The sequence below is a fragment of the Gnatocerus cornutus genome, chromosome 9 (assembly GCF_029298725.1).
Source record: "Gnatocerus cornutus isolate USDA-ARS CGAHR chromosome 9, icGnaCorn1.1, whole genome shotgun sequence".
In the NCBI taxonomy this organism is placed as follows: Eukaryota; Metazoa; Arthropoda; class Insecta; order Coleoptera; family Tenebrionidae; genus Gnatocerus; species Gnatocerus cornutus.
This window is the reverse complement of record NC_142241.1, coordinates 10,144,886-10,247,483: the sequence shown is the minus strand read 5'-3', so window position 1 is coordinate 10,247,483 and position 102,598 is coordinate 10,144,886. Positions and strand designations below refer to the sequence as shown.

Sequence of the window (102,598 nt, the reverse complement as noted above, 5' to 3'; positions counted from 1 at the left end):
AATCAAAATCAAAAATTTTGTTGGAAAAGTTATAAAATTTACCTTAATTTCCACTGTTTGGGCTGGTAAGCACGCACAGAACACTTGAAACACTTCCATGAATGTTTCAGAACACCAAAATTCACTCGGGAACACTAAACACTGCGTTTTTACACGAAATTGGAAAACCGGCACTTTGAATCACAACACTTGAAAACTTACTAACATTTCCACAGCCGTCTCAGTCGGGTCTGGCGCGCCAATTTTGAAATTTGAGTTAGGTGGAGTTAAAGTTGGAAAATAATAATCTACCGTTGGTTTAGTTTGCAAATGATCACAAAGATCACAAATCCAACGTGTTCGTTAACTTCAAAACTCGCTTTTCCCTATTTTTTTCCTTAAAGAATTGAAAGTCTGTTTTACATTCAAAAATTTTCGTAAATTTACACAGGAGAGTGAACTGGCAGTAATGAGCTCTACTTAACGTTTTTAGTCATAGAATTTTGGACAGGATTTTTACGTTATGCCAACAAAAACTAGGGTAAACCATACTTATAATATTATGACTTCAAAGTTAACTTTGCATGGGGATATAAAGGACTTTTCACGTTTGACATTGTTGACCAAGTGTAGAACCGTGAACAAGTGTGTTCGAATTATCGAACGTGTACGTCAAGTCTTTGTTTTCGTCTCCAAAAGAAAAAAACGATTTACCGAGTAAAATAAACTCACAAGCTTTGTTCGAATTATCGAAAGAACCGAGCGTTTGCTTCGAAAAATCAGATTCGAATTTTCGATAGTCGACTGTACAAAAAAAAATCGTTTTCTTTAGACTTTTTATACAGTCGCAGCCAAACCTGCGAATGTTCAAAAAACAATAATTTAAAAAGACAATTCCACTTGTTCTTTATTGTAAAACAAGACAACACATGCATTCAACAAAATAAATTAAAAGCAAATAGAAAAATAAACAATTTAACACAAGTAAAGAGGCTAGAAATCCTCCGAGTTATCACTACTCATATGGCTTGCAAGAATGCTAGACAAGCTGCTATCATTCTGCGTGTTTTCTTTGAGAATCATAACCGCCCCATTTCCATCTGTGCTATTTGCAAGCGCCATCAACATGTTAGGAGAGAGCAATCCAGAATTCTGGATAGGACTCTGCGTTGATATAACAGAATGATTAGAATTAGGACTCAATTCTGGCATATTGGCGAAATTTTCAGATTGTTTGGAGCTAGTGCTGCCTGGCTGACTCTCAACTTGCACAGTATCAGAAGGTGTGGACGGTCCAGAATCTAAAGCTGTATTTGGTGGTGTTATTGACTGACTTCTAAAATCAAACAAATCCAACCCCATTAGAGGTTTCTTGTCAGTCTTGAAGTTGTGTATAAACAATTTGACTTTATTTAAAAGAAATTGGGGCGCGATGAAACCTTTCAGTTCATGGAGTTGCAAATTAGGATTGTTTTTATATTCGTCGCTTTCAGTCAGTTCTTTGATGTCTTCGAGAATCATGAGGTATGCTTTGCCGCCACTTGGAGGCATCAGATTTCTAGCAGACAACCATTCCTTGTCTTCTTGGTCACCAGAGTACCGCACCAAGTCTGGATGACGTGCGTATAAACGCCCCCTTGTTTGCCCATAGCCTAGAACTTTGTTTGCTCGAGGACCCATTATAAATAACGTGTTTTCTGAAATACGCTCGGGATTCCATTTCGGGCCTTCTCGTTTAATGGGGGCTTTATATTTGCCGCCGCTTTCACTCATATAGCAAAATTGCTTAGAGCGTTTGCCGTTCGTTTCAGATTCGGTGTCTGATTCTTTACGTTTCCTATGAAGGGGGCTCTAAAATTACATTTTTAGTATCTAGACGGAAAAAATTACACCTACAGTGTGTCCACTTCGTCCATCAGTTGTACTAGCTTCAGAATCACTATAATCGTAGGGAGAGCTGTCTCGTGATCCTGGAGATATTTTATACATTAATTTGGCATCCTCAAGCATTTGCTTGCACACTTCTTTCACATGGTCTTCATTCACGCTGTCTTTACCCAAGTTAATTCTTATATTATTAATAGCAGGATGAAAAAATTTCTGAAACAGCTCCCATTAATCCCGCCGCAATTTTGTTAAGACAAAGCAACCTCCAAGTACTTCTTGATAACATTATCAATATCTTTGTTAATGGCACTTTGAAGATTCTTCCTTAAAAGGTCTAAAGATTTGGCGGGACTCGTAATGCTGTACGTTCTTCGATAATTCGGGATCATTGATCTACTTCCGTTTTTTACTCCAAGCTGAGAGGCAGCCAAGTTCATGAGGCTTATTTGTCTCATACTAAAAGTGTTTTTCTGAAAGAACAAAACATTATTTGTGAATCAATAAAGAAGCAACTTACGTACCCAACTGACCATATTTTGCTTGTCTTCAGCCTGCCCTGGGGTCACTGGGGGTATCATTGTTTCTGTATTTAAACGCTAATAATATAAAGACATAACCTCACTTTTCCTAAAAAATGTAATTTTTGTTAATGTAGTCGCTGTATTGGCGTGTTTCAATATAAAAATAGCGTTAATTGTTGAAGGAAAGACCCTCTAATAGTGTTTGAGCTGTATTTTAGTAATAATTTGACAGTCAACTTTGACATTAATCAAAATTTGACATTTGACGTTACGTTTGGCGGTAAAGTTCAAACTGGTTTTAAATGAATGGCAAAGTATTGATTAATTTTAACAGAGTGTGGTAAAAATCTACAGGTCTTATGAGAAAGGCAAGTCATTGAAAATCTTGCACATACAGTAAAATAATAGCAATAAAAATTTTACTTGAAAGTTTTACCATTTTAGAAACTTTGTACCGAAACTGGTGATAAAATTGACCTTAGAATGGCGCCTGGTAGAAGTCAGTGATAAAGCTTTTTTGCTGTTCGTTTAGATTCCAAAATCTTTTTATTTTTCATTCTTGAGCTTTTGCTTTAAAAGAACTTTCTGATATAAGTGGCTAAAATGCGAAAACTGCGCTCTATAAAAAATTTCATTTTCTTTCTAATCATTAAAAATTAGAAATCTCAACATTATTTTGTATTTGTTTTGATTAACTTTAAATTAAGACCAAATTATAATTACAATTTTATTTAGATTTATGACTAAAAATATGTCAAAGTTTAGCGGTAAATATTTCGCATATTCTTAGAACAAACTGTCGTTATTGGATCTCATTTTACGCAGAATTTTTCGCTGATTCCAAATTTAATCTCAAAACGTACCTACAGCGACAAATAACTGAGATATAGCCGTTCAAAGTTCCGGAAAATAAATTTTCAGTTTCGTAATTTTTAATGCTCAATATCTTCGAAACTACAATAGCTAGAAAGAAACCGTTTGCGCCATAGTTTTTCTCGCTTTTTTTTCTTTAGAATTCAAATACTTAAAATTTGGCGATTAGGCGATTTTTTCGCAAAATTTTCAATTTTTTGTTTATTGGCCGCCACTCGTAAACTATTTGACCTATTGAGATTTGGTCAGTTGATAGATTTTGAGCTGTTGTTGTTTGAGCTCTCAAGCTCTAATCTCCAATATTTCCAAAACTATTAAAACTTTCTTATCGATACGGGATCATTTAGAACTGAAATATTCTCAATATATGTATCTCAAGTTTTTTATTCTGAGGTTATTATTATTGATAGTGCGCTCTTAAATTTGGAAAGTGGCTAAAATGTGGGAATTGCGTCCATCAATAAAGTCAATAGAACAGAAAAAACTAAAAAAAAAAAGAATCTTTGACTAGTTTTGCGAATTTTTGGCATTTTTTGAATAAATGAATTTATGCAAGTACTTTGTGGCGTGTAGAAATAAGACAAACACTCTGTATAGTGCTATTGGAAAAATATAAAAAAGTTTAAAAGAAGAAAAGAAAGTTTGCCACTGTATGCGCGGTGTATTGTGTGTTGCCGCCACACCAGGCGTTTGTTATGAAACGAATTGTGTAATTTTTGCATGCGTCAACTGTAATCGAGAAGTCTGGGCAATAATGTCAGATTCAGAATGTCACTGTCATTTTGTGCGGTTATTAAAATGTCAAACGTTTAATAATAAACATAGCCGAAACTAGTGTTTCGTGTCACATTAACAGAAACGTATTTAAGGTGCCAAATTCAAAGAAAACTCCTGAAATAAATACCAAAGTGGTAAGTCATCTGACACATCAATTTAGAGGTTAACTTCTTGTTTTTCAACAATAAACTGTACTCACTGTCCACTCCCTCGTTACGTTTATATAAACAATTAACAACAATATAGCAATTATGATGAGGAAACCGTGACAACTTCATTTGGACTTTTCCAAACTAAGTGAAAGTTCAAGTTTTTTTGTAGTTTGCCCAATAGAGGAGATAAAGTAGCCTATATTTGAGTAGAATGAGAAAAGATAAGCAGCGTTTTCCGCTCATAAAAATTCGGCTGTTTGTTTATGTTTGATTTTTTAAAATAACGGCGTTTGATTGTTTCCAGAACCTGATGTGCAGCCGCTCTATCCTCTGGCGACTGTTAATGTATAATTCCACAAAATTAAAATAAATACATAAAATCATTTACATATGGTTTGTAGTCGTTACGTCACTATGCTAATAAATTACTCAGCAATTTTACAAGATAAAAAGTCAGGTCCTGAACTGAATTCGCTCGTTTCAAAGGTGAAATTTAAATCGACTACACTGTCCGACTGTTTTAAACAATTTTATCAGTTATTTTTTTTGACCTCTAGACATGACGAGCGAATTATTATGTCCGCTCACTTCCGTTCAGCTTTGCCAAAATTTTTCCCAACTCGATTTTTCATTTCCTTCCTCATTCACAGAATTCATGGACCAGTGTCTCTTTTGCGCAATGTTTAGTCTCGGTGTAACTTTTGGGGTTTTTACCTTGAGTTATTACAAAACTATTAAATTACGCAGTGGATCGATTATATACAGCGTGGCTCAAAGGTGAGGACGACACTCTTATCGTGTTTTTCTCATGGTTCACCAACAAACAGAATTTGTTTGCGAGATGAGCGATTAACAAATTGATCTGTTCAGCTTAAGGTTACGCGGAGTAATTTCTAAAATTATAAAAAAAATAACACAAATAATATCAGAGCACTTATGTACAGACCAGCGAGAAAGTAACGCTCCACAGATACATTTTTGCTGTCTGTTTATTCGTTTTGTTGTTTTCTTATTTTTCATGCAATATCGCACGATGACGTTTTGAAGATAAGATGTGCATTATAAAATAAATGAGTCGTGTCGAGGTGCTTATTTAAATCTGCATCATCAGTAAAAATCGTATTATTCACAGCGAATTTTTTCGTTCCTATTTTCGCGATTAACCTTCTCGTGGTCAAACGGGGTATGTTTTAAACCCCGCAGTGCTAATTTAAAGATTTAAAAGTTAATAAAAAACTTGGAAAAGTGGATTTCCGGCTTTACCTCGTGAAGCTCTGTTATTAAACGTCCAAAAAATATAGTCATAAAATTTGAAAATAAAATCAATATTTTTAATTGCTTTTTTGTCGCGTTTTCTTAATTTTCAAACGAATAAGAATTGTTTTTTGGCTTAAAAACTAATTTATACGGACGACGGAATTTTTGTTGTTGGCCACGGAAAGGTTAATTTCCCTTATTACACCCACCTGCTAATTAAAAAAATCGACGAGTCAGCGAAGATAATCGCTTTCTGTTTTTGTCATTTTATCAGGTATAAAGAATGAAATTAACACAAGTAAAAGACTCATTTTTTTCTGTAGAAACTTGGTCCAAACGCCTTAAAAATAATTTAACCTTGATCACGAAATTAGACCTAAAATAAATTAATATAAACTCAAATGTCATTGACCCAGGAACTAAACAACGACATGAAAAAGTAAACCCACGGAGAGTAGTTTTTGTTGGAAATTAAAAAAGTTACAGAGAACTAATCAAAAGAAAACAGTAAACATCGGCTTTGTTTGAAATGTCAAGAGAAGTAAAGTGGAGCAATAATAAAAGGTAATTAGGAATAAAATAAAGTTTTAGAATAGAATGTTGTACCTAATTAATTGATTATGAAGAATGTAAATATTTATTGCGTTATAAACAAATTACGAAACTGACAAACTTTGACCTCTGTACTCCCGTTTGCGTATTTTATTTTTTTGGCATTAGTACTTTTAGTTTCAGTTATTTTATCAATTGTGCATTAGCTCCGGAACATTGTTCTTCTAATTTCTTAAACTTTACAGGCGCTACATATTTGGACACTTTATACTTACTGTTGCGAGGTTCATTAAACTTGGACCATTTTCTCTATATCGTTTTTATCTCTTATCTTTTCGATCTTATTACAATTAAATTTGATACTTTCGTGTGAAATTTCGAGCTTAAGTATCATCAAAAAATTTTATTGATAATAATAGTTGTCCTTCTAGAAGATTGTGTATCTGAAATAAAAAAAAAAAACAAATAAACCTCATTTTTCTTGAACAAAATTATCATTAAATTTTGGGAGTACTATCAATTGCTTGTGGAGCCACCTATTAGTCAAAATTAACATGTATCTATTACAGGTATACTGTTCCAATTCTTCTAACGTTTTTATGGCACACAGTCCTCATTACCGCAAAGATTATGAGGGTTCTCAAAAGTGCAAGCAACCCCATTGTAAATCATTTGCAGGTACCCGAAAGTGGTCAAGAACGAATTTGAGACAGGGCCGGGTTTAGAATAAGAATTAAATCGGAATTAAAGTAAACACAATTACATGTTTGTTCTTTTTAATTAATTAGAATGAAATCAATCGCTGTCGCTTTTAGTGAGATTTTCATCGCCGCCGCTTTCTTCCAAATTAATCACAAATTTGGGAAAATTAGGCGACACATAACTGTCTTTCGAGCTTAAATTTGGAAACTTATTTGTTCATCTTCCGAATTGATCTCTTCAAAGAGCTCCAAATTAATTCGATGGGGTTCAGAACACAGTAATAAGGAGGCAGTCGAAGTACCATGTGGCTTTGTTCCTTTGCCCATTCGTCATTAAAAATTTTTTGGAACATCCAAATCTTTAATTTACTACTCAGTAAGAATCAAAAGTGTAAATGTAGGTATAAATCAATCATATACTCCTTGTTAAGAACCTATACCTCCGTGCAAATTTTAGTGGCGGAAGGTGTATGTGAGCGCGCAGTGTATGTAGACTTTAGGGTAATTAGCGGCCGTTGAATACGTTTAAACTGGGGTGGAGTGGGGCACTGTCAAAATAAATTTGTTTACTATAACCTGAAAAGTTTTTAATTTTATGTAATTTCACGTAGACTTCGCGTATACACTCTGATAAGTTGGTTCAAAAACAATCCACGGTAGAGCCATTCCACATCCCGAGTTTAATTACAAGTAGAAAAAATACAGTCAAGGCAAGTGCGCCTAAAGAAAAGCATTATTTTTCATTTATTGTTGTACTGAACACATCATCTATTGACTCTGGCGATGTCTTTTACAAAAACGAGGACTGTTTTTTGAAATTACGACCAAGGTACCGCTGGTACTATCTTCATTACGAACAACGAACTAGAAGAACTTGCTGATGATGATAACCATTTCGTATATCGAGCTACTTTACACTTTCTAGATTTAACAAAAAACTATGCAACTATTCAAGTTTTTGTCAAAATTCAGAACTTCCTAATTTGTATTAACAGGCATTATCACATTTCAAACTGTTCATTGTAAACAATAGCACCACTACATTTGTATTCTTAATAAATGTCTCGTCTACCTAATTTGTTGTGAAGTTAAAGTCCTAAACTTTTAATCACAATGGAATAAAACGCAATACCACTTTATTTGTAATGCAATTCATCGAAAATTGATAAACTTCATCGTTGTTATTATTTCTGTCAAGTGTCTGTCATCTGATGACAAGATGATGACAACACCAGTGCCAACATACAGTCGTAAAACTACCCTTTCACAGTACAACCCAATACATAAATTCTGTCAAATTTCGTGTACAGTCCCAAAATTTGGACGAATAATGACCTTGAAATGTGGTATTCAAAATAAATGAGGTTTATGTGCCTATCTAATTATCATATCATCGCCCGCAAAATGAATCACAAAAAAAATTAATCTGAAAATCTAAAATAAATTTGTTGCATATTATTACTATTTGGTCTTCAACAGAATTGAACAGAATTTGTCGATGCAATATTTTTATGCATCCGGTCCTGTTAAAACCTTTCTGGACGCTCGAAACCGCAATTTATGAGGGGTATTGTGTGGGTTATTAGCTTTTCTAAGGGTGGTACTGCCATAAAAACGTTGGAAGAATTGGAACAGTATATCTAAAGCCTCATTTCCACGGTCCGTTCTAGAGAGAACAGAATTTGATTTACGATGGAATTTGAGTTATTGCACCATATTTTGCGGTCAGAAAATTTGCAAATCCTATTGCACCCTTGGTTTACAATCCTCTGTTCCGATTCGGGCGGACAAGCTGGTTGAAATGCCGAACCACCGCACGGACATTTGATAATAACCAACAAGTTTAATTACTCCAATTCTTTTAATTTGAACACTAATTTTTTATCATAATGTTAATGAGGTAAATAACACGTATAAATGTGGATTAATGTTAATAAAAATGGCGATAAATGTAGATAAACCAATTTATTTCCTGCATTGAAATTTACAGAATCATTGTATGAAAACAGGCGTGAATGAATGCAGGTAGGTACGTTGCTTATTTCTGTGAGTGGATTTACCCTTTTGAAATAACCGACAAGTCTGTATTTTTGTGGATTTGGTAAGAGTTATTACCTGAAAATTTGAATTTTTAATTTCGTTCTATGAATTGAATTTTCTGGATTTTAATGAAAGTTAACATACCAGACATATCTACGTAATAAGTAACTTGAAGTATAAATAAAATGAAATAAATTCATGAACATTCTGTACTGGTTGTCTGTTTGACATCGGTTCGGCGGACATTTCAACACAGAACCAAGACAGAATCGGTTCGGCAGACATTTCAACGCAGAACCAAGATAGAACGCACCGGACAGTTTAACACAGAACACACAGAATAATTGAAATTAGCCGCTCCTTTGGAGAAAACTTTTAATAAACAATGCATTTCAGAATTTTTGAATAATTAATCTCGTTAAATAGGAATAAATAAAATGTTGCTGTATTTCAATTGATTATTCCTGACATTATTTTACTGATGGAAAAGTTATTTTAACATCAAGCTAAATATTGCAACGAAATATACAAAATTATTGTATGAAAACAGGCGTGAATGAATGCAGGTAGGTGGGTTTCTTATCTCTGTGAGTGGATTTACCCTTTTGAAGTAACCGACAAGTAGTATTTTAGTGGATTTGGTCCGACTCATTACCTGAAGATTTGAATTTTTAATTTTGTTCTGTGAATTGAATCTTTCTGATTTACGACGGTTTATATGAGAATTTACCTACAATACAAAGTTTACTGCTTCAATTCAACGAACTATCTTGTCTGTTCGTCATCGGTTCGGCGGACATTTCAACACAGAACCAAGACAGAACGCACCGGACAGTTCAACACAGAACAAAACACAGAACGCACAGAATCATTGAAATTAGATACTCGGCCCAATTGTATTAAGTATAGATTCAAAGTCTGCAGCAGACATTCGACAAAAATTTTTAAACATCGTTGATGGTGCTTGATGAATGTCTTCAATAAGGTCACTACCACTGTACCTGCAAATTAAATTATTTTAATCTAACATTTTAATCAACCAGTGAAGTAAAGTTTTTAATAAATTCAATTTAATTCTCTTACCTACTCCTACTTTTATAAAATGAAGATATCCAAAAACGTGGTTTTCTTTTTTTTTTCTTTCGTTCTTCGTTGGTAATAACAAATATTGCAAGTGCACACAACAAACTTTGACTACGACGGTTCATTTTGAAATGACTACTAGTTTGACACTTCTTAACTCTAGTTTCCACCACCCTAGTCGTATTTTGGAAATTCCGAAGCATCTAGCAGAATGGACTTGAAAAGGGTTATTCTGGGACTATTTTTGTTACCAACTTGGAACCAGCAACTTACACTGTTCTAATTGAGAATAAATAATATTTAAATCGATGTTAAAATGTCGTTGTTTTTACCATTCATATATTAGTAATTATCAAATGGTAAGTTCTCGTATAAATAGAACAAAATTAAAAATTCAAATCTTCAGATAATGAATCGGACTAAATCCACTAAAATACTACTTGTCGGTTACTTCAAAAAGGGTAAATCCACTCACAGAGATAAGAAACCGACCTACCTGCATTCATTCATGCCTGTTTTCATACAATAATTTTGTGTATTTCATTGCAATATTAGCTTGATGTTAGGTAAAGTAACTTTTCCACCAGTAAAATAATGCCAGGAATCAGCAATTGAAATCCAGTAATATTTTATTTTTAATCTATTTAACGAGATTAATTATAAAAAAATTCTGAAATGCATTGATTTTTTGCAAAGTTTTCTCTAGAGGAGTATCTAATTTCAATGATTCTGTGCGTTCTGTGTTTTGTTCTGTGTTGAACTGTCCGGTGCGTTCTGTCTTGGTTCTGTGTTGAAATGTCCGCCGAACCGATGACGAACAGACAAGATAGTTCGTTGAATTGAAGCAGTAAACTTTGTATTGTAGGTAAATTCTCATATAAACCGTCGTAAATCAGAAAGATTCAATTCACAGAACAAAATTAAAAATTCAAATCTTCAGGTAATGAGTCGGACCAAATCCACTAAAATACTACTTGTCGGTTACTTCAAAAGGGTAAATCCACTCACAGAGATAAGAAACCCACCTACCTGCATTCATTCACGCCTGTTTTCATACAATAATTTTGTATATTTCGTTGCAATATTTAGCTTGATGTTAAAATAACTTTTCCATCAGTAAAATAATGTCAGGAATAATCAATTGAAATACAGCAACATTTTATTTATTCCTATTTAACGAGATTAATTATTCAAAAATTCTGAAATGCATTGTTTATTAAAAGTTTTCTCCAAAGGAGCGGCTAATTTCAATTATTCTGTGTGTTCTGTGTTAAACTGTCCGGTGCGTTCTATCTTGGTTCTGCGTTGAAATGTCTGCCGAACCGATTCTGTCTTGGTTCTGTGTTGAAATGTCCGCCGAACCGATGTCAAACAGACAACCAGTACAGAATGTTCATGAATTTATTTCATTTTATTTATACTTCAAGTTACTTATTACGTAGATATGTCTGGTATGTTAACTTTCATTAAAATCCAGAAAATTCAATTCATAGAACGAAATTAAAAATTCAAATTTTCAGGTAATAACTCTTACCAAATCCACAAAAATACAGACTTGTCGGTTATTTCAAAAGGGTAAATCCACTCACAGAAATAAGCAACGTACCTACCTGCATTCATTCACGCCTGTTTTCATACAATGATTCTGTAAATTTCAATGCAGGAAATAAATTGGTTTATCTACATTTATCGCCATTTTTATTAACATTAATCCACATTTATACGTGTTATTTACCTCATTAACATTATGATAAAAAATTAGTGTTCAAATTAAAAGAATTGGAGTAATTAAACTTGTTGGTTATTATCAAATGTCCGTGCGGTGGTTCGGCATTTCAACCAGCTTGTCCGCCCGAATCGGAACAGAGGATTGTAAACCAAGGGTGCAATAGGATTTGCAAATTTTCTGACCGCAAAATATGGTGCAATAACTCAAATTCCATCGTAAATCAAATTCTGTTCTCTCTAGAACGGACCGTGGAAATGAGGCTTAACTTATCCCTTTCAATTTCCTTTGGTAAATTTTCTGCAGGAAAAATGACGTGTAGACTAATAAATAAATGATGCGAGGCTTTAAAATAAAGTAGTTTGTATAATCGAATATGGGTTCTCATTACCATAAATGATAGTAATTAGCTTTCCACGAATCAATTCTGTGTCTCCACCGATTTGATTTAATGGAGTTTGTGCTTGTAAAATTCTGGGTAATGTCGGGGTCACTTATTGTACAACTTGGTGCTTTAAATGTTATTAAAAACATTATTTATCAAAATAGGATACTATTAAATGAATTTCGCTCTATTTGATTACCATAAACCTGAAACCGGTACAAATTTTACTGTCGTTCCACTTGTAAAAGTGCCTCATTCTGGAGCGAGATACTTAAAATTTATCTCAAGTTGCCTCGTAGGATAAGATCGAATATGTTGATATGCATTGTTTTTTATTTTCTCTTCTTTAAAATCTTCACCTCTTTCTAGTGCAGCGAATTAACAATTCTAAACACACTACCTGTTAAATAATGAAGCGAGTACTGAATTCTCTTTCAATATTTTGATCAATATCCATTAGCATTTCCAATGATTTGGAATATGATAGATTTTGTTTTTTACGAATTACTACCATCGTAATCGCGTATGCCAACCTCTTATGTTCAAGTATAAATGTACACACGTCAGACCGTTTCAGCCGACGCGAAGGTTACAACAAAAATCATATTTATTGTCGAGTCACGCTGATACCACGCTATTAAAATTTATCAAACAAGAATGGAAAATATCACCATATCATCTCTGAAAGGTGTACAGTACTTCTGTAGTGCTAGAAGAAAAATTGTTGATATTTGGTATGTTTATAAACAATAATATTATTAATCGTACACGCATGTGTCAATTAAGATGACTATAAAAACGGTTTGAACAGGTGGGAGTGGGAACAGTAAGTACCATTGAAATTGGAGGAGCATCACATTGTTGGTCCAGGGATCGAAATGAAAAAGGTCTCAAAAATGATGTAACTTTTTTTTCGGTTTCGTCATCTTATTCTTATGAATTTTGATGAATCGTGGAAGAACCACATTCTTTTGACTCAGCAAATTTTTTTGTTATTGACTCGTACTCTCGTTACTACCCAAATTTTTGGAAGTAACATTTTGGTTGCCACTGATTAAGATGCCTTCCAAAACTGTTTTATTAACAGTGCAATAACAATTAAAAATGGATTAATGAGGTCAAAAGTGATAAGAAAGTTGAACTGAGTTGTGTTCTTTCAATTCTTTTTAGTTAGTGTTCCAACAATTACCATCTCTGCGGATTGATCGTTGCCACTGTACTTGAGATTATCAAATGTTAAAAGCACTTGTTTTTTTTTTAATTAATACAGGTAATTAGTGACGTCGCTGTACTCAGCTCATGCACATTTATGAATTAACGAGGTGTAGATGATGCTGTATCATGAAAAATAATTTTTCATGCGTCAACTCTACCCAGTTTAGTTTTTATAGAAAGTTATGTGTTATAACTAGTCACATAAACACTGTTTACATTCTGTGGTTGCCTTTGAAGTTGGTGATATAGCTCATGATATCAAATATACCAAAAGGTTGTGGTTTTCTAGACTGCTGGTCGAACATTTAGTAAGACAAATTTGTTTTTTTTCTACTGTCTATTTGATTTGGAATTGGATAATCAAATACTATAAAAATGCGAAAATATAGTACATAATTCAAAAACAAACAAGTTAGTCGCGAAGTCATTGATGTTTGCTAAGGTGATTTTTTACATCTTGTGTCTATTTACAACTTTTAGTTTGTTTTACAATGATGTGTGCTTCATTTTGGCTTTCTTTTTAGGCAAGTGATTAGATTACCCTTTGAAACAAGTGCTTCGTTTTAGAATTAAATATTATTGCATTCTCGGAATTGAACACGAACTTTGTACTCTTTATCTTTAATCTTGATATAAACAAAAATTAAAAACCGTTTTGATTGTAATAAAAAATATATTTAGCACTCACGTCTATGTGATACGATTTGAGTTGTGTACTTTTCATATCAAGTATTTCCTAGAGCTTTTGTGGAAATTTTATGGACCTGTTGGATTAGTGTAATCGTATCTAGAGTTACGTCGGACAGGGTGATAATCTGGTTTCTTTACTTTTCTTATCATTGGCAAGAATTACTTACCTCGTTTTGGATAAAACATGACATGATATTTGGCACGTGTTTTCCAAGGAATCGGTTTCACATGCACCAAGGAAGAACAACGCCATAACTTATAATTACGTAGATAATTCCCAAGGACTTGAGAATGACTTTTCATTCGGCATTATCGATGCTTGATCAAATGTACTAAACTCTACTCAACTGAAATTATTAAGGATAATATGTATTTAGAGATAAAAGAGGTCTGAAATTTCCTCATCTTTGTAGCGATATTGAAGGTGAATTTGAAATTTTTCATAAAAGTGAGGAGTTTTATTTTCCACAATGATCTCACAATATTGATTCAAGCCTTCGTGATATGTATCAGCCTTGTCTGTCATTCAGAGCTTTCAATGACACAGTGGCGTTCGTGTTCTGGTCTAAACCACGCAGAAGGGATGACTTTTACTATCAATTATACTACAAAATTTACAAATTGCAACGTTTTTAAAAAAATTGAATGTTTCTCAAATTTTATAGTTGTAGAATTAAAAGCACCAAAATTACAAATTTTAGTGGTGGATGCCGGAAATTTTTGCTTTGTTTCAGAAATGAAAATTTTTAAAATTTGTGCTTTTTGCTCTACAATTTTTTAATCTGGTAAAGTTAATGGACGATTCAAAAACAGTAATTTACCCAAATTTTATAGTTGTAGCACTAAAATTACCAAAATTACGAATTTTAGTGGTAGATGTCGGAAATTTTTGCTTTGTTTTAAAAATAAAAATTTCTAAAATGTGTGCCTTTCACTCTACAATTTTGAAACTTGGTAGAGTTATTACACGATTCAAAAATAGTATACTGCCTAAATTTCATATGTGTAGCAAGAAAATTACTAAAATTACGGATTTTACTAAAGGATATCTGAAATTTTTGCTTCGCTTTAAAAATGAAAATTTTTAAAATTTGTGTTTTTTGCTTTACAATTTTACAATTTGGTAGAGTTAATCCACAACTCAAAAATAGTTACTTGCCCAAATTCCAGACCGAGGATAAGACATTCGAAAATCAAAAGAGAAATTCCAAGAATATAACGGCTGCAGATGATTCAAAAAATCTAAAAAAAATGAGATGAAAGAACTTCAAAAATACAAAAACCTCATACAAAAATTTATTTGTTTTCATCCTCTATAATTTAGTAATTTGGCATTTTTGGTTCTTCTGCTTTATTCTTTTAATTGATCAGTTAAGTACCAAGAACTCATTACAAAATCGGCGCGGGATTTACCTCATCTGTTTTTATTTTTTCTTAATTCCATTAAAACCGCAACAAACCGTATGATTGGATCGAGGACATTCAGGTCGCTTATGGCAATAAATACTCAAACAACTTTGTCGTCAAAATACTCGTGACTAATGATTCATTGAAAAATCAGTTTCAGTTCCTTGTTTGTTGTCTTCACATTATTAGAAACCTTCTTTTTTTTTATTGCTGTAATAAAAAAACGAGAGCTGTGTTAATCTTCGTTAGTTTTCTTCATGAATTTCGCGTCGCAGCAAAGTACACAATTAATTTTAAACAAATTAAATTTAAGGCAAATAAACTATTATGGCGGAACTTTCCTTTAAACTTTGAATTCGGAAACTATTCTGTTTACTTTTTTTTATTGTGATAAAATTTCCTAAAAATCTCAAACTTTCTTGAAAATATTGACGTCAATACCAGATCAATTGGTCATATTATTGATTGACCTCTTGTGTACTTCCGTGTTGGTTGTCCTTTTATGTATCATTTTCTCAAAATTTTGCCGTTTGTGACTCACCACCTGATTATGACATTCTATTTTTACGTTTTGTATTTGTACACAGAGCCGCTTTACCAGGAAGTAAATATTTTAGCTTGTTGCCAAAAAATTCACTTCAGGTTATTAACATTATATTTTTCTAGTCATGCTGACGTTATTGCTTTATGTCTGTCTTATCAGTAGATTTTTTAATTCCCTACTAAACAACGTGGAGTTTAATTAAACATGCATTAAGCGCAAATTATCACAGCAAATTCCCGGTATTTACGGGCTGGTGGATTGTACTTTCCCATCGAATTTCTCACGCATTCTTTTCTTGACCTACGATAAGCTGGTAACTGGTCCAGCTTTTAAAAGTCATCAGCGTGTTCGCAATAGCACGTCGAAATTAAACGAGTTTCTTGATATAGTCAATAGATAAAAATTTTGATTAGGTGTTTGAATTGTGGGATTCAGTTGTGTGTTGGCAGTGGGACACCGAAGATTGTTCTGTGATATTAGTGTAGAATATGTTCATAAAAATGGTTGCGACTGACGATAGCAACTGGCTTATAGATTTAGAGTAAGAGTGCAAGTCATTTGAATATTCGTTTTATTTTGTTCACTTCAAGGCTGAGCGTGCAATCACAAACTATTTTACTCCAATTTGTTATTAGCTGTAAACACATGTGATAAATTGTATGTATTACATTCATATTTACTTGGTTCACGGGAATTTTAAATTACTTCTCAGTGCTGTGGAAATTGCAGAAATCCAGTTTCCGTGATTTTGTATTCTCTTGAAACAAGTTAAATTATTTCGTGAGAAATTAGTTTTGAACCTTGGTCGATTTACGTATCGATAGAATGAAGAGGTTGGAATTTAATTACCTTGGCAGTAAACGACAATTCATGATCATTAAATTCATTGTAAATCATTTAGAGAAGAAACGCCGCACCGGCAAAAATTCAAGAATTTCACGTTTGCGTGGCTCAAAGGCAAGAATGATGGAGGTAAAATATTGGATTGCCTTCAAAGGGAAGTGTTAAACTGAGTTAGGCTCTGATAAAAGTGAACTATTTGGTTGCCTGCTCTTTAATTTGTTTACTTTGAATAAATAATTACATCGCGTTTGGTTTTCAATCTAGAAATTCTTTTTTCGACTTTTCTTGTGGTTTTGAAATGATGTGTCATTTCCTTTATTCCTTCACAGTGTTTTTGGGTCAGGGAAGTCTACTTATTCACTTTCGAATTAAATGATTTTAGTGTTCCCATTCACTATTTATGATTAGATTAGGCAAATATTCAGCCAAGTTATTTTTTATATTGTCTCTTTAACATTACATGTTAAATTAATTTTACATAAGAATCACAGACCGCTAACAATAAGTGGATCAATAATGAATGTAACACAATTGATTTAGCTGATTCATGCAACGTGTGTTTGCAGTTTTTAAAGATAAGTAGATATTTAGATTATGCGTGTTTGCGTGGGCGCTACTACTTTAAAATAATTTATAATGTCAGGTTTTGCATGTCGATACTGTTGGAATAATCTTATTTACATGCAAAATAGATGAAAATGTAAGAGAACTTCTCTTAACCCCCTGGAAACTCTTCTCAATACTGCAAAGAGAATATAATGGCCAAACTGGTGATAGTTTTTAAAAAAAATTTTCTTTGGTGAGCGCTTGGATAAATTTTTGTAGAAAATTTCTTATTATGTAAAGAAGATAAGATCTAAAAATGTAACAAAGTCGTTTAAAATATTCAACGAATCTAAGGAGTTTTAAATCTAAAGGACTTCAACGAATCTAAAAAATCTAAAAGATCTAAATAATCTGGGAAATCCAAAGAGTGCGGAGGACCAAACTGGTCAAGAAATTCTAAGAATGAATGAAATAAGTGAATCCAAGAAAACCCAATCATCTGAAGCTTCTAAAGACTGAAGAATACGCTATCTGAAATCTTAGGAATTCTTTTAAGGGAGCGGAGAGGTCGAGAAATAATTTTGATTCCAAAGATTCTAAGGACTTCAAAACATCTAGAGAAGCTGAGGAATTCACTGGTCTAAACAATTCAAGAAATCTGAAAAATGCGAAGACTTCAGTCCATCGAATTAGCGATTACGTGGGATTTATCAAAAAATGTTTTGAATTTGGGGAATGCATAATTTAAAGAATTTAAGAAATTTAAGCACATAATGATAAGAGAAAGTAGAAAAAGAATGGAAACGAAATACTCAAAATATGTAGAAAAAAATGGTGGAGGATCTCTAGGTGTAAATGTATTGAAGAGAAATAGAACAAAGATGAGGTAATAAATTAAAGGGAAAGTATAAGAAGGAAAATTAAATTGTGGAGAAGAAATTACATATCAGCAGCAAACCAACCAACTATAAGCTGTTGAGAAAAGATACACTTTACTGTTATTTTCGAATATTGGATAAAAACTTGCATGCTTTTCACAAATGCTATTTAAATTGCGTTTTACGTGACGTTTTTGTAGTGGCCACTCTAATTTATTTAACAATAAGTTTTTTGTGTTGCATAGATATCCAATTTATCTATTGTTAGAGCAAATTGCAAGAAATCTTGAACGGGTTATTAACTTTTTATCTACTTGAATAATTCAATCATTTCTGTTTTTGATTCGTTTCTACAACGAAAATTCCCGGAAATCTGTCATACAATTTTAAAAATTATAGAATTGATGGTCTGAGACATATAGTCGGTCATTGTTTGCTTTATGTACTATTATCTTCGTTGCTTGTTGCGATATTTGCTTAGTTTTCATTCACCATGAGTCAATAGTTTTGAATCTTGACAAAGTCAAAACTGATAAGATATGTACTCTCAGTCGAATTTCTCAACTGATCCGTCTACATTTATTTGTATTCGTTTCTTTCTAGCTGCAATATGGATGGAGACGAAGATAGCTATTGTTCAAAGCCACATTCCCGCCAAAATGGCGTTTCAGATTTGGGCGACATGAGTTTTATGATGTTGGATTACATAAAGGAAGCTATGAAGGTGAGTGGGTAAAGTGCTCATCACAAGCTTCGAGTGTTATTTCTCAGGCTATGGACATGATGAGGAGTCATCAAATGTTGACGGATATAACGTTGGAAGTCGGCCATGAAGTATTCCAAGCCCATCGAGTGGTCCTCGCTGCTGCTAGTCCTTATTTCAAAGCAATGTTCACTGGTGGTTTAAAGGAATGCGAAATGACGAGAATACCCCTTCAGGGAGTATCTCCAACTGCCATGGCTAGACTGATTCACTTTATGTACACTGGTAGGATAAGAGTGACCGAAAATACTGTGTGCCAATTGTTACCTGCTGCAACTATGCTACAAGTTAGTGGTACAATCGAAATTTTGACTTGTCATCTTAATATCGAAGATAAGGATTCGGACAAAGTTTAATGGGTCTTTTGTTCCAGGTGACGAACGTAATACAAGCGTGCTGTGATTTTTTAGAAAGACAATTAGATCCAAGCAATGCCATCGGGATTGCTAGTTTTGCCGAACAACACGGATGTATAGAATTATGTAAAAAAGCCAATCAATACATAGAGCGGCATTTCTGTCAGATCTGTCAAGAAGAAGAGTTTCTCCAATTAAGTGCTCTACAATTAATCACATTGATTAAAAAAGACGAGCTCAACGTTCAGGATGAGAAGGAAGTGTACAACGCCGTCCTCAAATGGGTCCGACACGACGAGGAAAACAGACATAAGAAAATGGAACACATATTGAGCGCTGTACGGTGTCAATTCTTACCCCCTAAATTTCTAAACGACCAAATGACCAATTGCGAAGTCATCAAGAAGACACCAGCCTGTAGAGAATACTTAGCTAGAATATTTAAGGTGAAATTCAATTACCATTTTTCCAATCATCTAATTTTTTTATAGGATCTGACATTACACATACGTACCGTGGTAAAAGAAAGAACACCAAACATACCTAGAGTAATATACATAGCGGGTGGTTACTACCGCCAATCTTTAGACGTTTTAGAAGGTTACAACATCGACGACAAGACGTGGCAGAAATTAGACAGTCTGACGGTTCCAAGGTCCGGGCTAGGGGGTGCGTTTCTCAAGGTGAGTGCGTAAAATTATTTTCAATCGACCGTAAAATCGTTGAGTAACGAATTTTAATGATCGATGCAATTTCCTGTTTTCACATACGACTGGCGATTTGTTTCGAATTGGAGGAAAACGCGACACACCTGAGTTGATTTAGATTAGCGGTTCCTGGAAAAAATTCTTATCTGCGAATTTTAATACAAACACACTTTAGAACGGGGTTTTCCCGTTTATCGCAAGTGTTTGATGACTTGATCTTCTCTAGAAGATACGACGATTCTAGAAATGCGCATTTACATAATTTTCAGTAATTGCTTTTCTATTTATCATAATTGCTGCTGCCCGGACACGTAATTTATTCCAAAAATAATAATTCCTTCTATTTCGATAATAATATACACCAGCTTCGTTTCTGCACCGCACTGTCTTCATTTCCGAGATTTTACGTTTCGTGACAGTGGTCACATATCCGCATACATTCAAAAACTATAAATGTGCAGCTGTAAAAACAATGACACCGATAAATATGGAAAAAAATTATCATTAGTTTCTAAACTCGTTAGTTGAATTATGTGAGAACAAAAGGCAACGTTCATTGTGTTTCAAGTACAACGTGATGATGTAAATACTTCGGTTGTTGCAACGAGAATTAAATTAATTGAACTTTATATTTTATTATTTGTCGGAATTATTAAAACGTTTTGTTTGATCCGGAATTTTCATGACAATAAAAAATAGATAGGCATTGTTTGAAATTGCATAAGCTGCATTTATTGCAGTCTCTTAAATTTTCAGTTATTGTCTCTTCGACTTTTTTGCTTTGAATACGGTCTGAATTCTTATTTTTTATTTTCGAAGGACCTCACGCTTTAAATGTTTTACGTTTGTCTAAATTCCCTTCAGATTCCATCACAGGTTGAAATTCTTTAGATTTACTAATTATTTAGGTCTTTTAAATTTTTGATACTATTTGGATTCATTAGATTTTTTAAATAGTTTTTAATTTTAAGTTTGATTTATTGAGACACATTTATATTTTTTGTTTCTTTGGATTTTTTGTTTTCATTCTTCTGCTTCTTTCGACTTTTTTATTTTTTTATAGAGGCTTTTCTCTTTCCATTGATCAGTATTAAAATGACCATATTCTCTAAACTGGCTTCCTTTTTTCTTTTTTTTATATTTCGTATTTTTCAGCTTCTTTTATTAGTATTATTATTATTATTAATTGTAGTTCAACGAAGCAATCGAATTCTTTGGAATCGCGTAAAGATATTCCTAAAAACCTGTTCGGAACATTAAATTATTATCTTCTTTGCTAAACTAAGCCCAATTAACCAAAAACTCATTACGAGCGCCCTGTCCAACCCTCCCTGAATTTTTTGTATCGATTCGAAAGTTTTTTCTCGTAAACATTGAAAGGGCTCAACTTAATGTCAATATAATATAATAAATTTCTAATCAAACAAAACCAATTATTACAGGGTACATTCTACGCCGTGGGCGGCCGAAACAACGCTCCTGGCAACAGCTATGACTCCGATTGGGTCGATAAATACAACCCCGTGAAAGACCAGTGGCGACCATGCAGCCCCATGTCAGTACCAAGAAATCGAGTCGGAGTGGCAGTCATGGATGGTCTTCTATACGCCGTCGGTGGTAGCGAAGGTTCTAAATACCACAATAGTGTTGAATCGTAGTAATTTAGACCTTTCTTTGTTCTTTTCTAAGGGTTTTTTTTGTAGATATGACCCCGATTTGGATCGATGGACTACGATAAAACCCATGCATTTCAAACGGTTGGCGGTGGGCGTCGCCGTCGTGAATCGGCTTCTGTACGCTATAGGAGGGTACGACGGTGTTCAAAGACACAGCAGCGCGGAATGTTACCATCCTGAGAACAACGCCTGGGATATGATAGCTCCCATGCATACGCAACGCAGTGGGGCGGGAGTCGCCGCCATTAACCAGTACATCTACGTGGTGGGTGGATACGATGGGTCAAAACAACTGAATACTGTTGAAAGATACGACACGGAGAAAGACGTTTGGGAGTTTGTCGCGAGTATGAAAATAGCCAGAAGTGCGCTCAGTGTCACAGTCCTAGATTGCAAAATATACGCGATGGGTCAGTCTTATAACATTTTACGTAGGACCAATTTGAATGTTTTATTTTAGGTGGGTACAACGGTCAGGATTTTCTGGCAAACGTGGAGATTTACGATCCAACGAGAGATGTATGGGAGGACGGAGAGCCTTTAACCTCAGGACGATCGGGTCACACGAGTGCCGTTTGTTATCAACCCCCTTGTACTCAAAAATGCAAAATTTTATCGAATTTTGGTAGCAGCTCATCTTCGTCGTGTTCTTCCGGGGTTAAGTAGACAATAAGACGAAGTGGAGTTATTTGAGATTATATTAGTCCTGACCTGACTGAAAATATTTTATTGTGCATTTTTGCATCAGTTGTACATCTCAATATATGTGATAATGTTTGCCTGATGAGCGAATGAGTTTTGTAATTAAGTACATAAATGACCGGTATTATTTATTTGTGTAAATAGTGTGTGAGTGAGTTTTCTTATAATTTTGTAGATACTTTCAAACAAACTGAGTCTTTTAATGTTCTTGGAGAATTACTGTGAGACAGTATTTATAAATGTTACAAATAAAACATTCCCGTTGCCTTAACTTGTGTTTTAGTTTATCTCATCACCGAATTTATATGACACTATTTTAGTATATTCTTATTTCCGATTTTTTTTTCTTTCTCGTCTTTTTTGCTCGCCTCATAATTCTAATCATTTTAAAATGAATAGTTTTTCTCGTACTTTTCTTGTTATAAATCCGGTTTTACTTAACCCGAATTAAAAAATTTAATCTATTTCGGTAAACATTTTTTCAGAATTTTTTTGCTCTGTATCTCCGAATCTACAACAGTTAGAAAGAAAGGTTCGGTTATCGCTACAATTTTTCTTGCATTTTGTTTGCTAATTCGCTCTTGAATTTCCGGAATTATTTTTTTATTACTCTATAATTATTACAGGGGGGTAACTTTTGGTAGAATTTCACCCATAATTCCAAAATTTCGAAATCCTTGGAAGAAATAATTAACTTATTGTTATGGGTTTTCAGACACATAAAATTTCATGGTAGATTTTTTTCGAAAAAACGATGAAAAAAATTGAATTTTATTTTTTTTGACCGCCAATCGTAAACTATTTGACCTACCGATCTGAAATTTGTGCAGATGATAACTGCTCCTTCGATTAATATAAACTAAAAGGCATTAAACGTCGTTTTTGCTTTGAAAAAGGTCCTAGAAAATCATCCTAAAAAGACCTCATTAAAACCCGTCTTGATCAATATTATTTAGTTTATTTTTGAAGCAAACTTGCGTTATTTGGGGCTCATTTTATGCAAAATTTCACGCTGAATCACATACGTGCTCGAAATTCCCATTTGTCAACAAATAACTAAATTATGGCCGATCAAAATTTTGGGTTGTCGCCAGAGCGCCAAAATTTTGTCGGTCCGGGAACATCCGTTCTCGACATCTCGGAAACAGCGACAAAAGAAAGATGCAGGTATTGTCATCGTTTTTCTCGCATTTTGTTTGTTAGCAATTCGTTCTTACATTTTTCGGAATTTTCCGAAGTTCCGTTTTCGACTAGAACTATGTAAATGTACTTCGATCGAATTCTCGCTTATTTTTGGAGTAAATTTAAAGTTAGAGTACTCATTTTACGCAGATTCCAAATCTGTGTTCGAAATGTACGTACATACGACAATAAATAACGGAGTTATGACCGATAAAAGTTTCGGTTATTTTTGAAATTTTCAATGCTCGATATCTCCAAAACTAATAGACATCAATGTAGATGCGGTCTTCACCATCGTTTTTCTTGCGCTTTTGTTACTTAAAATCCTTCTTCAGATATCAAAAATACAAATTTTTTCCGAAAAAACGAGGAAAAATTTGGAATTTTGGTTTTTTGAACGCCTCTCGTAAACTACTTACTTTAAACATCTCAAATTTAGTCGGATGATAGATTTTGAGCTGTTCTTTCAATTGATCTAAAACTCCAAGGCATTAAATGTCGTTTTCCCCCTGCAAAAGTTTCTTGAAAATCACCTCAAAAAGACCTCAAAATCTATTTCGATCAATATCTAATTTATTTCCAGATCAAACTTAAGTAAATAGCATTTAACGCAGAATTTCACGCAAAATATAAAACTGCGTTAACTTTTTCTTTACGTCAACAAATAACTGAGTTATGACCAATTAATATTTTGGCTTATCGCCATAAGGCCAAAATTTTGGTGCTCCATATCTCGGAAACTACGATAGATAGAGAGATGCGGTTTTTGCCATCGTTTTTTTCATATTTCGTTTGTTAAGATTTCGCTCTTACATTTTTCGGAATTCAAAAGTTTTTTCCAAAACTACGAAAATTGAAAATAAATCAGAAAATTAAATTCTAAAGTTTCAAAGTCGCTTAAAAAATGCAAATCTGCATTATTAATTTAATTGACCATTGGAATCCAAAGTCCCGATTTATGCTGAATCAAAGAATTTGTATATGAAACCACAATTTGCCAATTTCTGTGTTGTTGACCTGTGGACATTAATCTAGGACAGGTTATTATCATTGTTCTTTATTTTAGCTGAATTATTAAAAAACAATTAAATGGTTATTTTATTAATTTTTTGCTGCCGCAATTTTGTCAGTCGAGATTTCGCCATCCCAATCTTTGATGATTCCCAGTTAAAAAAAAAAAATGTTAAAAAATAAAATGAAAAAAATGCATAGAAAAAACCGCACGTTTTACTTTCCGACGACCTAGATAGCAATGTCATCGACTCAATTAACAAAGTGTAATAACGAAACATCTTAATCAGCAAAACGCAATTGCTTCACCAAAAGCATCCCTGTAAGAAAAAATATTTATATTTAGAAAAAAGTACCTTGAATTTTTGCCACATTTCCAAAAATTAACCTCGATAACCCCATATAAAAGCCCACGAACTTCTATTGAAACCACAGAGTAATCAAAATGTGGGTGTCTCTCGCAACGATTTTTTTAACCGGATTTTTGCACCAAACTTTTTGTTATAACACCAACCGGCAAATTGTTTTGGTTGAACCTGACAAATGTGGTTACTACGAAAATCCAGTTTTCATTCAAAATCGAATGGGCGAAGCTCAACCAAGTTCAAAAGTAGTTCTCGTCGAAAATCGCGTGCAGAAGGAGACGCCATATTATAACATGTACCAGAAAGTTTCTCCTGATAACACCCCCAAGATTCCCGTTACATTCTTCCCCAATTTGAAACCTTTAACGTTCGCGGAAATGACGAAAAGGGAATTTGGGGCTCAATCCCAAGAAGACGAGAAAGAAGATGAAGAAGTCAACATCGATTACGACCAACTGTGGCATGTAGGCGAAATCCCCGAATCGAAGAGTGTTCAAGCTTTACCGGATGTCTACATCTCTAAATCTGAGGATGTACCCCCAATTGTCGACATGCTGAGTATAGAAAGATCCGAACTAACTGAAGAAACTCATGACATGGAAAATGTCGAAATTCAGGAAAAATACTTAAACGACCCACTTACTGAAACAAAGGAGATTATCATAGAGAATATTACTATACGACCGGAACCGTCATCTACAGAGAATCCAGCTCTTGCAATGTTCAAAGAAATTGATTTTGCAAAGGTAAAAAAAGAGAACAGGAGGCGAAGGAAGAAGGCTGAAAAGGAGGCTGCCAGGGCCACGGAAAGTGCGACGTCAGCTGTTGAAGTCTCTGAAATCTAACGAAGAATTTTGTAAATTATGTTTTCAGTGTCTTAATTTAAAAAAGAATTTTATTTTAATAAACTATTTATTGTGGAACGATTAGGTCTGCATTTTTTTCTATTAAGTAACAGTTTGAAACTATGCAGACGTTCTTATTTGACCTCCATATTTCGAGTCAGAAGTCATATGTACAGGGTGTTTGCTGTAAAATCTCTAGAGCAACACGGGTAGAAAAAAATCTACAAGCTAACTTTTGAAATTTTTTAACGTTATAAATGTACAATATCTTGGTCATAAGTGTCAAAACTAAATACAAGAAATGAAAAGTATTTTCAAAATAAAAAATATGGGTTAAAATTTAACAGACATAGCTGGAAAAAATAAATAAAATATTATGTAACTGAAAATGTGTTCCATAATAACAAAAAATATTAATTCAAAGACTATCGTAGAGGTTAAATTTTTTTTTAAACAGCAACAGAGTTAATTATTTGATTATTTTATACTACATATATTCAAACACCATGTATATTCGTTAAAGGTGCTAGAGTTTAATAGCCTCGATAAATAATTGCTTAGAAGACAAATAACTAGGTAATCTAAAGTGCATTGACTTTGAAAATGTGAGAAAATTAATCAAGATTTGGTACTTTTGGAGATATTTTCTTTATTTGGGAACCTTGAAAGCTTTAGTTCTTTCGTTGCACATGGACATTGTATTAAAAATAAAATGTCGCTTGGATATCAAAGAATATGCAGTGTCTAGACTTAAAAAGAAAGTCTATTTTACCCGTTTCTATTTTTTTTAATTTAATTTTTATAAAGTAAATCGTCTTGTTTTTGTTTGATTTTTAAAGCACCTCTAAATAAGAAATTTATTTCCGGTAGAAGGAAGAATTTTTTTTTATAATTTTATGGACAAAAGTTGTAAGAATTTATTGCATTTTTGTTAGGCCGTACTGTGTACCCTAATACGGATCGGATTAACGAAAATCAAAAGTAGAAAAATTGATAATTTTCGCAAGTGTTATTAGGAAATCGCTGACGCTCACACAAAACAACACTATAAATACTCAACAATTTTCAATGTTTGACCAGTAGCGACAAATCCACCATCATGCAAGTGTTTCGTGCAGTGCAGGTGCTAGTGATCTTCACCTTCATCACCTTAGTCCATTCGAAGACTGAAGACTCTTCGAAAAACGCCACAGATGTGGGCTCCAAAGCCCTCGATCCTGTAGAAGAGAAACTCGAAGAGAATTCCGACGCTACCCGCAAGAAGAAGTCAGCTACTACAACTCTCTGCGTAGAAATCCGCCCCAGTGGACCGTATCAACGTCCCTTCCAAGTCTGCGAACCAGCGGGAGAGAAACCTTACGCTCCTGCCCCAGCAGCCGCACCCAGCCAAGGATATTATCCAGCTCCAACGTACGAAGAGGTAAAACCCGCTACCGCCAAACCCGCCGCAGGTTACGAGGCCCCCGTAAAAACATATTCCGCTCCCGCTTCCGCCCCCGCAAAGTCCACCTCAGCCCAGGGGTACGGTTCATCAAAGCCTTATGCAGCCCACTCGTCGTCCTCGTACAACTCAGTCTCTTACCGTTCAGAAGATGGCGCCATGGAAGAGGCGGCCGAAGAGGTTGAACAAGAGGAACACCCCATCGAAGAAATGGAACATATGATGAGGTCCGGAGGTGATGATTATGGAGTTCCAGTGACGTATCTTCAGCCAGCTAAACATCACAAGGCGAAGAAAGGACACAACGGTTTGGTGATCACTTGTCAACCTTCGTTAGCCGGATACGCAGCTACAGTACCCCATGCTTCTGGTGGCGCATATGGTGGTGGTAGTGGTGGTGGATATGGAGGAGGATATGGTGGAGGAGCTTCCTATGGAAGTTACAGGTCATCTTATGGTCAGTACGAGAGACCCAGAGGTTACGGAAGCTATGCGCCTGCTCCTTCTTACAAAGCTCCAGCTTATAAGGCCCCATCTTACTCATACAAAGCTCCTTCTTACTCTGCTCCCGCTCCATCTTACAGCGCCCCTGCGCCATCTTACAAACCAGCTCCAGCCTACAAACCTGCGCCATCTTACAGTGCTCCAGCGCCATCTTACAGTGCCCCAGCACCGTCCTATAGTGCTCCGTCTTATAAACCCGCTCCATCATACAAACCTGCTCCATCTTACAGCGCTCCTGCTCCATCGTACAGTGCTCCATCTTACACTGCCCATGTTTCATCGTACAGCTCCCATGCCCCATCTTACAAGCCAGCTCCATCTTACAAACCTGCGCCATCTTATAGTGCACCAGCGCCATCCTACGCTCCAGCCCCATCTTACAAACCGGCACCATCTTATGCTCCAGCTCCATCTTACAAACCTGAGCCGTCTTACAGCGCACCTGCACCATCCTACAGTGCTCCAGCACCATCTTACAAACCAGCACCATCTTACAGTGCCCCAGCTCCATCTTACAAACCTGAACCATCTTACAGCGCACCTGCACCATCTTACAGTGCTCCAGCCCCATCTTACAAGCCTGCACCATCTTATAGTGCACCTGCACCATCTTACAGTGCCCCAGCTCCATCTTACAAACCTGCCCCTTCTTATAAACCAGCACCTTCATACAGCGCTCCTGCTCCATCTTACAGTGCTCCAGAACCTTCTTACAAACCCGCTCCATCTTACAGCGCTCCTGCTCCAACTTACAGCGCCCCAGCTCCATCTTACAGCGCTCCTGCTCCATCCTACAAACCAGCCCCATCGTACAGTGCCCCAGCTCCATCTTACAAACCCGCCCCAGTGCCATACGAACCCGCTCCAGCCTACAGCGCTCCAGCTCCAGCTCCAACTTACAGTGCACCAGCTCCATCTTACGGAACGAAACCAGCCCCAGCGTACGAACCAGAGCCATCATATGCTCCAGCTCCAGCGCCGTCGTACTCAGCACCTGCTCCAACTTACTCAGCTCCAAAACCAGCTCCAGCTTATAGTCCCCCAGGAACATACGGATCTGCCCCAAAACCACATAGCTCTTCTTCATATGGTGCTCCTGCTGCTTATCGTAGCGCCGATGATGCGAGTGAACCCACCACCCACAGCGCTCCTACTCAATTGGAAAAAGAAAAACACACAGTTGAGAAGATGAAGGAAATTTCGGAAGCCAGAGAAGCCGAAGTTGATTCCCATGCTAAGGAGCACGCTGCAACCTGGTCTAAAGTCGAAGAAGCCGCAGAACAAGCAGACAGAAAAGTTAAAATGTCGAGTCCCAGTTGGGCCGGTTTGAAAGAAGACGATAAGATGATGTCAGCCGAGATGAAAGAAAGTGCAGATGAAAATGCTCTTTAATTTTAATGTACTCTGTAATTTTATAACTTTGTACCGCTTTGTACTGCTTTGTACCCGAATAAAAAATATTTAATATTAATCTTTTCTTTAATCTCTAGTGAAATATGCAAGTTATTACTTCTTAAGATCAGACTGTCTTAACTAAACTACAACAAATTATGAAAGTGCGAAAAAATCTTATCATCTTAAATGTACCCGTAAAAAAACATTCACCAAAGAAAAACTAATAAGTTTGTAACTAGTTATGCAAGCAAATTTAAGGAGATTTCGCTAATTAGAATTTTTTTTGGGGGGGCATAATTCAAACTAAAAACTTAAATACCAATAAATACCTTAAATAGTTTTTTTATTGTCTTGAGATGCTGGAGAACCTCCAAGACTAGTGGAGAACACCAGAAAAGTTAAGCAACTGCAAAGTTTAGCCCAATTTTGTAATTTTGGGAGATTACGTAAAAAACAAGAACATTTTAGTAAAAGAAATTAGAAAAAAGTTATTAAAAATGCTAGTTGTATCTCGAATTTACCGCGACTTTTCAAACCAGTGACGTTAACCACGCATGCGCTGACTCCTTTGACAGCACTTTGACAGCTGTCAAATTCTCGAAAAACTTCAAGTGCATTGTTGTTAAACTTTCCTTTGAGTTTTTCAGATTTCTCAGTGCTTTAGAACAAAACAGCAATAATGACGACGCGACCAGACGACCATCGTCGAAAATGGGACCGAAGCGAATACGAAAAGTTGGCCGAAGAACGAAAACGCGAAGAAATCGAACGTATTGAAGAAGAAACCAATAAGAAAAAGGGGCCTCCGGTCAAACGTGAACTTTTAAAAACTAGAGAATACAAAGTAGATTTAGATTCAAAACTAGGGAAAAGTATAGTCATAAATAAAAACACACCAACATCACAGTCTGGAGGTTATTATTGTAATGTTTGTGACTGTGTTGTTAAGGATTCCATCAACTTCTTGGATCATATCAACGGTAAAAAACACCAACGGAACTTGGGAATGTCCATGAGAGTGGAAAGGAGCAGTTTGGATTCAGTGAAACGGCGATTTGAGCAGAATAAGAGAAAAATTGAAGAGAAGCAGAAAGATTATGATATGGCTGCAAGAATGCAAGAGATTGCTGAAGAGGAAGAGAAGCTGAGGGAGTACAGGAGAGAAAAACGAAAAGAAAAGCGCAAAGCTGAAGAAATGTCAGACGATGGAAATGAACAAACAAGTGAAATTGCTAGTATGATGGGGTTTGCAGGTTTTGGATCATCAAAAAAAAAGTAGCACAGATCTCAGTTGTATATTCTCACCATTAGCATAAGAATTGAAATTGTATAAAATTGTAACAAAGGTCGGATTCCGGCACTCTAAAACAATGTAAACAATCAAATGTTGCTTTCTAAATAAATTTAGATTTACATTGCCACCTTGTTTCTTCATGTACTCTTCCGGCATCGGGTTTTTAACAACTGGGCTTGATTTGACATTATCGCAGTTTATCGTCAAGATACTGTTAATTGTATCCAGGAGGAGCTCCTTGGTAGTAACAGCCGCACTTTGCCCACAAACTTCCGCGGTTTTAATGTAGTAACAATCTGAGATGTCTTTGTAGGCTCTATAAAAGACTGACAAGCTTTGATGTTACAACAGCCGGTCTTACTTGCATATCGCTGCATTGTCGGAATTCTCATTCCAGTCGGCAGGACCTTCACAATCTTCCAGATCATTCCTCAACTCATGCAAGCACTTATGGATTCCTTCAAATTCTAAAAAAACAGTTATATAAAAGAGTTTATACAACTTTCTGTACTTTTTTTGTACGGCGAATCCACACAAATTTTATCATGTAACGACTCGACTCCTTTAATTAATTGGTAATACAAATCGGGCTGATTTGGAGGGACACAAGTCTTCAAATAACTGTTGATTTTCTCCAAGTTTTGGCTCACTTGGGTGCACGAGGGCTGCAGTTCGCTCATCGTAGCTAACTTAATTACACTCTCAGGATTTATAACTTGGATTTCTGCAAGGAAATTCATTAAATCGTCTTCATTACACGGGCCCAACTCCTCCCGCTCCACTCGATTGTGATTGATTTCATCGTCGCTCAAGAAAACCGGACGAAACAAGTGAACACCTACAATACAAACACTTTTTCTTCACTAAAAAGTTTGTGCGACTTACTAGATGCTAAATTTACCAAAATGAAGAAAAAAAAACCTTCCCGCATTTTTTCGTACTGAAAATTGATTTGTATTGACAGGTAGAGGGCGCCACAAAAATTGTTTACAACTTTGACAGCAACAAACTGAAATCGTTTTTTGAGAAAATGTGGAAGTTTATATTCATTTTTGCGGTGAAAACGGTGCTGAGTGACGAAATATTTTCCAGTAGCTTCTCTGTAACCGACCAGTGTATAAGTTTATGTAAAGAAAATCCGCTTCCGTCGTTAGATTTGGTAATTGTGGGTTTTTTGCGTTTGTATTGTTGTCATTGCGGCTTTTTCAGGAAAACTACGAGCAGATTGTGTGTCAGCGGGGCTGTAGGTTTTTTAACATAATTCACTTTAAAGACGAGTTAAATCTCAACACTACAAGGAAAGAGTGCCATTTATGTAAGAATTGGTCTGATGGTAGCTTGTACTGTAATTACAATTTGTAGCTTGTAACGAGTCGTATATTGTTGCTAAAGAGAATGAAATTTGCCTAAAAGGATGTGACTTGATGGCAACGAAGCGGCAGAGCGACATGTCCACCTTCTTAGTTTTAACAGAAGAAGATGACACTCACAATATTGTTTTGGTGGAACCTGACTTGGAAATATTAGAATCTGACATTCTTTCAGACCCCAGCATTAAGAGCCAGTTAGAAATAGGTTTTAATATTGATTATAAAATCCCAGAAACGCACATCAGAACAATGCCTATTGAATTTAAAGATGATACTGTCATGATTAAAAGCACTGAATATTCAGGGGATTGGTTAGACTGTGCTTCTAGAAACTCAGGAATACCGAGATGGATTTTATTAACTGCCTTTCTCTCGGCTGTTTTAGTAGCACTGTGGCTGAGTTTTTCAACAGAAAAAAAGAACAATGATGAAGTCATGGAAGTAGAAGTAGACATTCAAGATGATAAATTATTAATAGAGAATGAGGAAAGAAAAGATGAGAAGTTACTTATGGAAATTGGATTTTCAACACCCCCAAAGTACACCGTGGAGAGCGAAAAGGTGTAATTTTGTACTTTCAGGGGGTGAGTTGGCCAACCCTGCCATTTATTGTAAGTGTAATGGTTTCATTTCCGCACTCGTTATTTCCATGTTTTGAGACTATGTGGTTAACTTCTAGTCAGGTAGAATAATTTGTGTCACTCGTTAGAAATATGCTGCTGAAGTTGTTATTGGCGCACAAAGTATTTAAAGGGATTTTTCAAATGCTTTACTAATTTTTTATTATTCAACTTTTGGATATAAAACGTATTTTCCGTAAGTGTAATATTTTATATTGTAAGACTTGGGAATTAATAAAATGGTTATTAAAATTAATAATCCGCGGCAGTGTTTGCTAAGTAATCTCTTCTTCCAATATTTGAGGCTTGTTTGTTCTGAAGGGCCTCCAATTTCGGACAATCTGTGATCCTATGACCCAAACCGCCACAATAACTGCATCCTCTGTCATCGCCCAAATTCAGGTACTTTTCGCTTTCTGAGCACAACTCGCTCAGGAAAGCCGGAACTTTTTGATTCGCCTCCATCAGGAGGTGTTTAAGATCAAGAAGGACAGACTCATCGTTAGATTTGTTAATAAACGTAGTTGCTAGACCTTGTTTTCCTGACCTACCAGTTCTCCCGATTCTGTGAACTACAATTTAAAATTAGTTACGTCTTTAACACGCGTTAAGACGGAGTTACCATAATTCTCAACATCATCCGGCATATCATAATTTATAACGTGTTGAATCTCGGGGAAATCCAATCCTTTTGACGCCACATCTGTGGCTACAAGAACATCTTTTTCGTGTTTGCGGAAAGCTTCCACGGACCTTGATCGCTCCTCTTGATCTAAACACGAACTGTTTGTATTTTGATGTCAATATTGAACCCAAATATTTACCTTTTCCACCATGGATAGCGACGGCTTCTACTCCTTTCAGCAGGAGATATTCGTGAATTGCGTCCACGTCTTGCTTTTTTTCCGCGAAAATTAGAACGGGCGGAGGAGTTTTCTGCAGACACTCCAACAAATACACAACTTTTGCTTCTTGTTTCACGTACTCTACTTCCTGGAAAATAAAACTTGGAAACAAAATAAGATTATTAGGACCATTTTACTTGAACGACGTTCATTGAGGCCGCTCCGGCTCTTCCGACGTTGATTGTCACTGGTTTGACCAGAGCGGAACGAGCAAAGTTTTGAATTTTTTTCGGCATCGTGGCTGAGAATAGTAAAGTCTGTCTTTGTCCCTGTAATAAGAAAGTTATATAAAGTGGGAAAAACGCTCACTTACGTTAAAATATGAGAAAATCGTCCGCACGTCCTCCTCAAAACCTAAATCGATCATACGATCAGCTTCGTCCATGCATAAGTAGCGACAAACTGATAATTTTACGATTTTTTTCTCAAGCATGTCCATCAAACGCCCTGGAGTCGCAACCATTATATGGACGCCTCTAAAAAGACTTTTTCTCAAACTGCGGATTTTTGACGTTTTTTACCTTTGAATGACGTCAACCGCTTCAGATACTGGTACTCCCCCAATGGCTAAACAACTTTTAATTCCAGGCATTCCGTGTTTGCTTAAACTCGTACAAAAATGTTGTATAATATCGTAAGTTTGTTTCGCCAATTCACGCGATGGGCAAATTATAAGTCCATAAGGACCTTCGTTTTTGATGAAGGGTAATTTCACTTCTTGTTCCAAACAAAACATAATTAGCGGTAAGACGAAGACGAGGGTTTTTCCCGAGCCTGTGAAGGCGATTCCAATCATGTCCCGTCCTGACAAACTAGTAAAAATTGTGTTAAAAAATTACTCCTATTAATTAAAGACGCGAAACTTACACTGTTGGAATTCCCTGTATCTGTATAGGGGTTGGTTTCTTGATTTTCTTTTCTTTGAGTCCTGCTATAATCCCCTCGTGTAACTTCATTTCTTTGAATGACTTCAATGGGGGTGGGATATCCTCCCCTTCTACCAAGATTCTGAGGTCATTTCTAATTTTTTCGTGGCGGATTTCCGGCATTGATAGTACATAACGTGGAGGGCGCCAACTTGTCTTGATTGGTTCACTGTACTGAATTCCTTTAGCTAATTCAGACACCCCCATAAGAGCCTTTTTTTCCGCGACTATTTCCAGGATTTCTTCTTCTTTCTTTAACTGTCTTTCAACGGCGCTCACCTTCTTGGCTGTAAACACATAAATTTGGATCAAATATGATTGAATATGTCTGTACCTTCTGCCAATTTCTTCAGCTCAGTGTGTTGATCCAAAAGCGATATGTTATTTTTACGTCCCCACACCTCGTCTTCTTCTTCATCGTCGTTAGTTTCGTTCTCGCTGGACGATTTTGGCTTGTTTGATTCAGATTCTTTGAGCTAAAAACGACACAGTTAGACCTGTTTCAGGACACAGAATCATAATACTTGTCCCAAACGTCCTAGCTTCAGAAGTTTTTGCTTCTTTCTCTCTTTTATGGGTACATAAGGGACGTAATTGTCGTCAGAATCAGACTTTTCATCTTTATCGTCTTCACGTCGGTATTTCTAAAAGCCAACAGTTGGAATATAAAGATCTTAGGTTCACAGTCTTACCTTTACAGCAGGCTCGTGATCACCCATTTTACATATTAAAATTAACTGTTTAGTTTACGTTTGAATGTTAGGTTAAGCTGTCAAAGTGACAACTCTGTCAACAGTGAAAACCACGAGCTAGAGGGCGCTGGTGTAGTCGACTTTTAAATTTTAAATAGAAAAAGGGAAAACGAACAATCTTTTTATGGAATGTATGAAAATGTAGCTTTATTCAAATTATATAAAATCAGATCAAATAAACGTTACTTTGTTTTATTTTCTTTGCCCAATTTGTTCAGAAGGGACGGCCTCTTAATAGACTTAGTTATGCTCTCTTTCACCACACTTTTACTTCCAACAATGTTAGAATTACAGTTACCGAGGGCTGGAGATTTTCCGACCAAACTATGACTTCTTACAAAAGGCTTGGTACCATTTTGAATCTTTTTCAAATCTCCACTACTTGATCTTTTTATCACAGTTTGCTTTTGCCCCTCAGAATATCTTCTTGGGATGAGCTTGCCATTATCCCTGTAAGTTAATATTTGAGCACTAGAAATCAAGCGTTAGATCATACTTTATTTGAGAAGAATTGGGCCCTGCAATTGGAGAAATTGGCAGAGAAGTTCTCTGGTTTTCAGGAGTAGACTGTGCTATCGGCTTTGGAGACTTAATAGGAGTAGTCGCTTTCTTCTGTATTCTCGAAATCTTTGGAGAGAATTTCAATGGCCCACCTAAACAAAAGGGTTAAGATTCATCACTTAATAAACAAAACCTACTTTGCTTCGACATGTTGTCCATCGAGAGAACCGCCCTCATCGGTCCTTTCTTCGCCGGTTTCTCTTCAGGCCGCCTCGGTCTCAACTTCAAATCAACTGAAGTCTTACTTTCATTACTGCTCACCGAGCTGAAACTACTGGGAATGACACTCTTCTGTAAATTATTATATTTTGATGGCAAAATTTTCGGGCTGACAAATGATTTTTTCGACCTCCCTGACAAATCCAAAGGTTGTACTTGGACATGATTTGCATTGCAATCAGCGGGGCTCTTTCGGAGATCTAAAGCTTCATATACGTGGCTTTCTTGTGTTGCTGGCTCACTTTCGAAAGAGGGCGTATAATCGACACTAAATGAGCGAGACTTTTTGCTGCCATCGGAAAAATACATTTGGGCCAAGTTACAGAGGATATCCTGTCCCTCGTTTTTCTGCGTTGGACTTGCAGTGTCTAGAATTTCAGATAATCGCCGCACGAGTTTCGCGACTTTGGTTTTAGGGGGAGGACTTTGTTCGTTGTATTGAGAATTGTCCGTTTCTTCATGACTATTTAGAGGCAGTGGCGTAAATAATTTATCAATGTTCTTGAATACTGTTTTTGTATCACATTTGATTGGTTGTTCTTCAGGTAAACTAGAAAACCCAACTGGTTCTTCAGTTGTGTTCAATTGATCATCGTCATCTTCCAAAAATGAATCTGATGCTAGTTTAGTTGCAATGTGCCGCGCTTCTAGTAATACTAAATCCTCCTAAAGTAAAAGATTTGGTTTCAAACTCCAAGAAATTGACAAACTTACTTTTTCAGTATCAATTTCACCTTTTTTATAAGATGGTGAGTTGATAAACAGTTCATCCAAAGCTGAGGAATTCAACAAACTGCCACGTCGGGGGTGCCACAAAAATGCCGTGTTTAGTTCTGAGGTGGCACTGCTAGTACTACCTCTTGGTGGCGTTGACACCCTAAACATGTCACCACCGAAATTTTCTGCTGGTCTTAATTCTGGCAACACACTAGGTATCCCCAGTCCATGAAGATTAAAAGAAGTCGGTGTAAATACTTCAGGCAGTTCACTCAACTTTTCCATTAGAGTTAATACTTGTTTTGGGGTGGATACTTGAAGTTCATTACAATCTTTCAATAAAAGGCCACTTGTGGACGGTTTTCTTGGCGTAACGACTTCAAGTAAAGGATTTGACAAAATATTATTGTAAGCCTGACTTGCTAGGGACTCCCTTCGAATGTCTTCATGTGAAAAACAGACGGGAGAAAAAACATTTGGATCCAAAATTCCCAATGATTCATTAACAAATTCTTCACAATGCAAGTCATGACCGGGATCAAACTGAAAATCCATCTTCTTATCACCTAATGAGCAAAAAATCTAAATAAGAGTTATAAAAAAACATATAAAAAAGGCAGCAAGTCTTACATCTGATCAATTATGTTCATCAGTTATCCTGGGTGCTAGACTACACACTGCACCCTTGGAGAAAACTTAAATACACTTGAAATACACAAATATTTTCACGTAGCACTGTAACACATTACAATTTGAAATCAACTGACACTGCTTTTGACATTTCATCAGAGGAGGTAGTGACATCTATACAAATGTCACGCAAGCTTTGCACAATATTTCCGATACAAACCAACTAAGGTCACTAGATGAAAATTTCTCTTTTATAAGGTACGCCCAATGTTTATGGGTGCGCAACTGAACAGAGAAATACATAGCCTAAATAACAATGATTACAATGAGATGCAAGATTCTAGGGAATTGTTATAAAATTGTTGACGTAAAATTGACAAAATTTAAGGTTATCTTAGAATTATTTGTTTAAAATACACTTAAATAAACAAAAAAATTGGTTCCAACAGTGACATTCTGCGTAAAATGAGCCCAAATTTTTGCGGAAAATTCTGCGTTTACACTGATGATAATAACTTAAGTTTACTCTAAAAAATAAGCGAGATATCGATATCAGAAGTTTGGCCATAGTTTTAGTCATGAATTTTTGCGAAAATTTGCAAATTTCGTTTGAGGATAAATCAAAGAACTGTTTCTTATGTAAAAAATTGCGAGAAAAACGATGGCGCAAACCGCATCTCAATATCTGAAATAGTTTCTGAGATATCGAGCATGAATTGTTTCGAGCCTTCGAAAATTTGGCTCTCTGGCAAAAACCCAAAATTTCAAACGGCCATAACTCGGTTATTTGTTGACAAAAATTAAAAAATTATCATGTTTTTAAATTTAGCGTAAAATTCTGCGTAAAATGAGACCCATATTCGTTGAGTTTGCCTAATAAATAAACGAGGTATTGGCCAAAAACTGTTTTGAAAACATCATTTTAGGGTGATTTTCAATCAATGTTTTCAAAATGAAAACGACGTTTAATAGCATTGAATTTCACATCAGTCGAAAGAGGAGCTCGAAATCTATCTACTGGCCAAATTTGAGATCTATCGGACAAATAGTTTACGAGTTATGGCCAAAAATAAAAAAAATGAAAAATTTTTATCGTTTGAGTCGTAATTTTTTTTCGCGAAAAAACGACTATCGAATTTTTGGCTTTTGAGAACATTTTCTGACGTAAAATGAGCTGAGAAAAAGAATGGCGCAAACCGCATCTCAATATCTCAAATAGTTTCCGAGATATTTGACTTTAAAAATGAGGAAAAATGAGAAAAAATGAAAATCAACTTTCCGAAATTTTGATCGGCCATAACTCAGTTATATTGTTGTCGGATCTTAATTTAAATTCCAGGTTTGGAATCTGCGGAAATTTTTGCGTTCACTGATGTATAATAACTTAAGTTTACTCTAAAAAATAAGCCAAAAATAAGATATGGTGTGGTTGTTGTCTTGACTTTTAGAAATAGTACGCCCAGACTTTATAGATTGCGCTAAATTCGGTATCTACAATATATTTAAAAGAATTTTTTAAATAAGTTACTGATGTTTCTAATATTTTTATTAATTAAAGCAGAAAATAAATTAATCTAAAAAGTGTTTTGAACATTATGGATGTATAAAAAAAAGCGATGTACCGAATTTTTTTTTACAGTTTTTCTTTTTACCGACGTGTCTTTATTTACATTTTTGACAGTCATAGCGGCCGGTTTCTAGAATTGTCAGATTGAGTAGATACAACGAAAACAAGTGCATCCGAATTCTAAACAAAGTCCTAGAAAACCAATAAAAATGAGTTGTCCGTTTGCTAAGGAGTCCTTGGACAAATTGAAACAATTTGTTGACGTTTGTGGTGCGAATACTGATTTACTGTCACATCCAGATTTGATTTTTTTCAAAGAGTTTATTGAGTCTTTTGGAGGGAGAGTGCCACCTCCTGCTAAGAAAATGTCAACAGAAGCACCTCCGGAAGCTCCTGAAGAAGTTGCACCTGATCAAGACTCTGACGCAGAGTCAGATTTAGACATTGATAATACAGGATGTGTGGAACCAGATGTAGTCTCAGATAGTCAGAAAATGGGAGATTCTACCAAGGAAGTGTCTGAAGAAGACAGCGATAAGTCTGCTGAAAAACGTATGGAAGCCACGTCTCAATTTTCAGAGGGAAACTTTGAGAAAGCCATTGAGTTGTACACTGCAGCAATCGAATTGAATCCATCCTCGGCCTTGCTGTTTGCTAAACGAGGCCAAGCGTACCTGAAACTCACCAGACCCAATGCTTGCATCAAAGACTGCACACAAGCTTTGGAACTCAACCCTGATTCTGCAACTGCTTACAAATTTAGAGGTCGCGCTTATCGCCTTCTTGGAGAATGGGAAAAAGCAGCCCGAGATCTGCGCCAGGCCTGTAACATCGACCTCGACGAAGAGATTGATGAGTGGCTAAAAGAAGTAACACCAAACGCGAAAAAAATCGAACAACATAAAATTAAGTTGGAGAGGAAGAAACTCGAGAAAGAAGAAAAAGAGAAGTTGGAACGAGCTCGCAAAGCCCGAGAAGCCCACGCTAAAGCCAGTAGTGCCACTCAGAATGAACCAAACGCTGCCCCTAAACCTGAATACGATTTTTATAAGCTTTTACAAGATCCTGAGATCAGAGCCGCTTTTGCCGATCCTGATGTCTCTGCCGCATTTGCGGACATTTCGTCGAATCCCGCGAATTTCTACAAGTATCAATCCAATCCTAAAGTTATGGCTTTGATTACTAAGTTATCTGGGAAACTGGCGGGGTCTGGAATGGGACCTGGGAGCTTTCCAGGATTTCCTGGCGGATTTCCAGGATTCGGAGGGATGCCTGGGGGAGGAGGCGCCGCACCACCGCCACAGTTTCAGCCTCCAGATGATGATAATTTGGATTAAATTCAGTGCATTTTTTTAATGATACAAGGCTGATGGTTATATCTTGGTACCATTTTAATTGAAGGGAAAGTTTGTAAATTTAATTCGTTTATTTCGCATGTAATACAAGTAAATTTTTTGTTAGGGAACAAGATTAATAAAAACTAAAAAATCTCTCTGAGGTTTTATATGTGGGCACCTTTTCAGGTTATATAAAAGAACAAAGTGCACATTTTGCGCTACCATTTAATATCACAATTTTTAGACATCACAAAATTGTGCAATATAAAATCTAAATTGCATAATAAATAGTTTGTCACCTAATCTTATTATTGAGGAGGATTTTGTTGAAAATTAACGGAATATCCTCCACTGTTTGGATCTTGTTGGAGGTTGAAATTATCAGTAGACAGACCAAACGGTCGCAAAAACATGTTCCCCAAATCCTTCAGTTTTCCTACAAAAAATTCTATTAACAACTATTTTTATTAAAAAACACCAACATACCAAACATCTCAGTTTTTAATTTTTCGTTCCTTTCGCTTATCAAAGGTGGGAGCCTCTGATGAGCACTCAACGCATCTTTATTTCCAGGATCCAATTCAAGAATCTTCTTATAATCTTCTAAACTCTCATCCAACTTCTCAGTTTCTTCATACAATTTCGCCCTTCTCAAATACGCCCTCACGTATTTGTCGTTAAGTGTAATAGCCTTAGTACAATCATCTATAGCACTAGCTTTTCTCTCAATTTTAATCTTAGATGCTGCTCTATTAGCATATAAAATTGCTCTATCATTGGTATATTTCAAAGGACAACACCTCAGCCCCCGCGTGTACGTGCCGATAGATTCCAAGTACTGACTACTTTTAAATTCTTCATTACCTTGATTTTTTAACTCTACGGCTTCTTGTCTTTTGGCTTCTTTCTCTTCATCCGTCAAATCAAGTTCTTGGTTCTTCAAAGCTTCGTCGTCTGAGTCATCAGACGTGCATTGGGGCTCCTTGTTCGATTCACTGTCTGGTTTATCGAAATCTTCAGGAATGTGGGAGTCAGATTCGATTTTCCCCGAGTTTTCCACAGTGAATTGGGCATCTTGCAAATCTTTGGTTAGGTCATCTATTATATCTTCGTTAGACGGAATTCGGCGATTTTCACCTTCTGACATGGTTCTATTTGGTCCAAAATGATAATGCAACGTTCAGTAGATTGATATTTGATGAAAAAACGTGAAGAAATCTCAAAATTTGGGTTAATTTTGACAACTGTCAGGCAATTTGACAACTGACAGATGTCGCTCCATCGATAAGTCAGAGCGCGTGTGTCATGTAGACGCTCAGGATTTAAAAGTGTAATAAAACTCAGGTTTGTTTAATAAAATATATCAAGTTTATTAACAGAATAGTCTAAGATCACAATAAATATTAAAAAAGTACTTCTTTTCAAGGTGTGGACACAATTTCAGCTCATTTCATAAGTAGAGTGCCTGTACAGAATGTAGTGTTGAACTATGAAGAAAATGTCAAAGACGACGGAGAAGAGCCCCAAGCCGAACTTTGTGGGGTCGCCAAATATGGAAACCCAGTCATCTGGAACAGTTAACTCAGGTCAGATATCATACCCAATACAAATGCCTTATCTAGAACCTCATAAGGCATTTTTATTTATTTGGTTCTGAGGCATCTTTATTTAACTATTTTACTTACCATAATTATAAGAGTTGACTATCATTTGAAGCATACTCAACATGCCTCCAGTGAAATCTAAGAAAATATTGCCAATGCTCCAACCCATAGTACTCTTGCGCCTGTAGTTCATATAGGCCTACAAAAACAACTAAATTACAGCTCACACAGATTATTAAGACTCTTACTTGAGGAATGTATTTGATAAGAGTAATTGCTAACTTCACGTAGGAACAATAATACAGGAAGTCCAACCAATGGATAACACTAGTCCCTGCCAAAATACTGCTGATGAACAAAAACAAGGCAAAGGCTCCCAAAATCCCTTTGGCTACAAGAGATACTGTTTGATCAGCCCTCTCATAAAAGAAGCACTGTATTATAGTGATTACAGTCGCTGCAACCGCATGAACTGCAAATACAATGTCGTTGACTTGAACGGGATTTAGGCCCCTCGGGTATCTACTAAAATATTCTGTCTGAAAGCAATTATTACAGCTTGCGCCGGGTCATAAAATCCGAAATTACCATACCTTGATCTCTGAACTTAGATACAGAGCCAAGTTGAAAACTGAGTACAAAGTAAATCCCACGACATTCAGGACGAGAAAGTCGAAATTTAGTCCAACGACACTGCAAATATTTCTTTAGATCATGTTTACTTTCCTTTCTTTATACCTTTTCCGTCTGAAATTGATATGGATTTGTGGGTAAAACGACACAGACCATGCAATGAAGTATATCCAACCGATAGCTGTGGAGAATGTGTCAAGGGCGCTGATTTTATATACTGTGACACGCACGAAGGCATCTTTGGTGCTAAAAATGTTAATAAGACCAGGGAGTGAAAGAAGAGACTGTTTACTCTGTGTTGGAAGCTGAGGTGTTGGCAATGATTTCGGAATGACCGGCCCCTGTAGCGGTCACCTGGATATCCACTTCTTTGGAATCGTTGACGTACACTGAAGGGGGTTCCACGCGGACGATATCCGTGTGTTGAACATCGAAATGGATCGTGTACGCATTCCCTGTGAAGTTCCTAAAATGTGCAAAATTTTCCCCGTTTCCTTTCCAACAAATACTATTTACCTGACTAATAATTGGAATGTTGCTGTATGATCGATTTGTACAGTTAAATCATTCTCCGATACACTGACATCACAATGGGCGTTTTGGATGACTAAAAAATTATTACGTTTAAGGAAATGAAAGAAAAGTTATAAAACGATACTGTGCAGAGATTGGAAAAGCTCGCTCAAGGTTCCACATAATTGAAGAAAAACAAAACTGTAGCAAACAAGCAACCCGAAAGCGTGCACAGGCTCAAAATGTGGAGAAAACCGATTACCTTTCGCCGCTGCTTTTCTAATCTCACTAAATTTTTGGAAAACCATTAAAACTATAGTGGAAATAAGTAAACAGTTACGTACGTGTTTGAAAAAAAACTTACAATAGATGAGTAACGTTGCGATAACGAGTAGTTTCCGCCTGCTGAATATGCGCCACATTTTACTAGTTTTTGATCTTTGGCGCCCGATGCGTGGCGTCTACAACAAAAGAATGCGACCATAGAAATTTATTTCCGTCTTTTATGGTGCAATGATTACTGATGTTTATGGCTGATACAAGAAGACCTAAATCCCCTTTTTTGGTTTAGATTTAAAATGAGGTTTCATTATGATCTCAAACGCTTTAAACAAATTAGGCGAACGATAAACCCAGATAACTGACTAGATTTCAGTGCGACTTGATCTTGTAAGGTCAAGGGGTACTCGAGGGTGGCCCCAAATAATTGGGGCAACAGCAGTGAATATTTTACACTACTTGGCATTGAAAGTAAGCAGTCAAGGTTAAGTGCGTTAGTGGATCAAAAACCAACCTAATTTTTTCTTAAATGGGCATCACTTTGGGCACTCACTGCACTGGTAGAACTAAGGTTATGTTTACAAGTTGCTAGGCTCTAATAGATTAAAGAAGCCATGCGTTGTTATCGGGCGTTATGAACGATATCAACTGCGCTCTCCCACCAAATGCGGCTGTTTTTACCATAACTGTTGGAATTATAATTGGTAAAGCACGATAGGATTTACTGTTTCAGCGCCTTGACACTTGAATAAGCAATAAATATGCATTTTAAACGGCCACATGTTGGGCGCCAGTTATTGATCCACAGGCAATAAGAAACTGATAACCAGCATTTTGTGGTTCATTGCTTGCCACTCAGAGATGGGCCCAAACTGTCTAGCCAAGTGACACAGTTTTTTGTGTGACAAACGTGAAAGTCGTGCCTCCGGGAGTAAATTAGCACTCTGTCTCTTCCATGTTTTATTCAGATAATGTACAGATATTATTACAACAATTGTATTTGTTCATATATTCAACATTTTGTGTTTTCTTTTTTTATCAAACAAAACATCCAAGGCACCATTCTTCTAGAGCACGAAATGGCTCGTTTGTAAAAATTTAATATCATTCTTATTACCCATCGTCGGTGTCAACTAACTTGAACGGATGACTTGCAAAAAACACTCGAAGATTAGATCCAATTGAGATAGTGTCGTAACCCGGATTAGAAGAAATCCTTGAAGAATTTTAATTGTTTTTACAAGCGAGCCATCAAGTACTTTACATATTCTGCCTTTGTAAAACAGTCTACTTGCTACAAGACTATCTTAGAGTTTGTTCCGATTTAATCTATTTTTATTTTACATATTTAACTAGTCTAATCCACTAAATTCGTTAATAAATTATACATACATATCTTACAATGATTGCAAATCGCACAACTTTGTATGAAATATTAATCATTCGGCAATAAAGTTTCGAAACCGTTGCTGAAATAATCCGTGGTGCACTTTATCAGTTTTGGAAAGCCGCACCACAAATTACTTCGTCGAGACGCTGTCGATATTGATGAGACATTTTGCGCTCGCTTGGAAGATGTTTTTATTTATTTTAATGGGAAAGAAATTTGCATGTGCGCATTGAACTTAGGGGAAATCTATGCAACGGCCTAGTTAAATAAAATTGTGGCGTTGGAAGTAATGGCGCACAAATTGCCTCATCAGCTCTGCTTACAACCATTTTTTCATAATAGTAATTATAAAATCATAACGATGTATATGTAGGTATACAAATTACTACTAAACTATCTTATATTATTGCTCATGGAAAAATAAAAACGTAATTTAAAATCAATCGCAATTACAAACATGATTACAATTTAACAAAAATAATTATAATATTGCTTCCGGTTACCAAAAATATCACCATCCATATATTTTTTAAACAAGCAAGTGTTAAGTGCAAAAATACGTATTTTATTGCAAGCATTTTTCACGAATAAAAATGCTATATCGTTTATTTTAAAAACTCCTTGAATAAAATCAATCACAGTTTTCAGCTATTTTGTTATCTATTTGTCTGAGTCGAACTGAAGCAAACACGTTCGTTAATTTTCACCGAACATTAATGATATGTTGAACCCTTTTTGTCTAGCATTCTTACCCTCGAGGATCAATTTTGTGCCGCTTGTAGGAAAATGTCGACGGAACGTGTTTGTTTCGTCTGGGTTTCAAAAGGAATCTAAAACTATTGAAGCAAAGTTAAAAATAAGTCGGAGAGGAACATCTTTTAAAACACTAATATTACGCTTCGATTCAATGTGATTAAAAGTGAGGGTTACTTCTAAGTCGGTTCTACATTGCAGTAATCACAGATTAAAGTATATACTTAATTACATTACAATATACAATGGTATCTTGAGACTCGTTTCTAAGAAAGAAGTGTGTAAAGATCCGTTCGGAGATTTTAATAAAGCGACACTAGTCCCATCCGACTGGAAAGCTACAGAATTAATGAAAATAATTCAGCTCGACTTCGAAGGAGGATGGGCGGTGCTGAATTATTTGAACTTTATTCACTTCCACTTAATACATATTTAACAACAAAACACAACCGAGATATTCCGTTTCACAACAAAAATCGGACCGGCGAGGACCTAATTATTACAGTCTCATCATTGAATAAATTTCCTAAATTACGCATATGTAGATCATCTCTGAATGAGTGTTATGATGGCATATTTTAGAATATGAGAGAAAAAGATGAGGATCTGGAATGCCTTCGTTCTTTCAGAACCGCTGGTTTCGACGCATTTGCCTGAAAAATTCGATTCCATCTGACTATTGGATCGAGATAATTTTAATGATGTACTCACCGGTACTTGTGACGTTAAAAACCAGCTCCCCGGTGATTCCCGGTCTCACGATGCGATCACAGTTATCGGCAGACGTCGAAAATAGCACCAGATCAGGACTGGACTCTTTGTATATGAAACAGTATCTTCTAGAGCCGTGCGACGTCCTTCCTAGAGGAGTTGTTATCAGGTAGTTGGTGCCGTTCTCTTTCCAACCACCGTGACAAGAGTAAGCTGAAACACAACACCAATTCTAACATCTGTATTAAATATCAATGCATCCGAGTCCGGTGCTGTTCATCATAATAATGGACGAGACGCTATCCAGTCAAGAGGAAGACGAGAAAATGCGATTTCGTCGCAGGAATTTCAACTCTACCATTTCTGCTTTATGCGAATCGGATTTCCCTTACTTTGGGAGTTTAAAATTCTGCCTACATTCGCATAGGTAGGGAAGTTGTATAGTCAAGAACGTGTTTATCAACAGACATGAAGGGGGGTTATCTTATTAATATTCTCATACCGGCGCAGAATGCTCATACTTTACTATTTTTGATTCCAAGATTGCACTTGCACTTTGTGCAATTTTAATTTATTTGCCACGTTCAAAACTCGTTACTTAAGGAAATGTAATTGTATGCCCACATTGATTAAACTCACTGATTATTTTTCAATGTATTGTTGTCAAAACATTGTTAAATGTATGAAACATAATTATACACATATAATTCTTGCTGACCAAACAATTTCATTAAAAAGTTATGCACTTCCCACAGTTTAGGATAACCCAATTTGGATCCCTTAATTTACAAGGGTTAACGTGCTCTAACAAAAGTTTGTTTTTATAAATGTTACGTTTTAAATAGTCGTTATAATAAAGGAGAAATTACGTTGAAACATCAGGTAATTGTGACGTGTGTTGTCATGTTTATCTAATCATTTTAAGTACCTTTAATGACTTTATTTTCGTATTTTTGTTGGAAAAACATGAATGAAAGAGCAATGATTTATTTATTTTATTTGCTGGAATGTAAAGAGGGAAATTGTAATTGTTCGAATGCGATAATATTTACAATGTTTTATTTTATGGTTATTCAAAGGAAATATTGTTTTTTTGTTAATTCCCATTGTGTTTGTATGAAGTCTGCATGAACTTTTTATTATCACAAAGTTGTGTAATATGAGTTGTTAGATCACTTTTTCGGACAGTTGAATGAAGTTGGTTTTCTCCATTGTCATCATTTTTCGTCTTTGTGATTTTCGAATATCATACACAAGTAAATCGACTTTCCAAAGTGTACATAAATTGACGAGAGCTCTGCATGCACACCGATAAGTTATGGGCGTCAGTTTTGAATATCATATCATAACTGTTTACGTTGGTACGCCACTGGAGACACATTTCAGACCCCGAATAAGTCCTTCGGTTTGCGCCGGCCCTAGTCAATTTATATAGTGTGAATCCAAAATATTGATACGAAAATTCGGTCCTAAAACTTTTTCTTTTTGTCACAGAAGATTTCCATTGACTCTAATATTCTTAATTACATGTTTTCGTCAGGTTTACTCATTAAAAATCATTCTGTTCATTAGAGAAGAGAAAACCTATAAATAAAATTAGGATAAATTTTTCTTATTATCATTATTCTTTAAATCTGAAGCAAACCTTCTAATGATAAAATTATTTAAATTAAGACCGTTTTCTTGTGAACTTTCTGGTGATAAAATACCTCTAAAACTAAACTACCTCTTTAAATACACCGAGAGGAATGTATATTCATGGCTATATGTGCTAAATATTCACACAAGTCTAATAAAATGCCAGGTCAAACGTTGCAACACAAACATGTATTTATATGTATGCGTCTGATGTAATATAAATTGGTTTCGAAATGCAAATTATGATTAAAAACAGGTTAAATTAAATATTCAAACGAATTTTTAATGATAAGACTATGAATAGACGTGGTCTTATAAAATTTCCCGTAGATTCCGGCTTTGACGTCGGAAAGCGCAGTTCCGTTGTACACTTCGTAGCTTTGATCTTAACAATAGTTGTTTGTAAGGGAATTTGGAGATAGAAATTCGTACTTACAAGTGATTATGTCCGACGAGGTGCATTGCGCCCGAAATTCCATAGTATCTATTGAATTGCAGCCAATGACTAAGCTGGTGAATCCGTTGTTGTCGCAGTCGACGCTTTGGTCCACTCTTTTCGTCCTCCTCAACTGAAGGGGTCTGGAGAACTGGTTCACGTGGTAATTGAAGTCATAATAGCGATTGTCCGTCTTGAGGGCGTTTTCGCTCCTGATGAGGTTGCTGACTTCGAATTTGCCAGTATAAGGGCAGGCTCTCGTTTCGGGAGTAGTAGCTATAATTATAGCTGCCGTTAGTCCATAATGAAATTTATATTTCAATTTAAGTTGGAGTTTGCAGCGTTCATAGAGCCCGTAACTTTCTTTTTACCGAATTAAAATTAGAAGTTGGACCAATAATTCACGGGCAGCGGCGAATTCTGAAAACTAAGTTGTGGCAGCTATACGTTTCTTTGGTACGCGTTTATTTTAAACGCTTAGTTCGCTCGCCTAATGGTGGCAGACCACCAAGAAAGAGTCGTTAGAAATTATTAATGAGGTTTGGTGTGACACATGTTAACAATTAACGGCAATATCGCCGCTCGCGGAGCTAACAGCGTTTGGTTTGGGGTGGAGGAAGGAAATAGATCAGGGCTTAAAAAGGCGGAAGTTATTTGGAAGAGTTGATGGATCAGAGATGCACATTTCCTCCCGCGACATTCTTCATTGTGCGTCGAACAATGCGTTTTATTTTGGAGAATAGATGTCGGGTTTAATTTCGGTTTGCAATTTGGCGCTTGATTATGCAGCAAATTTGCATTAGGGACATAATCAAATAAAGCAGCGAGACGCGTTATCGACCGGATTTGTGTTCGTGGAAATTAGCATCGTTGTCGTGTGATTGACGTTGCGGTACTTACTGACTAGGGTGACGTATGGCAAATTGGTCCTGTTGAAATAAGCCGGATTACAGGCGTCCTCTTGACGTTTGGCGTATATTCCGATTTGGACTTCTATGACGTGGACGTCGCGTCTGTAGAAGGACATACACGTGAATCCGCTTTGGCTGTAATAAATCAATTAGACGATGATATTTGGAAAAGACGTGTGACGAACCATCCCATTGTGAAATGTGTCAAAAGCACCATAGTGTCGTCCCTCGGCGAGGGTTTCACTTGGGCACAGACGACTTTTACTTCTAGTCCAGATGAATTGGTTATCCTGAGGGTGGAGTTTCTATGATGAAAACTGTAAGTTGCTGAGTAATCCAAAGTGTGCCAGTGGTTATAATTCGCCACCCAGGAAGGGAAACGACACTTATTCAACGAGGGAGCTGGAAAAATTCAAATCACTGATGTTACGCCGGAGAGAAATTAGCCTGAGTACAACTGAGACAAATTCCGGATTTCGAGAGTTTTCCCTTGTAAAGGGGATATTTGGGAATGCAAAATTTAATCAAGTAATGGTGAAGTGGCGCATTTTAATAAGTCTCCCCACACGAACAAGAAAAAATAATAACAACTCCGTGACGAACCACTCAAACTTGAAAATTGTCACCCCTGCTGCCGCAAGGAGTAGTCGCCCATTCGTATTCACCAACTTACCTCTTTTAAGAATCATAGTCCTGCTTCCCTCGGTGGCACTGAAGAGTCCATTACAGGTCGCGTCTCCGCTTTGTGCGACTCTATAATCGACACCATCCAAAGCTTCCGACGCCGGTGATGCCTTTTCATACACAAAGCATCTGAAACGGTCCTCGTTGGACGTCGCGTGGTTGTGGTGCACTTTGCCTACTAAATACCTCGAACTACCTTCTTTCCATGACGCCAGGCACTGGAGTTCTTCCACTGGAATCGTTATTACATTTTTACCAAAATAGAAGCTTATAGAAAAGTGAAAATTTATGTGCCTCCAGCAAACCCAACTGGAATTCCGGATCGTGCCAAAAACAAACACGAAATCCTCAACGGTTTCCAGTTTGGCCAAACGAAAGTCAATTGTGGCTTGCATATTGATTATAGAAATGTTTATTAGTGCGGACCACAATAGAATTTCTGTTCGTGCCGGGTTATTGGATGTCGTAATTACGTTTAATGGCATTACGTTACTTGCGGAGAACTGCAAACATCCCCAAAAGGACCGCCAAATCCCAACCTTAATAAGGCACGTTTTTAATGAAAATTGCGCAACTATCGCATGCACTGGACGTGCACGCTTCAAACACAATTGAAATTTTTTACCCATTACATGCACCGAGCGCTAACCCCAATTGTCTCAACTGCATTACCGCAATAACCCAATGGCAGATAATGTACTCGCTCTCTCTTTGTACATTTTTTACGACAATCAACTTTCGTGCTTTTGCCAAAACGCTTCCCATAGAAATATTACCGCAGTAACTGGCTTTATTTAAGTAAAATATTCAAATATCGAATCCCTCAGCGATTTAATAAATGTCAAAGAATATCTTGTTATGACTCAAATTTAAATTTCATGCGAGCTTTTATCTGATCGACTATTTCAGAGAGGTTCACCGATCTTTGCGAAATTCTACAAATCACTCTTGAGCGAGAATTCTCTAACCGTAAAACTCTACTTGACTCGTGTAAACGGAGAAGTAACGATACAGATTGATTAATAAAAATTCTAGTCTTCAAGTACTCGACAAATCTAAAGTAAACCGTGCTGCCCCGTTATCTAGCAGATATTTATGTGGCTAGTCCTATAAAGAGGAACGTGAGCGCACGCGGAGATATTAACTGAATCGCAAATTGTTTTTATTATCATGTTCCGTGCTTTTATTAATAAACTATAATGCTAGTTTTTTCACTACTAGCTTGAGAACATGGCGTGTCGTCTGCTTCCAAACTCTGAAATTAAATGTTTCTCCTACAAGTAGACAAAAGTAGTTCAAGTAAGCTTACTATTGAGTAGACAAGTTTACGCTTTTTTATGTGATTAATTTTGAAAGACACGACCCAAGCGGTTTTAAAGTGAGAGTGGGATTATAAATGTAAACAAATAACAGAAAGCCTCTTTCTGCCTTGTCAGTTCTTTGAGTCGGGGCGCGATAATAACAAAAACCCGATCCAAACAGAAAGCAAAAAAATTAGTGGGGCTCATTACTCAACCAGATTTCCATGTAATAAACATGTATGTTAGTAGGAGTCGCGCAAAAACTGACTTTGAAGTCCTCGTTATTGAAATCAAAAACTGCGTGATTGATAACAGGATGGCTCCAAAATTGGCAATAATGAAACCGAGTTCGAATCGTGCTTTCGGTAAAAAGCTTCACTGTAAGCGCATTGAAATATTACAATCATAACCTTTATTTAAATAAAACATAAAATGCGGAAACCCAGACGATTTAATAAATATCCCCGCGATATCCTGTTATGACTCAAATTTAAATTTCAAGCGAGTTTTTATCTGATCGACTTACCGGTGCTTTCGGTACCGTAGACATCAGGACAAGCCTGATAACTTAGCAATAGTCTGCTGTCTTCGGTGCAGGTGTCTATGCTAGAAACGGGAATGCGGCACTCTCCATGCCCTCGGTTGTACGTGAAAGTGAAGGGCCCTCGAAATGGACACAGCACGGGAGTTGCATTCTCTCTAAACATGGAAAAGAGCAGTGCGTCCCCTGTTATTAAGCTGCACAACGTGGGGAGGGAATCCCGACTGTGGCAGAAGGCTGGAAACAAAAAAAACTTGCGTGACACGGAACGAATTATCATAAATTAGCTCTCGACGAATAATTTCTTGTGTAGTGATTGGGTTTTAATGACTGACAAATGGATTTCGTTGATAAAGAACTCTTTTGTTCTGTTTCAATTATTACTAATAGTATTTTCGACGGTATAATGTGTTGATTTTGTGCCTGAGATTACAGGTAGATTTGTACGGGTGAATGGAGTTGCGTGCTAGCCCGGCGCATCCACCATTCTTGATGTTTCTTATTAAGTGTTTGTGATTCCAAGAACAAAGGACTGGAAAGTTAATAACCCGAAAATTCTTCTCATTTTGTTTAATGAGGAAAATTCTGAAGAGAGTTTTGAACAGATGTTAATTATGATACATAAATAGCCACAGATCGATCCAGACAGTGGGAATTTATGGCAACTGTTTGGGAAAATGAGGATAACTAACCTCTTTAGTTCCACTATAAGTGGTGAAGAAAGTAAAGACAAAGCATGAACAGAGTGGAATAGATTAAGTAAATGTTTTGGGTCAGACAGTGGATGTACACACCTGCCTAAGTGCGATAAGAAGATACAGATTGTTATTGCAGGCAGCTAAACAGTGGAATTATACAGCGTCTGAACGTTTTTGAAACAAAAAGTTTTGATTTATCGCGCAACTTTAAAATAAGCAATCTTATGGGGGGTTATGAGTAGGACAGAATTCTTAATATTTCAAGTTATGAAAGCCGTTTCAAAACATATCATTAGGAATGATATATGGTGGCGTAAGATAGTCTATTTATATGACTATTCAAACGACAAGCATGTAGACTGTTGGAGTCACAGTTTTTTGGTTATAAATAAGAGCAAAGAAGTAAGACGTTAAATGAGAGATATTTTTGTAAGATAGCTAACAAGATGTCGACTTATCAACTCAAGTTCTGCACATAAAAACAATCTTCAACGAAATTAATGTAATGAAGTTGTACCCCGTTAAATGATAAGTTTGTGTAAGGATAAGTGACGTGAGTAATGCGCCACCAGCGACATTACTCAAAGCACTAGGTAGCAATATAGTGTAGCAAACTTACTTTCTTTGTATTGCAGAACGTTTGCGTGTTTCTCGTGAATCACAACGCAACGATAGCACGCCCTTTTGCTGCAACAAAACACATTTTTATTAATGTCATAATATTAGTCCCGGCCACTTCCTTTTATCCCTCATTTATTAAAAAAAAGAATTTCACCTGCGTAATATCTTTATTGTCCAGGATAACAGTCTGTTTTTTGTTCAGGATAGCCGCAATTATTTTTAGAGGGTGCCACGCGGTCGTAATTACGCGATAAAAAAATGGTCGGCTTTAATTGTGACGAAATTTCCATGATACTGCCGTGACCTGATTTTCGTCCAGGATTCAGGGCCGAACTGGTCACGGGAGTGACGTATTAAGCTGTCTTTTCAACGGTCGCGGTTGGGAGCCATAAATTATTATCAAGTTGGAAAAATCGCAACTGGAGACAGGAATCGATCAAGCACACTCGCTAGATTAATATTTTCGTTACGAGGTTCCAGGAAAATAAACACGGAATTTTCAGCATCAAGATTTCGCTCGGAGGTAAATTTACCGGAACACGCCGACGAATAGATAATAGTCAAATAATTGTCCTCTTTTTGCAACACAAATGTGTCACATCACTTCCGCGATGTGTTTGCTTGTATATAATTAAATTGGTAAAAATTCCCGCATTGTTGTATTGTTGCATGCGTAATACGGCCCTGTGGAGTAAGAATCAGAATTAAACAGTTTATAAATAAATAATAGGTCGTTGTGATAAACGAGGCATGGACTCGTGCGTTCCAATCTAATTTATTTTCACAGCAATTTAATTAATTATTGTGTAAATTCAATATTTTTATCGTGTATCCTAATTCTTACACGTGCGAGATTTATCGCGGAAGCAGATCAGTAACCTGTTGAAAAAAGTAGCTTTAGTAGTGTTAAATCTCCATTCTCGTTTTTTTTCAGATTTGATAATAATTTACGACCACAAGCAGTAAAAACGTGGCTTTTCACAGCTTTAGTTTAAACTGGGCCAATAGTATTTAATTTTTTACTCAGGTGCAGTTTGCCGAGAGCAATTAAGCCCTAAAAAGATCACTTACTCATCCACCACCAAGAACTTGTCCCCTTCTGATCCCAGACATCGTCCTTTGCTGCTGAGCCGTGGCCCTTCTATGATGATGGGTTGTCGGACCCCCGACTGGAACCACGTCCCCTCCCATCGCTCCGGGAAATAGCAGCCCCCTGAAAACACACAGACAGCACGCTAATGTAGATAATGCAGATGCATGGCCAGCTCGAGGGGTCAGATTTAAAACTGAAACCGACGAATATGGGAACAGGCGAGGTAAAGATTAGCGGTTTTGATGAATTTACACGGTCCATATCATATTTAGCGGTGTTGGCGGTTCAAGTCTTTTTTCAGAGGTCTAAATTCATCGTAATTGAATTATTTAGCTACGTGAAATTAAACAAAAAATCACAGCGAATTATCATTTTCACATCAACGCGGGGAGTTTTTTGTTATTTTTCCATTTGGGGTTACAATGGAAATCATGATGCAAACTTGATGGCCAATCATTCTTTTTAAATTGTTTTATGCCGCGATTTACATCAGCTGCCATAATTGCGACACACGATCAAAAATGCAAATGTGACAATCCGATATTGGACACGGGGGACCGAGTCATGCAAAAATTCCAATCCTCTCAATGGTCGTTCACGTTCATGTAGGTTTTGTTCTTTTTACAAACGGAGTTATCAACTTATCACATTGTGGCGGGAATTTCACACCAAAGCAATCGGCTAAGTGATGATTATAGACATCTCTATAAACGTTGCGAGCTTTTATATGAGTGGAAAATAATTTCGGGATGTGTAATTTACAATGTAATGTGCTTTATATTACAACGAACATTTATACTCTACACCGGTTTGTTTGCGCTTTTTTCGCTTTGAAAATTCTCTTTCATTTCGCTAATGTTTTTACCCCAGCTGGTTGACTGGGAATAATTTTTCCAAATTCAAAGTTTTATTAATTACGATCATTCGTGATCTTACATAAAAATCTACTCTCTTGTCTAGACAGTGGTATTTTATTACATTTTATACGTTTCGCAACTTGAAACGGACGTAAAACTTATATTTTGTTATCGAATTATGACAGTTATCAATTCCATTAGTCGAGAATTAGTGGTAATCATCTTGAGATTACAGTGACGCGGCAGAATTAGTTGAAGGCTATAAATAAATTCGAGCTGAGCCACAAAAATTTGTTCTTTAAATAAATAAAGTTAATCTCAGTCCTGAATTATTGAGCAATGCTATTATATTTAAATGAAATTTAAAATCAGTGAATCCTTTCAGTGGTATTAAAATTACATGAAAAGGATTTTAAATTTTAGTTTAGTAGACAGTTATGATTCCACACTTCTTTTGCATTAGTCTGGATAATAAAAATTCGTTGATTTGAGTACTTCTTCATTAGAGTACTTACTTGAATATTTTAGGCATATTTCAAACAGCGAAGAAAATTCCTTAGTTGGAGTTCAGCATCTTACAAATGTTTGCCTGTTTTGTTGCCTCGAAGTGTTTGCAGTAAGGCGACTTTTCAGCTTAATTTTACTGTGCATTTTATAGTTGAGACACTACAGTAGTGGAAATAAAGACAATGTAACGTAGCAATTTATTTTTATATTGAATTTTAAACCTATTTTTTATGGATTGAAATAAAATAGTACATTACGAAAAACCATAAGGAAATAAATAAATAAGAATGGGATTTTATAGCTAGAACCATAAAAATATATCACCATTGTAAACACAAAGGAGTGTTTTATGCTTATGAATTTTTACGTGTTTGCCGTTTCATTACCTGTTAATTAATATAGCGTTTGCGAAAACTGTGTATGCAACCAACTCTGCAATAATTTTTCTAATTTGTCGGGTTTTATGGCTTGGACTCTTCACTTCGGTGTTTGAAGAGTTCCTCGACTTCCTCGTCAGTTTATCGCTGCTCATCACTTCTTGTGACGAGCATGAATTGCCAGCACCTTGATTGATAGCGTTAACCCTACATAGACAAATATAGGTCCGATAATTGCGAACGACCCTTCCAAGCTGACCCTTCTCGGTATATATTTGCATTCGCCATTTTATAATCTCACGCACTTTATCTCTCACGATTCGTCTTTGTCGAGGCGAAGAAAATAAAGATGGATGCACCGCGTTCCAACTTTAACTATTAATCGTTGAAAATGTACGTGAAAGTGGATGAGAAGTTTTATCAAAACGCTCGGGCAAGAATTCCGATTTATCGGCGGGGCAAGATACGTGTCCGAATTATACGGCCTTCCTCTTCTTGCCCCGCTTTACCGTTTTAAAACCCTTCCACCATCGATCCGGTGGCCCGAAATTTACTGTTTTAATGTAAATTGTTGCAGGATAATATATAGTCGGTCCGGAATGGGCGGGATATTTTTTTAAATTTTGCGGATAATGTCCCACGGGTAATTATTTGTACGTTCAGTTTCCGATTAAATACTGCTTCCCGAGAATTTCGAAAATTTCTGCACGGAAATCAATCTAGGGAGTTTAATCTCGAGTTCACGGTTCATCAAAATGTTTACCTTATGAAGTTCGGATTAGGGATAGATACTTGGTATCTTATGCATGTGTACGGTTTTATTGCTTTCTCGAGTTTCCTGAAGGAGTTTATTTCAGCAGGCTCCACGGAGGTTAAGAGGGCGCTCCAAACTATTGAAAAATCTTCAAGTTCGGGACTGTTTAAAATAAACACCTCACCTTCAGAGTTTTTTAATCTAGAAAGCTTTTAACTTTAAACACTTACAAGTTCAATTATTTAATAGAATCGATGGGTGTTCTGCTATAAACATTTCTATATAAAGGCTATTATTAAACGAATGAATTAAAAATGAAGCTTGAAACGGGAAATAAAAGTGGCGTGCACGCCTGGAAATCGATTACCGCTTGTATTATTAATTTATAAAGACAAACACCTGATTAGCGAGTTTCAATTGCACAATTTGTGAAATCGGATACTGGCGTTTAATGCGTGTTTAGGTAACAATTAGGAAGCCTCTTAGAATTCTAGAATTCCGGAAATGCCACATGTAGTACATACCAAAATTTGATTTAATTTAAATATTCCTCCTCTCCGACAATCTAGTAAATTTCCCCGAAAACACAAAATTTAATTTGTTCCGGAACCAAAAATCATTTGTGCGATTTTGTGTGGTTTCCCCAACTTCGGGGGCGGCTTTTAAATAAATTTTTGACGGATAACATAGAACGTGGGTTTTGAATAAGGTCGAGCAGTTTCCAATTTGCGGGTTGATGTTACCTTGTTGTTTAAAAGTGGCGGTGAAGTGGAAAAAACAGGGCAGGACGATAGCGAAGTGAGTGAAGAAGACGGACCATCGAACATCCATAGTGAAGCTTTATTGCTGCGGGTTACATTGTAGCACTTTGTATCTGAAACAAGAGCGGTTTTTAATAATCGCAATATTTTATCACGAGAAAACTTAGATAATTCACTTTAAAATAAACACATTATACGCTACTCTGAATTTCTATTATAAAATTAACCTCGCCTCGGCTTTAATTCGGAGTAAACTGCCCCATAAAGCTCCGGATTAGATCGAAAAAATAAGTCCAGGTACCAAACTGGATAAATGTTGTCGTCCCGGATTTTACCGGAGTCATGCGTTATGCTACTAGTTATGTAAATTTTTCAATTACACTTGCATGGTATGGGCGAACCGGTCGACTGTAGAATATGAAGGAACAAGCCTAGCGGCGAGCATAACAGTGGGATGGGGACAGCCAGACACTTGGGTCAAATCCGGAAGACACCGGAGTGGAGTTTCATGTTCGCCGGGGGTGCGGGAACTTTGAATACCGGAGCGTCATGTGCCATGTATGGCGGGTTGGCGGGTATTTCCCCACACCTTGTATCTGAAACGACGACGTGATAATTTGACAATAAGGGCAATTGCGGGGGATAAAAGGGATCCGGGGTAAATTCACCGCTAATGGCCTCTGAAGGGAACATCGCCAGATGAATAATAAATAAATCGCATCGGCAAAAATTTACCGCGAATTGTTTATTGGATCAACGGAAGAACTAAATGTAGGCGATTTTTGTCACACATTTTTGTTACCGCTCGGCTAATTTTGCTCAGAATAGCTAAGGTACACACATAAAAATGCTCAAAATAATGGGATGTAATCTCGAGACGTTATTTCTTAATAAATGTCCTCGGCGAGAATTTACTACCTGTTTATTGCAACTCGGCCAATTTTCGCCTATAATAACTAGGTTTAAAGTTCTTGTAGGTTTCTAAAAGCGTCCAGGAATTAGTTAACATTAGTTTTCCAGAAAATCGGCGATAAATCGCATCCTACTCTAATTATTTTCTAATGGAGGAGAGTAGTTAACACACAAAACTTGCTAGATGTTATAGTGCAAACGGCGGAATTACATCGTGGAGCTTTTAAGTCTAGAAATATTGTGGGATTTCGGCGTCCTATTCAACCGAATGAAGAAATAAAACAAAGTCGCGGCCATTGACAGACGTATTTCACCACTAGGTGTGCAGTAAAGCTTCGTCAAACGTTCGCAAATATCCCATCAAACTGTTCACACTTGCAGGTTTGTAAAAATGCCTGTTATATTTTATGGGTCATAAATGTGGCAGTTTTGAAGTGATCAGTTCTACCTTCGGGTATTTAAATGTGAATTTCTACAATCTGACAATTCATAAATAAATTGTTAATATTCAGAAGTAAATACTTTTGCAAGTGTCTGTTCTTTTCAAGAGCTCCCTTGAGACAAATCGCCAAATCTCTGGGCGGAGCCTTTGTAAACAGCTTTGCATTTTAAGCTGTTCCTTATTAGTTTCCGAAGTAATAAAATAAAGAAAACATAAGTTTCGTGGTGCGAATATTAAACTCTCGGTAAAAACAAACGGGATTTAATTTAGTGCTGAAAACGCGCCACAAACCAATTTCGGTATAACAAGTCCATTAGGTCCTGTTTTGTGCAGGATGTGACAAATTTTTTTACGGCCGTTAAACATGCGAATCAAGCTTGGATTTACGCAAACTCACATTATTCTAATGCAAACTATGCTTTAACGGCTTTATCACCTGTTTCATGTCAAAGAATATCGCGTTTCAAACTGACATTAGCTTACCCCTTATCTGCTCACGCGCACTCCGATGACAGATTTTATTATTATTATTATCATGGAACAACAACGGGAATTACTTCACTATTTTCAAACAATGCATTGTCACAAACTTCTCTCATATTGTGCTCGGGCTTTAATTAAACGTGTCCTTTTATGTGCATTATTTAGATCGAACTCGAACTTTCAGTAATAAATAAGCACAGGTTTGCCTCAGAAGCTTTACCTTTCACCTGTTTGATCAAGAGCTTAATTCCTTAGTTTAAACATGCGCGTTTTTTCGTACAAGAAGACCCTCCACCCTTGCTACTTATCGTCCCCCCAAACGTCTAATTATTGAGGGGATGAAAAGTGCACCAAGTGTTTTCTCCCCACTAAATTGCGGCTACATATTCCGAAAAATTACCGTCACTATCCATTTGCATTTAAATGAAGTTGGGGTGTAAGAACGACGTATTAATTGTGTGCGATGATCTATTCATCCTCGTCGCGCTTTGCTAATCAGTATAGTGGCTACTTGGAAAAAAATAACATTGAAACCGATGTGCATCGGCTGAGTGGAGGTTGCGCTTTGATTTGTCGAATTAACATTGAACCCTTGACTAGGTTGCTTTGATGCCATACATTCTCCACCCCTTAAGAAAACAAAGCTAGATTAACGGTTAAGTTTAAGGGATGTGACAGCTTTAAGGTCGTTTCTATCTGAAACAATCTGATAGTAAGGGGAAAGGAAGAATAAACAAACGCTGAAACGTTGAATATTCCAACCCTTTTATTTTTGACGAAGCCTATCTTGGTTTTCAAGTGAAAACGCCATAAACTGTGAAGATTGGTCCACATAGAAATAGATTATTATGAGAATCTGGGGACAGGGCAAATGTGTTCATTAACAAGAGTGCCCTCATTAGTGGATGCCCATTCAGCACTGGGAGTTTTGCTCTTCTAATACAAAGTATACACAACTTAGCTGCAACTGCAGGATCAGCTTAACTAGAACACATTGTAATGTTTATGCTATTGCGGCAAGTTTGATTGTACAAATGAGCTTAAACTCTATCAGCACCAGATTTTGGTTTCAATACAATCTTCGACGAAAAGAACCTGTTTCATGCAGCATTAGCCAGTAGCCATGAAACGATGTGCTAAAAATTAACTCGTCGACGAAGGGGGTAACTAAGTGAATTTTAAAGGGGATGATCTCAGCGAACGTGCTAATTTTATGTTAACAATTTTCTTAAATTGACGTTTAAATTTTAGTTTTTTGCAAGGCATAAATGGGGATGAATTTTCGGGACTAATTTAGAACATGGCTAGTGCGCTTCTGCGGTCAGCTGAAATTAAGCATGTTAAGCACAGCAGTAATACTGAATAACGATAGATGGTAATTGATTTAATTAGGTATTTCGGTTTAATATGTTAAATTATTCAGATTGGATGGTCCACAACAGAACACGACTTTTATTTCGGATTGATGGATTTTTTATTTTTTCCTGGAACCTTTTTCTAATTTCTTAAACCTGAGCACGTTTGTATTTATCCGACAACTGGTGGTTATCTTCGTCATCCAATTCCATTATGTTTCCCGCGAAAAAATCGAAAAAGAATTATTACTACCGAAATTTTATGGAACAGTGATGACCCTTTTTACGGCCGACGTCTTTTTTCCAAGTTGACCGCAGCCCCTTGTTGACACAACGTAATGAGATTAGATTTTTATCACCCGAAGGCACACATTGTCAATAATCTATGCAGTAGTCGCGATAATTCAAAATAATTTGAATAAGGGCTAGAAACCCCCAAGGAGTTCTCTCGCCCTCTCCAAATAACTTTGGCTTTTTGGTATTGGCATTTTCATTTTTTGAAGAATTTATGTGGTTTGCACAAGGAAGTTCGTAATTTATGTCTGTTGGCGGGCGCGTTGCGTACGTCCTGTTTTATGTGGTGGCGGCAAATTTGTTGTTGCGGGTTCGTGTTCGGCGTTTATACTATAGTTCGTTTGTAACGAAACGAAGTAATTAATTAAAAGGGAGTCTGGTGATCAAAGTGGTCGTGCCAGTATCGGTTCTCTATGAAATATTTCGGATTCGGACTATTCGGAGTCTTTAGCTTGAAAATGGAGCATCAGACCGCATCGATAAAAACAGTTCCTTTCGATGAATTACAGCCATTTGTTGGAAGGTTATTAAAATACAAAACACGAATTTAATATAGCTCTTATGATAAACTCGGTACAATCTAATGTATTAACGGAAATTTTGCATGCTGATGAAGTTGGAACGAAGTTGACTTAAACTTTATATTAATTTTGTCTGGTGGGTAATTTAGTTACGTCATGAAAGGAAAGGTAGTTTTTCGTCGGCCCACGGTTTATTCCCGCTGATTGCTTAAAATCCCTTCAAATATGCACATATATTATATCATATAAAATGTCGTAAACCCATATAAATCATACATGTACATTTACATTAAATTAAAGCTACAAAAGGCTTCTTAAAATGCCACCGTATTTACATAACAATAGGAGATGATGAAGCTATTTTTTCGATGGGACGTAATAATTTTGATGTGGGGTGGTGTTTAAACTTCGTCCCTTGATTGTGGGCAGAAAATAAGCACCTGTCGGTATTTTGATACTATAATACAACATTATAAATATATAATTAAGCAGGTGGCTTATAAAAATCACCCTGGTGTAAGCTCTCAACTAAAATATGCATGCAACCAAACAGGTTTTCGATGTAAATTTATCGCCTGGTGTTCGTGAAGTTTTTAAAAGTTTTACGGCTTTATTTCATTTCTGAAGCAATCATTTTTATACTCCATATAAGTTTTAGGAGGTCTTAAAAAAGCAGAGTTTGGGGTGGGTTTGGAATTCTTGTGTTTAATTATGTGTTTTGGCATCGCTGATAGTGACGTCACTGTTTGTATGTTCTCTGTCAACGCTCTGAAATATTCATAAAAGTGTTCTTTCTTCGACGGAAAGAACTTCTTTTGTGTAATTTTACGAGAATTTCAAACTAAGTACATTTGATGGCTACCGCCTAATTAGCTTTTTAAGGGTATCAAAGAAACCCATTACTATCAATGCGAAAGACTCCATTCACTCATCATGCCATTATATAAATCCATTAAAATATTACTTTGTGTCGAACTGCGATCTGTATCGGGCCAACCCTTTAAAATGACGCCATCTGTCCTTTTCAAACGAACTGATGTCGAGTTGTGTCAGAATTGATAGTCGTTCTCAACATATCGACTCAAGAATAAGTGATCTATTTTGAATTTGACGGGGCTTATTGTAAAGGGATTACCTGTATGTATGAACGATCAAAATCTAATCGAACTAAATTAGGAATAAACGCTCCAAAGCCAGCAAGAAGCTTACTTTAAAAGATCGCGATTCGACAGTTTTATTTAGTTATTTTTAAAAAATTGACCTATATTGCAAACTCCAAAATTTAGCTAGTTTAGAAATTCTTTAATCTAAAGTCTCAGGCCCTTAGTTTTCACAATATGTCTACACTTTTAGATAAACATCTTACCAAATTATCTCAATGCTCTTCGATCAACTGAAATAGATGTTCAATTTTACTATCTGCAAAGTTAGAGTGTAACTTAAACACACACTTTTCTCGAATACTCTTTTGAAAATGATTGTTTAAAATGTGGTAGCTAGTGCCAACTGGTTGTGAGCACGCATGTCTTTCTTACTTATACCAGGAATATCCCACTATCCCGTGACCGGCTAACAAAGTAAGAAATCATGTTTATGCAAAAGATTTGATATTCGAAGATATCTGCAGAATAACACAATTTAGGTTATCCGGTTGGCCCGTAAGTTCATAACAAAAATTTGTAATGAACCATTACAGGTACAGATTACAGAATTCTATTTATCAGAATGAATGTTATTCCTAGGACTTTCAGACGTTAGAAAATTACGTAAAGTTTATCAAATCGATAAATAGTTTACATTAAGCACGATGAAATTTAATTCCAACCAAATATTTAGAGCAATAAGAAACCGCCTCGAGTTTCGTTCATTTGAAACATCAAGTGTTGTGCAATTAAACTAAGTGTTGATTAAAATTTAATTAAGCTTCTGTAAACTGTAGTCTAATTGGCCCGCATTTTTGAGCCCGTTCGTCGCGTTATAAGTCGATATTTACGACCCCAAAAATAAGCGTTCTATTTTGAATTTGCCGGAATTGATTGGAACGGCTTACCTCTATATATCACCCATTAAAATCTAATCCAGCATCCAAACAAAACTCAGCGTAAAAGTTTGAACATCAGCAATGAGTTTACTTTGACAAAATGAAAATTTCGTTGTCTCATTCCGTAGTTATTACAGTCGTAATTCACTTATATTTTTGGCGCACCATGTACTTCCATGCGAGTCTTATTCCATCAGACAATGAAGTTGCTCCTAATTCGAAATTTACGACATATAAATCAGGAGCACCAGCACGAATTTATGATTTTACAGCGTTGTGTTATCCGAAATTAAATTTCAATTTGATCAACATTATACGGAGTCGGGCACAAAACAATAACAACATCTAAAACAAAACTAGCACGAGGGCAAACTTTTCCCGAACTCTATTATTATTAATTCAGTGGTTAAATCGCACAACTGGGGTTTAAATAACTGAGTTTTGTCCATAAATTCATCAGCAAACTCACGTCCTACTTTCCATGGTATGCATCCCGGTGGGTCGACGAGGTCTGCATCAATTATCATTAAAAAGGACGAAACTCCCTCGTACCCCCTTGGATTAATTTCTATTTTTAACGCTCCTGGTGTTCCTGGGGGCAATTAGTAGCTTGTTTTTGGTATTTCGTAGTTTCAAACTATTTGCAAAGTTTTCAAACACATCAAGTACACGTGTGCTCTTTCGGCAGTTAGTGATGATGCATTCGCTACATCTTTTGGATGTTTAGAACAATGCATTCTCTTCAACAAACTTCTCAGTGCTCATCAGTTGGCTGACTTACCAGCAATGCAATTACTGCATGGAACGATGATTACTGAGGAGAGAACAATGCCATTTATACTCTTTCCGATTTGTCACATGTTAAATGAACATTTGACGTGCATAAAGTCGTAAATTTCAAACCAGTAAGTGGTCTTAATTCGTAATTTTGCCCAGAGAGGCAAGATTAGGATCTACGACGGTCTAGAGTTATAATTCAGCAGAATGCCTCCATACTGCGTTCCAAAAATTAATAAGCGAAACTCTCCTCCCTTACTGAGGTGAAAACTCTTCATAAATTCTCTTGTTCACCATAAAAACGGCAGTAAACGAAGAAATTTTGCCAAAATAGCCATACTCGCATGCTTGATTTGCCCTTGAAAGGTAAGGTTATATCGCGTGTAGATTTTTTCGGATAAAACACAAAAACAACCAAAAGAAACGTAAAATTAATTAAAACGTGTAAGCGCTTTAAAATGAGAGAGGTCGATTTTTATGTAAATGCGCACAGGGGCTGAAATAAGTAGGATTAAGATTTTGGCAGTAATCGCCCGAGTTCTTTATACACTTTTCCTTTACTTACACGGTCTAAACAAAATCGGACGATCGTCCTGAATCTCATCACTTTTTTAACTATTGTTCATGCCTTGTCAGACGTGCATATTTTACCGGAAAGTCTTCAAACTTACATAAACCACGGGAATGTCTACAATGACACCATTTTAAAATCCTGGAAATTTTACATCGCACGAAAGTAGTAAAATATCTATATTTCTCTGAGCATTGCTGTCAGTGCAAAGTCGTAGTTATTTCCGCTGAAAAATCGTACTAAAAGTTGCTTTGATATTTGACCGAACATAATTATACAGGACGATCTATATAACTCTAATTTTGTCGTTTCTAATTAATACTTTATTGTGGCAAAGTAAAACTTTCACTCCTTTGATATCTTCCTTGATCACCGAGCTTTCATAAAGTAAGCCAAACAACTGCCTTTGAAATTCTATACATTTGTGGCAAGTATTTCCGAACTGGGTCATTTCGAATTATAATTGTGTCATTTGGTAAAGGTAATATTACAGTACGATTTCAATTAGGTCATTTTTAAATAAGAGTTTTGACAGGTTCCTAATTAAATTTCAGACAATTCGACCATTAGTGCCGCTGTGTTAAAATAACAACCTGAAAATCTGACGAAAATTGCCGCATTTAAAACTCGAACGATTTTTGCATATACGGTTTGGTATGAACTCCAGGAATTTTTTCATACAAAGAAAAATAAAAATTTCAATTGGACTGAAAGCTTTATTTCGCTGCTACAACTTTTTTCTGGAATTGATTTATTTTAAAGCATAGTCAATGGACAGGTTGTCAATTATGTGCTGCAAAAATAAACAGTATCATTCGACAGTTGATAAATTAATAACTTTCCGGGTCTAATTTGATCTAAAAATGCATAAACTCAAATAGTGAGAGTCAAATTTAGAATGTCAGAGTCTCCAAGAAGAGCTAAGAGTCTTATCATAACTGAAAAAAAAGTTTTCTTTTAGTTTTCTAAAAATGTTTTTGAGTCCCATCAGTTTTCAACCTAATTATAAATGCAATGAATAGAACTTAATACTTGCATCTGAAATTTCAATGAAAGCTCCTAAGTTGAGGAAATTTTCAATTAACGTCTTCTAATTTTTCTTATAATAAGAACTAACGACGACAACTTTATAATGGGTTTAACCTAGCTTTAAAGGTCCTTTCAAACGATTTAACGTTCGTTCCATTGGGTTAAATCAAGTAAAAGTTTTAAGATTTTTGTTGCTTTATCGTTAGCTTACGAAACTATTTTCCATTTTATAACGTATTAAAACAAACTGACTTCGATCCTCCGGAGGTCGACTTTATCCCTCAAACTGCATTAGTATGAAATATTTTAATTTAATCTCGGTATTGTCAAAGTTCAGCGTAACTCGAATCTTCTGTTTTATTGTATGATTTATTTTCAACCCCCAAAGCACCACTTTTACGACCTTGGATATCAAATGTACTTTTTTAGAGAGTGTGAAAGCAGAGGAGCATTAATGTCGAAATTCGAATAAACACAAGTAAATTAATGAGACCACGGAAAAACAGAGAGAAGAAAATGGGATTTGCCAAAGGCAGAAAGGTCTAACAATGGAAACCTGAAGGAAAACGCAAGAACTGTGAGGTATTGTGCTGAAGTTGATGAGCAATTCTAGAAAACATGAAATTAAATTCGGAGTTGAAATTTATCTGTATGCTCAGCTTTTAGCAAAACAGTTAAAGCTCGAATGCGCCAATAAGTCATAGTTTCGTTCCTAATCAGTAGTTCAAACTTGTTTTTAGATCAGCTTTGAACGAGGGATTTTTGAGATTAAGCCATAAAAATGAGAACCTCTCGTTCTTAATCAAATCCATTACTTTGAATATCAATTCTGTTTCAGTTTCCGTTCTTCGTGGTTCTTGTAGCAACAGTCATTTAATTTGCTTCATACATAAATGATTGCCGAGATGAACTCATCTCTTTCAAGCGAAAGACAATGAAACGTGAAACCAATAACCTCGCTGAAGAGATTTCCTTTTTTACTGCCTGCATGTGTACATAACCAACGGGAGCTAAAGATGGACAAAATTAATATTTCCGAATATAAACGACCCAATTTCATCGCGAGCAACAAGAAAAAAATGTGTCGAACGAACGGAGCAGCACAACAGCGCTCGGGGTTAATTGAATAATGGCCGGCAATATTTTAGTTTTGATTCGAATTGGTTTGTTGGCGAAGAAATTGCGAGATTAAAAAAGTCGGGGGAGGGCAATTGCGGTCGCTTTTAATTGGGCACCCCTTGTTGAACGTCTTAAAATGTAGGGATATTTCATCCCCCGTTGAGGGTAGCCGGGGTTTCCTTTGAAAAGGCAAATAACGGATTCTGTTTGTAGTTGTGCAGCGGTTTAAGTGCAGTTATAGAAATAATAATCATCTAATAATTTCTTACGGCGTGTTTGCCGGAGCGTACGGCCGTAAATCCCACCCCGTGTCAGCTCCACTCTTGGTAGGGACGAGGGGGAAAATATGAAATATGTTTAGAATTTTCCGCACCACCGCTCGATTTTTTTATACATGGATTATTGTCGTCTGGTACCTGCGATTGTATTGTGGCCAGTTTCCTATTTCCGTGGACCGTTACTGGAATGGAATCGGGGGAAAAAAAGGGAGAAGAGGACCAAATATTGGAAACATGCAGAGGCGGATTAAGTAAGAACGAAAAACAGAATTTTATCAATTACGTAAATTTGAGAGTATGGAATACTGAAAATATGCCGGAGGCAACGAACGAAAATGTAACATGTAATCGGATTCAATTTGATCAAACTGATAGATATGTAGTCGATATTACCTCCCTCAAATTTATGGATATAAATTTCAAATGCTAAAAGTTGGGATAAAAGAACGGAAGGGAATAAATTGGTGAGATGAGAGGGGAGACAAAAATCTCGTCTTTATTGTTTTCATTCAAACTCAGTAATTACGACTCATTTTAATTTGAAATTATTTTGTACAAACTTTGCGTTTCTTTATCATTTTAAAATCGTTTCAATAACTTGGAGTGAACTTCGTGCACAAAGTGCAGTTTTCATTAAAAGGAATTTCTATATTTGTAACGTTCGCGTTTTCAAAATTAACTTAATAAAAGCTCTAACTTGCTCCACAACATTATACTATTAACTGTGGAAAAGTATCGCGAACAGTACAAAGGAGGATATTTTCCCAAATTGCAGGTATTTCAGATACGCTATTAATGACTAATAAACTTCCCGTGTTCCGTCTGCTCGCTTTGAAAATTCATACAATTGGCACGGAAAATAGGACACTGTGATGCACGGATTAACTTAGGAGTCTTAATGAAGGCAAATGAAAACAGAACACTCTGAAATTTCGTATAATCGTAATGGACTTGAAAACTAACTGATCGAAGAAAAACTCATTTGCTGTACAAGAAACTTAACTGCTTTTCTTTTTATGTGGGAAATAACAATAAACCGCCTAACTTGGATATGTACTTTACTGCAGAAAATGCAGTAAAATCACACGATAAATTTTCGATTCTGGAATAAATTTATTTTTGGATATTTTCATTTTACACCCCGACAAACTTGGCCGATACAAAGTGTATAAAAATAACTGCGAACTTGTCAACTTTTTGCTCAGATACTAAAAATGGATTAACGGATTTATGACCAGAAGTCTGCTGCATAGGTGCTCATTTTTAAATCAATCTCGACGGACAAAAACAATGTCAAAAATAATGACATTGGGAGAATATCGAATTCGATGGCCAGTAAAACCCGAGCGAGTATTAGCGGTTTGAACGGTATTTTTCACTAAAAATGTGACAGATTTTATGGGTGCATGTGGACGGAAATGATAAGTTAGCTCTCAGCGGCCACTTTTTTCAAAAAATTTCTTATTTTTTCACGTTTCCCGGGTTTTGTGTTTTTTCAAAATATTTTTTAATTTTTTATTCCATACATTTCCAAGACTTCCTTCCTTGGATTCCTTGGATTTTTTTTATTCTTGTAATAAAGAAATTAAATCTTTTAGAAAATCTGCAGCTAAAATACATGGGAAACTATTTTGAACCAAAAATCCAATAAGAAAATAGAAAATGTTTTTAGAGGTTCAGTTTTCTTTCATTTTTAGATTGTAAAATAAAACACAAATTCTGTGGTAAAACTAAGTTTCAATTTTGGTCCAACTCCAAAATTCGATGGTGGAAAACTGACGATAGTTTCGAATGAATTTTTTCCCAATCTTTTCCTCCTCGTTTTACCCGAATCCATAAATCTGCGAATCTATTAGTTTGATCAAATTGAATCTGACTGCATGGTTACAATTTCTCAAGAAAACTACGATGTCTCGCAAGTTTGATCGTAAATATCTTACCAATTTATTGCGGTCCAAGACAATGAAGATACCTTCAAACAGCATTTTCTCATTTTTTGATCCCATAAATGAGTTTGTTTCATCCCTTTTTCGAACTTTCGATTTGTCCGATTTAAAGTCCAGCAGCGACAAATATTGATTTATGAGTACAAGTGTGTTTAACTTGGCAAGGTTTAATGTACAGCAGCGGTGGGTGCGAATCGTATCTGTTTGATTGAATTTAAGACTCCGAGGATTACGCAGTGTAATTACCGTAGAATGGAGAATTGGAGAAAATTGAAAGAGATTGTATAGCATTTTATGATCCATGAGTAGCTACACAGAATAAAGAGGATTACAATGAGTTTCAGATGACACTTTGGGAATACAAAGTAGATTTTTTTGTCTGTGCTTCTCTGTGATAATTTCATTAAACGTAATAAGTTCCCGCTTACAATTTTAGATAATGGGGAATGCCTTGAGGCAGGTCCGCAACTGGGGAGCAATTATTAATAATAGACAGGCCACAGATGGGGTGTTGTTATCCTATTACAAATTCATCCGTCGATGTGTAGATGGCAGCCTCCATCAACAATTCGTCGATGAAAAAGCGAGTTTATGTTGTGATTATCATTGGTACGAGATCAATAACAGTGCACTTTGTTCCTGTTGCCAAAAGCATATAGCGTACGTTGTATGCTGGTTAGCCAGTAGAGGCAGGCATTCGTACGATCTGATGAATATGAAATAAGACGTGGAAATATGAAGGTTTTGGAGGGTTTACACAATGCGAAGAAAAAGGAAATGAAAAAAACCGAAAATTCTTTATCGGAAGCTTGTGAAGAGGTGTTGAATGTGCGTCCGATGAGTCGGGGGTGTCAAGAGGGTGTAATTGAAACTTTTGGTGTCAGATCGGAATATGTCGTCGGTTCGGTCGGATTATTATCATTTCCCAATAGTCGTGTTCGCGACCGATCTCTTGCACATTTGTGGATCGTCAATCTAGTAAGGCAGGTATTACCGGAAGATGGAAAGCGAAATAAATAGTGGTTTGAGATGAGAAAGCATCGCACTCCTCTAAATTTCTGCTTCCGTTTTTTCAGGTTGTTTCGCAATTTCTCTCGGCTGGCGTATCTCGTTCATCCCGATAAATAAGGAATGACTTTTGCAAGGGCGGCGGCACTGCTACAAGGGTGCCAACCCCATCAATAATAATGACTGGAAGTTCCCTCTAAATACACACTTCACTTAACTCTCCAAGCGAAATATTAATGCAACTAAATTGAAAATCAATATGGCACAACTTGCGGACTTTACAAACTAAAAGTCATCGACGGGAATTTTTTTTTGATTGTTTGCTTACCAGACGTAGTAAAGATGGCTCGATATTGACTTAGGGCTACACGTAATTTACTTAACGTATTCAAACCCCGCTTAATGTTTATCTTAAGTCGTACGAATGCCTCCAAGACGTTACTTTCATTTCCAACTAAACAGCTTTTCTGCGCCCGGGTAAATACCAATAAATTAGGGACAAATTTACATTTATATAAAAGTATAATTTTGGCAGGTAATTTTACTTATCTCCTCATCATGTAATTGGAAGCCGCGTTGCACGGAGCTTAAAAGCTTCCACCCAATACTCATTTAAAAGCGACATTTAACGCAATTAATTTGTTGTACTTGAGCTTGCACCATCACAATGTTAATTAAACTCACACGTTCCTACTAACAAATTGCTTTTTCGATTAAATTAGTTCTTACCGCCTTTTTAAGAGGCATCAAATCAAAATCGACGCCTGCGACACAAACAAACCAATTATGTCACACCGCTAATTAGGCGCATCTCTTGCTCGTCAAAAATATTCTATTTTGTATCAACTGCGAGACGAGAAAAAACGTAAAATATGTAACAGGAGCACTGTTTTACATTTTAAATTGAAAGAAGCATTGGTTATCTCCAAATTGCCTGACAATTTACAAACAAAGAAATGCCATTAACGTGGAAAGCAGGAGAACAATAATAAGAATACTTTATAAATTATAAGTGTCATAGAAGCAGAGCTTTTATTTATCTCCCCAGTAATCATTACGTATTTTTCTAAATAAATCCATTTTTATGAAGAAGTGAGCCAGCTAGGGGTGGTGGTCTGTAATTTGATTTTAATTCAGTCTTTTTATACGGGAGCTATTATTTATCAGGAACTCAGCGGGATTCCGGGATCTCACAACAGGGACGCCAAAATCGAACAACAAATTAAAATTTCACTCTCGCCAATCCACAAACTGGAGACGTTTAGCGAGCTTTTTCAAACACGTTCTACAGACAATGGGAAAAGCCATAAATAAGACATTACACACTTATAATGGTCCCCATATCATGTCATTAAACTAAAACTGCTGAAGTTACGGTGCTTGCTAGACGTATTACTGTTATTATTTAAGAGAACTTTACTTCACAATAAAAAGCAAACTTTAAAGCATTTTAGTGGCTGGTAAAGTTTCTGATTTTAGAAGAAAAGTAGTTCTTGAGAGTGGGAGGAGGTAAAATGTTTGATAGATCTTTGCAATTTTGGTTCTCAGATGTTTTGTACATTTCTTAGAGTTCTGCATTACATATTTAGATCTTTTCGATGAGAATGAAAGGTTTATTCGATCCACTACAGCCCAGACTGCCTCCGCCAAATTCAAGAACAGACTTCTTGCGATGTCACCTAGAACCAAGCTTTGGAAGCATTTGTAGAAGCAAAGTGCTCTAATAAGCACTACAAGCCACTGTAACAAGGAACAAACAGAGTCCTTCGAGGTTGTTAGGCCTCCGATTGTTGTCGCGAGGATTGTCGAGTACCCTCTTATAATCTTGGAATATTTCTAACACCGATTCTGAGACTTTCTGTTTAATAAAAGTTACATAAACAGACATTATTATACTGTGCACAAAGCTCGCTTTGAAAGTTCCACGTTAGTGTCTGTAGTTTCTCGCAGTAAAATCGACCTGCGCCAGTTTATGCTAAAAATATTCTTGTCCACAAGTTGCTTTGAAGTTGTTTTCTTGTGACAAGTTACATTTGATATCTCCGAAAGTGGGATTAGGGATTTTTGTGCTAAATTTGTGGCATCGATTTTATCTCGTGGAGGTCTTCGAACGCGGTTAATTTCTTTCTTTATCTACGAATAAACGGGGTTTAAAAGCTATTGATAATGGAGGGACAAACAGACCATTCAACTGATAATCCCACTTTAAATTAATAATTCATGCAACAATAAGCCCCCATTATTGTTGGGAAGTTTTTATTAGAGCATTTATGGTGGAATAAAATTCTTATATAGTAAAAAATACATTTGGATACATATTTATATCAATAAAGACTCTCTGTTGAGCTTTGCGTTTACGGTCCGGTTATAAAATGAGATTTTTTTTTATTACAATCGGACCTATTAGACACCGAAAAAGTTTTAATGGAGACATTACGAAAAAGTAATTATTCCGGACAATCCCAAGTGTGACTTTTTTCACTTGGAATATACGGGATGTTTCGGCGATTTGCATTTAGCAGACGTAATGCTCTTGGACGAAAAACTGCATAGATATCAGAGACATTAAAGAACAATTTTCTGCCTAATTTATTATCTAAATGGTACATCTCCCCTTTTATTTCCCAATATTTCCGAAACAAAATATGGTCGGAATTACCCATTTATCATTTCTATCTGGGACATTACAGATAAAACGATGTGTCGGCATTATTATAATTTGTGGCTGGTCGATTCGAATTTGCCGCGGTGAAATAACGACCGCAATTGGTCATGTTCGAACCAGCACCGACGTGATAAAAGAATAAAAAGTTGGAGCACTTAACGTTTGTGATGTTTATCCTGGTGATAAAAGTAATAATAGAAAAACAAAGTGCTCATTTTAGAGTTGATTTAACGGAGAAATTAATCTCTCTCTCGCCGCTCTTTATGGAGTTTGACTTTCTCAAGTTTTTGTGAACATGTTTCTCGAGTTCTTTATTAAAATAAACTCGATCAAACTTCTGGTCGACGAGTTATTATTTTTGTCGATGCGTCGAGTTTATGAATAAGGAAATGGGGTTTGTTTGAGCGTTGAATTTCGCGCTTTTGCCAGTTGACTTTCATCTGGCAAAAATCATTGTCCTTGGCTGCTAGTCAAAAATAGTCAAAGCATTGAATTTGCGCGGATAAGAGGTTGAGGATTATGCTGAAGGTGAGTTTGTCCGATAATTGGCCGAGGGATGTCGTTCGATTGAGGGGACCGTTCAAAATGGTAAAGTTTGCAAATTCTGTGTCTTGGTGTTGAGAAGCACTTTATTGTTCGCAAGATCCACTCATCTGAAAGCAAGTGACAATCTCTAATCCTTGTAGGGAGTGTTTTGTTTCGACTCTGCGTGACTCCTTCTAGGTGTCAGACTTTCGGTCGAATGGAGGGTCGGTTCAGCACACCTCCTCCCGCCCCTCTACCCCAACAAGTCGGGGGAACGGTCGATAATACCGGGTTTTGGCTAGGGCTTCTCAAAAGGTCGGTTTATTGGCTCATTAAAATTATTAATATTGCGCCGCTGACGTTGCCGCCTTTGAATATATTTTGATTTTATTAGATTAGGCCGAGGCGTGCTGTCAAAAATCTCCGCGGAGTTAAGGTTTTAACGTCCGCGGTAATTAACTGATTATTTACATAGCATAATGGATTAATTACGGTAATTAACGCCAAGTGGAAAGTTCAACGTAATCCGATCAAAAAATTACGGTGCCGCCTTCGAGGCAATGCCGACGTTAAAGGATTAACCCCCGTCTCTCTGCCTACCCGTTTAATCGGTCGTTTTGCTGCGCCGATCGCCTCCGTTTCATAAACATCCCGTAGGGCCTCACTAAGGGGCACCCAAGGGGGCCAAGTCCCTTCTTCATATCCCCGACGACCTAATACCAATAATTTTAATAATTATTATTCCCGACATTCCGAAACCTCCTTCGAACCCACCTATGCTCGTTATGTATGAAGCCTAACTTAATAGCACCATCAAGGCCCAAATCCTGACCGATATAATTGGACCCGTGTCACGGAAGCTTCTTCTTTTTCACGCCACCAATCGAAAAAATACCTCTGACATTTATCCTTTAATTATTTTTTAAATTGTGGGATTAAAAAACCGACCCGCAGTTTCGTCCTGAATATCACACTAAATTTAACTGCTACAATCGATTTTATAACTCTCCATCTATGATCACAAATACGACCAATTCGGCGGTTTCAACTTTAAAAGTGCAACCAACTGCAAAATGTTGCGGGCGAAATTATTTTTTGTTTGTAGTTTCGTTACATTATTTACAACATCACTTGCGTATGCAGGACCGGCTCAAGATTTTTTGTTAACGCAAGAAACTTTTGTCTCCCTGGCACTCCATCCCAATTAAATATTAACATTCCAAATGGAAATGTTCGAAGCTCTCATGGAAATCCGCCACCGAGTGTAAATTCATTTTTTTTTCCTTAATTTGTGGTTAAAATTTTATTTTGTAATGAAATACAAGCTTTTATAAAATGTCAAATATTTGCAGCTATTTTCTAAATTGTGAGCATTGAATTATTCTTCCTGCCGCTATTTTTATTTCATATCATGTAACTAGGTAGGGTAATTAAAAATTAAACTCAATTCTAAATGGGATAAAGTAGAAGTAAGTTTTTTAATATTCGTGTACATCTAATTAAGTAAAATGAAACTCCGATGAAGCATTTTCACTGCTAATTAAAACAATAATTTGTTCACAACTATGTCGATATTATATCTCAAGTCAAAGAAGTAAGAATCCGTAGAAGCAAACTAGCAAGAAGGAGTTGCCACCCCAGAAAATTTTAATATTCGTTATTTCAGTTTTATATCACAAGAAGTTCAATGATGATCTAGCTACATTTTTTCTTCCTTGAGTAATGAAAAGAACTTCGGAGATGTAAAATATTTGCATACTCGAAATCTGTAATAAATTATCTCAAAATCCGCATTTTTAAATAAAAATGGGTTGCATCCAATTGAAATTGTGGTCGTATCAATGTTATCAGACTCCGGCTAATCTGTGACGACACTAAGATTTAAAATGTGTTGTTTTACAAAGTCTGTTGGTTTAATTAGGAAAGTTATCAGACTTGTTCCATCTTGTGGTGGTATAAACAACGGATAGAAGTGTCTGTTGCAGGTTGGATAAACGCGCTAAATTCAGATAATGATAAAATTAAATAAGTGGAAATAGAACGCTGGAAAGGTCAAACTTGAATGACAATCACACTTGCGGTTATAAAAATACAGAGACTCGTAAAATATACCTCTGTCTTCTCTTCCTCATATATTAGAGACGCACCCTTTGACCCATTATCAATTTTCCAATTTTCTTCTGCTACGCACGTTTAGTTAGTTGATTTATTGGTTTCAGTGGTTTTGTAACTTTGCCGGAAACGTAGAAAAATGATTTACACTTTATGAATTCCAAGTTGTACGAATGTTGTTTTTAAAGTGAAGAGATTTTAGTTGATTATTCCAATCAATTTATTTTGGAATTGTTTGTTTCAGTTTGCGAAAACAACGATTTTCGCGTGAATAAATTAATATTTAAATTATTTGTTTTTCAAACTATTTGTGCACTAATTTAATTGGCTTTAACAGGCGCATGAAGTTTTCCAACAAAACATTGTTGGGGTAATTTTAATAATTAATTTTTGTCATTTACATAAATAAATATCGATATTATAATATGTTCAAAACAAAATATAAATTCGTTGTTTTATCTTCCCGGTGAAATTATAATGTTCTGTCTGTATTTTTGATAAATTAATCGGCTTTTGTGCTCGGTTAATGTAAAATTTTCATACCCCTCGTGCTGGATTCATTTGTCCTGGCAGCAATTTTCTGAATTCCCTTTAATTTGTATTTCAAAGCTCGATTTATTAATGCAAGTTGGTGGAATCACGTAAAATGAAATCTTTTGACACCCAGTGTGTTCGTTGCTTGCATCCGGAGACATTGTATGAAGCCCCCAGAAAAGTATAGTCTTCTATTCCCTTTGCCCCAAGTCGTGCCACACTCTAATAAATTTCACAAGGTAAATTTGAGGTCTAGAAGGGCGCTAAGGTCTGTTTCATTCAATGATTACAGAAGGGACCTAGAACTTCAAGGAACATAAAGAAAGAAGAGTTATCTTCGCGTAGATGTTGAGGAGGTTGAAAATAACGCGCAAGTTGACATGCGAAAATCGCCGAATGAATTTTTTTAATCAACTCACCCTCGTGTATCTTTTAATTATGGACCCGTCGAGATTTTTTCTGAGAAGCCAAGGAATTATTTGGGAGTTTTCTCACGCCACTGCGTCTGGCTAACGCGCGATTGATTTTCTTTCAGGATTCTTTATCAGCAATAAAAGAAAAGTTGAAGTATCTTTCCGGCACTGAATAGCAGAAAATTTTTGCAAACTTGTTAATTTCGGCAGTTTTCGATTAGCTTTGTGGGGTGTCAGGTGTGTATTTTCAGGGTCCTGGCTGCTGCTTAATCCCGGATTGATTTCCCTTCAGGATTCTTTATTAACCGGAGATTAGTTTCGGTCGCCGCCGATTTTCTTTTATGGGAACAATGAAGGGTGGATAATTATTTTTAAAACTATCAATTTAATATCGGGAGCAGTAGTTTTGTGAAGACGCGATTTATCGTGTGCGGTTTTATTGTCCAACATCTCCAATAGATGTTTCCTATAAAATCACAAATCCATCAGTTTCTTTAGTAGCGAGCGCGAATCAGATAAATTGCGCCGCGTTGCAGAACTTTTTATGACTTTAGCAATTACTTTTTTTAGAAAATTTCAAGTGAAACGGGACGGGAAACGTTCCTTCAGATCGAAATTACACAAACCATTTCGAAATTACTCGATGTTATCGTTAGCGGTTCCCGGGGGTTGGGGGTGTTGTTTATTGTTTACTCGACGATGGAAATATTGTCTTCCGAATTCTCAGATAAGTAGAATTGGAAAAAGGGAAAAAACACAATCTATCTGAAAGAAAAATAATAAAATTAGAAAAGTCTTAAGCTGTCAGATCACATCTCTATCGCATTTCATGTCGCCAACAGCGCCACCTGCTACTGACAACATCATCCTTTACTTCTTAAATCGAACTGGGCCGTCCAGGCCCACCACCGCATGTTCTCAAGCCACGCTACGAAAGGTCAGCCCATTTCACGAGGGGCAAAGAAATGCTCTACATAAAAAAGAAATAAGGGAGTTACACAAATCTCAGAGATTGAATCGACATCCTCAAAGAAAGGGTTGAGATGTGTTCCCAATCGAATTTACTTAATGCTACACAATAATGTCTTAAGGGTCACTGTTGCTTTTATACTGGAAAACAAGAATTTGATAAATTTCACTGTAGTTTGGTGTAGATTCTAAGCAATTATTGTCTAGATGTAGTTAGTTTCGGTGAGTGTGTTCCGGCAACTCCGAGTTTGTCTGGCCACTGGAAAACTATTCCGAAAGCGGTTAGTCACCTGTCGTTTTCCATTAGAAACGGAGAACAGACGCAATACTCGTGTGCGTTGAGATGGAATTGACTGATGGCTGTCCAATGACTGTCTTTTCTCTTTCGGACGCTGCAAGCGTTCCATTATAGAAAAATCGCCCACTTGTATAAAATCCTGTCTGGAACTAATGTCGTTATCTGATTTCTAGACGTCAAAGCTGAAGCAATCAATAGCACGTACGAGCACGCTCCACCTGACAAGTGTCCTCCAGAAAACCGAGTCGCAACAGTGAATTGTTTATTGTGTGTGGAGGAACGGAGTTGCTTAAAATAATGTATTAATAAGTTTGTATCAAAGGGAACTGATTTCTATCAGTCTCGCTTCTGCAGAGTTGAATGGGTTTCTGTCGTGTGTGGGAGTGACACATTTGCATTGCTGAATGCGATTTAAATCCTTCAAAGACAGTTATCATACATGACAGGATAAAGGAGAAAAATTGACTTTAATCCCGTGTTTCAGTCTTTCGGGGATTCTTTTTGTTCTTAGAATTAGAGCTAGGTTTTTAATTCCGCTTCGTCTTGATGGATGAAACGTTACCAAAGATTTATCCTCTCATTACAAATTTTCAAAAGTTTTAACGGTCACTTCGAATTCTTCCCGTGCTTAATAAAACACACGCAAACTTGCATGCAAACTCGTGTGAATGCCAACTTTTGTCCAACAATTACCGCACTACCTTTCTAGACAATAATTTTTGAATGGCTGATTAAATAAATTACTGCAGTTGTCTCTGTATCAGTTTTAATTGTAACATTCGCGTTTTGTTCGTTTTGTGGCAATATCTCACAATACGCGACATTTCTATTTTGTGTCTAGTCTTTGCAGCGGTTTATCTGTGTCGCAGCAAAAGTGCTAAATATAATGCCGAGTGTGATATCGTTGACGTTTTGCAATATTAGTTGTGTCCTCAATTAAATTTGCGACCGACACGCGGCTGTCGCTCTTGATTTATGTATGTAGATGCAAGTTATGTTTCCTAGAACAACGCGCTATTTCTGTCTAAAAATGAAACTAGAATTGATAAAAATGCAGTGATGACTTCGCTCGTTTCTGTCGTATCACTTGTCAACGCTTTTATTTAAAACTCACCGTTGTACATTTAGAAAAATTGTTTTCCATGCAATATTAAGCTTTTCCATTTCTGTTTCTCGGAAGCAAAGGAAACCTCCGGAGGTTTCTTTCTATCACTTTTAATTCGGTGCGTCGCTTCTGGAGATTGTGGTCTGCTTTCTTTATTTTTATTGGTTTGCGTACTAACACTAAATCTTCTATTAACAAGACGATATGCCGGATGTAGACAAATAGCAAAAGTTGGGGGAGTTTGCATCAAGATAGATATGCATGGGATTCATAAATCAGAATGAGCGTTTGAAAAGGTAGCTTGACTACTTAAAGGAGTTGGTTTTTCCGAGGACTTCTCAGTGGTACAGAAAGGGATCAATAAGATTGGAAATACCTCCGTCTTTAATTGCTGAAAAATGGTGGATGCGCCAAATCTGCAGCTTTACCTATTATCATTAAATTACACTAGTGGAAAAGTGGAAAGTCATTTCTTAAGTGAAAGGGTCTCCTGATTTCAAATCTAAAGTCCGTTTTGTTTTATCAGGTCCGGATTCAGAGATATTGTTGAAAGTTTAATTTTTTAGGTTCTACTGTACAAAAATTTATTTTCCTTAGTTTTTCTTGAAAGCTTGCAAAATTATTAAATTGCTCGACATTTTGGAAAGCCAATTTAATAAGCTTTCCAACCGAGCTATAAATTCCATTGCTGGGGTTAGTACTTCCTAAGATATTTTTGAAAAACTGATCTTATGTTTCAAGAAAACGCAGTTTTTTTTAATTTTCTTTTGCAATTTTGCTTATACCTCAAGATTTATTATATCTATTTTTCATTTTAATGCATCATTGAAAAGACTGATATCTTCCCTTTTGACGCGCTGACAAATACGTTGGTATCTCTTATAGTTTAGAAGTTACAAAAGAAAAAACATTGACTAGTTTTTTAAAAAATTACAATTAACAAGTATTTAAAAATCAATGCCTCAGCTTCAAAATCGTAATTTATAAGCACATAAATTAACTCAAATACTGTTGCAAAGTTAGTAGGTCACTTAAAATTTATTTTTGCATTTTTACTTGAAAAATTTCATTTGTAGCAAAATTATCTAGAAAGTTACGAAAGCTTCTTTAACAGTTGCTGCATAATGTTAATTTACGATTTTCCATTCTGGCCAGTGAAATTATTTAGAAACACCAGATTTATTAAAAAACTAAATTTTTGTGGGCATTCAAATTAAAAGATCTTTTTTATTTCTTATTTTGCAACAAATGTCAAAGGAATAAAATTTATTCCTTAGTTCAAATCAATTTTAACTATTCGATTAACCCACCACCACTTTCAGCACATAGTTCATTTCTAACTGGTAATTCTTTAAAACTTTCGAATTTTCTCAATTATTGTTTAGGATGCAACTGCATTTATTATTTAATATTTACACATTATTGAGTAAATTTTTCTTTAATGTTCAATGCACTATTTGATATTTTGAACCCACAGCCTGTTATTATGTATTTACGATTACAAAATTCAATAAATAAAAATATGAAAAATTGATTTTAAGAGTACAAACTAATAATTTTGAAATTTTAATTGCAGATTTATATGTTTTGACATAAGCAAAAAATGTTATTCCTTTGTCATTTTTTTTGTAAAGTGGAAAATAAAGTTTTTTTTCTCTTGTGAACTCAATCCGGGGACGTACTGTATGTTATCAAAAATACAATTTATTCCCAAACACCAAATTTCGTCGAAAAATGCTGACGCAAACTTCATACTGTATGTGTAATTTTTTTTCTAAAAATTGCTCTCCATTCTTGGTCATGTAACTTCTAAACGACAAGAAATAATAATAAGGTGTTTAACAATGCTTTAGAAACAAGAGATCTAAACCTTTATAAAAACGTATTATAATAAAAAATCACAGTTTCAATTTAAGAGATCTATGCAAAAATCTATAAAAACTATTCGTTCGTTTTTTGAAATTTGTTTCTTGGAAAAAATTGACTCGTTCCAGCAATACTGAAAAAAACAAAAGTGGACGTGGTATTTCAAAACGTTATTTTACAAATATTTTAAACTTAAACTGATGGAGCAAAACGGACTTAGATTTAGATCAGGAGGCAATTTTCCACTGCACCAGTACAAATTTCGTCAAAAATTTGTTGACTAGTTCCGAAGTGGTCGGCGCCAAATTTATGTGATGCGATCAAACCAGGAGTGGGAGCAGTCTGTTTTGCCATTAATTAAGTTCGAGATTTTCTGATAGCGCCTTTGTTGTGTTCTACGAAGAGGTAATCTGTTGATTGTACCGAGAGCATTAAAATGAGCTTCGCTCTTGTGGCCTTCACATTATTGATATGTGTATTTAGTAAGAACATGAGAACTCAAAGGGATTAAAATAGCTGACGTCTCTAGAATTACGGAAAGCTCTTTGACAAATTCTGATATCGTCGCCACATCTGTAATGATTTAACGTTGAAATATAAGGTAACACATGTTCGTTTTAGTAGAACAAACTATTAAAAAGCTTGACATGTATCGTGAAGGAATCCGATTAACGAAATATTCAACGGGCACGCAACTCTGTCAAACTGGAAGATTTTAATTAACATGTAGCCAGCGATGGATTTTTTATAAAACGCCTTCGATTAATTCCGGCTTTCTAAAATAGACCGTTTATTAGATTTAGAACAGTCGGGAAAAATCCGTCAGAATTATAAATAAATTTTACATGCGTAAGTCGAAATTTTCGGAACCCAGCTGACACCTAAACACAAAAGGTCTTGTAATCAGAAACTGTGATACCCTGACCTAAACGTTATAAAATATTTATTGAATTCTCCGGCGCAAGATCCGGTTATCCCAACACATTTAAATACTTTCATTTTGTTTGCTTTCCTCTTTTTACGCCGAAAATTCATGCAGGTATGTCATAATTAGGGGCGTTTGTGTAAACCCTTGAGGGCACCGTTTGTTCAATTGTGAATGGGGCAAGGAATTTTTGGGGTGCAAAGCGAAGCAGAAAACACAGTGAGGTCATTGTGTTTGTATGACACAAATAATGGAGTCTAGAAAGGGATAATGAAGCAAATCAGTCACTTGATATTGCCACTTACGCTACGCTCGAGGAAAGAGATTCCGTCTCTTAATAGGGCGTTAATGTTTTTCAAGTAATAAGAAAAAATTGTGTCTCTCCATCTTCTTTATCAAATTAAGGGTCTATATTTGGTGAAGTGATATACGACTTGGCCACTCTATCCGGTTTTGTATTAACATAATGGCTCTTGGTGAGACAAAGGGGTGAATTCCACACTCGTATTTTTACAGTACATCCCTCCGAAAGTGCATAGTGTCGGTGACATTTGCAATAATTGATGTGAATTATGTAGGTGATATTTTCTTCCGGTTTGTTTTATTGCGTTTCTTGTTTTATTGTGGTTCGTGTCTGATTTTTCCTTGCGTTTTTTCCACGGGATCTCTTTTCGTAACAAGAAAGTGGCTGTTTTAGTTCGGAAACTTTCAATCGTCGGACGTATCATTTATGCAACGGTATCCTTTTCGACCTTTGCAAACATTCCTTAAATAATGCCGGCTTCAAGTCATGCAATTTAGATTCTAGTCTCTCCGAGGACATAATGTGACATATTGTGATGTAGAAGCTTCCAGTTAACGCTGATATTTTTGACAGTCAAGCAAAAAATATCCATTGAGAGCTAAATTTATTAGGACTGAATATTTAAAGGCGAGCTCAAATGTTGTTTCGCTGGAGAGATAGAGCAGACTTGCAGCGGATGAGCTAAACGGAGTTTGTAGACCGAGCTGCGAATTAATGAATGAAATCTCGCTTCTTCAGAGAATAGTGTTGGCTCCTAGATAGTCAATGTGAGAAGCAGAAAATTGTGGTTCTACTCTTGGAAACATTTTGCCACCTGAAAAAGGAGTTTTACACAGAATGTCTAGATTTAGTGCGACATTAACGCCGTTCTTAATTGTTGTTAACCACAGTTTCTAACTTATGGCTTAAAGTTTCGTGAACGTAAAAACTGTCTTTTTTTACTTTTGGTCAGTAGTTAACACTCTGGAGGCTTCTAATATTCAAAATAACGAGCTTTATCGATATTACTTGTGTAATAAAACAAGATTTATTGAAAGCTGTTTTGGAGCTAAATTGTTGTGAAAATTCGGTGTAGGAAACATGGTTTAATTGTGTAAAATAAATTGGGTTATTTTCAGTCAGTTTAGCACATAGAAATAATTCCTTGCATGTCGTTTAGCTGAGAAGTTGAAGAGATTTTAATGATCGTGTGAAGCGATGATTGATTCGCGGGTATTTAACTCGCGTTGATGTTTTTGTGTAATTTCGGCGTAACCACCTTTCGGGATTCGGTCGTGGTGGGTTCTCATAAAAAGCCATTCATCATCCCGACAGGCGAATAAGAAAAACAGTTAGTAAAATAGTGTTCATAAATACGGTTTTAAACCGGCACAAAAGGCGACGCGCAGCATAAATTCCGAAACGCATATTGTAATAAAACATTAACCCTCTCGCATCCACAAAAGCGAAAAATATAAAATAAAACATCTCGAGGTTTGCGTGCAACTTTTTAAATCTCGTAAAAAATGAAAAATGAACAACATTCGCATTTTAATGGCCGACGAACTGCTGAAGCACCTCGAAGGGCCGCGGCCGACACGGGCTCATATTCCTAATAAAGTTAGAAGGAAACGACGCAGAGCCGCTGGAAGATAAGCTAAGGTCCTCGGAGACCGCAGACTTTCCGTTTTTGCTCCCTCAAAAGCTCCGCACATTTTTTGCCTTTCACAAAAATAAATTTACCCAGCTAAAGTCCGTGAAATGTCTATAACACATCTTTTTTCGACGCCCCCTATCTTACTTTATTGCCGTGTCAAGAAATTTTCTTCGACTCGGAGACACTTCATATATTATGGAAACCCTCAAATTATTCAATATCGGAAATTTATATGAATTATTTAAATGAAGACTGAACCTTAGCGAGGAACAAACCGACACACACCCGATTCAAACGCATTTTCCAATATTTATTACTTAATAAATTAGCCGGCTCGCACAAAAGTAGCCACTTTTATCCAGTCGTAAATCTAAGGGAACCCATAATTCGATCAGCTTGCAAAAATATTCCGCCAACGACTTAAACACTCCAATACAGGGGAAAAGAGCTTTCACTGAATTAGTACCGTATCGAAAATATTTAATTTGGAAACGAGCATGAGATATTTTGCAAAATGCAACTGCCTCCAATTGGTTCAATGCTGCAAATTGAATATAGAAGAGAGAATTTAAACTTAAATCGATTTTTCTTCAGCCAAACACATTGCAAATTTGTGTTAAAACTTTTGAACAAAGTAAATTAATGTCAGTAGCCTCACCTAAACAAGACAAAACTGTTTCACATAGTGCAACTGATTTTAAGTTCAACTAAGCCAAAATTTATTGAACGTTTTACCGACTAATTTTTGCATAATCGCGTGTAGTTATTAAATGATTGGTAAATTGCTACATCGAAATGAAATTCTAGTTGGTTAACCAAACCCGATACTAATGATGCATTCAATACGAATAATCATATCAGTTAACTAAAGAATAAAATCAAGTATCGCTAATCTGCTAACATCAAGCGGTGCGCAAAAATAATAATTTTCCTTTGCAAACACACAACTTATCGTGTTTTCCTAACGTCCAATTAACTTCATTGTTAATCACCTCCCGCGTTTGTAAATCTGTAGCTGTAATTGCGGCACAAACACAAGGTGATAACGTAAAAAATTTATTGCTCAATTTGCACACGTCCATTGTTCCGTGTTACATGCCTCTCCAATAAGATGGTAATTACGTCAAAGTTTCCCCTTTCCGAAAATACGACTTCGTCACGTAATAACTTAATTACTGAAATAAAAAACTCAAATTGAGCGTTTCTGTCCACGTCCATGCACAAACATCGCCCATAACCGTGAAATATGTCCATGGGGCCGTCCGCGATAACCGTCCGGAGTCAACCGGAGCACGCAAAGTCCGGACACGATGCATTTAATTGTTCTACTCCTTGAAAACTTCGCGTCGCCACAGACTAATCCGATTTCGACGGTTTTTATTAATTAATGAGGGGATCCGGGCAATTCCGGTCAACTCCGTTTCCTCTATCTGTTTACGCTACTGCGGATTGCGGTGGTTCGGCACAGCTTTATCATGCAACTGTTGTATAAATTAACCATAACTAGGTAATTCAGGACGAATCAACCGGATTTCTATCGGACTCCAATTGGAAAAACGGAATTCCTAAACGTTGTTTAATTTAATTAGGGAAGAACGCGGTCGTTTAATCGATTAACGGCTCCGGATTCCGGACGCTTTTAACGCGCTTAGAACGAAAAACCATTAAAGTGCGTTACTACCGGACTTGATCCCTTTCTGGTTCGGGGATGACTTGTGTAAATATTTACGTTGCTCCATCCTAAATAAAAACAGTCCATTACGCCAATTTAGCTAATAAAGAAACCAAATAAGGAATTTTAATGAGGTTAGGCTTGTGGGAATAAAACAACCGTAACGACGTCTTGGATAGAAAATCAATAAAAATAACATTGTGAAGTGAAGAAATTAGCGTGGTCGTTACTTATTGGACACTCTTCAGAAGTTCATCATCGTTATGAATAAAGATTTTCGATTAAGTAACTATTTGTATCCAATAATTCGTTCAGTCGTGCTTTTCCACTTCTTGAAATACCGCCGCGTTTTTCAAACAAGTGATAACATAAACATGGTTGCACCAGCTGCGATAGTGGTCAAGATAAAAAATATTTCAATACGAACTAAATAAACTCTAGCCGGAGTTGAGATTATTTTACAAGAACCACAACTGTTTGTTTAGTTGGCGGAGATATACTTTTCATAAACTTGGATGAAACTATTTGGGAACACTCATAAGAAGCTAAGGCGGGTAAATAGAGCGGATGAACAGCAACTTCTTCGATTTTTTACAGGCTTTGGGGATGGAAGAGAATTTTCCGACGTGTTCACAATGAAACGACAATCGATTTGGTTGATTATTTTAAATTGGTAGTGTCGTTGCGTTTTTTGTTTTTTATTCGCAGCTTATTAAATATTCCAACAGGTTGTGAACTAATAAATTATGAACTAGGAGCTATCTAACGAATAATTAATTCAAAATGTATGTACTTTTATTAAAGGAATAATTTTCATAAGTTTTTTCTTAACATCTCATAAAAATATTCTTGTTTACAATATTGTAGTAGAGAGAATGCTTTGTAAGTGCAGGCAAAAATTTACCGTCGATATTGATGTAATGTTAAATTGCAATGTTGCTAGACAGCACGGGCCGGTGACCTTTGACCCCATATATGATTTTTGATCTAAATATTTTAGCTCTAATTGTGGTAATGTTCTAATTGGAAATGGGATCTAACATTTTGGATTGTAATCGTGATTATATTGATATTGCTTTCCGCGGTTTGTGTATTATTTTACATGTTTCCTAGCGGTTAACAGCAATTTAACTGGATCGTCGCAGGTTTTGTGGTTCTAACACCTTAACAACAATATTGAGTTTACAAACAAGCTGTTGGTTGTTCTTCAATTTGTCAATTGAATTAACTGTTGTCAAGATAAATTAAAGCGGAGAGTCATCCTGCGAGGTCACTCGCCCTTATGAAGCTAACTCCTTTTCTTTTTTGAAAATGTTTATTGATCTGTGAGAACCATTTTGATTGATTTCTGAAAAGATGGAAAATAAGGCGACAAAGTTTGCTCCGGACTCCGGACTAAAAACTGCTTATTTCTGGCGGAGTAGCAACAAATACGTGAAACTTAGTTGAAAACGAAAATTTTCAAATGTTTTCTACTAAAATTTATAACTTGGCAATTTTGATCCGAAAACAGTAGAATTTGGACACGTTATTACTTTACACTACTTTAATAACGGTGCTAAGTTACAAACGTTTAGAATAAAAATCTTTTAGAATTTTTTTAGAAATTTTGCAACGATTTCTATTAAATTCAATAACTTTGATAATTTTTATCCGCAAAGAGTAAGATTTAGTGGAGTTAACTACTTTGGACTTGTTTCTCTATTGTACTAAATTAGAAAATATTTGGACAAGAATTCGAATTTTTAGTTTTTTTCTCCTGAGCTTTCTAAAAATTTTCACATTTTTTTACTAAACTTATAACTTTGGCTATTAAATCTGAAAACAGTCGTAGAATTTGGACACGTTATTACTTTAGGCTAGTTTAATAGTTGTGCTAAGTTGCAAAAATTTACAATAAAAATTTGAGTTTATAGAAATTTTTATTTTCTGGACGAATAAAAAATTTCAATCGTTTTTTATTAAATTTTGTAACTTTGGCAATTTTGATTTTAGAACAGTAAGATTTGGTGGAGTTACTACTTTGGACTTGTTTATCTACTGTAATAAATTAGAAAATATTTTGGCAAGAATTCGAATTTTTAGAGTTTTTTCTCCGTGACTTTCTAAAAATTTTCATACTTTTCTACTGAATTTTATAACTTTGGCTATTTTCACCCGAAAACAGTAAAATTTTGGCACATTGTTACTTTCGACTAGTTTAATAACTGTGTTGAGTCACAAAAGTTTCAAACAAAAAAAACTTTGAGATTCGTAATAAAGAATTCTAGTCTCAAGTTAACATTTTAGTTTGACACTGTTCTAACAGTGCAATTCTGACTTAGGTAGGTACATCCAAATATTGCATTATTTATTTGCGTGTTTGAATTGGATTTGCATGTTTTATAATTAACCACCGGACGAGCTTTTCTTGCCTTCCAGAGACTAGATGGGCCCGAATTTCGCGCTAGGTAGAATAAACAGATTGAAATTTCAACTTTATAGCAAAATGAAATGGAGACGTGGAAAATAAACTATAAATTTGAACAATACAAATGCGGGTTCGACTCTAGATCTATTTGTCAAAATGGAATAGAAAATGACAAAGACATTACAGCTCTCAGTTATTTAATCTACCGGAATACACTCATACCGCGGTAAAAATATTCTAAATTGTAAATAGAAGCTCAAAGCTCTATTATATTAGAGTTGTGAAGTGCGCTGTGCTTTCGCTTGATGTCGACGGTTCTACAGCTTTTCAATCAGACTTTTTGCACAGCGTGCATTGTTTTTTAATTATGATAAACTCGATAAAGTATTACAAAGCAGTGACGCTTGAAACTGTCGCAATACTTTTATAAAAACAAAGTCAGTTATTTTATTATAGAAATTATTGATAGGCGTATTGGCTCATTTCTCAGAGTTAAACTCAAAACGGATTGACTGTTCAGGAAGAGCGTTGAAATTGCATAGTAGAACGAACAAATATTTACAAGGGTTGAACAAGCCGCAAATGCTGTTAACTCTCGACGTCTGTTAAATTTTTTTAGGTCGGCAGTAACGATGATTAATATGCGCGCTTGCTATTACGTACATTAAATCGGAATTTAGCGAAAGGTATTTTGGAAATTTTCCCTCCCTTCAGGTGATAAAATGGTCGGAATATGTAACAAATTAAAAATAAATACACCGCAAAAATGTGTCTTTATATTTTCGCCCCTTTCCATAAATCTCTCAAAACATTCATTTTTTTCTCGATTATCCCAGCAGGTGATTTCGGTTTGCAAAAATCCGAGTTTTCCAGCTGTTGTCAGTAATTAAAATCAAAAGTTCCCCTCGAAGTTCGATTGCATGTTTCCATACAACAATTATTATTATTCTGTTTGTGATGGGATCGCGAAATTACTCTCGCAAATGCTCGTTTTCGTTGTCGATGTAGCGTATAAATCATGGAACACATAACAAGAGAGAGAAAAAGAGGCCGGGAAAAAAATTATGAGTAATATTGTGTCTAAGTTCGACGCTGCGCGAGATGTGTGTAAATATGTTTTACGAGTAACTTTTTTCTGAGGCAGAAGATCAGGTGCGTGGGCGGCCTAGGGTGAGGTCGAGCTGCCCCCAGCGAAAGACCGGGAGGCATAATCCACAGGAGACAAAGCGGTTCTTATCTCTGTTGTCTATCGGTTCGGACGGATATCCTCCAGTGGAGTCAATCCGCATCCCAAACAGCCAAGATAAGTGTGGCCGGTCTTCGCGGACGGAATATTTAATTTACAGGGAGTATATCGTCATTTGGAACGACCCAATTACAACTGTCACCATGCCTCTCGCTGGGGGAAAATTACGACCCTCCATGGTATCGATAAAAGGAACAAAGAATCTGGTTTAGTGGTAAAAAATTGTGTTTTTTAGAAATTATGGAGCTGCCTCCTTACGCCAACGGCTTCATTTATAAGCATTGTTAGCACATTGAAAGTCTCGGTTCTTTTGGAGAGACTATAAAAGTGAAATGTGTTTTTCAATTCAACAGGATATAGTTACACTTAGTTCCTATTATAAGTCTTCAGGGAAAAATCCAATCTGCACTGGCACCAGTTACAGGAGTCCAACACTACGAACAATGAGACGACTTGAAAAGCTCCGCGAAAAAATGTTAAATAAAAAGTAAAACAAATATCTGTACATGGATCAAGCTTTCATCTCACTGTAAGTTATTAAAAATTGGAAGAGGCTCTTTTTTAAATGCTTTTGTTTCACTAACTTTATGACAAAGCTTTATTTTTTCAAACATCACTCCAACTTTCCGATTGTTGTTTTATCCCATCTATCGATTACATTTACTTTTCATCTTTTGTTAGTAGCTATAGCAACGCCGTGAAATCATTGGGAAACTGCATTTTTAATGAACATTTTTAAAGGCCGCTGCATCAGTCGGAAATATTTGGCTGTGCTTTCGTAATCAAAATATCGTAGCAGCTTAACTCGTTCCAATAGGAAAAAGCAAAAACATCAGATTTCTCTGGGATTAGCATGTAGCGTTTAATAATATTTTTATTTTGCAATGCGACACGAGTGTAATTAAATATTTCCCCGGCTGAGATTATCCACTCGCAATGTCGTTTGTACCAACAAATTCCGGGAAACGATCTCATTTCATTTCAGTAAGTATATTAATCGAGAAAACTGGTAGAAATAAACATCAAGGTGCACTTTTATGATCTGTCCCGAGCTTTTCATGTAGTTGGATATAAAACTGTAAAACAAAAAGTGCATGGAATATAAGATGCCACTTGAAGATATGGCGGTCTTTTTTTACTTTTTCTGATTAATGCTAGACATGTTGTAGGTTTTAATGTTTTTATGACTCTCGCGTTGTGATCAAAATTCAAGCTTAAGCGTTTGATTATCGGTAACACGACTGCAAATTACTAGAATCTGAAAAAGAGATTTCGTGCTGTGTTCAATTCGCTGTTAACTCCACCATTATCAAGATAAGAACAACTATCAATTTCTACTCAACGCGACGGCAACGCATTCTGCTGCAAGATCTAGGAGGATTGTGTTTTGGAAAATGGGGAGTGTCAAAAATCGTCTGTTCTGAATATTTGAATATAAATCGCAAGAAATAAATCCTCCCCTGGCAATTAAGATAGACCTGTTGTGTATGCAAGCCATTAACATCGTGTCATGTAAAAAATAGCTTACGTGTTAATTTCGCATAAAATCGCTGGTAACCTCGAGTGAATTTCCGCATTTATGATTGTTTGCATTCCTTCGTCGGTAATTTTAGCGTGGCGCTGTCTTCGTCCACATATTCCCCCTTGTCTCTCGTCCAACTTTCCGTAAACATACATTTCTCTCATCATGACACATAACTAACGACACTTTCAGCTTTTTAATTTTTCCTTTTGTCATCGTCGATGGTCGTTGCCAGATTTTCCGCGGTGTCGTTAAAATTCCCTTCATTGTTGCGCGCCAGTGTCACCGTCCATAAATCGGTGATGGCGATGTCGTCGCATTCGATCGGCCTAAATGGGCGAATTAAATGCAATATAAACACGTTATTAGCGTAGGCAGTTAAAGGGGTTACTTAAAAAATCTCCGCGACGATATATCTCGTTGGAGTAATCTCTTAATTCACTTAAGTGAATGCTAATGTCTCGTGGTCTTGTCGAAGCGATTTACAAAGAACATTTTTGGCAGCTGCTGGCGTTCTGACAACCACCGTTTGTTATTTTGTCGTTTTTTCTGTTTCATCCATTTTTTAGAGCTTATAATACGGAAATACGTCTTGCGGATGTTGCGGCTCTCTGCATTATTTATCCTATAATATCCGTAAGTACCCGCTTCTGAATCAATCAGTCACAGAACTGGCGACATTCGACATGGCCCGACCTGAACTGCAGCAAGTTGAGCACCGGAACTGCAATAAAATTGCTTCCGGGAGGAAATTGTTTCTTTTAACCTGATAGATGGTTATTGAAGGTCCAACATTTTGCGGATCAAAAACTTTTAACTGTCGTCCAACAATTACGGATTATCCTGAAACCGGAATAGTTTCAGTATCGATAAAACTTGTCACACGTTTGATGTTATTAATTCACAATCATTCAATAAAAACCGCTCTGAAATTTCTAAACAAAATACGCCACTATGCTATTGATTTTTATGTAAAGTTTGAAACACGCCAATTCCTGAATGCGACACCTCATTTTTCATGCTTTTACATAATTGGGGCCATTTAAAAATTGCCCACTTCTTCCGCTCGTCGAGTATCTATCTGTTAAAACTATTAAATCTGTGATAAACAGATGTCAATCTACTTTTATTGGACAACTGTTGACCTCTTCGCCGAATCTTAACATGTGCTGGGTCACTGAGTGCATTAATATTGTAAATTACGACGCACATAACAGTCCACTGAAGATGAATTTATCGTGCCTCTATTATCAAATATAACAAATGTTTTGTGGATGAATTTTTAACGAAACCACTCATTTATTCATGCCGTGCTATATTCTTTGACACTTTTAAAAACACAGGTAACGTATAATTTAACAATGACTTTACTCAACAAAATATAATTTGCCTCCTTACAAATAATTCAGTGCGAGCCACTCCGGGCTGAAAATCAGTGGAAATTGAGTTTGATTCATTGGATTTTAACAATCTATTATTTTAGAAAGACCTGATAAGATCGATGGACGCTTTTGTTGAATTCTTTGCAGTCCGGAAATTGAAATTCAATGTGGTTGTGTAACCAACAGATACCTATACAGCGATCGATAATTCGGAATATACACGGAGATTACGATGTAAATAGATTTATAATTGAACATGTTTATGTTTGGCTAGTCAATATTAGCCAAACTGTAGGAGTTATTGCTGAAATAAACTTTCACTGCAGAAATTAAAATTTCAGTAGCTCTCTTCGAATCGATACGGTTGGCGCATTTTCGAAATCCACAAAAGAGACTCGTTTGTCGATCTATCAAAATTGAGTCTACGATAAATATTTACAGCTATTGTGGTAGTTTACGACTGATTTATTAATAATTATTACATCATAAAGTTTTATGTCATTATTAATTTTATCGGGTGTAATTTTTATTCCCTCCTTCCCTTTTTTCCAAACTAAATTCCTTAACTGTCGGCATGCAATTTGTTGATTGCAAAATTATGATTACATTACAATGCAAATTAACCGGGAAATGTTTAAAACATTAGCACCTATCGATCTTTCGTCACTCTATTTTTATTGGAACTCTTTTACAGTTTGTACGAGACAATGTTTGGAAATAGTGAACCTCATTAGTCTGAATTATGTATGTGTTTTAACACGTTAATACGATCGATTCTGTTTTTCTTGAATGGAAATAGGAGAATCGCTCGTTGAATACATTACAAGACGTCACCCGGGATTTGTTTTTTTTTATGGGAAAACCAGAAAAGTGATTCGTCTATGATTCTAAGGGAACCTCAATAAATGTTTGATGAGATAAATGTCGATAAACTCACCAACTTTGCTAATCATCAAACCATCTAAAATTGATCTAATCTCAACGGCCGGATCGGCAAACTTCACAAAAGGAGTTGATCTGATTGGAGCGTACCTTCATGTGATTTGTGTTTCAAACCCGGTGACGTTTAATTGGTATATTCATATCGATTTCAGTGGAAAGATTCACTGAGCTGCAATTTCTGCTGCATGAAAAATGTGATATTGCGACTCCACAAAGAAGCAAAGGGATGCATTTTGCATTTCCGTAGAGACACCCTTTGAAATTTGATATGGAAACAGTACATAATAAAGGAAACTTGGACACAATAATTTTAGAGCCATGTGGGAAAAGTTTCTTGAAAACAACTTATCCAAACAACAATTTATTGAAACCCACTTATCGATTTACGTCCAGTGGGAAAAGAAAATCGCGAGAAATGAGACAATTTGCTGTGGATACAAATTGTCATTAGGGGTTGTAGGTATGTTATTTCATCAAATCGAGCGGGTTCTTTGATCTTGTCTCATGAAGATGATGTAAATACACCGGAAATACTTCCGATATCCTGTTTTCCTCACTCAGAGTGTTTGAACATCAATCTTCCTTCTGACGAAAAATTACAATGTGTCTTGTGCTAATTTATGTACAGAGGTGCGATATACTTATCCCGGGTTCCTTTTAGAAATAAGTTCTGGCGCCAACTTCCAAGAATAAACCTTTTGGTTTTTGTATTTTGTGGGATTCTGTAATGTATGTAGTGCAGCAGTGCTCCAGATTTTTTGGAAATGTAACAAAATAAAATCATTTACGTCAGTCTGCTAACAAAACATTGCAAAATCCGATGTAGCGTATTAAAAGGTTGCATTTTACGCTATCAAATTTTTGGCTTCAGTCCACAATAATTTCCATTGTGTGTTAAACTGCGGACGGATTGCTAGACGTTCATTGTTACCAAGGACCCTGTTTGAGACTTCGGGTTCTAATTTACACGGGTCAGTGTGGTGAAAAAGTCTCATTTTCATTGGCAATATGTGCATAATCCGAATTACTTAGATGGAAATCATGTTTGTGTAGGTACATCGAATTATAATCTACAGCCCAGAATAGCGAATCCGATTAAAACGTCGATGACACAGAACTACAATGATTTGAAGCTTGAAAGCTGCTGAAAGCTTTGATGCCTACCATCGCCACAATTGTGAAGATTTTGTTTTGCCCTGAATTTTTCCTGAAGATTGTCTAGACCCCCCAGGACTCGTGTGTCCGTAAATCAAGTACATCAATTAAAATGTAAATTTTAATGGAAATCCGTAAATTTAAGGAGTGACTAATTGTGTGGGAACCCAAAAACTCAACACCAATTAAAAACTAGTCCAATTAAGATAATGGAATTGTTTTAATTGACTCCGCATTTCGATTGTGATCCTGCGAGGTCCATTCTTCCTCCGTCATGATTTTATGTATCATCTGAGACTCGACTTTGCGTCCATTGGACCCGACAAATCTCAAGAATTTACATTCGTCTTCCAGCCACACATATATCTTTCCTTCGAGTTTTCCTTTCTGACCTAAAAATAACAGTAAAGGAAAACGTAGTTTGCAACGCCAAGACCTTTCATTAATCTCAGTGTGCAATTAGCGCCAAAGACGCCGTTTCATTATTAAAAGCGAACTCTTCTTTTTGCTGTTTAATTTTATCAACGGAAAAAGTACGAGCACATGCCACATGTTTGGCTTTTCTGAAGCGTCAAGTTGTGGGTTTTTTTTGCTGTCATTTGTAACATGTTTCTCTAATGAATGACAACAACTGGACTATTATCGTTAAGAGTTCGGGAAAAAAATACGGTGGCGTGTTAAAATGTTGTTCTTTGCTTTTTACGAGACGTTAACGTCAATGGAACGATAACGAAAACGTAATAAATTTCTTTTAGAAAATAATTTCGATCTGACAAAGTTACACTAATATTTATTTGGAGGTGAGATGTAACGAGTTTGTTTTATTCGGTTGTAATTGAATTTTACGAGATGTTTAACATTTAGTGAGCAGTTCGCCCGATTAGAATTCCATAAATAGACACGCATGGTTAGGCGCAAAACCAAACACCGGATTAGTGCCGAGATTTATGGTGGTTTTGGTTGCTTTTTGCAAGGGATGATTGTCATAGGTGTAGGGAAATCGTTTGGCTGCGAAAGGATGATGTAGCTGTGTCGGGAAAAACGGCGAAGAGGGTTGTTTAATATTAAAACCGGTTGATATAATTTTATTTGGTCATTAAAAATTCCGGGCGCGCGGAGGATGTTGTTAGCATACAAAACTTGAAATTCATCCGTTTATCGTCCGTGTTAAATGCAAGTTAAACATTTTTATGTAGCTTCTAATGTTGTCCAACAAAAGAAGTACACGTGTCGAGAAGTGTTAAATGTGCGAGATGGGGTAATAAAAATAGTTAGTGCTTCTTCTGCACACTTACCTATAGATTATTACTCCCATGGAACTAAGTCATGTTCAAGTCACATTGACCACGAGAGCATGGGTCCGCGCGGACCCAGCTTGTTTGTATTGTGTATAGCGCGAGCTTTCACAGTATCGGCACTGTTCACCCGCGATTTAGAGCAAAAACGCTGAAAAGTCGAGCATTTACGGAGTGCGGTAGCCTCGGAGGCCCGGGAACGAAATAACTTGGCGGCTGAGAGAGCAGCCGCTTCTCCCTTCTCTTCGTATGGGCACCGCTGGAACACGAAGGATTTTCGAACGTAGGTCGCAGACGCGTCGGCGCGCTCTACTTGCATCCCTTCCTCGCCTGCAACTACCCTCGGCTGTCTCGCTTCACCCCGTCTCTATTTTGAATTTCTTTGCCTGCTCGAGCTACCCCGAGGTCGTTTCTATGATCCGTCCCGTATGGATTTTGCCACCAATCATCCCTTGCGCTGTCCTTAGCGCGATTCATTGATAGAAAATATGTTTTATTCAATTTGACGTGGCTACTAAAAGGAAGCAAGGGCCCATTTTTGGGCTTATTCCCTCTCCAAACGCCAAGTCTAATTTCTTTATGTTTTTTCTGGATCCTGGAGGGACTCCAAGACCGCGCTCTTCAAACAAGCTCGTTATTTCATCGACGCTCATGTTTGCGGTCTCTTTCGACGACGACCTCTAATTCATTTGTTGTCGAGGACTTAACAAAAAGCTCGCCAATTAACAAAGAAAAAATAGGCAAAAAACTAATTAAATTTGTTCGAGGATGTGTATTGCGCAGGTCTCGCGAAAAGCTCGAGGGTATCAAGTGATTTTGAACGAATTATCTTCTGTTTTTGTTATCGTACGTCCCTCTTTGTTACACAGTCGATAAACTTTGTTCTGCCCAATACAATACCGCTTGAAAAACGGGGAATTTACCCCCAGTCGTCGAACAGGGACGGCGCAAGCGTCAACTCATACGCGAGCTTTTGTTTTCAGTCGCTCAAAGCTCCGTAGGACCCGCGGAAGCTCCCAAATTAGCGACACACACCAAACCATAAATAAAGTTCCCTGATCGAATCGAACAATCCGAGTAATTAAAACTAACGAATAGAATCGAATTTGTTTTACGATTAGACCGACACGCGCTTCATGATCCGGGGGCAAACAAAGGCTTGAATGGAGGAGGGGATGGCGGCGGTTCTACAGAAATAAAATTAACGTATTTTTTTCGGCACACAATTCGTTAGCTTCGAATAAATTACAGGACCAGCCATTTACTTTTATTTATTTTTCGTGTTTTTCGGTCGGCTGGAATTGGAAAACAAAAAGTGTTATGGAAGGGCGCGTGCGGTCCGTGCGAACGACAATTACGGGACATGCACAACGACGACCTTTCAAAGTTTTCCTTCTCCCTTTTCGTCGTCTCCGACTCTATTTAACCAAATTAAATTAGTTACCTGGGATTCAGACCGGCTCATCTGCGACGGACCGATTTGGAAAAATTAATCCCTGCCGAAAATGCCGCGATTTAATTAAGCGAGAATTGGAAGCGTGGAAAGCGATTTTTCACGGGGTGCCAGCTCCATGCTATTCGTTTCTACATACAGCAGGTGATTGATGTTTATTGACCATAAAATTAAGAAAAAAACGAAATTTCAGGTTGTTTAATTCTCTTTTACGATTGGGAAGACAAACGTGGAGAAACTATAATGTGTCCTGGCAGAAAAACGCACTAAATAAATATCAATGAAACTTTCTCCTTTTAGCTAAGGTTATTTTGATTCAACTAAAATTAATTTGCAGCTGCATGTAAATTGCATTTTCTAATTTAACCAGATGCAACACGTTTTCTCCCCAATTTGTCAGTTCATTTCTGGCATTATTCTTTCAGAAACAGCTTAATAACCATAAATCTATTATTATGATTTACTTGGAGCCGTCCGTTGAGCAGAAATTAAACGAAAATCTCAGCTTTCATTTATTATTAATTGGCGGGGAAACCCTTGGATTTTCATTCAACTTTAACCCCCATGTCGATTTCAGCTAATGAGATTTTTCGATATTGATTTTTTTAAATTCCATTAAAACTTTAGATTAAACATGATTGTTGTTACCAGTACACAACATGTCTAAAATGGCAATTTTCTCGACGATTTTTAACGTATAGAATCAAAAAAAACTCGTTTTTCAAATTATAATAAAATGACAGGAATCATATTTAATATTTAATAAAGCTCCGGGACCTACAATTTCCTTGATTAAAAGAGCATTCCGTTGCACCTGAGTTGCACTTATAAAAATTACAAAAAAGAAACACTCATTCATATCGACACTCGCCTCCAATAAGGTTCATTTGTGACATTTTCTCATTGGTTATCGTTGATGAAATTTTCTGACCGGATGGGGTGTTTTCCCGAGAGCCACCGACTTAAAAGATAATCGAACTTGACATTATCGACGTAATTTAGGCCACATCAGCCCTATTTTTAAAATGTATTCTAGGTTCCGGTTTCCCTGACGTGTCGATCAAAAGGATCGATCTCTGTTTATCGTTTCTCCGAGCTCTAAAAGGGATTAAAGTCTTTCATCCAAAATCGGACTGCTTTAATCTAATAATTTCCTAAAAAAGTCACGTTAAAAGTGGAAGGATAGGGAGGATTAAAAAATGCCGGATAATGAATTCGGTTTGGCAATCTGGAGTAAAACGTGTTGGAAGGTAGCAGGGAGGTTGGCGGCGTTGTTCTTTTATATACCGACTGTACTGAACTGATTGTGTGCTTTTTTAAATCACTTTAATTTTGGATTATTGTGTGTGCACAGAGGTTATTGGAATTTATAGACCAATATACACTACTGAAGATCTAAAAATTGTTTGGGAACGTTTAATTGGGTCCCATGTTTATCTTATCTTTAAGCAATACCATAAAAATGATTAATTTATTATTCCAATTATTGAAGAAATGTCTTTTCGTTATCAAAAATCTCTAATTAAAATAGTGATGGTGTCACTGCTTTCTCTTATTTCAGCTCAATGCATTTAAATCTAATTAATACAAGTTGCATTATTTGTGATTCGTAATCCCGCGTAACAACCCTTGCTAACACGCAAGATAATGATATCTAATAAGATAATTTGTAAGATATGTAGGGACCACTTAGAGGCAAATTTAGTGTGAGCCATGACTAGCAATATGTGGCAAACTGCAGTTTGTAATTATCGTTATGCAACGTCATCTTAAATTGGTCACTAGGGGTGTTCATAATGAAATGGTTAATTCTGACTTTATCGTAACATAATCATACAATATCGAATATCTCCCTCTGTGCCCAACATTGTTTTTTAATTTTGAAATTTTTGGATTTTCAATCTCTTTTCAGATTGCACCCAATTCAAAAACCCCAAAGAATGTCGAAAGAATTTGAGAATCCTCTTTTTGTGCGTTTTTAGCCGAGATAAGGCTGAAGAGCCCAGAATGGTGATGCCGTTTAGCGTATCTCGATATTTATCCCAGTTCCGGAGATGGAGACCTCCGGAAATAGCCAAAATCACACTCATTTTGCAATTTGGCGACCGACACCCGGAAATCCAAATACTGATATATCGTGGAGTTTTATTTTATCATGTTTCCCCCACTTTCTAAGCAGCCACATTGTCCCCAACTTGTTTTGATTCTTCGTCAATTTCTGGGACAAATCCGTTACTTTGTCATTCCGTATTTTTCATCCACGTTCAAACCTGAACTACATGGCTCTGGCTTTGAGTGATAACTGCCGGACAACATCGTATTTGCAATAAAACTTAATGAAGCCCTTAAAAGTCAACATTACCGTTTCTGGATGTTCGCACAACAATTTGGGGGCAACTATGTTCTAAACTGTGCTTAATTTGTCGGTTTGCATGTTGGGACTCTGCAGGAAGAAACGGATAAAAATACGAAAAGAATCGAATCAATTCATGTTTATTTTGTTGGTTTACCGAACCATTAGAATCCCCGTTATGTTGTTGAAATATGATGATAATATAGCGTGAACGCGACAATTATTGTTAATATTTCATTCAAAGACGTCCCTTCCTATATTTGTTTGACCCTTTGAATATTTTAGTCATAAATAGATGCATAATAGATAACTTTATGTTTATCACCGCTGCTTTTATTTTATATTTTTTTATTTTGTTTACTTGAATCTTTTTGATAAGGGATCAAGCTGGTGTCAATATAAGTCATCCGAAAGAACAGACATTTGTTAAAGCTTGTCAACATTTAAGACAGAAATTACCTAAATATTTTAGTATAAATCTATTCAGACTGATGCAAATTGTAAATAAATAAATCATTAAATCAATACAATGGTTTATATAATAGCGTGTAAATAATTGCTAAGTGTCTGGCTTCAATTATTTATACACACCATCGCCGCCAGATCTGGAAGCAGTACATACTTACATGCGAAATATTGACTAATTAATTTATAGCTATAAATTACATTTTCAATTGCAAACAACAATCGCCTACTTCAAATTTCAAATTTAACCGCCCGCTAGCGATTTAGTGAAATTAAAAAAGCGGACACTACAAATCTTTCTGTAAATGGAAGAGCACTTCAAAGAATAATGTTTTTACAAGCAGAGCATACTTTATCGTATGCAGTCACGCAAGCCGCGATGATGATCATTTACCTGTTTTTGCAGTCGTTTTAAAAGTTAATAACTTTGTTATTAGTGGTTTGATAACGACTCAATTCCTCGTGAAATTCTGTGTAAAAAAAAGTTTTCTCAAGCTTGTTTGGATTCCACTTTTCAGCATTTTCCAGTAGGTGCAGTCGATTTTTAAGTGAACAAAATGCCATTATACTCGAATATAATACAAGATTTTATCCAAAGCCTCTGTTGGCGCATTAAAAGAATTGATAGAAGTGACAACCTGTTTTGTAGTCGTGGAAAAGTGACAAAAGGAAACAAAGTTGTGGGTGACATTGTGGTTTTTCAGTTGTAATACGTCTGAAGAAAATCTGGTGCAACAACACCAAATCGCATTCCTCGTTCGAAACGCGACAGTCTCTAATCCTCACAATTTGTGTAAATCCGCGTTAAAACTTGCGAAAAGCTGGAAGTTCGTCGTCGGTCGAAATAATAAATTTCACTTTAAAATAAACTTGAAATCATATTTTAATTAATGTTTCGCTCTTTGGCGCTTATATAATTTAATAATATGAAAAATACACGATGTTAAGGTTGGCGCCGTGTTTTCCCTAGACCTTTAGGGGATTTAATTAATTCTCCCGTCCTCAGCCCCCTGAAAGGTGCCTAGAAAAGCATTCCTGCATGTTGAGTGGCATTTAATATTCAAATATCCACCCTGTTAAAAATGAAGGTGTTGATTTTAACGTTGGAAATGGAAATTTAAACATGCCGTGTATCATAGCGGCCAAAGGGCAAAAATTAAATGTTGTGTCTATTTAGGGGGTTTTGAGGGGGGGACGGCATATTAATAGGGCAGTATCCGGTTACCTGCCAGCTTGACGAGGGTGGAAATCCTTATCTGATGATTGCCCGGCTTACGCAACCACAGGATATATTCACTTCGGATGGTTCAAGTGAAAACGAAATATAAAACAACACCGCGCCCAGCCACTGTCAACTTTAATAAATTCAACATTGATAATAATGTTTTGAGAGCGGGGGCGGAAAAGTGCGTGCCAGAAATGTTTAATAACATCAATAAACCGCACCCGAATTTCATGATTCTGATTTTAGGGGCGGCAGCCTCATTTAGAGTCATAAAAAGAGTTTCCTCCAACATTTAAAATCCCACCACGTATTGTCTCTAAAAACCTACATAAATAATTGGACTTTACACAGAACATTATCAAAAATAAACAAATCGATGGTTGTCTTCTTTTCCCGTACTCTATGATTTGCATGTTGAAGTCGCCTCAGACTGTACAGTCTAGACGTTTATTTATGTATGGAATAACTCATTCAAATGTCGGTTTATTAAGCTCGATGTAAACTTTGATGAAATAAGCATATTTTCACTTGCGTCATTCCAAACAAACAACACAAGTGCGAATTTCATCATGAATATAACTCGACATGGATGATGGATGAAATAGTGCAAATTAATATGAATGGAACGAAAATCCTTCCTTACTCTAATTAATCAGCTACTATACCGACTAATAATACCTTATTAACTACCCACGTTCATTTTATTAAACTTCTCTAACTGTTGAGCCGAGGATCGAGAAAATGAAAATAAATTGAGCGCTTTTAAAAGCGACGGCAGCGTCACCTACACCGCAAGCACAACACAGAATTAACATACAGTGAACTGTAGCGAAAGAGAAATGTTTCTTGGTGCAGTCGAGAGATGGCTCTTGACAAAAAAAGATGTTTCCTCTACCAAATTTCGCCAAATTGCTAAATTAAATTTTATTTTCATTTCGATCGATTTTCTAGTAGCTCCATTATTTTATTTTCTTCATATTTGAATGTTCCCGAGTTTCTTTGAACAATTTCATTTATTTTTATCGTTTTTCTTTTAAATATTTATTTTGTAATCTTTAAGTTACTGAACGATAAAAATATAATGTCAATTTGTTGATGTTTGATAAAAATGTTTTAATGTCTGTTCAAAAGGCAGTGTACACGCTTTTATGTTGGCAAACATGTTGTGCAATGTCCACAGATCTGTCAATTAATGGTTCACGTGCATTTAACAACATGTTCTTGGCATTAAAATGTTGAACCAATTATCTGCATTGTTTTATTTTCTGTAAAATTTCATAGAAGAATAGAAGGATCTTAAATTTTTGGGAGTTTTTCTTGGGCTTCTGAATTTCCTTTAGGACTGAGGACTCAATTTGCAGTTCCAACCTGCTTATTCTTCTCGGGTTGGCGATCTCTTTGCACGAGAGGAACTCTTTCCTCTAAAAGGTCGTCTGGAGGCCAAGCTCAAATCATGCACACGATTTCTAACAGTTCCCACGACGATACGAGCTGCAGTGGTTATTTCTTGAAATGTTAATTTTTGGTGTTTTAACGTAATTTTGCACAAGAAGCACTGGGATGGAAATTACAAATATATTCTACCTTCAGTTTCTCAATAAAGTAATTAAATCCTTTATTTTAAGATTATGTAATCAGTAAATGACAAAAACTTTATGGCATCTCCAGCAATAAACTTCATTTGAATAGAAATCCGTAAACACGTTTTTTGACTGAAACCAGAAACCGATTAATTTATTCATTAAGACGTGTAGAAATCCAATTGTAATCCCTAATAAAAACGCGGTCAGAAAAATTTCTATATTGATTTATTCATCCTAACATCTGTACCAACTTTTCTTGCGAAAACTTTCATTACGCACTTTATCCAAGGCTGATTTTTGTTCATGCTCAACTTTCTTCTCTTCAATTAAACAAAGACGAGTGACCTTCGCTCTAGAATAAACGCATGAAATATTGAGATGTACATACTTAAAAATGTAAACTCAATGGAAAGTTCAAAGTTACTTGCATAAAAATTACGAAAATTATCGCGACTGAGGAATTCTCTTGATTACAATACAATCAACATTTTTCGCATATTTAAAAAAAGGAAATAGAATGGTTGATAAAACTGGCACATCTTTAGCTTTAATTTCGTATCTGTGGTAATAATTGAACAACTCACCTTGCAGAGGAGGTTAATAACTGATGAATTCAACCGGAAATATTGACCATTATTAGTCGTACTAACTGTGACTTTCATTCGATTAGTTTCCGTTTTGGTGTAGGTAGAACGTACACTTATGCGAATCCGATAAAATAATGCTAATATCGATTTTTTGTATTTTTATATTTAAAGATAAAACAAGTCTTTTAATTAATGTTGAGCAAAAAAGGAAGTCGTA

The 102,598-nt window shown here is 36.2% G+C and overlaps 13 protein-coding genes across 22 annotated transcripts; 6 read left to right on the top strand and 7 right to left on the bottom strand.

The window, feature by feature from the left end:
- Positions 1 to 868: 868 nt before the first annotated feature.
- On the bottom strand, positions 869 to 2,660 carry LOC148168745 (deoxynucleotidyltransferase terminal-interacting protein 1). The gene is made up of 4 exons (XM_088045350.1): positions 2,388 to 2,660; positions 2,130 to 2,336; positions 1,876 to 2,079; positions 869 to 1,830 (listed from the first exon to the last, which is right to left on the bottom strand). The coding sequence occupies exons 1-4, from the start codon at positions 2,442 to 2,444 to the stop codon at positions 973 to 975; spliced, it is 1,326 nt and encodes a 441-aa protein (XP_087901476.1). The 5' UTR covers positions 2,445 to 2,660; the 3' UTR covers positions 869 to 972.
- A 1,303-nt stretch (positions 2,661 to 3,963) lies between these two features.
- On the top strand, positions 3,964 to 22,531 carry Keap1 (kelch like ECH associated protein 1). 4 transcript variants are annotated; one of them, XM_088045488.1, is made up of 8 exons: positions 3,964 to 4,171; positions 18,660 to 18,780; positions 18,828 to 19,106; positions 19,193 to 19,621; positions 19,667 to 19,858; positions 21,325 to 21,536; positions 21,586 to 21,968; positions 22,019 to 22,531. In XM_088045488.1, exons 2-8 carry the CDS (start codon positions 18,667 to 18,669, stop codon positions 22,222 to 22,224), a joined length of 1,815 nt encoding a protein of 604 aa, XP_087901614.1. In that variant the 5' UTR covers positions 3,964 to 4,171; positions 18,660 to 18,666; the 3' UTR covers positions 22,225 to 22,531. The 4 variants fall into 4 exon arrangements, with proteins under 4 accessions (XP_087901614.1, XP_087901611.1, XP_087901612.1 ...); XM_088045485.1 differs by lacking the exon at positions 3,964 to 4,171 and adding an exon at positions 12,583 to 12,667; XM_088045486.1 differs by lacking the exon at positions 3,964 to 4,171 and adding an exon at positions 13,376 to 13,456.
- Positions 22,532 to 24,898: 2,367 nt separating this feature from the next.
- On the top strand, positions 24,899 to 25,663 carry LOC148168743 (uncharacterized). Its single transcript, XM_088046247.1, has one exon. It carries the CDS (start codon positions 24,899 to 24,901, stop codon positions 25,661 to 25,663), a length of 765 nt encoding a protein of 254 aa, XP_087902373.1.
- A 1,099-nt stretch (positions 25,664 to 26,762) lies between these two features.
- LOC148168742 (uncharacterized) lies at positions 26,763 to 29,000 on the top strand. Its single transcript, XM_088046245.1, has one exon. It carries the CDS (start codon positions 26,763 to 26,765, stop codon positions 28,998 to 29,000), a length of 2,238 nt encoding a protein of 745 aa, XP_087902371.1.
- A 590-nt stretch (positions 29,001 to 29,590) lies between these two features.
- LOC148168741 (zinc finger matrin-type protein 2) lies at positions 29,591 to 30,424 on the top strand. Its single transcript, XM_088045353.1, has one exon. It carries the CDS (start codon positions 29,683 to 29,685, stop codon positions 30,280 to 30,282), a length of 600 nt encoding a protein of 199 aa, XP_087901479.1. The 5' UTR covers positions 29,591 to 29,682; the 3' UTR covers positions 30,283 to 30,424.
- LOC148168740 (uncharacterized) lies at positions 30,291 to 31,243 on the bottom strand. The gene is made up of 5 exons (XM_088046244.1): positions 31,183 to 31,243; positions 30,809 to 31,135; positions 30,659 to 30,764; positions 30,418 to 30,613; positions 30,291 to 30,365 (listed from the first exon to the last, which is right to left on the bottom strand). The coding sequence occupies exons 1-5, from the start codon at positions 31,226 to 31,228 to the stop codon at positions 30,291 to 30,293; spliced, it is 750 nt and encodes a 249-aa protein (XP_087902370.1). The 5' UTR covers positions 31,229 to 31,243.
- Positions 31,244 to 31,257: 14 nt separating this feature from the next.
- Positions 31,258 to 32,546, top strand: LOC148168739 (transmembrane protein 59-like). The gene is made up of 3 exons (XM_088045352.1): positions 31,258 to 31,456; positions 31,507 to 31,612; positions 31,660 to 32,546. The coding sequence occupies exons 1-3, from the start codon at positions 31,328 to 31,330 to the stop codon at positions 32,232 to 32,234; spliced, it is 810 nt and encodes a 269-aa protein (XP_087901478.1). The 5' UTR covers positions 31,258 to 31,327; the 3' UTR covers positions 32,235 to 32,546.
- Positions 32,433 to 34,910, bottom strand: abs (ATP-dependent RNA helicase abstrakt). Its single transcript, XM_088045351.1, has 10 exons — positions 34,811 to 34,910; positions 34,643 to 34,762; positions 34,453 to 34,594; positions 34,060 to 34,405; positions 33,714 to 34,004; positions 33,506 to 33,668; positions 33,330 to 33,461; positions 33,112 to 33,280; positions 32,910 to 33,059; positions 32,433 to 32,859 (listed from the first exon to the last, which is right to left on the bottom strand). Exons 1-10 carry the CDS (start codon positions 34,835 to 34,837, stop codon positions 32,540 to 32,542), a joined length of 1,860 nt encoding a protein of 619 aa, XP_087901477.1. The 5' UTR covers positions 34,838 to 34,910; the 3' UTR covers positions 32,433 to 32,539.
- Positions 34,911 to 35,004: 94 nt separating this feature from the next.
- On the bottom strand, positions 35,005 to 37,215 carry LOC148168737 (uncharacterized). 2 transcript variants are annotated; one of them, XM_088045293.1, is made up of 5 exons: positions 36,998 to 37,215; positions 36,365 to 36,949; positions 35,569 to 36,316; positions 35,367 to 35,523; positions 35,005 to 35,320 (listed from the first exon to the last, which is right to left on the bottom strand). In XM_088045293.1, the coding sequence occupies exons 2-5, from the start codon at positions 36,920 to 36,922 to the stop codon at positions 35,053 to 35,055; spliced, it is 1,731 nt and encodes a 576-aa protein (XP_087901419.1). In that variant the 5' UTR covers positions 36,923 to 36,949; positions 36,998 to 37,215; the 3' UTR covers positions 35,005 to 35,052. The 2 variants fall into 2 exon arrangements, with proteins under 2 accessions (XP_087901419.1, XP_087901421.1); XM_088045295.1 differs by having other exon boundaries at positions 36,365 to 36,933.
- A 1,415-nt stretch (positions 37,216 to 38,630) lies between these two features.
- LOC148168736 (putative protein FAM10A4) lies at positions 38,631 to 40,054 on the top strand. The gene has a single exon (XM_088045394.1). The coding sequence runs from the start codon at positions 38,774 to 38,776 to the stop codon at positions 39,899 to 39,901; it is 1,128 nt and encodes a 375-aa protein (XP_087901520.1). The 5' UTR covers positions 38,631 to 38,773; the 3' UTR covers positions 39,902 to 40,054.
- Positions 40,053 to 41,224, bottom strand: Ttc1 (Tetratricopeptide repeat domain 1). The gene is made up of 2 exons (XM_088045397.1): positions 40,388 to 41,224; positions 40,053 to 40,337 (listed from the first exon to the last, which is right to left on the bottom strand). Exons 1-2 carry the CDS (start codon positions 41,046 to 41,048, stop codon positions 40,210 to 40,212), a joined length of 789 nt encoding a protein of 262 aa, XP_087901523.1. The 5' UTR covers positions 41,049 to 41,224; the 3' UTR covers positions 40,053 to 40,209.
- A 22-nt stretch (positions 41,225 to 41,246) lies between these two features.
- Positions 41,247 to 43,724, bottom strand: Ctns (lysosomal cystine transporter cystinosin). 2 transcript variants are annotated; one of them, XM_088045395.1, is made up of 9 exons: positions 43,445 to 43,724; positions 43,016 to 43,112; positions 42,655 to 42,745; positions 42,431 to 42,604; positions 42,244 to 42,384; positions 42,099 to 42,198; positions 41,754 to 42,044; positions 41,587 to 41,704; positions 41,247 to 41,469 (listed from the first exon to the last, which is right to left on the bottom strand). In XM_088045395.1, the coding sequence occupies exons 2-9, from the start codon at positions 43,071 to 43,073 to the stop codon at positions 41,342 to 41,344; spliced, it is 1,101 nt and encodes a 366-aa protein (XP_087901521.1). In that variant the 5' UTR covers positions 43,074 to 43,112; positions 43,445 to 43,724; the 3' UTR covers positions 41,247 to 41,341. The 2 variants fall into 2 exon arrangements, with proteins under 2 accessions (XP_087901521.1, XP_087901522.1); XM_088045396.1 differs by lacking the exons at positions 43,016 to 43,112; positions 43,445 to 43,724 and adding an exon at positions 42,914 to 42,980.
- A 153-nt stretch (positions 43,725 to 43,877) lies between these two features.
- LOC148168733 (uncharacterized) lies at positions 43,878 to 94,807 on the bottom strand. Of its 5 annotated transcripts, none has more exons than XM_088045730.1 (12): positions 62,337 to 62,472; positions 57,344 to 57,559; positions 56,946 to 57,076; positions 53,686 to 53,827; positions 52,613 to 52,680; positions 51,281 to 51,532; positions 49,443 to 49,685; positions 48,955 to 49,171; positions 48,759 to 48,904; positions 47,859 to 48,134; positions 45,785 to 45,997; positions 43,878 to 45,726 (listed from the first exon to the last, which is right to left on the bottom strand). In XM_088045730.1, the coding sequence occupies exons 3-12, from the start codon at positions 57,031 to 57,033 to the stop codon at positions 45,620 to 45,622; spliced, it is 1,752 nt and encodes a 583-aa protein (XP_087901856.1). In that variant the 5' UTR covers positions 57,034 to 57,076; positions 57,344 to 57,559; positions 62,337 to 62,472; the 3' UTR covers positions 43,878 to 45,619. The 5 variants fall into 5 exon arrangements, with proteins under 5 accessions (XP_087901856.1, XP_087901855.1, XP_087901852.1 ...); XM_088045729.1 differs by having other exon boundaries at positions 57,350 to 57,559; XM_088045726.1 differs by lacking the exons at positions 57,344 to 57,559; positions 62,337 to 62,472 and adding an exon at positions 94,716 to 94,807.
- Between the last annotated feature and the right edge of the window lie 7,791 nt (positions 94,808 to 102,598).

What these genes read in the sequence shown, in the direction of transcription:
- LOC148168745 (XM_088045350.1), bottom strand. Translation starts at nt 2,444, where the DNA reads ATGATACCCCCAGTGACCCCAGGGCAGGCTGAAGACAAGCAAAATATG. An exon ending in AGCAAAATATGGTCAGTTGG is followed by an intron (nt 2,337 to 2,387) that starts GTACGTAAGTTG and finishes TTGTTCTTTCAG; the next exon opens with AAAAACACTTTTAGTATGAG. An exon ending in TTATCAAGAAGTACTTGGAG is followed by an intron (nt 2,080 to 2,129) that starts GTTGCTTTGTCT and finishes GAGCTGTTTCAG; the next exon opens with AAATTTTTTCATCCTGCTAT.
- Keap1 (XM_088045485.1), top strand. Translation starts at nt 12,591, where the DNA reads ATGGAAAATATCACCATATCATCTCTGAAAGGTGTACAGTACTTCTGT. An exon ending in CTGCTGCAACTATGCTACAA is followed by an intron (nt 19,107 to 19,192) that starts GTTAGTGGTACA and finishes CTTTTGTTCCAG; the next exon opens with GTGACGAACGTAATACAAGC. An exon ending in TAGGGGGTGCGTTTCTCAAG is followed by an intron (nt 19,859 to 21,324) that starts GTGAGTGCGTAA and finishes CAATTATTACAG; the next exon opens with GGTACATTCTACGCCGTGGG.
- LOC148168743 (XM_088046247.1), top strand. Translation starts at nt 24,899, where the DNA reads ATGTGGGTGTCTCTCGCAACGATTTTTTTAACCGGATTTTTGCACCAA.
- LOC148168742 (XM_088046245.1), top strand. Translation starts at nt 26,763, where the DNA reads ATGCAAGTGTTTCGTGCAGTGCAGGTGCTAGTGATCTTCACCTTCATC.
- LOC148168741 (XM_088045353.1), top strand. Translation starts at nt 29,683, where the DNA reads ATGACGACGCGACCAGACGACCATCGTCGAAAATGGGACCGAAGCGAA.
- LOC148168740 (XM_088046244.1), bottom strand. Translation starts at nt 31,228, where the DNA reads ATGCGGGAAGGTTTTTTTTTCTTCATTTTGGTAAATTTAGCATCTA. An exon ending in GACAATGCAGCGATATGCAA is followed by an intron (nt 30,614 to 30,658) that starts GTAAGACCGGCT and finishes AGTCTTTTATAG; the next exon opens with AGCCTACAAAGACATCTCAG. An exon ending in TGAAGAAACAAGGTGGCAAT is followed by an intron (nt 30,366 to 30,417) that starts GTAAATCTAAAT and finishes ACATTGTTTTAG; the next exon opens with AGTGCCGGAATCCGACCTTT.
- LOC148168739 (XM_088045352.1), top strand. Translation starts at nt 31,328, where the DNA reads ATGTGGAAGTTTATATTCATTTTTGCGGTGAAAACGGTGCTGAGTGAC. An exon ending in CGCTTCCGTCGTTAGATTTG is followed by an intron (nt 31,457 to 31,506) that starts GTAATTGTGGGT and finishes CGGCTTTTTCAG; the next exon opens with GAAAACTACGAGCAGATTGT. An exon ending in AAGGAAAGAGTGCCATTTAT is followed by an intron (nt 31,613 to 31,659) that starts GTAAGAATTGGT and finishes TACAATTTGTAG; the next exon opens with CTTGTAACGAGTCGTATATT.
- abs (XM_088045351.1), bottom strand. Translation starts at nt 34,837, where the DNA reads ATGGGTGATCACGAGCCTGCTGTAAAG. An exon ending in CGATTTTCTCATATTTTAAC is followed by an intron (nt 33,462 to 33,505) that starts GTAAGTGAGCGT and finishes TTCTTATTACAG; the next exon opens with GGACAAAGACAGACTTTACT. An exon ending in CCTCAATGAACGTCGTTCAA is followed by an intron (nt 33,281 to 33,329) that starts GTAAAATGGTCC and finishes TTTATTTTCCAG; the next exon opens with GAAGTAGAGTACGTGAAACA.
- LOC148168737 (XM_088045293.1), bottom strand. Translation starts at nt 36,922, where the DNA reads ATGGATTTTCAGTTTGATCCCGGTCATGACTTGCATTGTGAAGAATTT. An exon ending in GTGAAATTGATACTGAAAAA is followed by an intron (nt 36,317 to 36,364) that starts GTAAGTTTGTCA and finishes CTTTTACTTTAG; the next exon opens with GAGGATTTAGTATTACTAGA. An exon ending in CCCAATTCTTCTCAAATAAA is followed by an intron (nt 35,321 to 35,366) that starts GTATGATCTAAC and finishes ATTAACTTACAG; the next exon opens with GGATAATGGCAAGCTCATCC.
- LOC148168736 (XM_088045394.1), top strand. Translation starts at nt 38,774, where the DNA reads ATGAGTTGTCCGTTTGCTAAGGAGTCCTTGGACAAATTGAAACAATTT.
- Ttc1 (XM_088045397.1), bottom strand. Translation starts at nt 41,048, where the DNA reads ATGTCAGAAGGTGAAAATCGCCGAATTCCGTCTAACGAAGATATAATA. An exon ending in ATTAAAAACTGAGATGTTTG is followed by an intron (nt 40,338 to 40,387) that starts GTATGTTGGTGT and finishes AATTTTTTGTAG; the next exon opens with GAAAACTGAAGGATTTGGGG.
- Ctns (XM_088045395.1), bottom strand. Translation starts at nt 43,073, where the DNA reads ATGTGGCGCATATTCAGCAGGCGGAAACTACTCGTTATCGCAACGTTA. An exon ending in ACATTCCAATTATTAGTCAG is followed by an intron (nt 42,605 to 42,654) that starts GTAAATAGTATT and finishes TGCACATTTTAG; the next exon opens with GAACTTCACAGGGAATGCGT. An exon ending in ATCTAAGTTCAGAGATCAAG is followed by an intron (nt 42,045 to 42,098) that starts GTATGGTAATTT and finishes AATTGCTTTCAG; the next exon opens with ACAGAATATTTTAGTAGATA.
- LOC148168733 (XM_088045726.1), bottom strand. Translation starts at nt 57,033, where the DNA reads ATGGATGTTCGATGGTCCGTCTTCTTCACTCACTTCGCTATCGTCCTG. An exon ending in CTACGGTACCGAAAGCACCG is followed by an intron (nt 49,686 to 51,280) that starts GTAAGTCGATCA and finishes TAACGATTCCAG; the next exon opens with TGGAAGAACTCCAGTGCCTG. An exon ending in TTTTAACGTCACAAGTACCG is followed by an intron (nt 45,727 to 45,784) that starts GTGAGTACATCA and finishes CGAATTTTTCAG; the next exon opens with GCAAATGCGTCGAAACCAGC.